Source organism: Schistocerca piceifrons, chromosome 2 (genome assembly GCF_021461385.2).
Source record: "Schistocerca piceifrons isolate TAMUIC-IGC-003096 chromosome 2, iqSchPice1.1, whole genome shotgun sequence".
In the NCBI taxonomy this organism is placed as follows: domain Eukaryota; kingdom Metazoa; phylum Arthropoda; class Insecta; order Orthoptera; family Acrididae; genus Schistocerca; species Schistocerca piceifrons.
In genome coordinates, this window is record NC_060139.1 from 889,902,992 (window position 1) to 890,047,170 (window position 144,179).

The following is a 144,179-nucleotide window of genomic DNA, read 5'->3' on the forward strand; positions in this document are numbered from 1 at the left end:
TTTTATATTTTCTCCTTTCATCAATTAAATTCAATATTTCTTCGGTTACCCAAGGGTTTCTACTAGCCCTCGTCTTTTTACCTATTTGATCCTCTGCTGCCTTCACTATTTCATCCCTCAAAGCTACCCATTCTTCTTCTACTGTATTTCTTTCCCCCATTCCTGTCAATTGTTCCCTTATGCTCTCCCTGAAACTCTGTACAATCTCTGGTTCTTTCAGTTTTTCCAGGTCCCATCTCGTTAAATTCCCACCTTTTTGCAGTTTCTTCAGTTTTAATCTACAGTTCAAAACCAATAGATTGTGGTCAGAGTCCACATCTGCCCCTGGAAATGTCTTACAATTTTAAACCTGGTTCCTAAATCTCTGTCTTACCATTATATTATCTATCTGATACCTTTTAGTATCTCCAGGGTTCTTCCATGTATATAGCCTTCTTTTATGATTCTTAACCCAAGTATTAGCTTTGATTAAGTTATGCTCTGCGCAAAATTCTACCAGGCGGCTTCCTCTTTCATTTCTTAGCCCCAGTCCATATTCACCTACTATGTTTCCTTCTCTCCCTTTTCCTACTGATGAATTCCAGTCACCCATGACTATTAAATTTTCGTCTCCCTTCACTACCTGAATAATTTCTATTATCTCATCATACATTTCATCAATTTCTTCATCATCTGCAGAGATAGTTGGCATATAAACTTGTACTACTGTAGTAGGTGTGGGCTTCGTATCTATCTTGGCCACAATAATGCGTTCACTATGCTGTTTGTAGTAGCTTACCCGTACACCTATTTTTTTTATTCATTATTAAACCTACTCCTGCATTACCCCTATTTGATTTTGTATTTATAACCCTGTACTCACCTGACCAGAAGTCCTGTTCCTCCTGCCACCGAACTTCACTAATTCCCACTATATCTAACTTTAACCTATCCATTTCCCTTTTTAAATTTTCTAACCTACCTGCCCGATTAAGGGATCTGACATTCCACGCTCCGATGCGTAGAACGCCAGAAATGATATTAATAATGATAATAATAATAATAATAATAATAATAATAATAATAATTATAACAGTAATAATATACAGCATAAGAATGTACTTCATTTTGCAAGTGAGCGGGAAGGCTTGAAGAAGTACGAATCAGTGCATTGTCCTCCCGTAATAATACCGGAAATCGACGGAAAACCTTTATCATGGTCTGTGGCTCAGGCAAACAGCTTTCACACAATACATTTTAGTGAACGAGAAACATATATTCTCGCATACCTAAAATACTCTTGTAGGGGCCAAATTCGTGTTATTCTATTCGTTTCGCTGAGTAAGTCCCGTAAGTGGGTATAAGTATAATGAACTGAATACGAGTTTCAGCTTAAAGTTGAAAAGTGTAGTTCGTCTTAACAGCTTTAAAATCCTGCGGAAGCGTATCCAAAATTTTCGTTATAGCTTTGAACGGCTGTAAAGAATTCTCTCACAACATAACCACAGCTTGTCTGTTTTGTGTTCATTGAAAGGATAATGTTCCTTTCAAACAAATTCATACCGTCCATCACAAACCTTATAAGTAGTAAGCACGAAGATTCGTAGCTGTATGAGCATAAAAGATATTAGCTTGGAGAAATCAGTTAATCTACTGTATAATGTCGCCGTATAGCTTAGCAATAGACGCAGCTGCCATAAAGAAGTTATGTACGAATATCCCAACGCGTCTCTGCCGTCTGTTGCCAAAGGTTGTCCCACAGCAAATTGCAACTACTGTAGTACAGCACAAACAATTTTTGGGAGGTCTCGTTGATTTTTCAGATCAAATAAACTATACACAGACAATTACAAAATAGCCGCTTTTGATCTCTACATCAATGAACATGGTAAATAATTAAATACCCTTAAGCAGCTTGTTCCTCTTCGGTTTTCTGGCAACTTTAAAAATCAAATGGCTCTGAGCACTATGGGACTTAACATCTATGGTCATCAGTCCCCTAGAACTTAGAATTACTTAAACCTAACTAACCTAAGGACATCACACAACACCCAGTCATCACGAGGCAGAGAAAATCCCTGACCCCGCCGGGAATGGAACCCGGGAACCCAGGCGCGGGAAGCGAGAATGTAAATACAAGCATGAAGCAAGATGCTACCTGAATATCTTGCATTTAAATCACATAACCATTACTGCAAGAGAATTGGAATCACACAGCATTTTAGAACAAAGTCGTAATAGCAGTACCGAACTATTCAAATCCATTTAACAATTAGCATCTTCAATTACGTTGTGCCTGGCGAGAAAGGTGACTATTATACGGCTCTTGTGTCGTAAGTCATAATTTATTATTATATTTCTTTGGCCATACCTTTGTTTGGTTCCATTCCATTTAAACATTAGCTATGTGAAATTTGGGATCAGTAGGATAAGGCGAAGCGGTCCCCTGGTACTCACAAAATCATGAAAGTCAGAAGAAAAAGAAACATCAAACTTCGCAAAATATCACTTTTACTTAGTAAATTAATTCGTTACCTGATGTAGAAGAGCCCCTGCAAGGCCCAATGGCACCGACCGATCGCCGTGTGATTCTCAGCTGTTAGGCGTCGCTGGATGCGGATATGAAGGGGCATTTGGTCAGCACACCGTTCTCCCGGTCGTTGTCAGTTTTCGTGACCGGAGCCGTTACTTCCAAATATATCCTCAACCTGCCTCACAGGGGCTGACACCCAAATCTCCAGACACTCAGATCGCTACCAAACGTTGTATGTCGATAGAGTATCAACCAAAACTCCCATTTAGTTCGTACTATGTACTATCGACAAGCAGAAAGGGCGTATACGTTAATTAAAAGTAACGTCTTAACCACCAGAGCACAGGAAAAGAGTGTCTATGAATGATTGGTATGTATGGCTTCCTTGGGTAAGTTGGAGAAACGTAAAGTTGTCGTGCCGATGGTCCTGTGTTTGACCCCCACTCCTAATGATTTCATTTAACTGTTTACTAGTGAAACTATTATACGGGAGAACATCTTCCTGACATGTAGGAAAAAGACTTTTCAGAGTTTGTAGGGATATTCTTTTGGAAGTCTGCTTTCGCTTCGTTAGTTGAAAGTAGCAAACCTATAGAATACATTTGTATAGAAAGGGGTGGTGCTCCGTCCTACATGTGCGACAGAAAAGACACCTATCGTAATGAAGCATCTAGTACATTTGTAATTTGACAGAATAAACATAAACAATGGTGTATTACTCCTGTTGCCGTCTCTATCGCGTTGCTAGAGTTTCCATGTTTGTCTTCAGTGTTGTGTGACTTGTTGTCAGAGTGACATCGCTGTTTGTCTCTCAGCGTCTCGTGTTTGTGATTCCATTTTGACGCGGCGTTGTCTTGCGCCGAGGTATCGTCCATGGCTCCCAGAAACATTCCACGCACAGGTACCGTCAGTTATAGTTTTGACAAGTCCACGCGTCATGTGCAACCGAGTTCGTTAGAAATTCATGACTGGATTGCAGATACGATCTAGGTCACTTCATAAAAGGTTTACACGTCTTACTTCTTTTCTGCATCGTACGTGTTTTATGTCAAGTTGATAGACCCGCTTCAGGTTGACGGGCAACAAGTCCCTCGCACTCATCGGGATGGCCCTGATAGCAGGGTTATTCCGGCTATTGCGGAGGTAGGATGTACGAATGTTAGGGTGTTACCTTCCGCCCGACGTTGATGACAGTTTCCTCAACTCCGTCCTACTTCCATTTGGGGATATACCGAATTTATGGCGGGAACGATGGTCCGCTCAACATCGTTTACAAGTTTGTAGTGGAGCCAATCCGTGGACATGGTGGACAAACGGAATGTTCCCTCTCGTTTGCAGGTGTGCGTAAACCAGGTATGTATAATTTACACCGAACAAGAGGATACCTGTTTTATACTCTACTGGCCATTAAAATTGCTACACCAAGAAGAAATGCAGATGATAAACTGGTATTCATTGGACAAATATATTATACTAGAACTGACATGTGATTACATTTCCACGCAGTTTGGGAGCATCGATCCTGAGAAATCAGTACCCAGCACAACCACCTCTGGCCGTAATAACGGCCTTGATACGCCTGGGCGTTGAGTCAAACAGAGCCTGGATGGCGTGTACAGGTACAGCTGCCCATGCAGCTTCAACACGATACCACAGTTCATCGAGAGTAGTGACTGGCGTATTGTGAGGAGCCAGTTGCTCGGCCACCATTAACCAGACGTTTTCAATTGGTGAGAGATCTGGAGAATGTGCTGGCCAGGGCAGCAGTCGAACACTTTCTGTATCCAGAAAGGCCCGTACAGGACCTGCAACATGCGGTCGTGCAATATCCTGCTGAAATGTAGGGTTTCGCACGGATCGAATGAGGGGTAGAGCCACGGGTCGTAACACTTCTGGAATGTATCATCCACTGTTCAAAGTGCTGTCAGTGTGAACAAGAGGTGACCGAGACGTGTAACCAACGGCACCCCCCTACCAACACTCCAATATGGCGATGACGAATACACACTTCCAATGTGCGTTCACCGCGATGTCGCCAAACATGGATGCGACCATCGTGATGCTGTAAACAGAACCTGGATTCATCCGAAAAAAATGACGTTTTGCCATTCGTCCACCCAGGTTCGTCGTTGAGTACACTATCGCAGGCGCTCCTGTCTGTGATGCAGCGTCAAGGGTAACCGCTGCCATGGTCTCCGAGCTGACAGTCCATGCTGCTGAAAAGGTCGTCGAACTGTTCGTGCTGATGGTTGTTGTCTTGCAAACCTCCCCATCTGTTGACTCAGGGATGGAGACGTGGCTGCACGATCCGTTACAGCCATGCGGATAAGATGCCTGTCATCTCGACTGCTAGTGATACGAGGCCGTTGGGATCCAGCACGGCGTTCCGTATTACCCTGAACCCACCGATTCCATATTCTGCTAACAGTCATTGGATCTCGACAAACACGAGCAGCAATGTCGCGATACGATAAACCGCAATCGCGATAGGCTACATTCCGACCATTATGAAAGTCGGAAACGTGATGGTACGCATTTCTTCTCCTTAGACGAGGCATCACAACAACGTTTCACCAGGCATCGCCGGCCAACTGCTGTTTGTGTATGAGAAATCGGCTGGAAACTTTCCTCATGTCTGCACGTTGTAGGTGTCCCCACCGGCGCCAACCTTGTGTGAATGCTCCGAAAAGCTAATCGTTTGCATATCACAGCATCTTGTTCCTGTCGGTTAAATTTCGCGTGCGTAGCACGTCATCTTCGTGGTGTAGCAGTTTTAATGGCCAGTAACGTGTGTCATGAAATACAAATTGCCCGCGTCGTGTCACGGGTTTAAAATCCAATTATGAACCACGTGAAGGCTATCTTTAGCGGAACTGGTTCCCCAAGTGATAGCCATTGAGCCTAACCACGTTTCTGTAGGGCAAGGCGTGACATTGCGTATTGGTCCTAGCGCGTTTCCGCCGTCAGCCTCGCGTCCGGACTTCGCCACTGTAGATTCCGCGATGCCGCCACCCTCACTTCGAAACAAGCGCAGACGGACGCAACATCGTGATGAGTCAGACTATTCCTGTTCGCTTCTCCGTTCTACTGAAAAGATTCCGGTGGAGGAGGCCTCTCCCGTCTCTGAGTTTAGACCGGATGAAAACATGTCGGGTGCTATTCAAGATTCGAAAGCGTCCAGGACTCCCTCCGACCTGACTCCCGAGACAGAGACCGCCTCTACGGATCCACGTGAGGATAGACCTGTTTCGGGGCTTCGTACTATAATTACGGACTTGGCAGACATCCCTTAGTCTGTAGCGTATTCCCGCTCTTCTTCTGCGACCGCGGAAGCGGAAAGCGTGCCACAAGACGCTGCTGGCAGAACCCCGATCGCCCCAAGTGTGCCAGCTTCACATGCGATGACAATAAAAGTCCTACCGTCAGTTTCCAATTCCGTCGATTCCCAGTAGCCGCAGCTGTACCTGATCCTTTATTTACACAGGAACCCCTTCCCCCCTCCCCCCCCCCCCCCCCATATGTGTCAGTCGCTTTCCTGCGCAGCCGCTACAAACAACGTTTTCAACCCGAGCGCGGGGCATCGCGAAACAAGAAGAAACAGAAAGAGGGTGGAACAGATTCATCCGTGGACTCTGCATTTTTTTTCGGTAATCTATAGATGCAGGCCTAGGCCTTTCTTACCTTGAATGTTAACAGAATTATTTCCGAGCTTAGACTTGCGGCATTGCGTCAATTTATTTATGATTCAGGTGCGAAGTGATATTGTTGCGAGAAGTGTTCTTTGAAAATGTTTCTATTCCCGGATTTTCTACTTTCTTTAATGTGGTTCCTGAAACATCTACTGGAACTGCGTTATTTTAAGGAGAGGTAATACCGTCGATTGATTTCGAAGTTCTTGATAACTGCCGAGGAATAGGCTGCACTTTTTGTGATACTTTGATTCGTCTTTATGCCCATTCAGGATCTGGTTGTTGCGCAGATAGTGGTTGTTTTTATAAAGATGATATAGTTTGTGGCACAACTTGACTAGACGAAGGGATCGGTTGGTAGGACATGTTCTGAGGCATCAAGGGATCACCAATTTAGTACTGGAGGGCAGCGTGGAGGGTAAAAATTGTAGAGGGAGACCAAGAGATGAATACACTGAACAGATTCAGATGGATGTAGGTTGCAGTAGGTACAGGGAGATGAAGAAGCTTGCACAGGATAGAGTGGCATGGAGAGCTGCATCAAACCAGTCTCAGGACTGAAGACCACAACAACAACAACAACAACAACAACAAAAACATAGTTTATTTGTTTCGTAAAACTTCGCAGAAAATTCTGTTATGTGGAGATTTTAATTGTGTTTTGCCTTCTGTGGATCAACTCCTAATTTTAATTTCAGTAATGAAGTAGACTATTAGGAACGTTCTTCAAAGATATGAGATGCGTGAGTCTGTCAGTATGCCAATCTCGTCTGGTACACGCATTTTACATCTACTTCCAAGCAGCCGACTCGATTGCTTTTATCTTTTTGACTATGTATGTGGACAGCTTATGGCTATAGTCGTGATAGCCACTTGTTTCACTGATCACTGTGGCGTAGCTGTAATGTTAATCATATGCAGCAACCAGTTAAACTGCATCGCCTCCCTTGGATGCTGAACGCATCCCTGTTAAAGGATCCTTCCCTCAAGAATATCGCTCGAGAGCTTTGGGTCCGTATCTTGCGTTCGCAGGACAGTTATCGATCTCTTACGGTCAGAGCATGCCACGCCATTACTCCAGAAAGCGTTAATGCGTTATGGTGCTGAGAGGACGAGGGATCTCCGTCGGACCCAGGAATTTTATTATTCCGTCTTGCGCCAACTTTATGACCGTGCCAGACAAGCTTCCTCACGTAATAAGGATGTCCGCCATGTTAAAGAGAAACTTCTTCAGTTAAAGAGGCAACAACTGAACCGACTCAGGGTGCGATTAAAATCCCGCTCCTTCTTACTAGATGAGCTGACCTCCTTATATCACCTTATCCGGTTGCGGACGCCTCTTAAACTAGCATGTATAACGTCCCTTACTCACACCGACGGTCACATACTGACATCCCAACGTGACATTTCCACAGCCAAAGATAATTAATTTTCCGACCATTAAGATGACCCTGATACTGATACGGTTGTCCCTGATGGGTTTACTCCTCGATTTTGTAGTTATTCCTGCATTAAATGATGGCTTTCGCAGTGGCTTTGCTTGCGATGATATATATCGCCTTATTGTTGATTCAACATCGCAAGAATCTCCGGGACTCGACGGTATTCATAAGGAATTTCAGTACATTCTTGGTCACTTATACGTGATACCATGACGTCATTGGTAAATGAGGTGATGCGGGAGGTTTGATTCCTGGCCTCCTTGAATCTTGGTAAAATGGTTCTAATTCGGAAAGCAACCGAACGTCCAGACACTGATAATTTCCGCCCGATCACACTACTTAATTTCGATTGAAAACTGTCGACCGGAATGTTAATAGGCGTTTGTAGATACTGCCCGAGGAAATTCTTGCTGTCCACCAAATCTGTAGTCACATGCCGCGACGTTGGCTTGGTGGCTGCAGCGACTTCTGTCTCTGGACCCTTGCTTTTCATTGATTTTAATAAGGAATTTACTTGGATCAGTCACAGTTTCTTGATACAGACGCTAAAGGCGACCGGTTTCAATAATACTGCGTGTCAGCTATTATCCAATCGTTTTACTGGTATTCACGCATCTGTCGTAGTGAATGGACAGCTTACTCCCCAGATCACCATCCGACGGTTCTTAACGCAGGGGAGCCCCCCTCCATGTCGTCTTTTGTTTCGTTCTCAGTACCTCAGCTTGGCCTTATTGCTGTTCAATTAAGTGGCTGGAACATATTAGGAGAGACATTCTCGGTACCAGCGTACGCGAATGATGATGTGATATTGATATGTCATGTCGATGATATATCCTTGCTCAAGAACACATTGAATTCCTTTTGTTATCTCTCGGGGGCCCGTATTAATGAACGGAAATGCACCCTATTACCATTGCAGGAATTTCAACACGTTGTCGTTCCATGGGCAACGGTTGTTGCTCGACACCAATCGTTGGGAATTACCGTGGACCGGTGTCCAATGAAAATGGCCGCGCTTAATTGGCGGGAGGTGAAGAATCAAAATCAGTGGTCTATTCGTGAACACGAAGGCCGTTCCCTTAGACTGCTTCACAAAGTGCGGATTTTATGTTCCCATATTTTCCGCAAAGTGCGATGATGGCGCCCAAATTGATGCAAATGTCGGGTCGTTTCCATTTGGAAAAGTCATATTTTTCGACTTTGGTATGAAGTGGTTGCAAGCCCCAAGGGTTGGGACCTCCCAATATCAAAGTGAAGGGTTCAATTCTGTTTATACGACGTACCGTTTTAATGTGTTCAAATGGTTCAAATGGCTCTGAGCACTATGCAACTTAACTTCTGAGGTCGTCAGTCGCCTAGAGCTTAGAACTAATTAAACCTAACTAACCTAAGGACATCACACACATCCATGCCCGAGGCAGGATTCGAACCTGCGGCCGTAGCGGTCGCTCGGTTCCAGACTGTAGCGCCTAGCACCGCACGGCCACTCCGGCCGGCTTATAATATGTACTCGAGCAACTTATTCTATTGAATCTCTCTTATTTATGTGTCTTCGACCGGCCCGTCTAAATCCTCCTGCCAAAGTTGGCCGGATCAACTCTAAATTTCGGCACGTACGTGAATTTTATATTATAATAAGTTGTATGGGAGCTGACATTTTAAAATGAAACACTTTATCGCCAGATCCTTGCTTCCTAGTTATGGAGTACTATCATCCCTCTCCCCAGTTGAAATGGCCGTGCCATTGGTATCCTGGAAAACATTAGGGTTTCACGTTAATCTTCCTAACATCCTGATGGAAATCGCCTCATTGTGGTGGGGGTCATTCAAAATATGATCCCGACCAACGAACTCCTACATTGCATTGATCTTAATCCGACTGTCATCAACCTGACACATTACCACATAGGTTGTCCGCCCCCGATAGCTGAGTGGCGCCGGCACGGTAGCTCAGCGCATGCGGTCAGAGGGTTTAGCTCCTCTCTGTAATAAAAAAAAAAAAAACTGAGTGAAAGGATCAACGATCAACATGAACGAGTGTTATCGAACGTCCGCCACAAACTAATTCAACGAAAAAAAAATATTGGTGAGCGAGATAGAATGTCAATCCTAAGAGACCGGGTTCGATTCCTGGCTTGGTCGGAGATTTTCTCCGCTTAGGGACTGGGTGTTGTGTTGTCCAAATCATGATCATTTCATTCCATAGTATGGCTTCTCGGACACTACGCCCACTGTACAGGGTGTCACAAAAAGATACTGCCAAACTTTCAGGAAACATTCCTCACACACAAAGAGAGAAAATAAGTTATGTGGACATGTGTCCGGAAACGCTTACTTTCCATGTTAGAGCTCATTTTATTACTTCTCTTCAAATCACATTAATCATGGAATGGAAACACACAGCAACAGAACGTACCAGCGTGACTTCAAACACTTTGTTACAGGAAATGTTCAAAATGTCTTCCGCTAGCGAGGATACATGCATCCACCCTCTGTCACATGGAATCCCTGATGCACTGATGCAGCCTTGGAGAATGGCGTATTGTGTCACAGCCGTCCAAAATACGAGCACGAAGAGTCTCTACATTTGGTACCGGCGTTGCGTAGACAAGAGCCTTCAAATGCCCCCATAAATGAAAGTCAAGAGGGTTGAGGTCAGGAGAGCGTGGAGGCCACGGAATTGGTCCGCCTCTACCAATCCATCGGTCACCGAATCTGTTGTTGAGAAGCGTACGAACACTTCGACTGAAATGTGCAGGAGCTCCATCGTGCATGAACCACATGTTGTGTCGTACTTGTAAAGGCACATATTTAACATTACCTTCCTTCAATTGGGCCAACTGGCGGTGAATCGAAGAAGTACAGTACATACTGACGAAACTAAAATGAGCTCTAACATGGAAATTAAGCATTTCCGGACACATGTCCACATAACATCTTTTCTTTATTTGTGTGAGAGGAATGTTTACTGAAAGTTTGGCCGCACCTTTTTGTAACACCCTGTATAGTCGGGTGCGAAAAAGATCCCGACCCCGACATATTTTTCGCCAATATCTGGTGAATGCTCATTGGAAGTAGCAGAGACTTTCACGTTATCGTGTTGTATTTGCTAATATGACGTACCTTCGCTTAACTCGTCAAGGAATTGGCTAGCTTTTTTCCCTCTGGAGTCTACTCTCATTGTGGTCTTCCTAGGGAAAAAATTTGTTTCCTTTTGAGTCTAGGAATTGTGGCATTTTTGTCTATCAAGTTTTCTTTTCAGAAAACAAATAAAAAAAGAGAAGAAATTTAAGAAAATTGAGAAAAATAAAATGAAATAAAGCGAAGTAAAGAAAACAGGCCCTAGCATCATGTCCAAGTGAGGGGCCACCACAGTGACAGGCGTGGTAGGGGGGGGGGGGGAGGCATCGTGGCCAAGCCTCGGGTTTCGATCCGTGCTCACTCGGCTCATCTGTCTCCATCCAGCCTGAAGCTGTTGTGTCCGTTCGTTCCTGTAAATAAAAAAAAATGTTGTTAGTGTTTGAGCATCGTACGTCGTACATGTATGAGGCGACGGTTCGAATCCCGCACAAACCTTAATTTTTGTAGTGCAAGTGAGAATTGTATGTTATTAAAAAAATTTGCACCTACACTATTTGTTCTTGCTACAATACCAACATCTCACCGCTAAGCAGGTGAACTGCCAAAGGGGACCTGCCTCTGTGTAGAAAGAAAAAAAAAATGTGGGTGAGGTGGAGAAGCGTCAAGATTCGTATCGAGGGTCCCGTGTTCGAGCTCAACTCATAACGATTTTCTTAACTGTTTACGAATGAAACTGTAACACGGGAGAACATTTTCTTGACATGTAAAAAGACTTTTCGGAGTTTGTAGAAATGTTCTTTTGGCAGTCTGTTTTCGCTTCGTTAGTTGAAAGCAGCAAACCTATAGAGTACATTTGTATAGATAGGTATGATGTTCTTCGGACAAGTGCTACAGAACAGACACCTATCGTGATGAAGTATCTAGTGCATTTGGAGTTTCACAGCATAAACATGAACAATGGTATAATAGAATCAAGAAACAATTACATCACACGTGCGGAAGTATTAATAGTAATAACAGTACTAGTAACAATAATTACCTGCAGATGGCAGAGCCGCTTACATTAGATGTGAGTTTTGTGGCTAGAGTCTCGTATTTTTGCACACACAGACAAGTGGGTGTGTAGTTGCTTTCTAGTCTGCCAGCTACAGGTACTGCTGTTGTGCGCCATGATTCCCTGGAACGTTTGTGACATTCTCGTCGAACTGTTTCACAGCGAATGTTGTGCACGTACAACAACGGAAATAACTAAACATAAGAGAAAGTGTGCAGAATTCCTACTGAAGATAATTAGTCAATGGAATGCGTCGAACATCAACATTAGATATCGACGAGCGCACACCAAGTGGAGCGGAATCGTTCGTTTGCGACCAAGTGAATCGAGTAGAGTTGATGTCTTCGATATCGTCGCCAGAAGGGCCTCCAAGCGATGGAAATTGTGAAACACCACAGAAGGAGAAAGCGGTAGTGTTTTACCCAAGAAACGAGAAAATCAAAACGCTCAAATGTTGGCTTAAGGTCAAAAAGGATCCTAAGCCAATCCAAACATTTGCACATCGCACGATGTCTGCAATGGGAAACAGATTTCACACTGGATGTCCTGCATGGTGTACGTTGTGTGAATGGAAACGACAGAAGGAAAGTGGAGAGCTAATTTCTGTGAAGGAGAAGTACAAGCATTTTTCGATGCATGTGATGGAAACCTTCAAACATGGCTTCAGGAATGTCGAAGCATTCACGATGAAGATATCAAATTATGGATGAAGGCAAAAGCCACGCAGTTAACTTTCCCAAGATTTGATGCCAATGACAGTTGGGTCTTGCGCAGGAAGCGTAAAAACGATATTGTAAGACGTAAAGTCAAATATTTTGTTACAGTGAAAATGTACCACAACAGAAACGACATCCAGAAAACGGTAGAGGACTGGCAACAAGGAACTCGTGCACTCATGACGATCTACATAGATGCAAACATCTACAACGCCGACGAAAGTGGATTCAACAAGGAGATATTTGTGGGTCGCATTCTTGCAAATAGAGGTTCTAAAGATATTGTAATGGTTGTACTGCCCGTTCACATGACAACCCATAAGTACATAGTTATTCCATTGCTTTCACAGACCAGCTCCACGGACTTGCCCGAAAGCTGTTTGTTGTCCTTCAAGAGCCTCGTTCTTTGAGAGCTCGTAGACGGCAGTCCATGTTCCAAGCACGAAATTTAATCGTCCACTCTCACTCCTCCGACAAAATAACCAAAGAACTATTGAGGACATTACTACAAAAAGCGGTAGTCAAATAAAACAGTGGACAGAAGCTTCTGTTAATAGTTGATTCTTACGCACCCCACAAAGACGCTAGTGTTCTTCGTGTCCTGCTCATACAAAATAACCCACCAGAAGACAAAATCACAATTTACATAATTCCAGCAAACACAACTACCGTTTGTCAATCCCTTTATCATTATTTTTTGGAATATACAAGCATATGATTCGTGAAATATCCGATGCGGCTCGAGACTCTTCGGAAGAGATTCGTTTGCAACAACGGAGTAATTTTATTAAGGGGAGGTTTACTATCTTTTGGTTCAATAAATCGATTTTTTTTTAAATTGCATTTTTGGATCCATAAAAGTGTTTAGAATCCACCCCTGAAACGGTTTATCCGAATTGTTGTTGTTGTGGTCTTCAGTCCTGAGACTGGTTTGATACAGCCCTCCATGCTACTCTATCCTGTGCAAGCTTCTTCATCTCCCAGTACCTACTGCAACCTACATCCTTTTGAATCTGCTTAGTGTATTCATCTCTTGGTCAACCTCTACGAATTTTACCTTCCACGCTGCCCTCCAATACTAAATTGGTGATCCCTTGATGCCTCAGAACATGTCCTACCAACCGATCTCTTCTTCTAGTCTAGTTGTGCCACAAACTTCTCTTCTCCCCAATCCTATTCAATACCTCCTCATTAGTTATGTGATCTACCCATCTAACCTTCAGAGTTCTTCTGTAGCACCACATTTCGAAAGCTTCTATTCTCTTCTTGTCCAAACTATTTATCGTCCATGTTTCACTTCCATACATGGCCACACTCCATACAAATACTTTCAGAAATGACTTCCTGACACTTAAATCTATATTCAATTTATCAGAATACGGAACGGAAATGTTTGTTATTCGCGGGTGAACAAAAACAAAAGAATGCACCTGCCTGAAATTGGCCTTTTTCACGCACCAGTTTTTTTCTTTCGGAGACCTAGTTATTGCACCGGTGCTTCGGGGGAAATACACAAAATTCAAATGAAAGTGTGAAAGCGTGTGTTTGGAAGTTAGCCCCCAAGAATTTGCATTCTGATGCGGAGACTGTGGAGATTGCGCCTTTCCTGTCAGTGAGCAGCTTCAACGAAGGGTATTCAGCAATTCTGAAGACCATGACAAAGATGAACGTCACCCTGGGACTCTATTCGACGCAGTTCGCCAAGCGTTCGGACGACCACCGGAATCAAGCGCCCGAAAGCCGCTTGTCACCGGCCATACGAGCGTCTCTGTAGCAGCGCAGGATGGCCCAGATCGAGCAGAACGCCCTCTACGAGGAAGAAGAACGGCTGGTTTATGGACCCGGAATAGCAGATTGAACGTAAGTTGCATAATATTGCATTTATATGTACTCAAAACTTCAAACGCGTTTTTCTCGTAATGACTTTTTTTTTATCGCACTGAACCGATTGGCATGATTATTTGTTTCCGACTAAGCTAACTAAATTGTCTATGAGTTGTACCGCTTATTCCTATCCATCTACTATAAATATTTTTACTTGGCCGACGAAGTCGAAAAATCGATGAAAAAACCCTATTTTCTTCAAATGGCTGCCATTTTGTTTCCTATGGTGCAAATAACTTAAGCGAGGTACAACTCCTAAAGAATCTTATATACCTCGCTAACGTCAACTCAATTTTGATATCAGACGAGCAGGTTGACCTGTGACATACCACGCATGGAGGTCTACATCGAAATTTTGTGTCGTCCGACTTCACTTGTCTTTGCTCTTCGACAATTCCGGTCGAAAAAATTCCTATTTGTAGAGGAAATATTAATAAACATTTTGACCAAATTTGATATTGATATCTATAATACTTCCCGAAAAAAATTTTCTCAATGATCGTGCTTTTTTTCGGGCCAAAGATAGCAAACCTCCTCTTAAGCTGCAGTCCTTCACATATAATCAGTTGCGTTCTCCGCGTTTCTATGATCCTCGCCGTCACGAGTGGATTGTAGCTAAACTCATTGATGAACCCAAACCCTAGGATACTTGGACAAAGTTGTGTTTCAGACACAAGCTTTCATTCTGCAATCTACAGGGTGGATGCGCAAATGTGGGATCCATGAAATGAGGTTGGTGTACGTAAGTAATTTGGTCCATACACTTCTTATACAACCATTATTGTGAAGCCTTTTCCCCTGAATAAATGACACTGCGTGTGTGGGAGGGGGAGTGGGGAAGGGGGGCGGGGGAGGGGTTCGTGCATGCATTCATTTTTGAACGTTATGTACTTACTATTAACCTAATTATTTTGTTCATTATTACTGCTATTAGTTTTATTATATTTTTTATTATTACTTCCACATGTGTGATGTAATTTTTTTATTTTTCTGTTCTCATTGTATATTCTGTGAAACTACAAATGTACTCTATAAATATACTGCTTTAAAGAAACAAAGCGAAACCAGACCAGACTGCCAAGAGGACATTGCTGTAAACTCCAAACGGCCCATTTAGATGTCATAAACATGTTGTCCTGTATAACATTTTCACCCATAATATACCAAAAAAAAAAAAAAAAAAAAAAAAAAAAAGAGTGAGAGAGAGATTGATATGTCCGTTTAACGCTCTACAACTCACGCACGGAGGCAATACGTATTAATAACTCAGATTTTTTGTGCTCTGGTAGTTCTGATGTTACTTTTAGTTAACGTTTACGCCCGTTCTGCAGGACGATAGCACATAGTACGAACTAAATCGGAGTTTTCGCTGATACTCCATCGAAATACAACGCTTGGTACAGATGTGAGTGTGTGACATCTGGAGGTTTGGGTGTGAGTGCAGCCCAGTTGCCAGCAGCACTCGGCCGATCAAGTGTTAGCCGAGCCCAACAGCGCTTAACTTCAGTGACCTGACGAGAACCTGTGTCACTACAGCGGCAAGGCAGTTGGCCTTACCTAATTTAGGTAGGTAGTTTATTTCAGTTTCCTTAACAGAATGACTTCTCTGATCGCAGTTCACATAAGTCAGGTAACGTCACACGTCAATGGCTGTAAGACCAGTACAGCGAGCCCCAGACCGGAACACGCCAGTAGTCCTAGTAGTGCTACACGCGTGACAGAATGCAGCAGTCGTAGCGAGTACAATTTCTTCATCTTCAGTTCGTTTACGGGAGACGTTCTGTTAACCCGCGTATTACCCTCTTGAAATAAGTGAATGCAAACTGCCATCTGTCATACAAACGTCTGTGACCTCGAATAACCGGTATAAGATTCCAGGTCGTAAGAGGTGACTGTATCGTAGAATTGTTATGACATTCTCTGATTTTTTGTTATATTTGACTCACAATAAAGGTACGTAGTAGCTTTATAGATAGTATTATTGAAGATGGTGCAGCAATATTTATAATTATTAAGTTGAAAGTAATAGAATTACTGGGCAATCATCTATTTGTGAACAATATCTTTTCTTTTACTAAGATACTTTTACGTTTCTTCGTTATTTTCCAGACATAAGGGCCGAAGTGCACTCTGCTTCTTGTTCTATTGCACCCAAATTACTCACAGCACGTTTTTTGTGTAATGAAAACAATCTGGGGAGCAAACTCTCGTAAGTGACTGATATGACTAGTCTTCATTAGTAAATTTTTCTCATTTTTATTCATTTTTATTCATTTTTTAGACACTAGCTGATTCGTCTGGACGGCTTATCCCTGCATTTCTACGCCCTGCTCATTGTGTTACCCGTTGTGCAGTGTCACCAGCTTTTGTGTTCACATAAAGCACCTAACGGCATGTGTCTATGGAATGTTCCATATACCCGCAGGAGGCTAACGAATCTTTTGTAAGCATCCAACAAACCGCTGAAATAAGATCTGCTTGTTACTTAAGTACTTATTACTATTACGTGTCGTTCCACACCATTATTTTGTAGCGGAAGTTTGGTTGAAACTCCGCTCTTTACATATGGAATCGGTTAACTCGCTGTGATAAACCGGGAAAATCCACATGAAACAACCCACTGACTAAATATTTGCTGAAAATTCCTGGCAGATTAAAACTGTGTGCCGGACCGAGACTCGAACCGGGACGAGATCGAGTCTCGGTCCGGCACACAGGTTTAATCTGCCAGGAAGTTTCATACCAGACCGCAGTCCGCTGCAGAGTGAAAATCTCATTCTAAATATTAGCTGTTATTGATACGGAAGAGGTCAATAATTGGCACCTCAAGCTGCGTGCTTAATATATATATATATATATATATATATATATATATATATATATATATATATATAATAAAAAATATTAAATTATATGGCGGTTCTAAATATCTTACGGTCTGTGGACAGTTTGTTTTAATTATTAGAACAAACACAGGACATTAATGGCTCAAGTTAAATGTTTGTTTTAAAATATTCGATTAAAACCCAGTATCAAACTTCTAACTGGCTTAGAAACAGGTTACGGACAATTTTCTGGATACGATACGATGAACACGGATGGATGCATACGAGGGAGACCTACTGCCGCGCGCCGTTGCCATGGAAACTGTGGCGAACTCTACCACATGTGGACTTAAGTGTCAGAGTGCAGTGCTGCCGTACGTGCTGAACTTCTACAGGTCTAAAACGAATGACGAAAGATTCACCATAGTGAGGTCGAAGTCCAAGTGGCTCAATCGGAGGACGAAATAAAATAGCCTCTTCCTTGATAAGCAGCAAAGCTGGGGCAGTCTCACATTTGAACATTGTTTGTGCTCGTGTCTCTCGAAACATATTTCTGCTTCATGAACTTTCAGTACGGTTCGGTAGTGACACCTAATAAACACAGACTTACGGAAGACCGGACAAGTTTTGTAGTAGACTTCAGGACTTCCTAGCAGCCGGAACTCCTCATGTTGATGTAAAAGTGATCCATAGACTAGCAGACGAAAGTGTTATAGTGCCCTTAATGATCTCGACTTGTAGCGTATATAGTAAGATCTCAAGTTGGCAATTGTTGCCGAAATTAATTAACTTCTGTCGTTCGTCACTGGATTTATAAAAAACTAAAAAAAATTTTCCGACAACTTCTTCATTTGATGAAACCATAAGAACAGGGTTGACTTAATAGCTGGTGTACATTTTCCTTCTGTTTCCGTTTGTTTTCTCCATGAGACTGTTTACGAATGAATCTGTTGTATATAAGGAAATCCCGAAGTCTGACAGTTGTAGCGACATGCAGCAATAATGGTATGAAGTCCACGTTGAAGTCAGAGACTGATGGTTGCGCCCCAGTGTTAGTAAATGTGACATACAACACATGAAAAGGTGCAAAATTTTGAATTACATCTTTGCGATGTACAACTGGAAGCAGAAACGTCGGTAAAATACCTGGGACTAACCATCGGCAATAATCTAATGTGGAACGCCAACACAAAACAAGTTGTACGAAAAGCAGATGTCACATTCATTGGAATGAAAATAAGAAAATGTGATCCACCCACGTTCATTAACAGGTTTTCCCCATCAAATTCGCGATGAAAGGAACCTATTGTAGCTCACCATACAATGAACCGCTGCTTTTGGACTATAGAAGGTGTGCGTTTTGTCTTGACTACCCTAAATAACATTTTCTCAAGAAGAAAAATAAAATGAAATTATCAAGCAAGTGTTGTTTAGCTGACAGAGTTATTTTAACCAGCATTATTACCTTTCTTGTAACTCTGTTCCTTATGAAGAAATGAACGGCAGTATGTCTTCTCCAAGTTGCATATTATATTTTTTTATTCGACAATCCACTTCCAATTTTTACTCGACAATCCACTTCCTTCCCTCAAGACTTTCCCAAACACGTACCACAGCGTACGATTCCTATAAATATGAGGTTATTAAAAACATAATACAAAACTAACTTTAGTTCTCCTGTATACTTGCTACACTTGACAGTCAAGAAACGGAAACACCAGCCATTCAGTCAACCGTGTTCTTATAGGTTCATCAAATGAAGCAGTGCTCGGAAAAAATTTCTTTAATTTGTTTTATAAATCCAGTCACGGACGAAAGCAGTTAATTAATTTCGGCCAACGATGGCCAGCTTCAGACCTCACTGATTCATGTCATTGGGTATTTAGATTGTGCAGTCATATCAATCACTCATAGAGGCTTTGTCACAAAATCAAAAATGAAAATTTTCCCATTAATTCAGGCTGGCTGGCACAGCAACGGTATACAGATCGTTTTGAAGAAAAATAGTCTTGGTTGCTAAAATAATTTGTTAATGACGCTTTTCGCCTTTTTAGGGAATCATCAGATTTTCTAGGGTGGTTCTAGTGCTCCCGCCGCTCTTGCCGTTATGTGTGCATCGATGGTGCACGCCCTGTTTAGCGCTGTCTCGACGTATGTTTATTTCACAGCATAGCGAAAAAAATCTGATTATTCCCTAAAATGGCGAAACGCATCGTTAAACAATAATTTTCGCAGCCAAGACTGTTTTCCTACGAAATAAAAAAAAAAGATTTAGTACCATGGACATCATTACGACCTACATGATGACACTTTAGAGTCACGAAGTATACTCACACTTATTTGTGTTTCTGTGACGAAGCTTGTGTGGCTGATTAGTGTGCCTGCACCACCTATGTGCCCAGTGTGACGGATTATGTGATATACATGATTTACTTAGGTCTGGAGGTTGATTGAAATTAATTACCCGATTAATACACATTTGTGGTGCGCGATGGGATGTATAATGAAATAAATATTTCTTGGATCACTGTGGAATCTTACTGCGGATATGCTGCAACTGGTCAACAATTTCTTTGGTGAGCATTTACTAGAGTCACAGGACACGATATGCTAGAAGAGATTCGTGTACGTCGTTCTGTTAATATAAAAAGGATATAAATATGTGATCAGTTCGTTAGTCACAGAAAAGTATAAGCTATGTCGTAACTTAAGATTTACAGTCCAAAAAAGACAAAACACCTCAATTAACTTTTTAAAATCTTTCAGTCGCGAATGATAACCGAATTTATTACTTTCGTAGCCGTCTCCAATCTAACACGACAATATTTATGTGTGAAAGCTGTAAAATTCCAATACTTGGTAGAAGACGCCATTCGAGACTACAGAGAGAAGAGCGACAGGATTAGCCGTAGGGAAACGTTCTTCAGCTATGGTAGGCGTACCCGCAGCAATCGAATAAATATGTCTCCAGTACATCATTCCGCATGTCTCCCTTCCTCTGTGTTGTTTTACTGCGCGCGTGCACGTTTGCGTAACTGGCTGTATGTGCGTGCGTGTGTGTGTGTGTGTGTGTGTGTGTGTGTGTGTGCGCGTATAAGGGGGGATGCGTGCGCGCGCTTTCGACGATGCTGCGATGCACCCCACGCTCTCGTCGTAAAGATAAGGCAGAGCTCTCTTCCACGCTTTATTGACACCGATACCTCACAGCAAGCCAGTATTCTAGATAGATTGACTGCCATACGCCATCCCTACCCCTACCTCGTCGCTACAATTCCACTTCCTCATCATATCCCTCGACGTCATAACGTCACCAGTTTGGCGATCGTGTCGCAATGTCCTCTCAAACACCGCAATTACAACGCTAACGTAAAATGCAAGCCGTGGTTTTCATATCGACCTCCTAATCTTGATGATGTCCTGTATGTTCTGTTTGAAAAGGCAGGCGCATTGTTTTATCTCGCATAGTTAAAAGCTCAGCAAGCGTGAATAGTTGTATAAACTCTCTCAGGCAGCAAAGACAGATTTTCAAGAGCTCTTTCGTTAATGCGTTGGTGTTCACTTGTCATTTTACTGGTTAAAATCGTCTTGAAAGAGCACTAGATGAGGCAGACATTTTTGTAACGTAAGCTGTAAAGCATACCATGTTGGAGGAACGTTATAGAAATAATTTGTAAAGAGTGCCGACGTGTTGTTTCCCCAGCACATACGACTACACTAACTGATCAAAAGCATCCGGACACCCCTATGTAATGAGAAATTGACCGCTGGATGTCACGGGCGGCAGGCTTACCAGTATAAAAGGAGTCGGGGAGACTCACACTGAAGAGCCAAAGAAAGTAGTACATCTGCACAGCATCATGTAGCGTCCCCGCGAGAACGCAGAAGTGCCGCAACACGACGTGGCATGGATTCGACTAATGTCTGAAGTAGTGCTGGACGGAACTGACACCATGAATCCTTTAGGGCTGTCCATAATCCGAAAGAGTGCGAGGACGTGGAGATCTTTTCTGGACATCACGCTGCAAGGCATCCCAGGTATCCTCAACAATGTTCACGTCTGGCGAGTTTGGTGGCCACTGTCCAGTTCCAACCATGGCCCACAGGTGCCGTGATCAGTCATCGTGATTCATAGTCTCACACACCTGACCAGTCGCAGTGCACTTGTTGACGTGTCAACAAAGCCTGGACAAAAGGCGCAGGGCATTATTGGTTAAACCCAGAAGAGTGTTTCTGTAGCCACTCTGTAATATTTCTGGACGTGTGATGCGTCGCATTTTCCTGCTGGAATTACCCAGGTCCGTCGGAATGCACAATGGACATGAATGGATGCAGTTGATCAGACAGGATGCTTACGTACCTGTCAATTTGTCAGAGTCGTAACCGGGCCTATCCGGAGTCTCATATTACTCCAACTGCACGCTTCCTACACCATTACAGAGATTCCACAGCTTGAACAATCCACTGCTGATACGCTGGGTCCATGGATTGATGAGGCTGTCTCCATAACCGTACACATCCATCCACTCTATACAATTTTAAACGAACCTCGTCTGACCAGGCAACATGTTTCCAGTCATGGACAGTCTAATGTCGGTGTTGACGGGCCCAAACGGGGCGTAAAGTTTTGTCTCGTGCAGTCATCAAGAATGCACGAGTGGGCCTTCGGCTCTGTAAACCCATATCGATTATGTTTCGTTGAATGGTTCGCACTTGATCGTGGTCCAGCATTGAAATCTACAGCAGTTTGCGGGAGGGTTGCACTACTGTCACGTTGAACGATTCTCTTCAGTCGTCGTCGGTCCCGTTCTTGCAGGATCCTTTTCCGGCCGCAGCGATGTCGGAGGTATGATGTTTTACCGGATTCCTAATACTCGCGGCACACTCGGGAAATGGTCGTACGAGAAAATCCCTCGGAGATGCTGTGCCCCACCACTCGAGTGCCGACTATAACACCACGTTCAAACTCACTTAAATCTTGATAACCTGCCATTTTAGCTGCAGTAACCTATCTAACCACTGCGCCAGAGACTTGTTGTCTTATACAGGCGTTTCCGACCGCAGCGCCGTATTCTGCCTGTTTACATATCTCTGTATTTGGATACGCGTGCCTATACCAGTTCCCTTGGCGCTTCAGAGTATGTTGTCAGTAGAGGAGCATTAACAGCAGAATAAGTTGGGGGCAGGAGACCTCAGTGGCTTCGACCGCGGACTAGTCTTTGGATGTAACCAGAGTAACCAATACGTCAGGGACATTTAAACTCTTCTACGGCTACCCATGTAGACAGTTGGTGATGTGCTTATGAAATGGAGACGCGAAAGAACATCCACAGATACACCAACACCAGACAGACCTTAAATATGTACGGACAGGGACCGTCGAGCATTGTGGAAAGTGCCTGTAAAAAATCGCGTGAACTCAGCGGAAAGAACCACTCATGAGTGGCAAAGTGCTACCATCAGTCCAGCTTGCACTATGATGCCTCATAAGGAGTTAAAAATAATAGAGTCAGTCGTCGAGCTGTTCCTCATAAGCCACATATTTCTGCAGTCAGTCGTAAGCGACGTTTGAGGTGACGTAAAGAATAACACTGCTGGACAGTGCATGACTAGTAACGAATGATTTGGAGTGATGAATCACGCTACACTCTGTGGCTAGCCGATGGAATGGTTTGGGTTTGGCTAATACCTGGGTAATGTTACCTGCCATCATGATTAAAGCCAACAGGTAAGAATAAGAGAGATATGATGATTTTACGATATGGTGATTTTACGATACGATGGTGTTTTTTTGTGGTTAGGGCGTGATCCTCCCTTTGCACATAAGAAGACGCCAAGTGCAGAACTGTTCACGGTCACCTCATTAAAAGTGTTCTTATTAGAATCCAAGCCGTCATAAAGGCGAAAGGTTGACACACCCCATATTAATGTCCACTGACAGGTGTTCGGATACTCTTGATCACAGAGTGTATTTCTCGCTACATGGCTTCAACAACGTCCTTCTATGGCAATACCTTTAAGATCACGAAATTCTATTACAAACAGATGCTTAAGACGAACAAGGCGCTATTCGTTGTTCACAGCCCTTGCAACATGTACTTTTTGTGTTGCGTTCATGAACTGCCATTGACCAACATTTATATGTTTAGTATGGATTTTACAACACACCCGGTTGTTATAAGTAAGTTTCCCTATTTAAAACGTTATTACGCGAGAACTAATTGCCGTAAGAGTACTAGATAACCCGGTTCGTTTCTGCGCGAGTTGCCATAGATTCTCATTTTAATCTTCTCAGGCAGCACATGGAGAGGCCGAGTCGGTACGACGAAGGAGCGTGGCCAGCCGCTACGGCGTTTTGAATCGTGTAACGCTGAGCCATTGCCCATGGTGGTTTGGTTTTCCTAGAGGCTGGAAGGACAAGTTCATTCGAGTCTGTTACAAGCTACACAGGCCGAATGAATTGGAATCGTCGAGTAGCTTCGGTGGGTTGCGTGCATCTTATCTGAACATGCCAGTGTACTAAAAACTATTTGGAATTGTTGTAGTTGTTTATCACGCAACTCGGTGTCGTGTCTTGATGCCTGACGGCAGTTAAGGAAGTGTGGCTACGTCCAACTAACCGACGTGAAGCATGGCTAAATACGTAGCTAGAAGTGCAACGAGTAGTGCGTAAGTCGGTGTCTGGCGTTCCAAGCCATGCCGTGATATTTCTTCCACTCTACCTTGTAGTTTGACGTTTAAAAGTGTGCCGAGATAATTCTTATCATTTTAACTTTAGGACATTATTTTAGAAGTCCTTTTGCGAATTGGTTAATCACATTTCAAGGGCCGTGACTGGCCAAGTAACTCACGGAGGCTGATTTCATTGAAATTATTGATCATCTGTTCTCTAGACAAGATTGTGTATGTCATGCCTCAGAATATTGTCCGCCGCTGATGTGTTTTGTGTTGCAGATAATTGCCAGTGGTCGACGCGAGCAAACTGGGAGCAGAGTACCACGGTGGCAGAGTGATATTTAAGACCCTGCTCCTCCCCCCCCCCCCCCCCCCCGCCCACTTTTACGTCCCGGGTTATGTTGTTACTGTCTTGTGACTCAATCCTTCCCGTGAAGAGTTATGGTGTCTGAAGTTCAATTGCAGTGCAGAAGTTGAGCACATTTCTATTTCATTTTCTGTCTCGTGGATCTCTTGTACTGATTAAAATCCTTTGGTGTGCTCGCGTCTATCACTTATTCACATGCAGTACTGAAGCGGCCTCATTTTAGGGGCTATTGTCATATGGTCGTGTTCTAGTAGTAATGATTTTAACAACATTGTTGATTAATCTACTGAGGTATGTAAACTTGAAAATTCGTCTGGTCAAATTAAAGCACCTCCTTACTCATGGATTTGAGTTTATTGTAATAAAGCTTTCAGGAATAGTGTTTTATTCAGGAAAGTTGGCTAGCCAAATCTTACAAGATCTGTAAGATGTGTCACTTAATGTATTCTTTATCTGATTGGAATTAATTAGAGTTCTGATAGGAATCGTGTGGATATTAGTTCCATCTAAGTAATGAAGTTTATCTAAGTTAGTTTAACTAGTTATATTCAATTTTTAAGTTTTTATGGGTCTTGTTAAAGAAATTTGTTCGTCATTTATCCGAGTGATCTGGCTTTATAAGGCAATCGCCTTTATTATTGTAGTTGTGATATGATAATACTCTGATTGAATAAAGTGGCAACTACAACGGATTAATATTGTGATTTCGGTGTGTCCTTATAACCCACACCTCACCAGACTTGGTAGCATTAATGTCCAGAGTATGGGGTGCACGATTTCCTTGCGTCACATCGTCACCGTCCAGTTCCAACCATGGGCACCAGGTGCAGTGATCACTCATCGTAATTCATAGTCTCGAATAACTGACCAGTCGCAGTGCACTTCTTGACGTGTCAACATGAACTTGGACAAAAGGAGCATGGCATTATTGGTGAAGCTCTATTATCAAAACAACAGTAATGCTGTAGCTGCACTTCGAGAATATCGCCGGCTGTAGAAATTACGGAAGAGTCCTCTTTCTTCACCTGTTCTGCGGAGAATGATGAAGAAGTTCGAATCAACTGGAGAAGTGGGCGTCGCTCCGGAAATAGGCCGACGACTGGTTGCACCAAAGTGGTCCCCTCCGCCACGCACCGTATGGTGGATTGCGGAGTATCTATGTAGATGCAGAAGTGGTCGATGAAATGGCTGTAGCTATGGCACACAACACTGCGCCCAATTCCCGATCGGCGGGCAGTGCGCGTGCTGTGTCACAACAGTTGAACATCCCGTGGCCCACTGTACGGAAGGTGCTTCGAACCATTCTCAAACGGTATCCGTACGAGATCCAAATCATACAGTAGCTTGTACCACAGGACGCATAACGACGTGTTGACTTCACTCTCCACTCTCTCTCAAGGATTGAAGTTGACGAGTATCTGCCCTGGGCAGACGGAGTTCATTTTTCTCTGACGGGCGAGGTGAACACACAGAACTTGCCAAGTGTGGGGGTCTTCACTGTGCGTGAAGTTCCTCAGTGTCATGAACATGTCAGCGTATGGTGTGGCTTCATGGCTACTTTCATCATTCGCCCATTCTTTTTTGAACAGGTTGGCGCTCAAGGACCAAAGATGTGAAGTGCGACTGGCGAACGTTGCTGCGATATGCTTCGCCAGTACGTCATACCCGATCTACAGGAGAGACACGCATTGAACTCAACAGTTTTCATAGAAGCTGGGACACCCCCCTCCCCGCACATCGCTCGTGAAGTTCACCCCACTCTCCGAAACACATTTGGAAAGTATCAAATTGTCAGCTGATCGTTTCCAAATGCTTGGCCGACACGATCACCTCATGTCATTCCCTGTGATTTCTGATTGTGGGGCTACCTGAAGGACGAAGTTTACCAGGTGAACTTCCACACATATGGTGATCTGAAGTGCAGCATATCAAGAGAGATAGCTAGCATAACTTTGGATATGCTTCGTACTTCTTTCTGCTGCGCAAGATGTAATCCTCTGCTTTCAGACTCTTCTGGACATTGATGGGCGCCATATTGGCCTCCTTTTGTAGCAGTAATGGTACCGGTACGTAAAGGTATTATGTGCCATAGCAACAGATTAAAAGTGTTTGAGCTGAATTGATTCTGCGTTATTTCTCTTCCCCATGCCATGGACATTAAGGCTACCAAGTTTGATAGTTTACTACCAAGTTTAGTTTCCGTTTTATAACGTGTTAAGTAGAGAAAGTTTAACTATAACCATCCGGTATATGCAGTTAGGTTTGGTTTCTTTTAGAGACAGAGAGAAGGGCGGGAAGCGGATTTAGAGAACAGTATTTGATACAACTTCGTCCATTATTTCTTCTTGTAGAAGAGAAGAAACTATCCAGTTGGTGTAAAATTGCAGACTAGTCTCGGGTCAGAATTTTGCATTTCAGGGTAATACACTATCGTATAGTTGCAAAGCCGAACGATTCCTCTTATAAAAAGAAATATTTTACGTTGTTCATATAATCATTACTGTTCACTTCTATTAAACTTTCTGTAGAGTATGTTTATATGTTTTCTATACAGCGATTTTGTTACGGATGGCAGTTATAACACCATTTCATATTTCTGTTTTGTGGCCTTCACAAGGAAGAAATTCCTGGTTATTTATCCTCCTTTCTAGCCAAACAGCTGTTCTACTTGGACATAGCTCAATTTGTATAACAATGTATTTAAAATTCTGCCACTGAATTATTACTTTTATATTTCCTTTTAAATTTCCATAACTATTTGTGCTAGTTAACTACGACCTGAAATCGGGTGGTCTACAACTTTGCGATGTATTTAATGTGCGCACTGGTATTCAGTATTGCTGTAAACGCGAATGAGTTGTGTTAGGATTACATTTGTATCAATAATTTTGCGACAGTCGTACGTTACGGCTAATCATAAATCGTATAATTTGGAAAGACCCAGATATCTTCATTTGTAAATAAGTAGAAGCCAAGACTTTTTTGAGGCACCCGAATAACATTGGCAAGGAGGTCTGATGAATGATGGTAGCGTAATTTTAATATCGATTGAAGGTCTTATTCTGTGCCACAAAATCATGAACCATGTATTTAGATACTCAGAAATGGGTTGAATAAAACGCAAGTTATATCAGCACGTTTAGTTACAAAATAAAGTAATAAAAAACAGGGGATTACACCAATAATATTATTTACCATAATAGTATACCCTATTTTGGAATGTATAACAGTAAGTCAATGTACAGGATGTAGAGAATGGGGACTATGAGCTATAAGTCAGAAGAATTCCGGTATTTTCCAGGAATTATTTCAAAAAACAATGCAATTACCAAATACGGACAGCTATATCGTGTGGTCAAATGTGAACTGTTCTCTTCAGATAACTAGCGTTTTTTAATTTCCGTTTCGTTTACATTGGTTGGAACTCCATCATACAGTCAATGGCCATAATGCTCCGGCCGTTTGCCTCGAACCTCGATACTTGTAAGGATGGGGAAACTGTTGATGTAGCGTGTAAAATGACATTAAATCGACTAAGAAATATGGAGGTTGCTGTCCTAACAGAATTAAAAAAAGTGCTTTTTTATCTTTGAATTGATTTATGTAATTTGTTGCCGCGCGGAGTTGCCGAATGGTCTGAGGTGAATGCATCGTCCTTAGCGTAAGTTAGTTTAAGTAGTGTGTAAGCCTATGGGCCGATGATCACAGCAGTTTTTGTCCCATAGTAACTCAACACAAATTTGCAAATTTCCAGTGTCATTTGTGACGTAAACACCAATCACGGATTGAGCATTACGCCTCCTGTTTCTACTCTCCGACTACTGCCTGCAGCATGTCCTTCCAGCCATGACTGCGATTAGATGGACCTTGATGATGCCGCTTCTTCTTTATTCAAGCAGCTACTCATCTGACCTCAAAAGGTGACGCTAACCATTTTTTGGTCAGTGATTCTATGAGAATGTCGCATGACACATTTCAGATTCTATCAACGAATACTTTACTCAGTTTTTTTATTATTATTGGAGAATGACATGTCCCATGACTGAAAACGCTGAAATACCGTGCCGATTACGATTCGGCTACGGAAGAAGTTGATGGCATTTGTAGCTGTCATAACATAACTAAATGAACATAAAGCGGAAATTATCACGAGAAAAGTTTCTGGCCTGCGTCTCGAAATCTTGCAGTTTGAATCATGGAAACCTACTTAACCGTGGAAAGCTGGACAGTTTTCAAGATAGTAGTAAAGACGGTGGTTCCAACAATCTGACGTTATGACTTCTGTTAGAACAAGAGACCGATTTAGTGATATTATTAGCTCCCCGCATTTTGAAAAAAAGCGGGCGTTATTGTAGTGAGACCGTGGTCCAAATCCCAGTTCGACCATCCAAATATACAGGGTGTCCCAGCTATCTTGTCCACCCAAAATATCTGTGGAACAATACCAGCTATTGGAAAACGACTTTCACCGGTATCAATGTAGGGCTGGGACCCATGAATGTACATATTTGGAAACATTCTAAAACGAAAGCATATGTGTTTTTCAACACAAACTTATTTTTTTTAAGTGGACCTCCTATATTTTTTCTTCAGCAATCCATAGCATGATACAGCACATACACAATGGCGTTGATTGCATCGCAATATTCCCATTACATCACAAGATATTGAGACGCGAAGTTGACGCTTGAAACACCCGACACGCGCTGCTAGCGCACGTCCTGAGGCTCAGGCGTGACCCCATGCTGCCCGTAATTGCGATGTGATTGACATGTGTAATCATACCTCCATACTTATCAAGAGGTCCGAAACGAATAATACGGTCTGCTGCCATCAACTCTCATAAGCACATAATGGTTTCCGTCTTGCACGTTTTACGTATCTACGTACACAATATGAACCAGTACCGATCGGTGTACACCCGTCAGGTTGTCTTATTTATCCTGCACACCCAAAATAAGGTTTATCTAATGCGTTCCATTGTGCCTGTCGCGCAGGGGCTGGCTCTACCTAGTCAAGTGTCCAACGTAGTTCCCACTACTGCCACAGTTACCACTTCGCCTTGTTTATGATTTGCGACCCATGCAAACTCCTGTACTCCACCACCCTCCGAGGCATCCCATTTGTTGTTGCTTGGGCGTGCAGTACACCGCTTGCCAGTGTAGTCGTGCATCAGAGTAATCTAGTGACGGCACGGAGGTAGTACACATTGTGAAGAAACGTTGTGTTGTGGAACTCATACTGTACAGTATAATGTACACACATGAAGACATGGTAGAAATGCTGCTGATCTATGGAGAATGTACGGTGACGGGAAATACTTTATGAGATTGCTTGTTTGTTGATAGTACTGTTAGCGAACATTATGATTATTAAGTTAATATGTCTGTTTTCTCCCTGCTCTACATACCTGTACTGTACCCTGTTGTAGGTGGACGAAATCCTGTTCAGGCAGAACGACTGTACAGAAGACGATTCCCTGACAAGCCATCGCCTTCGCGCCGGATGTTTGGTCGTCTCACATCTCGTCTACGTGAAACGGGAAGCTTAAATCCAAGACCTCGACATCGTCCTAGAACACGCACAGATGAACGTGCTGAAGTTACTGTGCTCGCTACCATTGCTGTGAATCCTCAAATCAGCACACGTGTCGAAATCAAGTGCACAGCGTATTCTTAAACGTCATCAATTTCATCCTTACCATGTTCATTTACACCAGGATCTTCATGGAAATGACTTCCGCAATAGGGTAACATTTTGTCGGTGGGCTCAGCAAAAACTTCTGACTAATCCAAATTTTTTTGCAGATGTTCTCTTTACCGACGAGGCATCATTCTCCAACAAAGGAATTGTCAATATGAGGAATTTGCATTATTGGTCCGCAGACAATACAAAATGGCTCCGTCAGGTAGAGCATCAACGTCCGTGGAAAGTTAATGTTTGGTGTGGGATTATTGGAGATACCATTATCGGACCTTTCTTTATAAATGGCATCCAAAATGGCAGACAAAACTCCAGATTTATACGACACAATCTTCCTGTTCTCTTGGACACCGTACCTCTCAACCGGAGAATGGTCATGTGGTATCAGCATGACGGATGCCCTGCGCATAATGCCTTACGAGCACGACGACTTCTGAACCGTAAGTTCCCTGGTAGGTGGATTGGACGAGGTGGCCCAGTTAGGTGGCCTGCCCGATCTCCGGACCTTACACCGCTGGATTATTTTCTTTGGGGAGCAGTGAAGGATGCTGTTTACCAACATGAACCAACAACACCAGAGGACATGAAGCAAAGCATTATTGATGCTTGTACAGCCATCAAAGAGGAAACAGTAGCACGAAGTAGGGCATTCTTCATCCGCAGAGTGACCCTATGTATGCAAGCCAATGGGCATCACTTTGAGCATGAGATGTGAACGTTATGTTTAGTATGTAGTGCTGTTATCACAGTGTAAGTTTCTACAAAGGGCCATTTTACCCAGTGATGTTAAGAAACATTTGTTTGCAACAATTTGTCATTTAACGCATTAGATAAACATAGCATTGATAATTATGTGATAATTAAACTAATTGGTTAAACATGTTTTCATTCATCTTCTATGTCCTACCTGCTCTTCCCAAATAAAAACATTTTTACCTAAACAACGGTAAAACTTTTAGTCCGCTTGCTCGTTTCACTAAAACCATCAACATGAATTTTACTATTACGAGTGAATGATTAACTGTAAGTTGCGCTAGATCTACAGTAAAGTAAAGTTTTAACGTTGAACGGCATTACCTTTTTAGTAAAGGATTAACGATAAGCGAAGTTAACTTTGTGACTAACGTTGCGGTACACAGATATGTTACAGAACCGCATCACCCTTAGCCTATGGGATAAATACCTGATGGAATGTACGACGTTAATGCAGGATGGCAGCAGACCGCATTATTCGTTTCGGAACTCTTGATAAATATGGAAGTGTGATTTCGCATGTCAATCACATCGCGATTACGGGCAGCATGGGGTTCACGCCTGAGCCTCAGGACGTGCGCTAGCAGCGCATGTCGGGTGTTTCAAGCGTCAACTTCGCGTCTTAATATCTTGGGATGTAATGGGAATATTGCGATGCAATCAACGCCATTGTGTATGTGCTTTGTCATGCTATGGATTGCTGAAGAAAAAATATAGGAGGTCCATTTAAAAAAAACATAAGTTTGTGTTAAAAAACACATACGCTTTCGTTTTAGAATGTTTCCAAATATGTACATTCATGGGCCCCAGCTCTACATTGATACCGGTGAAAGTCGTTTTCCAATAGCTGTTATTGTTCCAGAGATATTTTGGGTGGACAAGATAGCTGGGACACCCTGTAGATCTTTTACTGAATTTTCCTAAATCTTTTAGTGTTAATGCCGGGATCATTCCTTTGAGAAGGCACTCCCAATTTCTTTAAAAGCTAGCCTTCCTTCCTTCCTTTTTCATTCATCGCCTGAATCGGAAATCATGTTTTCAGATCGGCTATTTTTCCTGCTCCACTTAGAGTTCCTGAGATATTTGTGTGCAACATGTACGAGCGATCACTCCTGAAATTGAATGAATGTCTTAAGGAATGACATTAGTATTAAAGCTGAGACTCTATGACGTACCAAAGTTTCTAAGAAGACAAGAAATGGAAATTTTTCTGTGAAGAGCACCGTGTCAAACCTGAAGAGAACTGTGTTTAAAAGAAACTTTTCCAGAATTCATTTCTAAAATCGAGTGACTACATCCAAACTTACTAGACATTCGAAGTCAAGCTTTAAAACAATGCATTTTGTAAAACTGCCAGCGACTAGTACGCTAGGGATCTAAAAAGAAAACAATGAATTTTAAGTCGTAACTTCGAAGCAGCTAACATTATGAAACAAAATTTTCAGCCGAAACATGCAAACACAATAGTAGAGTAAGTGCTATAGATGCACCATACAAAAATTTTAACACAAGCCTTACGATAATGCTTGTAACATTTACAGAAACATGTATTTTCTCCTGCAGTTTCCATTCACTTCTCCTTTTCCCTAGCAGTTGTCCTATCTAGTACTGGGTCTGCTTTATCAGATTTAGCCAATGTTTTTCATTATGTAGTTTTGTGGCTGTATGACCTTCCGGGCGTCACAATCGTCAAGGTAACCTAAGGGAGGTAAGTCATGTGTGCCAGCTGTCTATAAATTGTGTAAACGTTGATACACGGGGTGAGTCACCTAACATTTCCGCTGGATATATTTCGTAGACCACATCCAATACTGACGAATCGCTTCCACAGACCGAACGTGAGGAGAGGGGCTAGTGTAATTGGTTAATACAAACCATACAAAAATGCACGGAAGTATGTTTTTTAACACAAACCTACGTTTTTTTAAATGGAACCCCGTTAATTTTGTTAGGACATCTGAACATATAAGCAAATACGTAATTAGTGCCGTTTGTTGCATTGTAAAATGTTAATTACATCCGGAGATATTGTAACCTAAAGTTGACGCTTGAGTACCACTCCTCCGCTGTTAGATCGTGTGTATCGGAGAGCACCGAATTACGTAGGGATCCAAAGGGAACGGTGATGGATCTTAGGTACAGAAGAGACTGGAACAGCACATTACGTCCACATGCTAACACCTTTTTATTGGTCTTTTTCACTGACGCACATGTACATTACCATGAGGGTTGAGGTACACGTACACACGTGGTTTCTGTTTTCAATTACGGAATGGAATAAAAGAGTGTGTCCCGACATGTCAGGCCAATAGACGTTCAATGTGGTGGCCATCATTTGCTGCACACAATTGCAATCTCTGGCGTAATGAATGTCGCACACGCCGCAGTACATTTGGTGTAATGTCTCCGCAGGCTGCCACAATACGTTGTTTCATATCCTCTGGGGTTGTAGGCACATCACGGTACACATTCTCCTTTAACGTACCCCACAGAAAAAAGTCCAGAGGTGTAAGATCAGGAGAACGGGCTGGCCAATTTATGCGTCCTCCACGTCCTATGAAACGCCCGTCGAACATCTTGTCTAGGGTCAGCCTAGTGTTAATTGCGGAATGTGCAGGTGCACCATCATGCTGGTACCACATACGTTGACGCTTTTCCAGTGGGACATTTTCGAGCAATGTTGGCAGATCATTCTGTAGAAACACGATGTATGTTGCAGCTGTTTGGGCCCCTGCAATGAAATGAGGACCAATGAGGTGGTCGCCAATGATTACACACCATACATTTACAGTCCACGGTCGCTGTCGCTCTACCTGTCTGAGCCAGCGAGGATTGTCCACGGACCAGTAATGTATGTTCTGTAGATTCACTGCCCCGTGGTTTGTGAAACCCGCTTCATCGGTAAACAGGTAGAACTACAACGCATTCTCTATTAATGCCCATTGACAGAATTGCACTCGATGATTTAAGTCATCCCATGTAATTGCTGATGTAGCGACACATGAAACGGGTGAAAGCGGTGACGATGCAGTATTCGCATGACACTACTTTGACTCAGTCCACCGGCTCTCGCAATGTCCCGCGTACTCATGTGTGGTTTCATGGAAACAGCAGCTAACACACCAACTGCACCCACTTCTCCTGTGACGGGCCTGTTACGGACCCGTTTGCGTGCTACGACTATGCCTGTTGCATACAGTGGGCGGTAGATGTTTTACAATGTGCGGCACGTTGGATGCTCTCTGTCCGGGTACCGTTCTGCATACACCCTGCAGGCTTCAGCTGCATTTCGTCGACACTCGCCATAGATGAGTATCATCTCCGCCTTTTCAGAGTTCGAATACACCATGGTCACAGTTCCTACAACACTACACGATCACAGACTTCTGGTAACACGGTGTACTACAGTTGGTCTGCGTGCAGAGACGAATGCAGAATAACAATAGCAGCAAGCGCTACATGCGGACACTGCGACAGCTAGACCAAACCACAACAGTGCACTGCAGCCACACTCGTAAACACGGTCGTCATCGTAAACATGTCCCTGCAGATGCTGCTCGCCGACCGTGGCCCGTGTTTGTTACAACACGCAACTGAACGTCGGAGGTTTCAAGCGTCAACTTTAGGTTACAATATCTCCGGATGTAATTAACATTTTACAATGCAACAAACGGCACTGATTACGTATTTGTTTATATGTTCAGATGTGCTAACAAAACTAACGGGATTCCATTTAAAAAAACATAGGTTTGTGTTAAAAAACATACTTCTGTGTATTTTTGTATGGTTTATATTAACCAATTACACTAGCCCCTCTCCTCACGTTCGGTCTGTGGAATCGGTTCATCAGTATTTGATGCGGTTTACGAAATATATCCAGCGGTAACGTTAGGTGACTCACCCTGTATATATTATTGTGTACTAACTGTTTGTACAATGCAGTCTCTGCGGCATAATTTGGTGACCTCCTCTGAATTCGTCTAAACATGAGTGGGAAACCATCTAACAACTATACACAGGCTTGCTGGTGTTCCAGCCCGCGAATATTCTATCGGGCTGGCACGCCTCCCCGTTCCACAAGACTATAAGCCGCGACAGCGCGGATGACCTTTGAGCCGGGTATGCGCAGTAGACAGGTGTGCAACTTGTGAGTCGATGGTCAGTCCGTGTTCCGTACTGTGTCAACTTCCGTCATGCTTGAGCGCTTTATCGCGTTTTACATGCGCGAAACTACGATTGATTCATTTCTGTCGTATTCGGTGTGTTCTTGAGTTTTCTCATAATTAATGGAACATACAAGGTGCCAAGTATTTCACAAATAGGCAATGGAACTTACTTTAGACAGCCCAGTCTGAGAGGTTGCCAAAGTGCACTACAGCCGCATTGGCGTGGGGAGATATTGGTGTACGAACTGTCAAATGAATTTTGTAGGAGGCCAGGCTGCCTCAGCGGGCAACTGCAAATGTGGAATTTCGGTCTTCAGGGAAAGAAAACATCGCGTGCCAAAACGAGTAACAGGAATAGACGAGATCGGTAAAGACGTTCTGAAATTGCTCAATGTTATGCGTGAAGCTACTGGTTCTGAAAGAAGTACAAGGTCAATCCAAAGAATACTGAACAACATCATAATTAAATGTATAAAATGTAATGACGGCTGGAAATTTATAATGGAGGGAAGTGATTTTGCTGCTTCTAGGATGACGTTTCAAAGAACAAGGTCGTGAGGGACTGCCACGTGGTCTGAGGCACCTTCTCACGGTCTCCGCGGCTCCTCCCGTCGAAGCTTCGAGTCCTCCTTCGGGCAAGGGGGTATGCGTTGTCCATAGCGTATGTTAGTTTAAGCTAGATTAAGTAGTGGGTAAGCTTAGAATCTCATGACCTCGACAGCTTGATCCCATAATATTTTACCACAAATTTTATTTACAAAGAACAATGCATTAAGTCAAAAGATCAACTGTTTATTACTAGGATGAGACTTGAGTGAATCCAAATCACACTAGACATTTTATTCGGCAAACAACAGTGGAACAAGACGGCTCCAAAGTTCCAGAGGGAAAAAGGGGCATCTTGTAATTAGTCACGCCTGTTCCGCTAATGCTGGATTTATGCCTCAAAGTAAACTTGTACTCCAATAAATAAAATAAAATAAAATAAACCAACTCTGGCTGTCATTCCGAAATGAATAGAGAAACATTTCCAGAATGGTTTTAGATTAATCTATTGCCTAATTTGCATCCAGGCTCTGTCATTGTTCTGCACAATGCAATGTTATCACTCAGTTATTCTACACAGGTTTCCCACTAGATACTCGAGAAAAATTGATATTCTTTTATGGCTGCGAAGTAATAATATACGACATATTGAAACACAAACAACATCAAAGTTTTAAAGCTTGTTACGATTTCAAAAGGCAGCGGTAAAAAAAAGTAAATACGAAACTCTTTCCATAGCTCTGCAGCATGGTCTCAAGGTAGAAAGAGTACCTCATTTTCATAGCCATTATAATCCAATAGAACTGGTGTGGGCTCATGTGAAGAGATATGTCGTAGATAAAAATACTACTGTTAAATTAGCTGACACTAAAAGACATCCATGAAACAAAGGACAAAATCGCCGTTGCTGATTGGGAAACTTCTCTACGTCACAGTGACAGAATGTAAGAAGATTACCGGAAGGAAACTATTTGAGACAAAATAATGGTTTCTTTAATTGTCAGTGTGACACCCACATCGAGCGACTCCAGTTTTGAAGGCAGTGTGAGTGAAACATATAAATAAAAAGGTATCTCAATGGAATATACATTTATTTTGTAACTTAATGGAACATTTGCTTTCTTGGCAAGTTGCCTGGGCACTAGAAAGTAGTTGAGAGCATAATCTGTTCTGTAACGGTAATTTTATTGTAATTATATGTCTACAATACAATACGGTTTATTGTTAAAATGTGTCAATTTCTAAGGGACCAAAATGGTAAAGTCATCGGTCCCTAGACTTACACGCTACTTAAGCTAACTTAAACTAAATTACACTAAAGATAGCACACACACCCATGTCCGATGGAGGACTCGAACCACCGGCGGGAGGTTCAAAAACGGCTCTGAGCACTATGGGACTTAACTTCTCAGGTCATCAGTCCCCTAGAACTTAGAACTACTTAAACCTAACTAACCTAAGGACATCATACACACCCGTGCCCGAGGCAGCATTCGAACCTGCTACCGTAGCGGTCGCGCGGTTCCAGACTGTGGCGCCTAGAACCGCTCGGCCAACCCATTTCACAAAGTATTCCTGACGTTACTTTTATGCTGACTGAATATTTCATTGATTGTTTGTACGTTTGTTGAAGGCAGTACGTAAAGAAAGCAATCGAAATATGCAACGCTTTTCATTACTAATCAATAAATGTAATCACTTTTGAGTTAGCCAGCCGTAGAGTTCACTTTGTTTTGATCTCTTATCTCTTTCGACCGAGAGTCATTTTACACTGGGTCTGTTGTGATCTGCAACACATGGAGACAGAATACATTACCGGTTAACAGTTATCCATTCTCCGGCATACGTCAAAGATCATGCGGTAACTCTTCCATAGATAAATTGTACTGCCTGATGTCACTTCAGTTTTATGACCCATTTCAGATGTAATAAGTGTAGATATCCGACTTTTACGAAAGAAGGCGAAAGACTCGTATAGGCAGTCATAAACACAGCGGCGTCGTAACTCTATTCTGAGAAATATTTTGTGCGTTTTCCCAAAGCATCTTTAACAAGTTTATTCGTTCGGTTCGCGGCGGCCCACCAGCCACAGCCAGTGAAGAAATGAAGGACAGAGTCACATAAATGTGCTTTACGAGCCGCCCGCTGTTAGGCGTTACCGCTCTGTGGAGCCGGTATTGAAATTCATGATGACACTGCTGCATGGGGAGACAGCCCTCATAAAACATAGGACTTCACTCCCAACCCACATAAAAGAGGCCCTAGTCTATACAAGTAGACACATTGCTGACCTGTCGGACAAAGTTCAGAAAACGAGAAATAATAAAGTTAATTGCTGTATTTCATGCTGAACTTCCAGTGAAATTTCATGTGCTCAGTATAATTTTGATTTGACTCGTAACGTAATGCCATACGAGATCACATGTGAATATAGATGAGTGCTAAGCTTTATATAAACATGATGAAACCTATGAGAACTGATAGTTTTTAAATCAATTCAAACCTTTAAATCTCGTCTGTTTGCTGTTGGTCATTTTACTAAGATTTGTTGGACCGTAACATGGAAATAACTATCCAGATACCTAAGAAAAGGTAGCAGGGAAAAAACACAGGTAGCGAGAGATTATCTACAACTTACACGCAGACCAAAATACAGTTACAGGAATCGAAGGACATGAAAGGGAAGCATGGTTTGAGAAAGGATTGAGACAAGATTGTACCATTTCCTCGATGTTAATTAATCTGTACAATGAGCAAGCAGTAAATTAAATCATGGAGACATTTTGGAAAAAGAAATATAGCTCAAAAAGAAGAAATAAATACCTTGGGGTTTGTAATTAGACAGAGACGGCAAATAACGTGGAAAAGCAATTTTACGGAATAGATGCTGTGTTGAAAGTAGTACAAGTACAACAGGGACAATGAAGTATGGTCGCATTAAATCTAGCAGTGCTGAGGAAATTAGATTTGAAAATAAGGTACTAAAAGTAGACGATGAGTTTTGATATCTTGACAGCAAAATAAATGACGATGGCCAAAGTAGGATAAAAAAAGTACAGACTGGCAATAGCACGAAACGCATTTCTGAGAAAGAGACATCTGTTAAACTCGAATGTAAATGTAACTGTTACGAAGTAGATTCTGAAGGTACTTATCTCTACGGAGCGCAGCTTTGTGCGGGAGTGCAACGTGAGCAATAAGCAGCTCTGAAAAGAAAAACATAGAAACTTTTGAAAAGAGGTACCACAGAAGAATTCTGAATAGATCAAACAACTAATGACGAGGTACTCATTCGTACTGGGGAAAAAAGAAATTTATGTCACAACCTGGCTAAAGGATGGGAATGAAATGACATCGTGAGACATCAACGAATTGTCGGTTTTGTGGTAGAGGGAATATTTCGAGGGGGGAGGATGAGGGGTGAGGGAGGGAGGACGTAAAATTGTGGAGGGAGACCTGGGGTTGAATTCATTAAGTAGATTTAAATAGATATAAGCCACTGTAGTTATTCGGGGATTGAGAGATTTGGACAGAACAGACTAGCATAAGAGTTGCATCAAACGTGTATTCGGATTGACGACCATAGCAACAAATTGATAACACAGTTTTATAAGACCTTTCTTACATTAAATTTACTATACTGCCACCATCTACGATGTCTATTTTATCTCTGAAGAACACTAAATATAAGTACAAAACACGCAAGATGCTCCGGCTTTCTTCTAAAGTGAAGTCTAATAAATGTAATCAAGTTGCACACATAAGATACACTCAAATGAACCTAAGAAACGTCGAGAGATGGCATCCGATGGAACTAACGCACTTGAAAGGACAAATTTCTATCCTTTTTTTGTTGAAGTATTTGTGTTAGTACGTACATTATCACAACTACATTACGATATCTTTAGTTGTTGTTGTTGTTATTGTTATTATGGTCTTCAGTCCAAAGACTGGTTTGATGCAGCTCTCCATGCTACTTTATCCTGGGCCAACCTCCTCATCTCCGAGTAACATCTGCAACCTACATCCTTCTGGATCTTCCTACAGTGTTCACCTCTTAGTCTCCATCTACGATATTTTTACCCCCCCACCCCACCGTCCAATACTGAACTGATGATCCCTTGATGTCTCTGAATGTGTCCAACCAGCCGATCCCTTCTTATAGTCAGGTTGTACCACAAATTTCTCTTCTCCCCAGTTTTATTCAGTTCCTCGTCACTAGTGACGTGATCTACCCATCTATATCTCCAGAAATCTTCAGTAACACCTCATTTCAAAAGTTTCTATTCTCTACTTGTCTAAACTTTTTATCGTTCATGTTTCACTTACATACGTGACTACACTCCATACAAATACTTTCAGAAAATGCTTCCTGGCTTTTAGATCTATACTCGATGTCAACAAATATCTCTTCTTCAGAAACGCTTTTCTTGTCACTCCAAGTATACATTTTATATCCCCCCTACTTCGACCATCATCAGTTATTTTTGCTGCCCAAATATCAAAATGCATTCTACTACTTTAAGTGTCTCATCCCCTAATCTAATTCCTCATCATCACCTGATTTAATTCGGCTATATTTCATTACCCTCGTTTTATTTTTGTTGATGTTCATCTGTTCATCTTATGTCTTCCTTTCAAGACACTGTCCATTCTGCTCAACTGCTCTTCCAAGTCCTTTGATGTCCGACAGAATTAGAATACCATCAGCCAACCTAAATGCTTTTATTTATTTTTCTTTTGTTTCTTTTAGTGGTTGCTCAATTTACTGATGAATAACATCGGGGTAGGCTGCAACCCTATCTCACTCTCTTCTCAGCTACTGCTTCTCTTTCATGCCTCTCGACTCATAACTGCCATCTGGTTTCCGTAAGGGCTGTAAATAGCCCTCCGCTCCCTGTGTTTTACCCTGCTACCTTATAATTTGAAAGACAGTACTCCAGCCAACAGTGTAAACAGCTTTCTCTAGGCCTACAAATGCTATATACGTAGGTTTGCCTTTCCTTAACCTATCTTCTACGAGAAGTCGTAGGGTCAGCATTGCCTCGCCTGTTCCTACCTTTCTCCGGAATCCAAACTGATCTTCAACGAGGTCGGCTTCTACCAGTTTTTCCTTTCTTCTGTGAAGGCTTCGTGTTGTTATTTGGCAGCCGTGACTTATTAAATTGATAGTTCGGTAATTTTCATAACTGTCAGCACCTACTTTCTTTGGAATTGAAATTATTATAGTCTTCTTGAGGATTGAGGGTATTTCGCTTGTCTCAGACATCTAGCTACCAGATGGCAGAGTTTTGTGATGGCTGCCTCTCGCAAGGGTGTCAGTCGTTCTGATGGAATGTTGTCTAATCCCGGTGCCTTGTTTCGACTTAATTCTATCAGTTCTTTGTCAAATTCTTTACGCAGTATTTGTCTACCACCTCATCTACATCTATGTCCCCTTTCGTTTCCATACTATCGCCCTCCAGTACATCTCCCTTGTATAGGCCCCCAGGCCCTCAATGTACTCCTCCCTCCTTCCTGCTTTCCTTTGATTACTTGGGTCTTCCATCTGAGCTCTTGATATTCATGCAAGTGGTTCTCTTCTCTCCAACGGTCTCAATAATTTTCCTGTAGGCAGCATCTATCTTACCCCTAGTGATATATGTTTGTACATACTTACATTTGTCCTCTAGCCATTCCTGATTAGCCACTTTACGTTTCCTGTCGATTTCAGTTTATCCAGGTACTATCTCAAATTTATACTTTTTTGGTGTTTCTTTAGTTTTAATCTACAGTTCATAATCAATAAATTGTGATCAGAGTCCACATCTGCCCCTGGAAATGCATTACAATTTGAAACCTGATTCCGAAATCTCTGTCTTACCATTAAATAACCAATCTGAAACCTTCGGATGTCTGCAGGACTCTTCTACATATACAAACTTCTTTCACGATTCTTAAACGAAGTGTTAGCTATAATTCAATTATTCTCTGCCCAAAATTCTGCGAGACGGCATCGTCTTTCAATCCTTTCCACCAGTCCATGTTCACCTATAACTTTATCTGTATGGGGCTACATTATCTGATTCGTAATGGTGGTAACAGTCTTAGAGTAAATAACTGAATAAACAGTGACGATATAATACGCAGCCGATTTTACCTTTTAAGTTGCGGGCTGTAAACAACCGACACGTTACATAACGAAACCAAATCAGAGATAGTATCTTTACATAGTCCAGCTATGTTTATTAATGTGAAATGGTTGAAATGGCTCTGAGCACTATGGGACTTAACATCTGTGGTCATCAGTCCCCTAGAACTTAGAACTACTTAAACCTAACTAACCTAAGAACATCACACACATCCAAGCCCGAGGCAGGATTAGAATATTAATGTGAAGATAGAAGTAAATAAGGCTTCTGCTGAACTTATGAAACAATGTTTGATGCTTTTTATAAAATCATCAGCTTCCGAATAAACGCAAGGTACTTACGAAACTTCAGTGATGATGCTATTAAAACGTTATTATTATTGTTATTTTTATGAATAATTTCGTTGTTGTATTAAGCTGTGGATGACAATAATGGGTGAACATGTAATACTCGAAAAAGGACCGTAGATTTCCTCCTAGAAACAAAGGCAAGTCAACACGCGTTGCCAAGATGAGGTCACAACGATATGATGGGTACTTCAGAAATATTAATAAAAAAAGTATACACGTCGTGAAACATGTTTGAAAATGTAAAATCGTCGATTTTAGTTAGCTAGATAACGCATCTTGAATAAATATAAATAATCACTTTGCTGTTACTATCGCTTCCTTGTGAACGTTTCTCGTACTTCAAACGGCGTGTCATTAGGCGACTAGTACAGGGTGTTGATAAATGAATATCGGGGTTTTAGCGCTTTATAACATTTATTATATTAAACCTAGAATTATAAATGATATGTCAAATGAAAGAGCACCATTTGTCACACGGCACACATGAAGTCTATAGCCAAGCGCTGGACAGGCCGCTAGGGGACCATTGACAGCGCTTGCTTTCCATGGCGGCTATGTTCACCCGACATCAAGCCATATGATGTTTCCCTTTGGGGCTTCATCAAGGATAGTGTCTACGTGTGTCCGCTACCAGCAGAACTCCCTGAATTAAGAAATCGGATTGAAGCAGCTGTTGCTACAATTACTGAAGACACACTTATCAACGTTTGGGAAGAACTCGGCTGTAGGCTTGATGTGTGCCGTGTGACAAATGGTGCTCACATTGAACATTTATAAGGTTCTTGGTAAAACTGTTTGAGTTGCTCTTTAATTTGACATATCATTTATAACTCTAATTTTAATGTAATAAATAGTATAACGCGTTAAAACCCAGATATTCATTTATAAACACCCTGTATTAAAGCCATTCGCTTCCGTGGCTGATGGCTCTCTATGGCACAGAGACAAGACGCTGTACGATGTAGATGTAGCTGCTTCGAAGTTCGAGAATGAGAAGAACTTTTATTACGGAGTTTGCATAGAAGTAGTGAGAAACGTTATGGCTTACGATCTGTGAAAACTAAACTTAACGTAAATATTCAGGGACAGGTAACAACAAACTTGCTTTCAGAACTTTTCCATTGATGGTATATTATGTGATTGATTCCCTAGGAAAGGGCCTACTTATAAAATAGATACTTGTTGACTATACTGACACGTTTCCTTTTCCTATATCAGTCTGTAAGATGCATAACGCTGTTTATGACATGCATGTACCACAACTCTCAGGGATACCTGCTCGTTGTTTACTATTGAACTGAATTCTACAAATACGATGCAACATTTCTATCATGACTTCCTGGATTAAAAAGAAGGCTTGGTGCTTCCGTTACTTTAGTTATGAAGTTGCTAAAAAGATTACAGCGTTTAAAAAGATCTCGAAAGCTAACGATTATTGCTGGACATATCGCTGGCAGCTTAATTTCGAACTTCTGAGCTCTAGAAGTCTGGAACTTCTGTGTGGCCCAAACAGTTTCGCTCTCCTAAAAATACGAGGCAGCGTTGACACTAATCAAAGCCACGAACTGTCTCTTTGAAACCAACATCAGATAACCATACACTATATTTCGAAATAAAAAATAAAAAAATAAGAGATTTGACGTTTCCTGCAGTATTCTCCAATATTTACATTTCGATGAAATATTCAGGACGGCTGTTGGGCGAAACGGAGTTTCCATTCCGCTTTCGGACACACTTTTTAATATGCACGATATTGATGTCAGGGGAGAGCAGGGTGACCTTTTTTTCCCTGCTTCTCGTTTCCGGGCACGCATTCCAGCTGTGATGAATGATTTGTTAGGAGGCGCTTTCGAGCTTGTTATTGGCTGCGGCGCTGAGTGACAAGCACACACTCCGCGAGAGCTCTCGGCCGGCAGGTCTCCACTCGACCAATGGCGGAATCGCGAGTGCCGCACAGCACTTGACAGGGACCTAGGTTGCCGCTGCACGCTACCGTGCTTTCCCCGTTAAAATGTTAATCTGCGGGTTTCACTTTTTTGCAATGAAACGATTCGGAGAGTTAAACATCTACTCAAAAAGTAACGAAAATATTTAAAATATGCCAAAATTAATAGACCTCAATTTCAGGTATTTCATATAGCGGTATTCTCTTAGGATCTCTGCCCAACATTTATTTGACGATTTGTATGACTTGTCGCCAGCACGAGTGACTGGCATTGTTAAAGGTTATAGAGGTCTTAAATTTTCAAACATACATGGTCATTCAACTGCCCCTACGTATCGGTTTTATGCAGCCCGTAAAGCCTGAAAGTACCACGTGCATGATTTTCATATTCTCTCGCTTGCTACATGCAAAAAAAATTAACAGAGCCATTTGTAGAAAATTCCACGCAGTTAAGTTTTGTACAGAAATGCGTTTTCCCTAGAGGATGTAGTTTCCGAATTATTCAGGAAAATCGTAGAACAGTGACCTTCAAACCTGGTTCTCTTGAATAATTCTAAAACCGTGCACTACCAGAGAAACGTATCCTAGAACAGAAGTTACCTACATTAGATTTCCTACAAAAATATCCTGTTCATTTTTCTGTAGGACTAATATTTTGCGCATAGTGGGCGACAGAATATGAAAATCTTTTTACAGACACTGCGGGTTGCATGAAACTCACAGGTAGGGTCAACTGAATCAACCTATAATATTATCAATGCGCACTTGAGTTTGGCATAAACATATTAAATAAAATGTATCATTATATCTTAAATTGCACTTGAATGTGGCATTTTCATACTAAATAAAAAACAGTCTTACAGTTACTGGATTCATTTATCAGTCAGAATCGCAGTTTATTGGTTTTGTTGATTGTTAGTTTTGGCTAGTTGTTAGCCATCTTCATATTACAGGACAAGAAAATAATTTGCTATGTGCAGTCACCAACTAATAGGACACATTGTCATAAATTTTTCGTAAGCCGCATAGCTCAAGCTTATTTTGCAGCTCGATGAAAGATTTACGTAAAATCACACAAAACGAAGAGATCGTCGCATCCACTGTGTATCAGATAATCTCCACATGTCCAGAGCGAGATCACAATTAACACTGAAAATGAATCACAGTGTCTTAAACTGCATTTCAGTGCAAGAATTGCAAATTATAGAATAGGATTAAGAATGTCATCCGCAAGAATGTAAAGAGATCTGTTCCAAATTGTTGTGAATATACACTCCTGGAAATTGAAATAAGAACACCGTGAATTCATTGTCCCAGGAAGCGGAAACTTTATTGACACATTCCTGGGGTCAGATACATCACATGATCACACTGACAGAACCACAGGCACATAGACACAGGCAACAGAGCATGCACAATGTCGGCACTAGTATAGTGTATATCCACCTTTCGCAGCAATGCAGGCTGCTATTCTCCCATGGAGACGATCGTAGAGATGCTGGATGTAGTCCTGTGGAACGGCTTGCCATGCCATTTCCACCTGGCGCCTCAGTTGGACCAGCGTTCGTGCTGGACGTGCAGACCGCGTGAGACGACGCTTCATCCAGTCCCAAACATGCTCAATGGGGGACAGATCCGGAGATATTGCTGGCCAGGGTAGTTGACTTACACCTTCTAGAGCACGTTGGCTGGCACGGGATACATGCGGACGTGCATTGTCCTGTTGGAACAGCAAGTTCCCTTGCCGGTCTAGGAATGGTAGAACGATGGGTTCGATGACGGTTTGGATGTACCGTGCACTATTCAGTGTCCCCTCGACGATCACCAGTGGTGTACGGCCAGTGTAGGAGATCGCTCCCCACACCATGATGCTGGGTGTTGGCCCTGTGTGCCTCGGTCGTATGCAGTCCTGATTGTGGCGCTCACCTGCACGGCGCCAAACACGCATACGACCATCATTGGCACCAAGGAAGAAACGACTCTCATCGCTGAAGACGACACGTCTCCATTCGTCCCTCCATTAACGCCTGTCGCGACACCATTGGAGGCGGGCTGCACGATGTTGGGGCGTGAGCGGAAGACGGCCTAACGGTGTGCGGGACCGTAGCCCAGCTTCATGGAGACGGTTGCGAATGGTCCTCGCCGATACCACAGGAGCAACAGTGTCCCTAATTCGCTGGGAAGTGGCGGTGCAGTCCCCTACGGACTGCGTAGGATCCTACGGTCTTGGCGTGCATCCGTGCGTCGCTGCGGTGCGGTCCCAGGTCGACGGGCACGTGCACCTTCCGCCGACCACTGGCGACAACATCGATGTACTGTGGAGACCTCACGCCCCACGTGTTGAGCAATTCGGCGGTATGTCCACCCGGCCTCCCGCACGCCCACTATACGCCCTCGCTCAAAGTCCGTCAACTGCACATACGGTTCACGTCCACGCTGTCGCGGCATGCTACCAGTGTTAAAGACTGCGATGGAGCTCCGTATGCCACGGAAAACTGGCTGACACTGACGGCGGCGGTGCACAAATGCTGCGCAGCTAGCGCCATTCGACGGCCAACACCGCGGTTCCTGGTGTGTCCGCTGTGCCGTGCGTGATATCATTGCTTGTACAGCCCTCTCGCAGTGTCCGGAGCAAATATGGTGGGTCTGACACACCGGTGTCAATGTGTTCTTTTTTCCATTTCCAGGAGTGTAGTTCTGTGGAGTCAGCGCGTACACAACTTTCCCACTAGAGCGCGTCCCACTAAGCACAACAGTGCAGGCGCAGCGCTCGTCCGTCTCCGCACTACGAGATGGCGCTGCCATAGAGACGGACCAAATGCTGCTTCCGCCGATCCACGTATTAATATGTAGCGTAGTCAATGAGATTGCTGCTAACATAGAAACTTTTCTCCTTGCGGATCACACTCGTGCAGTGAGATATGAACGCGCGAGGTATTATAACGAGTGTACAGACCTCTGATTAGCCAGTATGCATTTGTCTGCACCAGTCTGTACCAGTTTGCATTACTCTGTATCAGTCTGTACGAGTTCTACATTTGTCTGTACCAGTCTATATTCAAGTTTCAGTCTGCACCTAATAAGATTACCATATTCCTGTACATGGCCTGAAGATAAATGTATAGACACTTTTGTCAAGTATCAGAGATGTTTGTGAGAATAAGATTAACGTACCAATGCCAAAGGAACTTCAGATTGTCCATTGTAAATAGCATCCAGAACCAAGTTACGTAATTTTTATGCTCGTTATTATTTTAATAAATGTGTGTGAAAATTAATCAAGTTCTGTTTAAAGTTGGTCACCGTCAATCTGCTCCTCTAAGTGTGCAAGTGGCATTTCTATTGTCTGACCTAACGGCAGAAGATAAACACGGCACGATAAGACCACGAGACATATTGCTGACACTCGCCTACTTTGTTAGAGCGACAAGTCAAATAATCTGATGGTGTGAGTACTGAAGGTCTTACAGTATGCACACCACACAAATATTTATTTTAAGGAATAACATTTTCTTTGGAACACAGTTATTGAAATAAAATATACAGTAAAATTTACTCGGGATGATGGAAACAATATTTATTTTGTTTATGGATTCTTCTGTTACTTCTAGGTAGAATAATTTCATATGTAAGGTTGAATAACAAGTATACTGTTTTTGATATACTGTTTTTTGTTGATTCCTAATTAGTTTTCTGCATTTTGACCTGTCTCCAAGAAACAACTGTCTTGCGTCTGCAAGGGACACTAGTCTTCAGTAACCAAACACTATATGGAAAGATACAATATTTCTGCACAGAATTTTGTGGACCAAACTTCTTTTTTAACTTAGAAATTTCACATTACACAGTGGACAATATTAAGTGCGATAAATAATTAGACTGTACAGTATTACAAGTTACATGGTTATAATGATAAGATTGGGAAGTTTTGACATTGGTGAGAAACTGTCAAAATGAGCACTCTTCATTTATGTTGTGCACCAAAAACGTTTTTTAATATTGTAAATTACACATTGTGCAGTGGACAATATTAAACACAGTAATTAAAATACACAATATTACAGTGCTAGAGGTTATATGGTTATGAAGCCCTGGTTCTGAGGTCGTGACACTGGCTGTGGATTATCTAACTGAGTACTAGCCAGTTATGTTGTGCAACAATCCTGTGAATGTGGCAGCATGTATATCGAACAAACAGTTCGCACGGTTGCGGAGCTTTGTAGTGAGCATAGTCTGGAAGCGCGCCAGCGCTACGGTCGCATTTTCGAATCCTGCCTCGGGCATGGATGTGTGTGATGTCCTTACATTAGTTAGGTTTAAGTAGTTCTAACTTCTGCGGGACTGATAACCTCAGATGTTAAGTCCTATAGTGCTCAGAGCCATTTGAACCATTTTTTGTTCTCATGCATTCTTGACACAGCTGCTGTTATGGCACAGAACAGTAACGGTAGACAAACTGCCTATTGGCTTCTGTCTCGGGATCTTCGGCCGACGTTCATCTAATGATTTTTCTGACGTGTCGCCAGCACGAGTGGCTGGCACTGTCAAAGCTTCGCCCTCCATTGCCGGTGGTGAACTGGAGCCGAGCTCGCGGCCGCAGACTATATGTACCTGGCGCGCCAACGTCCGAGGGCTACTCCGCGGTCATTTCCGGTGCAGTTCTCCTCTTGCTACCTGCGACGGTCGTTCGCTGCAGTACGGGAAGCCAGGATACGTTTACCTTAAGGCTTTCCTCTTTCTTGTTGAAATTGTTCGCGTGTTTTTGTATTTCTACAGCTTCTCTAAACAAGCGCGTGTGATAGTGCTTCTTTACAGCCAGAACTTCCGTGTCGGCGAATTTTATTACATGGTCGGTCTCATTCAGTGCGTGCTCTGCCACGGCCGATTTCTCCACCTGCCCCAACCTGCAATGTCGCTTATGCTCTTTGATCCTGGTGTTAATTGATTGTCCAGTCATTCCGACATAAACTTTTCCCCATGTGCATGGTATACGGTATATTCCCGACATTGCAAGTGGGTCTCTTTTCTCCTTCGCCGATATAAGACACTCTTTGATCTTCCTTGTCGGTTTGAAATTCGTCTTTACGCCATGTTTGCGTAATATACGGCAGATTCTGTCCGTCACTCTGGGAATGTGTGGCAGAAAGGCCGTACCCGACATTTCTTTTTCTGGTTCCTTACTTTGCCGAGAGTTTGGCTCTGTTACATTAGAAGTTCTGGCTGTAGAGAAGCACTATCACACGCGCTTCTTTAAAGAAGCTGTAGAAATACAAAAACACGTGAACTGTTTCAACAAGAAAGAGGAAAGCCTTAAGGTAAACGGATCCTGGCTTCCCGTACTGCAGCGAACGACCGTCGCAGGTAGCAAGAGGAGAACCGCACCGGAAATGACCGCGGAGAAGCCTTCGGACGTTGGCGCGCCTGGTACATATAGTCTGTGGCCGCGAGCTCGCCTCCAGTTCACCACCGGCAATGGAGGGTGAAGCTTTGACAATGCCAGCCACTCGTGCTGGCGAAACGTCAGAAAAATCATTAGATGAACGTCGGCCGAAGAACCCGAGACAGAAGCCAATAGGCAGTTTGCCAACAAGTGGCCACGAAAACCTTAACAATTTTGTAGTAACGGTAGAATTAAGAAAATTTTATGAAAAGTCTTTCACATTACGACAGACGAACTCGTCATTCGGTAACAGATGTGGAAGCAGGAAGTAAGCCAGTAAATTGCAACTTCATCAGGTCTGCAACACATTATGATACTTTCTGCGAAGAGAGGAAAACATTCAGCAGAATGGAGACTTCGACGGGAAACCAGAGGAAGTGAGACGTGCATATTTGTTGACCTGTGAGACATGTTACAAGAAACTCTCTCTGTTTCACTAGAACACATAGCGAGGAACAGACACAGCAGTTAACAGCTTGTCAAGCGAATGTAGCAGAATAAGGAGGGTGCATGCGGTCGTTACAAACTGAGCCTTGTGTCATAGTCCTAAGCTAGCTTCTTTTATATATATACCCTATCTCTCCAGGTCTTGTCACAAGCTGATCATTGGGATAGATGAGATTCACAGTAATAGCACACGATTCCATGATTATGCTACTGCAGTACATGTGTGTCCTGGATGCTCTAGTACGGTCAATAGCTAGCAGAAAATTTACTCAAGACCATGGTCTTCACCTGTTGAAATTCATGCTGCTCTCCACCTACCATCTACTGATGGAAAACTTCCTTCCGACAGTGCTACCAGAAAGGAACAATAGCGGTGAAGCCAGCGACAGGGCCTCTTGGGGTCCATGTTCCTGTTAAACACTCAGATGCTTCCAGGCGTGGAAGCCTAATAGGGGCGGGTAGGAGATAGAGCACATGACTGCTGAAACCAGGCACGTCGTGGATGGGTCATCAAGGGTCATCACAGAATCTGGAAAGGGGCCGAGGACACTCCAGCAGTCAATTGAGAATCACGTCGTTGGGCAATGGCTGCATCTGCCAGGTGGAATCCCACTGTGGTGCCAGGGCCGCCGAATGATTTTCCTTGGCCTGCGGACGTTGAACTGACTCGACAGACGTCAGCTAGAATCCAACATGCAGCTGCATGAGCAACATCTACGCTCGTGCAGAAGGGCAACGACTTGCAAAGATAGTGAGTAAATGAGTGACCTCTAACAATGTTTTACTAGCGTCGAAGATGCTTCACAGGTTCCCAACAACTATTCTGACTATACACAGAGGTGTCTCCACTCGGTCCTCCGTACTAATAAGAATTTTATATTTAAATTGTGGGACACCAAATCATGTATGGTTTTGGACTTACCTCAAAAACATTATAAATAGTATTATGACATTAAAAATTATTTCTCTTTGTTCCTTTAAATTGTAGCGTTGCATTCTTGTGTGCCATCTGCCAGTCAACACTGACTAACTCTAGTCAGCACGGCCAAGCTCAAAGATAAATCTTCTGATGGTTTTTTTAATGGCGACAGCTATATATTGTACATATGCACATTTTCCTTAGTAAGCGTGGGATGATTTTTTAATGTTTTTTTGCTGTGTTTATGTTTTACGAGAGGAGGAGATTAGTGTTTAACTTTCCGTCGACAAGGGGGTTATTAGAGGCGGAACGCAAGCTCAGGTTAGGGAAACATGGAGCAGGAAGACGGCCGTGCTCTTTCGAAGGAACTATCCCACCATTTGCCTTGAAACGGAACTTCTTGTCCCGTTCTATATTTTTCTCAATAAATTGTGGGAATTATGGCGAGAGTGGTTTTATTCTGCAGAAGTAAGTCTGTGAGTAATAAGCAGAAGAGAATGGACCAGGCGGTGTTTATTTATTTATTGATTGATTTTTTATTTCGCGTGTGCCACGTTTCATTGTATCCTTTCCCTTACGTGACCTTATACTGTATGAATGAGATATTATGTGAAGTAGCAGAAAGCTTTGGTCAGAGGTTGTAGCATTGCATGAGTAGACTGGTTCTGTGGTAGGATAGTACCAACCCCTAAACGCGAACAAGTTTGGCAAAGATAGCGTGCAAGCCAGGTCAGAGAGGTCGCGAAGGAACGAATATTGGCTCTGTCAGGTTAACGAACCATCCCCTCGACCACGTTTTGAATGAACAACGGTTAGGTGAGGTGTTTGCAGGCCCTCTTGTTTCTGGGCAGCTCTCATTTTTGGTAACGTTAACAAAGGTATTAGAATGTCTCACATATGCTCGTTAATAAGATCTAGATGTTGAAATCAGGCGTGCTATTACAACTAAACCCCCATAAGGAAGTTTATTTTCATAATCTAGTCAAATGTCAGTGAGAACATTGCGTTTGTGCCTCGGTGAGGCCACGCACCATGGGTAAGTCAGGTCGCATATTGCTCTGTCTTTAACGGAAATTATCGAACAAATGCAAGGATGGCTGTCACAGTGTTTAGAGTAACATCGATTGTAAAACAGTTAAGATCCTTAGACGCCAAGAAGGCTTGTGGCCCATACGGTATCCCCGTAAGATCATATGTTGACTATGCTACAAATATAGCACCATTCTTTTCCATCATCTATCAGAGATCTTTGGAACAGCGGAAAGTTCCACGGAACTGGAAGAAGGCCCAGGTCTTCGCAATCTATAAAAAGGGTAGAAAATCAGATGCACATAATTACCGGCCTATTTCACTGACGTCGATTTGTTGTAGAATCATGGAACATATTTTGTGTTCATAAATAATGACCTTTCTAGACACTGAGAAGCTCATCTGCAGAAACCAGCACGGTTTTAGGAAACAGCGCTCTACATCTACATCTACATCTACATTGATACTCCGCAAGCCACCCAACGGTGTGTGGCGGAGGGCACTTTACGTGCCACTGTCATTACCTCCCTTTCCTGTTCCAGTCGCGTATGGTTCGCGGGAAGAACGACTATCTGAAAGCCTCCGTGCGCGCTCTAATCTCTCTAATTTTACATTCGTGATCTTCTCGGGAGGTATAAGTAGGGGGAAGCAATATATTCGATACCTCATCCAGAAACGCACCCTCTCGAAACCTGGCGAGCAAGCTACACCGCGATGCAGAGCGCCTCTCTTGCAGAGTCTGCCACTTGAGTTTATTAAACATCTCCGTAACGCTATCACGGTTACCAAATTAACCCTGTGACGAAACGCGCCGCTCTTCTTTGGATCTTCTCTATCTCCTCCGTCAGACCGATCTGGTACGGATCCCACACTGATGAGCAATACTCAAGTATAGGTCGAACGAGTGTTTTGTAAGCCACCTCCTTTGTTGATGGACTACATTTTCTAAGCACTCTCCCAATGAATCTCAACCTGGTACCCGCCTTACCAACAATTAATTTTATATGATCATTCCACTTCAAATCGTTCCGCAAGCATACTCCCAGATATTTTACAGAAGTAACTGCTACCAGTGTTTGTTCCGCTATCGTATAATCATACAATAAAGGATCCTTCTTTCTATGTATTCGCAATACATTACATTTGTCTATGTTAAGGGTCAGTTGCCACTCCCTGCACCAAGTGCCTATCCGCTGCAGATCTTCCTGCATTTCGCTCCAATTTTCTAATGCTGCAACTTCTCTGTATACTACAGCATCATCCGCGAAAAGCCGCATGGAACTTCCGACACTATCTACTAAGTCATTTATATATATTGTGAAAAGCAATGGTCCCATAACACTCCCCTGTGGCACGCCAGATGTTACTTTAACGTCTGTAGACGTCTCTCCATTGATAACAACATGCTGTGTTCTGTTTGCTAAAAACTCTTCAATCCAGCCACACAGCTGGTCTGATATTCCGTAGGCTCTTACTTTGTTTATCAGGCGACAGTGCGGAACTGTATCGAACGCCTTCCGGAAGTCAAGAAAAATAGCATCTACCTGGGAGCCTGTATCTAATATTTTCTGGGTCTCATGAACAAATAAGGCGAGTTGGGTCTCACACGATCGCTGTTTCCGGAATCCATGTTGATTCCTACATAGTAGATTCTGGGTTTCCAGAAATGACATGATACGCGAGCAAAAAACATGTTCTAAAATTCTACAAGAGATCGACGTAAGAGATATAGGTCTATAGTTTTGCGCATCTGCTCGACGACCCTTCTTGAAGACTGGGACTATCTGTGCTCTTTTCCAATCATTTGGAACCCTCCGTTCCTCTAGACACTTGCGGTACACGGCTGTTAGAAGGGGGGCAAGTTCTTTCGCGTACTCTGTGTCTCATGCGAGACACAGCCGGCACTCTTTGTTCATGATATACAACAGGCTCTGGATACCGGCTCCCAGGTTGATGCCATATTTCTCGACTTTCGAAAGGCGTTCGACTCAGTTCCGCACTGTCGTTTAGTCCAAAAATTGCGCGCTTACGGTCTATCGGATGACATATGCGGTTGGATAGAAAGTTTTCTAACAGACAGGGAGCAGTATGTCGTGCTGAACGGGGTGACTTCAGCAGAAACTAGCGTAACTCCAGGTGTGTCCCATGGCAGCGTAATAGTTCCACTGCTTTTTACGATTTACATAAACGATCTGGTTGATGGTATTTACAACGGCATTAGACTGTCTGCCGATGATGCTGTAGTCTACAGAAAAGTAGTATCACACGAAAGTTGTGAACAAATCAATGAGGATTTTCAGACAATAAATGCGTGGTGTAATAGCTGGCAGTTATCTCTCAATATTAGTAAGTGTAATCTACTGCGTATAACAAGGCGAAAATCCCCATTTATGTACGAGTACAAAATAAATGCCAGTCTTTGGAAGCGATAACATCCGTCAAGTGTCTAGGTGTGACTATTCGAAAATGGAATGATCAGATTATACAAGTAACATGTAAAGCGAACTCTAGATTGCGGTTTATTGGTAGAATCCTGAAGCACTGCAGTCCTTCATCAAAGGAAATAGCTTACAAGACGTTAGTTCGTCCAGTCTTGGTGTATTGTTCGTCCGTATGGGACCCTTACCAGTTGGGCGTAATTCAAGAGATTGAGAAACTCCAAAGGAGAGCGGTAAGATTGGTACATTTAGCCATCGCGGGAGCGCTACAAATCTCACAGAAAGTTTGAAGTGAGACACACTTGCAGATAGACGGCGCGCTAAACAGAAGGGGCTGCTCACTAAATTGCGAAATCCGATCTTCACTGAGGATGTAGAGCATATATTATTACCACCAACTTTCAAATAGCGCAATGATCACCATTCAAAGATAATGAAAATTAGAGCTCGTACTGAGGCGTCCAGACAGTCGTTTTTCCCCCGCGCGAACCGCGAGTTTAACAGAGGGGGGAGGGGGGGGGGATATGACTTGCAGGAGCTTGCAGGAGCTGTAAGACATGACAAATGATTGTAATCTTCGTACCAGGTCGAGTTATCACGTCACCCATACCACCACCAGTACAAAGGTTGCGTTGCATGTGGCGTCCCTGCCAGGATCTCGAGTCGCAAGTCCGTCTGACCAGTAATTAGGATGTACTAATTATAACAAAATTTTAATGTACTAATAATTACTTTTTTTCTTGTACAGCATAGTACAATTGTGCCTGTGTTGAATACAGCGTTGTCTTCATTTGTTTTGCATGCTGTTGTTTTGGGTGTGTTTCGTTCTATTATAAAATTGATGGTATTTTAGAACTTGAACTTCGGTAATTAGAATTTTTTTATTCGTGTTTTGGTGCTTGTACGCTTTGTATGCAGGGGACAGTGGTTATAGAGGTAGAAATAGGTAATGAGTCAGATTATTACCAGGGCGCGCGCTAAAAATATAGTGGAAATGAACGCCCTGAGTGTTGGAAACCATAGGTGGGAGAGCGCCGTGGCATTGCCGGATGCCGTAGATACCGAACGCGGGGCAGTGAACCTGCAAGGTCAGCTGACCACGGTTGGCGAACATACAGGTAGCCCCGGCGCGACCCTAACGGAATCTGAGGTAGAAAGCGTGGGGACGATCTCGGAAGCCACCAGTGTTAACGAGGGTGCGAGAAGCAAAGCTGCGGAAGAACCGCATCCAACAGGCTTGGCGAGCACGGGAGGTATAAGCACGGAGAACTTGGTTTTAGCAAGCATTCGTCTTTTCATGAAGCAACAGGCCGATCAGCAGAAAAAGGCAAATAATAACTTGACCTTACAGATTAATGAAGTATTAAGTGATAAATTGAACAATTCAGAGAAAGCATTAAGTGATAAATTGAAAGATTCGAAGAAAGCATTAAGTGATAAATTGAACGATTCAGAGAAAGCATTAAGTGATAAACGACTCAAATAAAGCATTAAGTGAAAACTCGAGCTTTTTGCGAGATGACCTGACACGGAAATTGGAGGAGATAAGAGGTGCAATGAGTACACGATTGGACGAACGAGAATGCAAACTAGGGCACCACGAGGAACGCCTAGAAGCGTTAGAAACCAGAATCGAAACAGCAGCTGCTGGAAACCAAGCACTAGCTGACTCCATGTTAAAGGAGATACAGTTAGTGAAAACCGAAGTCAGTGAGGCCACGGGCAGGCTTGAATATCGTGTGATAGAGTTATAGCGCTGCAGTCATGGACTGTGCGGCTGGTCCCGGCGGAGATTCGAGTCCTCCCTCGGGCACGGGTGTGTGTGTTTGTCCTTAGGATAATTTAGGTTATGTAGTGTGTAAGCTTAGGGACTGATGACCTTAGCGGTTAAGTCCCATAAGATTTCACACACATTTGAACGTTTTTTTTTATAGAGTTAGAAAACGAACTGTCCTCGCGAGAAATCGTCGATCATTCGGAGTCGCAAATGAAGGAAGTCCTAGAAGACGTCTGCGCGGAGCAGAGAGAAGCTGTTGCTCGTGTGAGCGAACAAGTGGCTGCTCCGGGTGCACAGATTACGGCGCAAGCAGACGAGGTTGAGAAAGCAATCAATCAGGTGGGTGCCCTAACGAATGCGATAGAAAAGATCACGCTAACGAATGCAGCAGACTCGGACAGAACAAAGACAGCCGCAATTGCGGAATCCGAAGAAGTTCATTCACTGCTGCAGTTTAAAAGTGTGCAAGCAGACATTAACAGACGCAATCAGGAACTGATAGCTGACTTTCATAACAAGCAGCGGGAAAACGAAAGTACAGAGCGCTGTGCCACTATTAGTAACACTGTTAGAGGAGCGAAAACACCAGCGGTAAGCGTAGGCGTGGAGAAGACGAGGAATACCGTGACTTCGCAGAGGGACTGAGTAATCTGAGAGGAAATTCGGGGTCACCTCTGCGGACGCCGAACAGCGGGACGAATTTCAATAGTGATGAGGAGGAAGGCTGGAGACACTTTGTCTTGTACAATCTTACTCTCTTTTCCCAGACCCAAATCACGACATAGCGCCCTCGACGTGGTTAAACCAAATGGAGCACTCGCTACCTCACTCATGGGGAGATGTGCTGAGAATAAAATTTGCGTGCAGTCACCTGAGAGGTGAAGCGGCTACCCGAATGCTAATAATGCTTCAGAACTGTCGAACATTTGAGGATTTTAAAATGGCTTTCCTCAACGAATTCTGGTCTCGGAGCATGCAAGAACGGGTAAAGTTAGGCATCCTGATGTGAGAAAACTATGCTGACGGTACATACAAGCACCCCGCGGAATATCATAAAGAACTCTGGAAAACTAATCAGTTTCTTGATGCACCGTATGATCCCAAGGAACTTAACAGAATTTTGTCTCACTAAGATCCCGAATAAATTGCACAAAGAAATTACAATTGCGCGAAGAGGCATGGATGATGTTAGTGATTTTCAGAACCTGAATTAAGCACTGAAAGAAAGGTAAATGAGCAGCAAATCGTAGTTAGGATCGAAGGCAATCATGGGGGGAATCACGGACAGAGGAGCAACAAGAGTTGGATGCCTCAGTTTGCTCGCAATAATAATCCTGATCGTGGTAATGACAGGCGTGGGCGTGGGCCTTCGAGCCCACGGTGCAAAGATAGAGGTTGAAGACGCTTTAGAGAAGATCCGCCCTGGCCTGATACTGGTAATGTGTTGCACACCACGGACGGGAGGTCAGTGGAGCCACACAATAATTTCCGATGCAAAAATATAAACGAAATTAGGGACGCGTGACTAGCAGTGACAGGAGCGAGCACCTCTGCGATACTGAATAATGAAACATACGATGTGAACGCAATGTGCTTAGAATACGAAGACGTCCGGTACGTGTTACTAGAGGAGGCAGCAGTAGTAAACTCAGTCAAATGCCCTACAGTCAGCAAAACTATTAATGAAATTAGGATTCCCTGTCTACTTGACTCAGGAAGCGAGGCATCGGTGATAAGGGAAGATTTGTTCGCACGGTGTAGCGTGAAGAGTCTGAGGCCGACGCTTTCCATGCAGAAAACAAGAGTGCGTGGTGCCGTAGGGAATAAGAGCGTAGAGGCGAAAGAGCAGGCGTACATCGATTTTACTTGTCAGTCGTGCGACCTTACGGCCGCGTTCCTGATAGTACCGTCACTAGCAGTTGTGGCATTGCTTGGTCTGGATTTTCTGAGACATTATAAGGCCGTTCTAGATTTTGATGGCATGTGCGTCCATTTGCGCGGTATAATAAGTGTTGATTTCGATGAGGGACGCGTAGAAGAAGGAGTGGGATGTGCGACCCTTGGTATACGCGTGATCGGCCAGGACGATGAAGCCGAAGTGTGCCTATGCAAGCTAGATGCAGAGGAAGGAGATCGAGGTAACGAGAAGACAGTAGAGGAGGTAACACGCGAGAAAACGCGGCATTTGGGATCGAAAGATATAAGGGAACCACTACGTGGGATTCTTGGAAAGTACCAAACACTTATTTCAGATTCGCCTGGGCCCACAGAAAATTTCAAAAAAGTAAGCGCAAAGTAGGAAACAACAACAAAGGAGACGTGTAAGACAATTAACCCTTGAAATAGGAGATAAAGTTCTCATTAAAACTCATAGATTGTCCAAAAGACACTACAACATTAGCAGCAAATTTTCCAATGTCTATTATGGACCCTTTCGGGTGAGGAGTGTCGCTCATTAGAACGCGACTGAAATAGAAACAGTCAGGTCTCGTACACCTAGAGGTTTGCATCACATATCTAATATCAAGAAATGGATCGAGTAAGATTAGGGGCAGAAGTGTCATCTCTTGTAAACAACTTAGCTTAGTATAAAAATACTACTCTAAAGTGTCGTATGACTAGGGCCCCCCGTGGAGTAGACCGTTCGCCGGGTGCAAGTCTTTCGATTTGACACCACTTCGGTGACTTGCGCTTCGATGGGAATAAAATGATAATGATTAGGACAACACACACCCAGTCCCTGAGCGGAGAAAATCTCCCACCTAGCCGGGAATCGAACCCGGGCCGTTAGGATTGACATTCTGTCGCACCGACCACTCAGCTACCGGGTGCAGACAATAGTACTCTACAACATCATGTGTAAACGATCTGGTACTCTTTACTGCCTTTTACTAGTACTCTGTTAGGTAGGAATAATTATAACGAGTGTCGTAGGAAGATATTCGTACCTTATGGTCGTGATTTGCTCTGGAGGAGCGATGATCACTTATAAGGAAAAGTCCACAACTCTTGGTCGTGCGGTAGCGTTCTCGCTTCCCGAGTCCGGGTTCCCGGGTTCGATTCCCGGCGGGGTCAGGGATTTTCTCTGCCTCGTGATGACTGGGTGTTGTGTGATGTCCTTAGGTTAGTTAGGTTTAAGTACTTCTAAGTTCTAGGGGACTGATGACCATAGCTGTTAAGTCCCATAGTGCTCAGAGCCATTTGAACCATTTTTTTTATAAGGAAAACAAGAAGAAATTACGCTAGGCAAGGTAAGCCTTTCGCAATGTATAATGATGGGGAAACGCGCCGTAGATGCTCGTATGTGCAGTAATGGTTCGCGCCAAAGTAGCGATGGGACCACTTGTCGGTATCACAAGGCACAAAATTTTGTGTGTTGTTGTATTTGTATTATAGTGGTGTGCAGAGACGCTGGGCTATGAAATGTTACTGACATAGGTAGTGATGACTTTGAGAGACCCCGAGGGAGAGCTGAACTCTATAAAGAGTGCATGACAAACCGTAGCGAGGAAAATCAGATGGAGGCAAGTTAAGGGACCTGGAGGTGAACCATCCAGAGGAATAAAGGCCGGACTAACTAAGGAGAAGCCCATGGAGGTAACAAAAGGGAGTACTGGTTGTAGTCACGTATGAAACGTATTTCACGAAAGATGATGCTTTTAGAATAAGAAGTAAATGTAAAGTGTGTCCTTAGTTTTAAACTAGTTGTATGTGATATGAGGTACCTATGCTTGATTTTTTGTTTACAGGGAATAAAAGGTACTAACGAGGATGAGATTCTGATGACGATCGATTGAGATGAATTGCGAGTAACAATAACTGGTGCAATGACTAAAGTGGAGGTATAATGTTTCTACGAGATTTTAAATGAGCAATTCCATAGTGGTTTCCTTAGAGAACTAAACTGGATAAACGAAGAGCAAAATGTCCGAATTGGGTAACTTATATGAGTTGTCTGAGAGGTAATAACTCCAGGTGTATCGTTCCAATGAACTCTGATTTGTATGTTATTCGAATGTACTGTGTAATGGTCTACTTAGCATTTGATGGTGTGTTATCCTGGTCATACCCTCATGGATGAGCAGATACGTCACCTGTTTTGACTGTTGTGTGTGGTAAAGGAACAGTAATAAAACATATTATCTGTTTCGGAGATGGATTAGAGGAAATGGGATAGTAGAGAGGGATGCATGAGACCATATTGTGATTTGGAAATATTTTGGATAATAATAAGTATGTAACTTAGACCCAGAGAATCTGAGATGTGAGCATGCAGAATCATAGGACATGTCAAATGCATACTTACCCTCACAACCCACGATGCCTGTCCTGATTTATTCCATAAATTGCTCCTTTATGGGCACTCGACCACCTTCTAAATAAGAAATAGGTTAGCTATTTCCAGAAGTGTCCAACTTTGTAAAGACTTCTAGTGACATAATTTCTTTATTTGTTATTCAGGGAGCAAAAGAGCTGTCTTGCTAGTTTATTTAATAACTGTAAAGTGCCCCACAGATGAGAATAGACATATTAGAGGCCTGTGTTTGTGAGCAAACGTGTAATACACAGGGATTTAGAATTGTTTTGTTTTTGCAATAGCTATTCGCCATTTATTGCAAAGCGCTGGCTAAATCCGCAAATAATTAAGTTTTGGTGTACAGTAGGTTAGGTGAAAAATTGTACTTGTTATAAGCAACAGAGAAACTGAGCACCAATAAAGCTTAAGGGAATGACAATTGTTCCATTTAAAAGTTGCAAGATGACGGCGAGGAAAATGGGCAGCATTTCGGCTCCGGGCAGCAAGGACACGGGACGGCATGTCTCTATCAAACAGCTGATTCCGTGGGCGCGAGCAGCAGGTCGGGATGTATTAATTGAGTCTGGTGCTACCATCCCCCCCTCCTCCAAGCGGCAGTGGCGGAGGATGAAAGGGCGACAGCAGCAGAGGCGGCACGCGTTGACACACGGCCCCAAGCCACGACACGCGGCTACCTGCGGAAGGTCATGGCGACTCAGAGCAACTAATCGCTTTCCACTACAAAGGAGCCCCTTGTTGTTAACGCTACGAGGCCATCTTGTCAGACGGAGATCGCATTGTCGCTCCACCGGGACACAGGAGGCAGCGACTTTCGCAGAGGCTATTAGTACTACTGAACCTGTTAGTTTGTGATGGTGCACACTGTTGCTTTTGTAAAAGTCAAGGAAAAAAGGACAAAGTACTAAGGACTGCTTGTCTCATTAGTAATCCTTGTTGGATGCATGAACACTGAGGACAGGGAGAATACGCTGTAGAACTTTCAATGCAAAGACAGAGGACGTCGAAATTAGAAAGAGGGGATAAATAAGCTGATACTGAATTGAGTAAATTGTTTATTTAGTCATGAGAAACTACACTTATGGTTTGGTGATCCATGACGGTGAGGTGTAGGCACAAACAGCAGTGTTAGGCCGAAACTATTAGAAACTATTCATCACAGAACTTAGGCCCATAAACTATGACAAATGCCTGTTAAAGAATTCAGAAGTAGACTGAGGACAGTAAAATAGGCCAAAAACTTAAGGAGACGTACGTGCAGTGCAGTTGTTCGACTTACTGTTTTATTTGGATCACTGGAATTGATGTACCGTTAGTCCAGTCCATTCCACTAGTCTAGTTGCTCTAGGGCTAATACAAAAGGGGGACTGGTTTCTGACAGTGTGTTGACTGCAAATGGACAACTAGTTTGCCGCCATAATTTTGTCTAAGATACAATGAATTTAAGGAGACAGCATGGTATGGAGTGTCGGCAGAGTGTAATAAGAGACCTCCAAGTTCCTTTGGAAGAAAGCCCTCCCCGACCATTACCCCAGATGCTGTGTGTGTGTGTGTGTGTGTGTGTGTGTGTGTGTGACTTCATAGTGCTGTGTGACTACCCAAATGTAGGGCATGCAAAACAATAACCGAACTAGCTTGAGAGCTGGTCCTCCGAGAATGTGCATGGTGATGTTCATCATGACATCCTCCTGCTATTATCCTGTGTTTAGTATATGACTTATTGTTATTATTGTTATTTGTTAAATATGTTGAGTAGTACATGAAATTTTTGTTTGTCTTAGGTCAGTCATTTGATTAGTGTTTCCTTTCTTTGATGAAACGTGCAACAGGACAGTACCTTGTTTACTGAATACCAATTTTGAGCAGAGAGGAAAGAGGGGATGTTTTACTTTAATATAAAGAGTTATATCTAACCTTAGAAGCGTGATCGAGGGTATGTTGCTTTCTGTCATTTATCAGCCTGAAAATGGGGCAGTGAAATGAACAAAAGTTTGCTGGCTCAAGGCAAAATGTTGTTTAATAAATCAATCAGGAAGTAGGTCAATGGTGCTTCTGTCATTCCTGTCTGACCAGAACGACATTTATGGATTGAGAAGGAGGCCATAAGCCTGAAAATAATAGGTATATCGTAGTCAAAGGTTATCTGATGATGTTTTAAGGGACTCTCATTCTATGAGTTAACTCGATAAGGATAGTTCATAACATTGCTTACGTGATGTACATAACTTGATTGCTAGTTGGTAAGGAACAAATTATATAAAATTAAATGAGTCAAAACACATAGTTGCATTTCGATGAATTTCGTGACCGGCTTACTGTGCTACTGTATAATTTTGTACTAGTTTAATTTGAGCTTTGGAGTTAGTAAAAGATTAATTATTGAGAGTCTCATTACGAGTAAAAGTGTTCACTAGGACCTGTTTCAAATATGTATTTTCTTTATCAGAGTTTCTGATTAGTAACTAGGAAATATTCATAACAGGAAATGTTTATGGCGCCATTGAAGGCCGGGTGTTTAGTAGTATTAATTACATTGGATGTTTACTCATTTTTCGATGTTTTGCACACTTGATGAATAGGTAATGGACATATCTGAAAATGTTTTGAAGCCATTGTAGGCTGAATGTTTTATATTACTGATTGCGTAGAATGCTTACTCCTTTTTCGATGATTTTCGTAGAACATACTGTGTTTTTATTGAGGTACACTAACAGTCACCCTTGTTTTCCGTATTTGATTCTTATGTCTAATTTAATTTAGTGTGTTTACATAATGAGTACCAAACTGTATTGGATATAAATGTGATCAATTGCTTAAGATGATTACATTTATAGAATTTTTGTAATGCTATGAATGCATCCGTACTATATAAATGAGATATTATGTGAAGTATCAGAAAGCTTTTAACAGAGGTCGTAGCATTGAATGAGTAGAGTGGTTCTGTGGTAGGATAGTACCAACCCCTCAACGCGAACAAGTTTGGCAAGTCAGGTCAGAGAGGTCGCGAAAGCACGAGTATTGGCTCCGTCAGGTTGGCGAATCATCCCCTCCACTACGTTTTGAACGAACGACGGTTAGGCATGGTGTTTGCAGGCCCTCCTGTTCATGGGTACCGACGCTGGACAGACGTGGAGACGCAGCTCTCGATTTCATCTTTACTTTGTAGATAACTACTTCATTAGAAAGCGAAGAAACAATTAGTAAAATGATATATTAGGAAAAAGAGTGACGTAGACGGGGAAGTATCACAGCCAACACAACAATTTTCATAATGACTAAAACGTTGGTTCAGTTTTACCATAAGGAGTGAAATAAAATCTCAAAAATGTTATCCAGTGCTTCCTGTTATTTGTAGGGAAACATCCTGTCCATTTCAAGTCTGGAAGATTATTCTGAATACAGTCGTAAACAATACGTTCTGAGGGAACACATCGACATATAAAATGAAGCAAAGATTAAATTTCTTTTTGTATTATGTTAGTATTACAACGAACATTTAAATCACTGTACCTTTCCTGACAAACATGATGCGATTTTAATGTTTGTAAGCCCGAAGGGGATTGGCTTTGTGTAATCAACTGAAATGTTTTCGACTCTGTAAAATACCGAAAAATCACATATACAGGCTTTCCACATGACTGTAACAATGTGGAGGTGAACCATCCAGAGGAATAAAGGCCGGACTAACTAAAGAGAAGCCCATGGAGCTAACAAAAGGGAGTACTGGTTGTAGTCACGTATGAAACGTATTTCACGAAAGATGATGCTTTTAGAATAAGAAGTAAATGTAAAGTGTGTCCTTAGTTTTAAACTAGTTGTATGTGATATGAGGTACCTAGGCTTGATTTTTTGTTTACAGGGAATAAAAGGTACTAATGAGGATGAGATTCTGATGACGATCGATTGAGATGAATTGCGAGTAACAATAACTGGTGCAATGACTAAAGTGGAGGTATAATGTTTCTACGAGATTTTAAATGAGCAATTCCATAGTGGTTTCCTTAGCGAACTAAAGTGGATAAACGAAGAGCAAAGTGTCCGAATTGGGTAACTTATAAGAGTTGTCTGAGAGGTAATAACTCCAGGTGTATCGTTCCAATGAACTCTGATTTGTATGTTATTCGCTTGTACTGTGTAATGGTCTACTTAGCATTTGATGGTGTGTTATCCTGGTCATACCCTCATGGATGAGCAGATACGTCACCTGTTTTGACTGTTGTGTGTGGTAAAGGAACAGTAATAAAACATATTATCTGTTTCGGAGATGGATTAGAGGAAATGGGATAGTAGAGAGGGATGCATAAGACCATATTGTGATTTGGAAATATTTTGGATAATAATAAGTATGTAACTTAGACCCAGAGAATCTGAGATGTGAGCATGCAGAATCATAGGACATGTCAAATGCATACTTACCCTCACAACCCACGATGCCTGTCCTGATTTACTCCATAAATTGCTCCTTTATGGGCACTCGACCACCTTCTAAATAAGAAATAGGTTAGCTATTTCCAGAAGTGTCCAACTTTGTAAAGACTTCTAGTGACATAATTTCATTATTTGTTATTCAGGGAGCAAAAGAGCTGTCTTGCTAGATTATTTAATAACCGTAAAGTGCCTCACAGATGAGAATAGACATATTAGAGGCCTGTGTTTGTGAGCAAACGTGTAATACACAGGGATTTAGAATTGTTTTGTTTTTGCAATAGCTATTCGCCATTTATTGTAAAGCGCTGGCTAAATCCGCAAATAATTAAGTTTTGGTGTACAGTAGGTTAGGTGAAAAATTGTACTTGTTATAAGCAACAGAGAAACTGAGCACCAATAAAGCTTAAGGGAATGACAATTGTTCCATTTAAAAGTTGCAAGATGACGGCGAGGAAAATGGGCAGCATTTCGGCTCCGGGCAGCAAGGACACGGGACGGAATGTCTCTATCAAACAGCTGATTCCGTGGGCGCGAGCGGCAGGCCAGGATGTATGAATTGAGTCTGGTGCTACCATCCCCCTCCTCCAAGCGGCAGTGGCGGAGGCTGAAAGGGCGACAGCAGCAGATGCGGCACGCGTTGACACACGGCCCCAAGCCACGACACGCGGCTACCTGCGGAAGGTCGTGGCGACTCAGAGCAACTAATCGCTTTCCACTACAAAGGAGCCCCTTGTTGTTAACGCTACGAGGCCATCTTGTCAGACGGAGATCGCATTGTCGCTCCACCGGGACACTGGAGGCAGCGACTTTCGCAGAGGCTATTAGTACTACTGAACCTGTTAGTTTGTGATGGTGCACACTGTTGCTTTTGTAAAAGTCAAGGAAAAAAGGACAAAGTACTAAGGACTGCTTGTCTCATTAGTAATCCTTGTTGGATGCATGAACACTGAGGACAGGGAGAATACGCTGTAGAACTTTCAATGCAAAGACAGAGGACGTCGAAATTAGAAAGAGGGGATAAATAAGCTGATACTGAATTGAGTAAATTGTTTATTTAGTCATGAGAAACTACACTTATGGTTTGGTGATCCATGACGGTGAGGTGTAGGCACAAACAGCAGTGTTAGGCCGAAACTATTAGAAACTATTCATCACAGAACTTAGGCCTGTAAACTATGAAAATGCCTGTTAAAGAATTCGGAAGTAGACTGAGGACAGTAAAATAGGCCAAAAACTTAAGGAGACGTACGTGCAGTGCAGTTGTTCGACTTACTGTTTTATTTGGATCACTGGAATTGATGTACCGTTAGTCCAGTCCATTCCACTAGTCTAGTTGCTCTAGGGCTAATCCAAATGGGGACTGGTTTCGGACAGTGTGTTGACTGCAAATGGACAACTAGTTTGCCGCCATAATTTTGTCTAAGATACAATGAATTTAAGGAGACAGCATGGTATGGAGTGTCGGCAGAGTGTAATAAGAGACCTCCAAGTTCCTTTGGAAGAAAGCCCTCCCCGACCATTACCCCAGATGCTGTGTGTGTGTGTGTGTGTGTGTGTGTGTGTGTGTGACTTCATAGTGCTGTGTGACTACCCAAATGTAGGGCATGCGAAACAATAACCGAACTAGCTTGAGAGCTGGTCCTCCGAGAATGTGCATGGTGATGTTCATCATGACATCCTCCTGCTATTATCCTGTGTTTAGTATATGACTTATTGTTATTATTGTTATTTGTTAAATATGTTGAGTAGTACATGAAATTTTTGTTTGTCTTAGGTCAGTCATTTGATTAGTGTTTCCTTTCTTTGATGAAACGTGCAACAGGACAGTACCTTGTTTACTGAATAACAATTTTGAGCAGAGAGGAAAGAGGGGATGTTTTACTTTAATATAAAGAGTTATATCTAACCTTAGAAGCGTGATCGAGGGTATGTTGCTTTCTGTCATTTATCAGCCTGAAAATGGGGCAGTGAAATGAACAAAAGTTTGCTGGCTCAAGGCAAAATGTTGTTTAATAAATCAATCAGGAAGTAGGTCAATGGTGCTTCTGTCATTCCTGTCTGACCAGAACGACATTTGTGGATTGAGAAGGAGGCCATAAGCCTGAAAATAATAGGTATATCGTAGTCAAAGGTTATCTGATGATGTTTTAAGGGACTCTCATTCTGTGAGTTAACTCGATAAGGATAGTTCATAACATTGCTTACGTGATGTACATAACTTGATTGCTAGTTGGTAAGGAACAAATTATATAAAATTAAATGAGTCGAAACACATAGTTGCATTTCGATGAATTTCGTGACCGGCTTACTGTGCTACTGTATAATTTTGTACTAGTTTAATTTGAGATTTGGAGTTAATAAAAGATTAATTATTGAGAGTCTCATTACGAGTAAAAGTGTCCACTAGGACCTGTTTCAAATATGTATTTTCTTTATCAGAGTTTCTGATTAGTGACTAGGAAATATTCATAACAGTAAATGTTTATGGCGCCATTGAAGGCCGGGTGTTTAGTAGTATTAATTACATTGGATGTTTACTCATTTTTCGATGTTTTGCACACTTGATGAATAGGTAATGGACATATCTGAAAATGTTTTGAAGCCATTGTAGGCTGAATGTTTTATATTACTGATTGCGTAGAATGCTTACTCCTTTTTCGATGATTTTCGTAGAACATACTGTGTTTTTATTGAGGTACACTAACAGTCACCCTTGTTTTCCGTATTTGATTCTTATGTCTAATTTAATTTAGTGTGTTTACATAATGAGTACCAAACTGTATTGGATATAAATGTGGTCAATTGCTTAAGATGATTACATTTATAGAATTTTTGTAATGCTATGAATGCATCCGTACTATATAAATGAGATATTATGTGAAGTATCAGAAAGCTTTTAACAGAGGTCGTAGCATTGAATGAGTAGAGTGGTTCTGTGGTAGGATAGTACCAACCCCTCAACGCGAACAAGTTTGGCAAGTCAGGTCAGAGAGGTCGCGAAAGCACGAGTATTGGCTCCGTCAGGTTGGCGAATCATCCCCTCCACTACGTTTTGAACGAACGACGGTTAGGCATGGTGTTTGCAGGCCCTCCTGTTCATGGGTAGCGACGCTGGACAGACGTGGAGACACAGCTCTCGATTTCATCTTTACTTTGTAGATAACTTCTTCATTAGAAAGCGAAGAAACAATTAGTAAAATGTTATATTAGGAAAAAGAGTGACGTAGACGGGGAAGTATCACAGCCAACACAACAATTTTCATAATGACTAAAGCGTTGGTTCAGTTTTACCATAAGGAGTGAAATAAAATCTTAAAAATGTTATCCAGTGCTTCCTGTTATTTGTAGGGAAACATCCTGTCCATTTCAAGTCTGGAAGATTATTCTGAATACAGTCGTAAACAATACGTTCTGAGGGAACACATCGACATATAAAATGAAACAAAGATTTAATTTCTTTTTGAATTGTGTTAGTATTACAACGAACATTTAAATCACTGTACCTTTCCTGACAAACATGATGCGATTTTAATGTTTGTAAGCCCGAAGGGGATTGGCTTTGTGTGATCAACTGAAATGTTTTCGACTCTGTAAAATACCGAAAAATCACATATACAGGCTTTCCACATGACTGTAACAATGTAGTGTCATATCAAGATCAGGGAGTTGGCCAGAAGCAATATCTAACCATGTTTCCTTCTACTTCTAGGACGAGTCAGCTGTTTAAGTGCCACTCCCGGTAGCCCTCCCAGGAACATGTAAGTTCACAAGACATGTGTCTATTTCCTAGATTGTAACCGAATCCTTACAGCATTGTGATGTTTGTTGACAAGTTGTCTTTCACATTATTTAATTTACATAAAATATATCCATTTTAGTAGTACACGAGTCCATACTACGTTATGTTAATTTATTGGTTTTATAAAGTGTTTAGACGAAATGTTTGGAACATTTATGTATTTGAATGGTTGGTAACGTTGTTTGTTGCTACCATTTGAATAATTGTGCTGCACGTCGCTGTTTTTTACTATATAGATACCACTAGATAGACTGGGCCGAAACGAGTAATGGTTTTACATATAAAGAAAAGTACAGCTAGTGTGGACATTTACTTCAAAACCATTACCATCGTTGCGGAATCATCACCAAGATGCTCCATATGCTGGACAAGAAATTGTTTCAACGTTTGTTCGACCTGCTCTCGCATCTGATATTGATTAGAAAATTATACTTTTTCCGAAAATGAACATCCTTTCAGCTGTGAAACAAAAAAAAAATTAAGTATCACTACATAATGAGTGTCTGGGTACTTTGTACGCGTTTTCTAAGACATGCAAGACGAAACATTTTTTATGGTTTACCTTAAGTGTTCACTTACTGAAGTCGGGTAATACGCTGAATCTACGGATGTGAATGTTCTACATTGTTTCTGAGAACGTACTGTTCTTTTATTTTATTGAGAATTTCTGATTTAATATGGTAAGATGTTCTACGATTCCCATTTTTAACCTAAAAAAGCCTTTTTTGACAGCCATAGTGAGTGTTCTTGGCAAATCTGTGATTGAAATAATTGGAAACGTAATTCTAAAATCGGTATGTCTTTTGAATAGCGTTTTTACTACGCTAATGTACATTTCAAAGTCATAGTTTCATCAAAAGTGCTGAATCTGGCTTGTGAAGATGTTAACACATCAAAAACATATTTAAGACTTCACAACGAAGTAACTTTTTTTTTGTTTTGAAATTTGCGGTAAGGTCTTATGGGACCAAACTGCTGAGGTCATCGGTCCCTAAGCTTACTCACTACTTAATCTAACTTAAACTAACTTACGCTAGGGACAACACACACACACCCACGCCCGAGGGAGGACTCGGACCTCCGACGGGGGGGAGCCGCGTGGACCGTGACAATGCGCCCCTGACCGCTCGGCTACCCCACGCGTCACGAATTAACTCCCACATATAGTTTATACATATATTTAACGATTGTGGTGAGTTAGTCACTATATAAATGTATGTTTGGCCAGAATGTGGGTTTGCATATCAGCATTCAAAAGCTCTAGACTTCCCCTGGGACAGGGGTCACAAATTCTCGCAGTTACGCTCTGAATGATCTGCCCGTATAATGAAAAACCGTCGACACACGGGACGAGTTTAATAGCGATGAAGTGCCGCTCTACGAGTTTTGTTACATTTTCTGCTGTTTCACGCTGAGGAAACATTTCGTAATGCCAAACATAAAATAAGGTCTTCGATGTTTCAGCGACGTTTCACCTGAAGTAGAACCAATCAGAAGCAAAAGCGCTCTCTACGTCACAAGCAGAAAGCCTGAGGTCCACAGTAAGCAGGACGCCATATTCTACTTGTTTTGTTCAGTAGAAGCACATATTCTGGTGTTTTGTTATACCTTATATCCCATTGAAATATGATGTTTCTAAACACCAGCGCATTGAATGTCTCGAAAACGAATCGTTATCGGTACGATTTGTTGTAATAAAACTATTGGAAATGTCATATCGGAGGTTAAATAATTTTCGTGTTTACTTAATATCAAGTTATAACTAGGGGGTGAAGGCAACGGTACATTAAATATTCATAACAAACCTGTCGTTATTGTTAGTATTTGTTATAATTAAATGTAAATTAATAACATACCGGCGAATGAACCCTATATAACAATGTCAGATAAAATCCAAAGTCTCTTATAACGAAGCTGAAGCCTAGCAGTCCGCCACCGACAATGCTACGGAGCGGTCGCGCGCCAGAGCTCCGCTAGCGAGGCATATGTCGCGTGTTGTGTTTACTCCGGCCGCTGCTAAGTGTCGCCTCCCTTATAGATCAACACAGAAAATCAGAACGAAAATATGTTTCACAACGGGTCGAACTTCGCCGGTCTCAAGGCGCTTGACATCGAACTGTTTCTTCAGGACGACGGTAAAAAATCGCCACAATATTTAATAGGAATCCACCTGGCCATAGTTAGTAGTACCGTGTACATCAAGATGATTAACGAAGCAGTGGGCGACAGAGTGTTAAAGGAGGCCAAACCTTTCTACCACTCCAGCGGCAATCTAGGGCCCCTTACAGTCGAGCCGGCCGTGGTGGTCTAGCGGTTCTAGGCGCTCAGTCCGGCACCACGCGACTGCTACGGTCGCAGGTTCGAATCCTGCCTCGGGCATAGATGTGTGTGATGTCCTTAGGTTAGTTAGGTTTAAGTAGTTCTAAGTTCTAGGGGACTGATGACCACAGATGTTAAGTCCCATAGTGCTCAGAGCCATTTGAACCAACCTTACCGTCGACCACGCTGGTCTGAACGTACGTACGATACGGATATGCGAACTGCCATTCGAACTACCCGTGGATTCTGTCACTGGGGTGGCAATATCTGAGTCCTTTCTGGCTCCAAGAGTGGTCGGCAGCAGTCCACGTTCTTCACAACGATGTGGACCCTCTACTTTCCGGACGCTATTATCACTCCATTGTGGGAGGCGACTTCAATTGCGCCATCCACCTGAAAGACCAGATACCTAGTTATTCACCATGGCTGATGCTGCCTATCTTGTTCAAAGACATTTGGGAGAAGATCCTTGGCGACGGTCCTGGTTATAGCAATTATACAATACTTTATGCGTGCAGACTCGACCAGTTTTATGACACTATTCACCTTGGAAACGAAGACTCTCCAATAGAAAAAGGTCCCTTGCCTTTATAGACCATTGCGCCATCATCTGCACGCTCACTCTACCACCTCAGTCGGTGTGGTACAACAAAGGGCTCTGGCAGCTTAACACTTCCCTACCTGGAGACCAACTGTGCTGACAACATACTGCGACTATGTGGGCATTCTGTGAAAAGCACCTGCCACGCTATGCATCCACATTGCTCTGGTGGCTCAAGTGTGGGAAACCTGCAATCACAAACGTCTTTATGCAACGTGGCATGGAAGCAGCATCATCGCATTGGGAAACTACCGTCATTCACTACACTGCCAGTTTTGAGGCAGATGCATTCCCCAGTCATATGATATCCATGCAGTGTACTAAACCCCATCTCCTCACTCTCCTAAGTGATAAATTGTATGGCGTCTTAGTGTGTTCAAAATGGTTCAAATGGCTCTGAGCACTATGGGACTCAACTGCTGAGGTCATTAGTCCCTTAGAACTTAGAACTAATTAAACCTAACTAACCTAAGGACATCACAAACATCCATGCTCGAGGCAGGATTCGAATCTGCGACCGTAGCGGTCTTGCGGTTCCAGGCTGCAGCGCCTTTAACCGCACGGCCACTTCCGCCGGCTTAGTGTGTTCATGATGACAGGGCTTTTTATATGAGGAATAGTCCATAGTTCATGCTGCATCTGACCATCGTCGTCGATGTCGACTCTTCATCTCCGATCTCATCACCTCCCATGGTACTTGCCAGACAACTCAGGCGGTGCTGGTGTCTGACTTCGCCGACCACATTTATGACGACGATACGTTGGCGACGCCAATTCCTGACGACCTCTAGGCCGTCCTGAATGGATCCTCACCACTTCAGAATCGACACCAATTGTCTTTGATCACTGCAAGCAAGATGTTGGATTTGATCGACAAAGGGGCAAAGCACAAGTCGCCAGGACCAGATGGTCTTCAGGTGGAGTTCGACTGGTGTGCACTATCTTAATGCTCACTCACTGGATGAAGACGCTTCAGCACTTCTTTCCCCCATCTTTCTCGATGCCTCGCGAATATGTCAGAAGTGGTCTTTCAGCAGTGCTTAGCCCATTGGAAGGCAGAAATATCTCTGCTTACATCAGTGAATGAGGATTATAAAATTTATGTGCGCCTCTTAGGACGCGCGAAACAAGGTCTTACCTACAGTCTTTTCACCAGAACAGACTGCATTTAATTTTGAGGCTACCCATCAAACGGCTTTAAGGGAATGACGTGACTTCATCGCAATAACCATGGTCAGTCTGCTTCATGCGACTCTGGTCCCTGTTAATATTACAGCTGATTTAGATGGCGTTTGACAACAATTCCTCCTCAGGGTCGTGATGCATATGGGATAACTCCCACTCTTTGCAGATGCAATTCACCAGTCATTGCTTTCCACTGTCTCCATAGTAGAGGTTAATGGGAGACATGTTGGACTGATTCCTATGTGCCACTCCGTGCATCAAGGATGTTCCATGTCCACATTACCAACCTCTTAATGTGCAGTCAGACATATCACTGAAGGGCCTATGTAGGTGATCTACTTCTCACCTGCTCGTCATCACAACTCAGTAATCCCATCCACTGGATCGAGCAGTATGGAAACATTTCGTGTAGCACACTTACCGCCCGTAATTCGATGGTAGTGTACATTGGTCATGGACTCGAGGTTATGGTGCTGGATCCACTCCCTGTTAGTACCACCCTTCATTACTTTGGGGTTAAATTTATAGGCTCCACACATCAAACTACGGCACTGGCTTACTGTTGGCTTTTACAGTCCAGTGGCACCATGTTAGCATGACGCATCCACCATAGCTTGAACCAACTACAACATGTGCCCAATGTCAACATGTATGTGGTCACTAAACTTGTACATGTTGAAGCAAACCTTCCCATGCTGTTACCACTTGGTCGCCAGTTTCAATTGGCCTTCAGATACTTCATGTCAGCAGTGGTCCTTTTCAAGATCCGCTATAAAACTCTAACACCACTTCCTCTGAAAGGAGGGCTCAGACTCGTAAACGTGCGAGCATAAGTCGCCACTTTCTTTGTGCAAACTATGCTGTGGCACTGGCAGGGATCTCCCCATCTTTAACATGCAGTCTCTTGGGTATCCGCTGTCTAGCTCCTCTCCAACCACAAATCAGCATAGAACATAAATCCCCGTCATTATACTACTTATTTTTTCGAATCTCTGCCAGTCACCTTCCACCTCCATGCAAACGACTTTTATCCTTTGTTTACATCATTCACCCGTCACAACACCGTGGAAGTATAGCACTCAAATGTTGACTGGCAGAACCTTTGGGGATGTGTTCATGCATCATTATAATTAGTAAACGTGTCTGCACTCTCGCACGTAGCTGTCAGTAATAAATACCCAGCCAATCGTTGACTTTGTCATATAGGATGGCTAGATCGCAGCTTTGCTCTGACAGTCAACTTTACAACATTGATGAGCATCTGATATGGGAGGTTAGGCTTCTCAACCAGTGCATCATATGTTTTTACCTTCCTGCCTCGCCAACGACAGTTACCCCGCAGTTCCTGCTGTTGCTCCAGACTTCACACTATCAGAACACAACGCCCTCATCTGGTTTCAAGGACAGCCATTAGAATACCTCCTTCACATTGGAACACAAACGGCCTGGACTTCAGGACTAGGGTTGTGATCGGGCACTGTATGCTCACCTGCTCACCCCATTACCAGCGAAATTTAACAGGATATATCCACAGCGCCTTTCTTGGCCGACCTGCAGGTGAGGTGTGCGCCACCTCTCCATTTCCAGAAGCATCTGTGATCACCTTCCACAGTAATCTGCACCAACTCATACTGTCCAACAAACAGATATAATACGATAGCAAAAATAATAATACCCTTGTCTTACTGTTATTGAGACCTCCTGCCCCTCATTTCTATCGCCCCTCCAACAGTTGCCCATTTCAGTTCACCTTCTCCCCCCCCCCCCCCCCCCCCACCATCTAGTTTCCTTACATCACGGGAAGGTTTAGGCGTAGTTAGGATGGCAATACCTGAAGAGGGATTACTTTATTTTTGTTCAGTAAGGTCATAACTGGCAGTGCCATATAGGGTTAGCTATGCCCTTTTGTTTTCTTTTAGTAGGTACCCTAAAGGCGTCGATCCAAAAAAAAGTATGGTGTAGTGGCGTCATATTACGGTGCAGAGATTAGGTCGGTAAAGGCTTCAAATCTTGGTGTATTTGTTTTTTTATTCTTCACCTTCATGTTTTCAAAGAGTTTATTCGAATTTCTTACGAAATTATTAAAAGTAATTTCTAGAATACTTAACTTTATGTAAATGTCTCTGTCAGGAGTGTGGTGAACTTTTATAAGCTGTTTTCCTCCCTTACACAGGCATCTATCTTTGCCGTCCGGGGTGGTCGGGCGGTTCTAGGCGCCACAGTCGCGAACCGCGCGACCGCTACGCATGGATGTGTGTGATGTGCTTAGGTTAGTTAGATTTAAGTAGTTCTAGGGGACTGATGACCTCAGAAGTTAAGTCCCATAGTGCTCAGAGCCATTTTAACCATTTGAACATCTATCTTTCTCCTATTACATGTTCACGGATATTGAAACAGACAGGACAACACGACTAGCATATGTAAAAGGGAGGAAATGTGCTAATACAGAAATTTTATGTGTGTCCATTTTTGTGAACAAATTGTATTGTTTGCGAGCCAAATAAAGCTGACAACTCCGCTGGAGAGTGCTGAGAGTACAAAGTCACATTGACTAGCTCGTCCTGTGTGTCCACGGCGTGTGGTCTCATGACGATGGACATCCCATCTGTGTACACGTCACAGTCAGCTACGTTGTCCCATATGCCGACGGCTTAACGAGCGGCGTCCTGTCTCGCAAGACAATGTAGATGTAGACCGAACCCGCACAGTGGATTGAAATTGTTGTTATTACACTTTGGCCACTGTGAGAGTGGCTTTTGTACGGTTCCTTCACGCTTGTTTAGGCAAAAACCATTGGCAGAGGAGATGAGGCAGCTAACGTTGACATGGACGCATCACGAAACACAGCACCGTTGGCATACGGGACAATCCAGTTAATTTAATATTAGCCTCTCAGCGCTGTCCAGCGGCACTTGTCAGCTTTATTTGGCTCCAAAACAATAGTGTTTGTTCACGAAAATGGACAGATATAAAATTCCTACATTGGCTGTATTAAAACACACATTTCCTCTTTGGTCCACATGCTAGTTACGTTGTTTTGTGTGTGGTATACAGCACATAAATAAAACTTCAGTACTCGTGAAACTGTAATAAGACGGTAAAAGGAATATAAATGTCCAGTTGGTAAGGATATCAGCTTATAAAACTTCACCAAATCGTACAAACCCACCCCTGACCGAAAATGTATTTACATAATGTCAAGTATTACAGTAATAATTGGTATTATTTTCGCATCAAAATTCCATAGCCTTTTACATAATGTGACAGTGAGAAAAGAAAGAGATCTAGGAGGACGCAACCCTTTTGCTGATCTAGCCTCTTTCATAGTGAGGTGATTCCACCCACTACGCCCAGGCCATAACTGCGTTTCGAGCGAATTTGTATTTTGTGTTACAGTCTTCTATAGGATTCAGTTGCCGAAATGTTACTAACGTACATTTAACTGAAACAGATCCTAACAAGAACGACAACTCGCGAATCATCAATGTTTCGTTGCCTTAAAACGGCTTACTCTCAGAACATGAAACTTGTAAGGCAATAGTAGCTAAATATGAAAGTTATATGGCCACCAGTATGACGTTTCCTTTATTTTATTACAATAAATCGTACCAATAACGATTCATTTTCGAGGTATTCAAAATGCTGATACTTAGAAATAGTACCTGGGCTGTAGGGCATAACATAAAATCCGTTGAATATGGGCTTCTACTCCATTGCTGGCCTTAAGTTTTCTGGTTGTGACTTTGGGAGCGTTCTTGATTCTTATTGGTTCAACCTTACGTGGCACATCGCCAAAATATCGCAGAACTTATTTTATGCTTCACATGACGACATGGCTTCTCAACGTGAAACAGCAGGAAGTGACGTCACAACGCTCGTAGAGCGTCACGTCAACGTCAGCTAACTCGTCCTGTATGCCGACGGCTAAACACTAGACTGTCTCCAATATAGATCTCAGAAAATATGATATACAAATACTTAAAATACTACAACAAGCAGAGGAAAGTTATCACAGTTCACCGACAGACGGGGCCTACGACATCCCTGCATTGCACTAACTGACAAATTGTCGACAGGAAAGGCATTCACTCAAACAAGCGAAATAAAATAATTTTGACAAATAATGAAACACGTTAACAAAACACCGCGAACCCTCTACGATGGGGTAAACGCTGGGAAAGAAAGAATGAATACCACACATAAGATTAATACTAAATTTTCGCGCAATTGGTCTAATTCTAGATCCTTTTTACTTGCTCTGTGTATGACGATGATCAAACAATTAATTCTATCGAAAGAATGTCGGGGAAGTGAGAAAAGTAATCAACTGCTTTTGAGATCTTGTTGCAGCGGCTGTGACTACGGCCCTCAGAGAGGTCTACTGCTAGAGCTGGGATTGAAGAGGAGCCTCCCTGATCAATGGCTAAAGTTGTCGACACGCCGGACAAGGCATTTTACGTTGACGTGCACACAGACGGAGTCTCCCAAACCTCGAGACTCATCGCCATCAGTGCATACCAAGATGTGGTTAAAGTAATTTTGCGCTGTCAGTGCTCTTCTGCGGCAGTTTTCGGCTTTATTTGGCTCACAATCAATACAGTCTGTTCACGAAAATGGACACGCATGTAATTTCTACGTCATCTCTATTAAAACGCACATTTCCTTTCCTGACCCTATGATAGTCATGTTGTTCTGTCTGTGGTATACATAAATATAAGCTTCAATATCCGTGAACATGTAATGAAACAAAAATGAAAGACGCAAGCTCAGTAAGGACATCAGCTTATAAAAGTTCATCAATTTTTAACAAACTCACTCCTGACTGATAACGCAGTTACATTTACATAACATCAAATATCAAAGAAATGATTAATTTCACAGGAAACTCCCACAACCTTTTAGAAAACCTGAAGGTGGAAGAAAAAGGTTGGATACAGCATCACAAAGACCTTCTTCTGATCCACATGGATTGTAGCACCCCAGTCAACTACGATACACTGAGACTTGGGGTCTATTGATCTTGCACGTTATGTTAGAATCTGCTAGAGGCTTTAGTCACTGAAAGATAATTGACAATTGTAAGAAATCCTAACAAGGACCACACGCCATCATAGATCTTCAATTGGTCGTTGCCTTAAAAAGATTTATTCTAGTAAAACGCACGATATACCGCGAAAATAACTAAAGATGAAAATTCTTTAACCACTAATATGACGTTTCCCGTCATTTTATTGCAAGAAAACAACTCGTTCTCGAGGCATTCGATGTGCTGTTGCTTAGAAGCAGCATTTTTTCCTAAGGTATAACATATAACATAAACAGTACCGAATATGGGCTTCTACTGAACATGATAAATGAAGTACGACATTTTTCTTTCTGACGTAGAGAGTTTTCTTGCTTTATGTTGATTCTACTATACTTGGCACGTTGTCGAAATATCGCAGAAATTTTTTGTTTCACGTGACAAAACGGAAACTAGCAGGAAGTGACGTCGCAAAATTAGTGGAGCACCACGTCGAAGCTAACTCGTTCCGTGTGTCTCGTGTGCCGACGGTAAAGTGATCCCTCTCTCTATACTTCTGGGCTGTGTAGTGAGGACAGAGCGCTGGCGTGATCTACGTCGGTCGCTTTCAGTCAGGGCTAATAAAGCGGGTATTACACGACGATCCGCTGCGATCGGTACCGGTCTAGCGCGACAGCCATCTAGCGGTAGAATGGGTGAAACCACGAAAATTAGCAGACACATTAACCGCGCGCCAGAATAGAGAGCAGCTCTAAACTGCCGTCAATCCGCGCATGTGCAGTAGAAAAAAAAAAAAAAATGTTCAAATGTGTGTGAAATATTATGGGACTTAACTCCTAAGGTCATCAGTCGCTAAGCTCAGACACTACTTAACCTAAATTATCCTAAGGACAAACACACGCACCCATGCACGAGGGAGGACTCGAACCTCCGCCGGGACCTAGTGGTGTACATGTTCCGCTTTTAACCCGCCCATGCTTGCCTGGTGGCCAGGCGGGCAGGCCGCCGCACGTTGTCAACAGAACGGGCAGGCTGCTTCACTCCCAGCCAAGCCAAGCAGAACCCAACCCGGGCAGGCTGCGGGAAACTTGCTTGCCTGTCCATATTACTACTGAGCTGCGCTACGCAGCCATTTAGTCTGCGCGCATCATTGTCGTATTATGAACGTTAATCAAAAATTTTTATTTTACCTGAGCACCAAAAGACAAACCCCAACATTATATATACATACATATATATATATATATATATATATATATATATATATATATTAATTTCAGGTAAAAAAATATTGGGTTTTATTTGTATATTCTTCCTTTACGCCTATATTTCGTGCTTCTTATCTATATAAATAAAAATTAGTTGCCAAATGTGTGGATAAGCGTAAAACTCGAGAACGGCTGGACCAATTCGGCTAATTTTTTTTTTACTGTGTTCGTAATTCTCAGGACAAGGTTTTTATGAAATAAAATTTTTCGAAAATCGACCGAAAAATTGGAAAATTTGACAAAAACTGAAAGTGCGTTTTCATTGTGTCCGTGTGTTTTTATTGCATACAATCTTGATGAAATTTTGCACACTATACCTTGAAACCAAGAGGAAGGTCACAGTCTACATAAAATTTCGTATGATGCATGGCAGAGGTTCCTTTACATAACTGAATCCGACAAATTGTTCGTATTTATTCCGATCTTGATGAAATTTGGCACACTTGATATTCAAAGCAGGATGAAGGGCGCTGTCTGCTTAAAATTCTGAATGGTGCATGGCGGAGGGTACTTTACTTACACACTTCTACACCAACCAACAATTTTATTCCGATCTTGAAGAAATTTTGCACACTTGACCATCAAGAGGAACATCACTGTCTACATAATATTTCGGACAGTACATTGAATAGAGTACCTTGCAGAAGATTTTGACATCGTTTGTGGGTTACCATGAAAGTTCACTATGTACGCATGTTTCCATGGAGAAGGTTTTTGAATATTTACATGTGCATGTATATGTATATATATATGTATATGTATGCGTATATATATATATATATATATATATATATATATATATATGTGTGTGTGTGTGTGTGTGTATACATGTATATGTATGTGTATATATGTATATGTATATATGTGTGTATATATTTATATATATGTGTTATATATGTACATGTGTGTATATGTATACGTATGTATATGTATATATGTGTATGTATATGTATGTGTATATGTATATATATGTATGTGTGTATGTATATATATGTATGTGTATATGTATATATATATATATATATATATATATATATATATATATATATATACATACACACATATATATACATACACATTTCTTTTAAACGAAATGCCTATGATCTTTTTGAAATTTGAGAGCTGTCTGACACATTCACAGTCATCGTGTTTGACAATTCGCGCACAGCAAATGTCGTTTAACAGTTGCAAACCATTTTTGGTTGATTGAACATGTTATATTGGCTGCAAAAAAAACCTTGATGTTAACGAAATGAATTTTCAGATTCAAAATATGACACCTGGCGAATTGCTGACGTACAAGTCGGTTTATTCCGTTACTAACCAAGATGATGTAGTCAACTATCCTACCGAATTTTTAAATTCGCTGGATTTCCCCTGATTACCGCCTCCCAATCTGTAATTGAGTCGGATCGGCAATCATTATGTTGCGAAAGTTAAACCAGCCACGTCTTTGTAATGGCACCCGCCTTGCGGGGAAGAAATTAAAGATCAACGTAATCGAAGCCACAATTTTAAAAGGAAAGTACAAAGGTGAAGACAGTTTGATTCCAGAATCACTAAGATTCCGACCGACATGCCATTCGACTTTAAACGGTTACTATTTCCAGTGCAGCTTACATTTGCCATGTCGATAGATAAATCGCAAGGGCAGTTGTCATATGTTTGTGGCATCAATCTTGAAAATCATGTTTTTCACATGGCCATTTGTATGTCGCATATTCCCCTGTCGGGACACCTTCAACTTCATTTGTTTACGCACCAGAATACAAAACTATCAATGCTGCGTAACAAAAAGTATTACAATAAATACTACCTAGTAATAAACTTTGACACTGATTCACTGATCACCACAAAAGTTGACAGATATATATGAGTTTTCATAGACAGGTGAAGAGGAGATGAACTGAGGTGGCGGAATCCAACAGAGAGAGGACGAGGAGAAGGATAGAGGGTGGGGGGAGATGGGCCAAGGGATGGGTTCAAATATGGTTCAAATGGCCCTGAGCAATATGGGACTTAATTTCTGAGGTCATCAGTCCCCTAGAACTTAGAACTACTTAAACCTAACTAACCTAAGGACATCACACACATCCATGCCCGAGGCAGGATTCGAACCTGCAACCGTAGCGGTCGCGCGGTTCCAGACTGTAGCGCCTAGAACTGCTTGGCCACTCTGGCCGGCCAAGGGATTGGGGGGGGGGGGGGGGAGGTGATCAGAGAGATAGTGAGAGAGGACTAAGTGGATAGAGAGAAAATAGGGGAGGGAAGATGGACTACGAGAGTATGGAATAAATAAATGCCCAGGCAACACAATGCAGTCTGTGCTGCACTTTTCAACACCCAAACGGATTGATATTTGTACTAAAGAAGTGAACCCCCACCCCCAAAAAAGAAGATTGGTCACCTCCCCAGAAGAATGAATTATCTACGCCCCTATTAACCACTGTACTGCAATGAGAACCAAATTAAGATTTTGGAAGTCTAGATTCTTTAACTTTAGTATGTTTCAGCCAAGTATGACACCAATTATATAAATATTTAACTACATTTCCAGGATGTATTTTGCTGGTTCTGTGAATTCATTCGAAGTTGGCAAAATCATTCTAAATTGCCAAAATGCATTTTAACAAAATCGAAGGACTTGTTTCGTATCCAGTTCGTCTAAAAACTATAGTACTGGGAATACAATGGCGACCCTGAGCCATTTTTCGCGGCGCCTACGTTTGCGTCATGAGAGTCCACACTTGTACTCTAGGTCTGCGTCATGAGGGACCATATTTCGGGCCATCATGATGCAGACTAAGACGACGAGTGTTTACTTGCATGAGGCAAACCTAAACGACGACTGTAGACCCTCATAACACAGACCTAAACGACGAGTCTGAATCCTCATGACGCAGATGTAGACGCTGTAGAGAGTGGCTCAGAGTTTCCATTATATTCCTACTACAATACATTCATGGAAAAAGACGCTCTTCATTTTAGGAGCATTTGTAGTGTCTAGGTCTTCAGCATCTTGACTCTGCATGTGGGATTCCCCTTAATATAGAAATATAAGAATAAAATTACATTTTGCAATGTGTGTGGAACTCAACAAAATAAATTGCAATTTAAACTAATAATGTGCATTGCATTAATCCACAATTGAATATTTTATTTTGCAGAACACTTTTCAACATAAAATATTTACAAATTTTCCTTCAGTTCCCCTGAAAGTATTATTTAGGCCAAACCAGATACTCCTAAAAATATGTGGCTACTTTTGCAAACACAAGTAACTGAAAATGGTTTACAAACAATAATAAACGTCACTTGGGAGGATTGAAATCTAAAAGTTTAGTTTAAAATAAAAATGAACTGGATGCATTACAAAATTTCTATCTCAGAAATTGACGCCCAGAAAGCACAAGTAAGAAATCTGCACTCTTAATTAGTAAATTTGCGCTCAAAGTCATAGTTTCCTGTTTAATGTTTTACTGTATTCTTAATGTGTCTGCTGATTAGTGTTTGAATTAAGTCTGTCTGCAATAAGACGTGATCGTTTTTCGCTAATTAGGTTTCCAGCGCAACTAAAAATTCTCTCACTAGAGGCACTAGTGGCTGGTATATTTAATATTTTTCTTGCCACACACGCAAGTCAAGGAAGTCGTTGGGAGTTATTTTTCCACCACTGTAGAATATCTCCCTCGTTCACAGTGTTCTTGCAAGTATCTGCTGACTTTATCAGGTAGGAGAGGAGGCTCTTCTGCCCAGTCCTCAAATTTCGCCATTTTGTACGGCCCTGGATTTGTTTCTTGGGTGCTGTGATTGGGCACTTGTACTGAAACTGTACAGGTTCCAATTAATATTTGCAGAATAATGTGAAGATCGTACTACACATAGTTGAAATTATAATAGTTTCTTCGTGCTCGTATTGTGGACGGCTGTGGTACAATACGCCATTCTCCAGGGCTGCATCAGCGCATCAGGGATTCCATGCGACGGAGGGTGGATGCATGTATCCTCGCTAACGGAGAACATTTTGAACATTTCCTGTAACAAAGTGTTTGAAGTCACGCTGGTACGTTCTGTTGCTGTGTGTTTCCATTCCATGATTAATGTGATTTGAAGAGAAGTAATACAATGAGCTCTGGTACATGGAAAGTAAGCGTTTCCGGACACATGTCCACATAACATCTTTTCTTTATTTGTGTGTGAGGAATGTTTCCTGAAAGTTTGGCCGTACCTTGTTGTAACATCCTGTATAAATATTCCAACCTTGTAAAAATAATACAAGTGCACCTTTAAGTATTGGCCCTTTAAAGTGTTGCAAATTGCAGTGCATATATCCACAACGACTTTCGAAATGGCGGGCGCCGATCGGTTCTAGGCGCTTCAGTCCGGAACCGCGGAACCGCACTGCTGCTATGGTCGCAGGTTCGAATCCTGCCTCGGGCATAGATGTGTGTGATGTCCTTATGTTAGTTAGGTTTAAGCAGTTCTAGGCCTAGGGGACTGATGACTTCAGATGTTAAGTCCCATAGTTCTTACAGCCATTTGAACCATTTGAAATGGCGGGCTGTGCTATTCTGTGGCTAAAAGCGAGACTCTTAAAAGATTCCCCAGTAGCCAGGAAACGTAATGTTACAACCAGCCTGCTATATAGCAGAGCATTCACCAGCGTTTTGTTCGTGATTTAGGCAGGTATGATCACATAACGTATAAACACATGACTTAATCCTTACTTTAGAGAATGTGACACAGCCTCCCTCATGACAGTGTCCCACTTGCTAATTCCATCTTCTATCACAGATAGCAGCCTCTCGAAACAGGCCATGTCCATCTAAGCTTCGAAATTCATGCTGATCTTCGAGCCTCAATTCTTTCATAAGCAGTGGACACATTCCCCACCGTTTGTCCCTTTTTTTCAGCCAGGATCGAACTCAAGCACGTCTGGCTTATAGTTTTCGTCGTCGTTCTGCCCTAATCCGAACATTTACTGTCACTGCCAGGGCAATAGCTGCAAACACAAGTGATCCTCCATGTGCAAAGGGATGTATGAATACATGTACCTGTGTAACCAAGTGTCATGATATAAAACTAAGTGTTGAGCCTGTAATTCAGAACATTAGAAACCTACATAAGAGAATAACAGTTACTTAATACATACTGAAAAAAAAGCAATTTCTTATGAAATAGGAACCTTGAGTCACATAAATAATGCGAACAGACGACGTACCAATATGTCACAAGGTCCCCCTTGTGTTTCCTGTTATAGAACGAACAACTTTACAAGAGATTCGACAGTTCTGTTTGCGTTTCGTTGCGTGAACCAGCTTGTAGTTACAGATATGAGCGCTTGGGGCGCTGATGGATAGGTCTACTGTTTATGCGCGTCGTGTTATACGGGCTTAACATACACTGGTCATGCAACGAGCTTGTGACGTCACATTAGTGGTCCTGGAGCCCACGAGAAATACTGGCCTCGCTATGAACTTGTGACATCACACCAGTAGGACTGTCACCACACTTCACGAACGCTCGCCTCCATGTGGGGTCCACAGGTGATTGATATCTAATCGAAAATGTTCTCACTAAAGCTCTTAACTTTTTTGTGTGCTGTCGAGAGCACAGACAAGAATTATTAAATTACTAATAGTTACTCTCTCCCAGCCAGAGATGGCTGCTGACACTATTTAGTAAGTCGTGCAGTGTCACGTGCTGTGACGTAGGCACTGCAGCCTGTCTTTCTGGTGGTCCTCGCTTTCGGTAAGGTCGCGTGTGAAAGTGAAGGCCATGTGCTAGCTGCAGTGGCAGCGGATTGAAGAGTACGTGGCCACTAGCAGAGCCCGACGTCAAGTTTCTTGCGAGTGAACAGCTCTTCGGACTCCAAATCTCGGTAAAACCATTTACGATGGTTTCGCTTTCACTATGATGAGGCTAAAGTGTGTGTTGGAGCAACGTTTGGACGGAGTTGTTCGCAGATTTTTGGTTTTTTCATTATCTTCAGCTTCTTAGCTCCGGTTCTGACCCACCTTCCTTGTTGATTCTTATGGTAGTAGGTTGCGACCTAGAATAGAATATTGTGTTCTTTAGGGTGCTGATCATTGCATTTCTGTCTAGTATAGGCTGATCGAGTGTCTGGTCGCCCTGTCCTGATTGTCAGGAATATAGCGTTACGATGTTTATTTGATTCGTTATGTATGTTGATACTGAATATTAGTGTAATATGTAAGCTAGTGCATAGTCTTATGGGTACGTATAACTTGTGTCAAAGCATTTAGAGCGCAGCTGGCGCCACGTGTTATTTCAATACATATTTTATTCTTTTTTTTTCCTTTTTTAATCCAGCGGACTGTTTAACTATAATTTCGGAGTACTCACAATGAAGAGCAAAATCTTCAATTTCATTCACAGTAATCTGCACGAAATTGACTATGTTTCGTTGGTGTTGAACGCTTAGGAGTTTAGAATAATTCTAAGACGGAAACCAATATTCATAGAAGAGGTCCCTGATTCGTTACTCTGTTTTGCTGAGTCGGCATGGGAGAGTGTATAGACACAGAAAATTCGAGGTTTTGATACACGAATAGTGCTTGTTTCCCTCTTTCCTCAAACGATAATACATCTTACTTCAAAAAAATCTCAGTATAAGCGTCCCCCATACTTCCATGTCGAAACTGACAATTCCATGATGCTTCAGGATATTTATTATCTATGGATTCCATCTTTTAATCACATCGTGCCGTAAATTTCTTTTTTCCCCAATTCATTAGTTATTCTACCTATCACCAAATCCTTAGCAGTCTCCTGCAGCACCACATTTCAAAAGTCTCTGTTTCTCTTCTTCTCTGAACTGCTTATCGTCCACGTTTCACTTCCATATAAGGCTGCACTCCATACAAATAGCTTCAGTAAAGTAGTCCTAGCCCTTTATCTGATAACAGACGTTAACGAGTACCTGTTTCTCAGAAATAGTTTTATTGTTTTGCCATTCTCCATTTTATATCCTCTTTACTTCGACTACCATCAGTTATTTTCCGGTCAAACTAACAAAACTTGTCTGCTACTTTTTACTAATTTCCTCAGTAGCACATGGTTTATTCCGACTACATCCCATTACCCTTGTTTTACTTCGCGTGATATTCATTTTATAATCTCGTATCAAGACACTATCCGTTCAACTGCTCTTCGAAGACTTTCCTCATCTCTGGCAGAATCAAAATGTATTTGGCAAACCTCAAGCTTTTATTTCTTTTCTTGAACTTCGCTTACTTTCTCAAATTCCTTCTTCATTTCCTTGAATGTAGACAGTAATGAAATTTAGTATCGGAGAGATATTTGCTAAACCTTTTGGATGAATGTGGAATTATAGCACACTACATTTACGAATTTTTAAGAAACATAGTTCCCCCCGTATGAAAAAAGTGATCTAAAACAGTAAAAGACCTTTTTTTGTCAGACTGGTTGTTTTCTGTGATAAAACATCTCGAGAGGAGCTAAGGCATTGCGGTCATTGCTGACAAATATTTTGTATTTTATTAATACTCCTGTGGTTCTCCAGTTTCTTCGTTTTCTATTTCGCTCCATTTGCCCTGTACTAACCGTTCTATCCTGTTGAAGTACCATAGCTCCAGCTTAATTTCCTTCATAATAAGAGGATCTATTGCTTTAAACACGCATAAAAAATGTTTTGCATCACCCCAGTCCTCAGAACTCCTGATGATAGACGTTGGCTGTGGGTATTGTATCACAGACACAGTCTCTTTGTTCAGAGGTGTGACTAAACCCGACCAAAGATGTAAAAAAATCATGCATGAACAGCGCCTATTAGACGGAGGGGTCTGACAGTCGATCAGTTCCAGCCGTTCCACTTGGAAGGAGGTACATGGCTCGTGTTGTCTGTAGTTGAACCATGCCTAGACGGGCAATACCGCGGTTCGATCGCGTCCGAATTGCTACATTTTGTCAGGAAGGTCTCTCAACAAAGGAAGTGTCCAGGCGTCTCGAAGTGAACCAAAGCGTTGTTGTTCAGACATGTTACAGAGAGACAGGAACTGTCGATGACATGCCTCACTCAGGCCACCCTAGGGCTACTACTGCAGTGGATGACCGCTACCTACGGACTGCGGCTCGGAAGAACTCTGACGGCAACGCCACCATGTTGAATAATGCTTTTCGTGCAGCCACAGGACGTCGTGTTACGACTCAACAGTGCACAATAGGCTGGATAAATGCGCAACTTCACACCCGACATCTGGTGAGGTTCATCTTTGCAACCACGACACCATGCAGAGCGGTACAGATGGGCCCAACAACATGCCAAATTGACCGCTCAGTACTGGCATCACATTCTCTTCACCGAAGAGTGTCTTACATGCCTTCTACTAGACAATCGTCGGAGACGTGTTTAAAGACAACCCGATCAAGCTGAACGCCTTAGACACACTGTCCAGCGAGTGGAGCAAGGTGGACGTTCCCCGCTGTTTTGGGGTGACATTGGCATAATGTGGAGCCGACGTACGCCGCTGGTGGTCATGGAAGGCGCCGTAACGGCTGTACGATACGTGAATGCCATCCTCAGACCGATAGTGCAACCATATCGGCAGCATATTGGCGAGGCATTCGTTTTCATGGACGACAATTCGCGCCCCCACCGTGCACATCTTGAGAATGACGACCTTCAGGATAACGACATCGCTCCACTAGAGAGGCCATCATGTTCTCCATAAATGAACCCTATCTAACATGCCTGGGATAGATTGGAAAGGGCTGTTTATGGACGACGTGACCCACCGACCACTCTGAGATATCTACGCCGAATCGCCGTTGAGGAGTGGGACAATCTGGACCAGCAGTGCCTTAATGAACTTGTGGATAGTATGCCACGACGAATACAGGCTTGCAGCAGTGCAAGAGGACGAGCTACTGGGTATTAGAGGTACGGGTGTGTACAGCAGTCTGGACCACCACCTCCGGAGGTCCCGCTCTATGGTGGTACAACATGTAATGTGTGGTTTTCATGAGAAATAAAAGGGGCGGAAATGATGTTTATGTTGATCTCTGTTCCAATTTTCTGTACAGATTCCGGAACTCTCGGAACGGAGGTGATGCAAAACTTTTTTTGATGTGTGTAGTTAATGATAATTGACCATAATGCAAGAAAATATAACGAAGTCACGGCAGTGAAGAATGGATAATAACCCTTATCTTACAGCAGTCTATATTCCAGTAACTTTATTTACCGACTTCCCGCTGGATTTAATATTGTATTACTTAAATAGGGACGTTCCTTTGTCTAGTAACTGAAATTTTGTCTGGTGCAAGTCTCTGAAAATAAAAAATACGTAAACTTAAAAAATACGTAATAGGTGTCATGCAGCTATTGTTAGCAATGCATTACACCTCAACTGTTGAAACAAAATTTAGAAGCGTATATATGTGGTAATTACAGTGTAATATAGACCCAGCCACGTAACAAGGCGGTTTTCGTGCAATATAGTAGTAGACTCATTAACAAATGCCACCATGCTTCCTTTTCTGCCCAGACACTCTGAGTTAATATGTAATGAGTACATCACACCACAATTGCGCCGAAAATGGTAATAGCATACAGCCCAACAAATTTTGTGTGTTTCCGTTTCTACTTAGAAATAAGAAATAGTGTTAACTTGATTTTAATACAGTGTCGGTGTTTGTATTCTGACGTATTGTACGGATGGGTCTCATGGATGCAGTAATTGACTGCGACGGAGAGGAGAACTGCATTATATAGTGGACAGGAAAAGCATTCTGCCGTCCTTTGGTGTGCTAAGGGTACGCAAAGACCAGGAAAACTCCCCCCCACTGCCCCCTTCCCCCCCCCCCCCCCCCCCGCCTGTGGCACAGCCCTTGCACTGCCCAACGCTGGTGACGTAGGACGGGCCTGCAGGTGACAGGGCAGCGGTCCCGTTTTCCAAGAACGGACTCCCAAACAGCCCTTACGGGAAGGCATCATTCGGCTCAAAGGCAGAATTTACTGAAATCCCGCCTTCTCACTGCTCGTGTGTAGATCACTGAAATGCAGCAGCGTGGAATCACCATCCACCGGCAAGTGTCTATCACATAACAGCAAATACCATGGACTATAAAGGGATGCTTCCGCGAAGTAGGGAAACTAGCTACGATTCACTCTTCCATGAAACATTCGAAATGAGTATAATAATAGTTAATGAAAAGTTTGGTGCATGACACAACTCTTTATCCCCCAGCCAAGCTAATGCTAGGTAAGCCTGTAATCAAGCTGACAAATAGAGAAGCGGCGATATTACGCAATTCACGTATAATAGATTTAGAAACCAAATTAATCGTATCCTTAACGAGAAGCAGGGGATAAGAAACATCGAGGAAGGGACAACACGACCGTACTGCAAAGTATCTAACAACTGAAGTGGACCTGGTCCTCGACCGCAATCCTCTACAATCAGACATCGTCGAAAAAAAATTTCAGTGTTTTACCTTTCGTATGGCGACCCATACAAAGTGGAAAAGATTCTAAGTGACCATACATATATAGTTCTTGACCTTGACACTGGCACTGAGAATGTAAAACAAAATATGCGGAATATAAAATTGTTTATTAGCTAAGTCATTAACATCGTTTTCGTAAAAAATTATTATTTCTAACCGAAATTAAAGACCCACTGACTTTACGAATAGCTGCTTTGTGAATTATGGGACTGTGCTTTTTTGTGGTGAATGTAATTCGCAACGAACTGTCCAGATAGTTGTAGTTCCGTTATGGAAGCCTAGACGAAGGAAAGTCTCTCTGTCAATGATGAGCTGCCGAAGTAGTTAGGAGCGACATTTGATTAAGTAGGGTAAGAGGGAGCTTTAAGTAACTTCGCGTGTCCCGACGAGCGTTGGGTTATAAGTGAGATCCGTTCCGCTTGTGGCAGTATTCGCCTTTCATGTTGCTTATGTGCGCGGCCGAACATAAGGGACTCACTAATCCGCCTCTCCCCAGATATTTTCGGACGACAGGTCGGGTCAGGGATCTATCTGTGGCACTGAAGTATGAAGTACTCTGGCCAAATGAGCTAGCGTTTTAAGTTGACCTGTTAGAGCGACACGCAGTGAAAAACACACACACACACACACACACACACACACACACACACACACACACACACACACCAGCGCTGCGATACTCGATGTGCCAATAACTTAGAAAGGATTAATCCTTCATAGCATGACACCAGCTACACATATGCAAAGATAGAAGGAAAAAGGCACACAAATGAAAAACACTCAATGGCAGCAAGTGAATAAAGGATAGCGAATAGTTAAAGGCAAACAGGGCAGAATTTAGATGTAATTAAAGATCACTAGGTAATAGGAGAAAGTATATCAACGATAAGATTCGCTGATGACACTGCTATCCTCAGTTACAATGAAAAAGGATTATTGGACCTGTGGAATGGAATGAGTAATGGGCACATAATATGGACTGAGAATGAATCGAAGATAGACGAAAGTAATGAGAAGTAAGAGAAATGGGAACAACAAGGACAGTAACATCAACTTTGGTAATGACGAAGTAGATGACGCTAAGGACCTTTGCTACCTAGGCAATAAATTGTTTCATGACGGACGTAGGAAGAAGGCAAGCAGACTATTACTGGCAAAAAGAGCGGTCCTAGCCAAGAGAAGTTTCCTAAACAGGCGTTAATTTGAGGAAGAAACTTCTTAGAATGTACGTTTGGAGCACAGAATTGGGTGGTAGTGAAACATGCACTCTGGGAAAACCGGAACAGAAGAAAATGTAAGCATCTGGGACGCAGTGCTAGAGAATATTGCTAAAAATTACGTCGACTGATAAGGTCAGGAATGAAAAGATTCTCCGCAGATTTGGCGAGGAAAGGAATGCATAGAAAGCACTGACAAGGAGGAGGAACAGGATGACAGGATATGTGTAACGACGTCAGGGAACAACTTCCACGGTACTAGAGGGTGCTGTAGAGGTAAAAACTGTAGAGGAAGTCTGGTACTGGAGTACATTCAGCCAATAATTGAGAATGTAGACTGCAAGTGCGACTCTGAGATGTAAAGGTTGGCAATGGAGAGGAAGTCGTGGGATTGCTGCATCAAATCAGTTAGAAAACCGATGACTAAAACAAAAGTTATACAGTCATGCCAGATAGACTTCGGGGAAGGCAAGCAGGTAACAGCAGTTAGTCTACATTAAAGAAATTTTTACAAGAAGAACCACGACTAGATTACCAAGTGGATTGTGCTGATATTTTTTCTTCCATCTCAATCAGCGATTCTCGTTAATTCCAGAAAGAATAATTTATGGAGGGAAAAATGCACTTTTATATGTTGTTGTGGTCTTCAGTCCTGAGACTGGTTAGACGCAGCTGCCATTCTACTCTATCCTTTGCAAGCTTCTTCATCTCCCAGTACCTACTGCAGCCTACATCCTTCTGAATCCGTTTAGTGTATTTATTTCTTGGTCTCCCTCTACGATTTTTACCCTCCAGGCTGCCCTCCACTACTAAATTGGTGATCCCTTGATGCCTAAGAACTTGTCCTACCAACCGATCCCTTCTTCTAGTCAAGTTGTGCCAAAAACTCCTCTTCTCCCCAATTCTATTCAATACCTCCTCATTAGGTATGTGATCTACCCATCTAATGTTCAGCATTCTTCTGTAGCACCACATTTCCAAAGCTTCTATTCTCTTCTTCTCCAAATTATTTATCGTCCATGTTTCACTTCGATACATGGCTACACTCCATACAAATATTTTCAGAAACTACTTCCTGACATTTAGATCTATACTCGATGTTAACTAATTTTTCTTCTTCAGAAACGCTTTCCTTGCCATTGCCAGTCTACATTTTATATCCTCTCTACTTCGACCATCATCAGTTATTTTGCTCCCCAAATAATAAAACTCCTTTACTACTTTAAGTGTCTCATTTCCTAATCTAATTCCCTCAGCATCCCCTGGCTTAATTCGACTACATTCCATTATCCTCGTTTTGCTTTTGTTGATGTTCATCTTATACCTTTCTTTCAAGACACTGTCCATTCCGTTCAACTGCTCTTCCAAGACCTTTGCTGTTTCTGACAGAATTACAATGTCATCGGCGAACCTCAAAGTTTTTATTTCTTCTCCACGGATTTTAATACCTACTCAGAAATTTTCTTTTGTTTCCTTTACTGCTTGCTCAATATACAGATTGAATAGCATCGGGGAGAGGCTACAACCCTGTCTGACTCCCTTCCCAAACACTACTTCCCTTTCGTGCCCCTCGACTGTTATAACTACCATCTGCTTTCTGTACAAATTGTAAATAGTCTTTCGCTCCCTGTATTTTACCCCTGCCACCTTCAGAATTTGAAAGATATTATTCCAATCGACATTGTCAAATGCTTTCTCTAAGTCTACAAATGCTAGAACCGTAGATTTGCCTTTCCTTAATCTTTCTTCTAAGGTAAGTCGTAGGGTCAGTATTGCGTCACGTGTTCCAACATTTATACGGAATCAAAACTGATCTTCCCCAAGGTCGCCTTTTACCAGTTTTTCCATTCGTTTGTAAAGAATTCGCGTGAGTATTTTGCAGCTGTGACTTATTAAACTGATAGTTCGGTAATTTTCACATCTGTCAACACCTGGTTTCTTTGGGATTGGAATTATTATATTCTTCTTGAAGTCTGAGGGAATTTCGCCTGTGTCATACATCTTGCTCACCAGATGGTAGAGTTTTGTCAGGACTGGCTCTGCCAAGGCTGTCAGTAGTTCTAAAGGAATGTTGTCTACTCCGGGGGGCCTTGTTTCGACTCAGGTCTTTCAGTGCTCTGTCAAACTCTTCACGTAGTATCGTATCTCCCATTTCATCTTCATCTACATCCTCTTCCACTTCCATAATATTGTCCTCAAGTACATCGGCCTTGTTTAGACCCTCTATATACTCCTTCCACCTATCTGCTTAGAACTGGGTTTCCATCTGAGCTCTTGATATTCATACAAGTCGTTCTCTTTTCTCCAAAGGTCTCTTTAATTTTCCCATATTCAGTATCTATCTTACCCCCAGTGAGACAAGCCTCTACATCCCTACATTTGTCCTCTAGCCATCCCTGCTTAGCCATTTTGCGCTTCCTGTCGAACTCATTTTTGAGACGTTTGTATTCCTTTTTGCCAACTTCATTTACAGTATTTTTATATTTTCTCCTTTCATCAGTTAAATTCAATATTTCTTCTGTTACCCAAGGTTTTCTATTAGCCCTGTTCTTGTTACCTACTTGATCCTCTGCTGCCTACAATATTTCATTCCTCAAAGCTACGCATTCTTCTTCTACTGTATTTCTTTCCCCCATTCCTGTCAATTGTTCCCTTATACTCTCCCTGAAACTCTGTACAACCTCTGGTTTAGTTTCTTTCTCCAGGTCCCATCTCCTTAAATTCCCACCTTTTTGCAGTTTCTTCAGTTTTAATCTACATTTCATAACCAACAGATTGTGGTCAGAGTCCACATCTGCACCTGGAAATGCCTTACAATTTAAAACCTGGTTCCTAAATCTCTGTCTTACCATTATATAATCTATCTGAAGCCTTCTAGTAACTCCAGGGTTCTTCCACGTATACAACCTTCTTTCATGATTTTTGAACCAAGTGTTAGCTATGATTAAATTATGCTCTGGTCAAAACTACCAGGCGGCTTCCTCTTTCATTCTTATCCCCAATCCATATTCACCTACTACGTTTCCTTCTCTCCCTTTTCCTATTGTCGAATTCCAGTCACCTATGACTATTAAATTTTCGTCTTCCTTCAATATCTGAATAATTTCTTTTATCTCATCATACATTTCATCAATTTCTTCGTCATCTGCAGAGCTAGTTGGCATATAAACTTGTACTACTGTAGTAGGTGTTGGCTTCGTGTCTATCTTGGCCACAATAATGCGTTCACAGTGAGCCACCCATTACCATGATCAAAAGTATCATTAATGTCAATATTAAAGCTAAGCCTACAACCACAGAAAACACAAGGTCCGTCGACAAGTGCAGTAGCAGCAACACTCTTAACTGGTATGCGGTTCTTCTTGTCTCCAGATGTTGTGGCGAACTCGATGTTCTCGATGGTTTTATAAACTGTCTGTTTAGAACAAGGGTACATCACGAACCGGGGGGCTCAAGGATGCAACAGCTTTGTTCTATTAATAGACTTATCGCTTGACCTTGCTGACCTCCCGCAGCAGCGTCTGGCTTACGCAATCGTGGCGGCGCGCCAGCGGACGCGCACATCTAGAACACCAAGTCCAAGCTGCTGCATATACTATATAAGCGAGCGAGAGCCGCGCAGAGGCTCATTCGCGCTGCTGCTGCTGCACAGGCAACTGAATTGAACGCCGACACGGTGCCGTACAGGAGAATTCGTCGCCGTTCTAAACAGGCAGTTTATAAAACCATCGAGAACATCGAGTTCGCCACAACAGCCGGAGACAAGAAGAATAGGATACCAGTTAAGAGTGTTGTTGCTACTGCACTTGTCGACGGACCTTGTGTTTTCTGTGGTTGTAGACTTAATTTTAGTATTGACATTAATGATACTTTTGCTCATGGTAATGGTTGGCTCACTGCAGCCATTGCACGTGGAGGTACGGGAGTTCCTAACGTATCAGGACTTGAAAGTTTCGTTGATAGAGACATTATCGCCTATCGTACCTACCATATGGCAGAACTTGCAAATAAAGACTTTGGTAAATCAGCTTATATGTCGCCTTCTGCATTGTCTTTGTATACTCGTAATAAGAGAAAAATATCTGTAAATGAGTCTGTATTCATTTGGGTTAAAGGTAAAGGAGTATGTGAATATTCAAAGTTTGTTGCTGACTGTACTTTCTATTTTCATAAACAAATTCATCTTTATTCAAACTGATCTGTAGCGTCAGCCATTAACCGGGTAAGGGTACATCACGAACCGGGGGCTCAACGATGCAACAGCTTTGTTCTATTAATAGACTTATCGCTTGACCTGTTTGTAGTAGCTTACTCTCACTCCTTTTATTTTACTCGTTATTAAATCTACTCCTGCATTACCTCTATTTGATTCTGTATTTATAACCCTGTATTCACCTGACCAAAAGTCTTGTTCCTCCTGCCACCGAACTTCACTAATTCCCACTATATCTAACTTTAACCTATCCATTTCCCTTTTTAAATTTTCTAACCTACCTCCCCGATTAAGGGATCTGACATTCCGCGCCCTGATCCGCAGAATGCCAGTTTTCTTCCTCCTGATAATGACGTCCTCCTGAATAGTCCCCGCCCGGAGATCCGAATGGGGGACTATTTTACCTCCGGAATATTTTACCCAAGAGGACGCCATCATCATTTAATCACACAGTATAGCTGCATGTCCTCGGGAAAAATTACGGCTGTAGTTTCCCCTTGCATTCAGCCGTCACTTTTATATATAGGAGCGTATTGTCTAATAGCTTACACCAAAATTGTGGGGGTCCAGGAGTTCATGCTCAAAAAATAATTGTAAAGAAAAACCAGTGTTTGATTCGTAGAGAATGATATGGTGTACATAAGCATAAGTATTACATGTTGAGAGGAGGATTGGCTGTGTCTATTGTTTTAGTTATTATTATCATGTAAGTGACGTTCAGACGTTGGACGGTGCCACTTAAGAAAGGGGAGAGAGAGACACACAGATTTAAATAGGTACAGTTTCTTTCGATGCTTATTTTGCATATTGCACGTTAAGGCGTATGAAATTCAAACCTTGAGCGTGGGAGAGGTCTGGTCGCAACAGCTAAATTGTGGCCAACATATCGAGACTGCGCTAATGGTCAAATTGAGCTGTATAGAGTCAAATAGTTGCCTACTACGAAATTGTTCGGACTGACAACAGCTGGGTGTTGATCGGATGACTGGCAATGTCCCAAGGAATGAATAATCCGTGCACTGGAACACAAGGGATTGTTGCAGCAAACACGACCTCTGACGCAGCTCTTGTGGAACACGGCAGTAGGCAGCCGGCTACCTTAGCCACTGACTGCCACCATTCACAAAATGGTGTGTCTTACGGTTACATATTATTAATATGTACACTCAATTCTTAGCTATGGCATTTTTTAGGTAGATAACAAATGGACAAAATATGAATACAAATTTCAAAGCCCAGAAAAGGGCCATAAGAATTATAACCAAAAATACAAGCCGAGCTCTTTGTAAATATCTGTTCAAAAGACTGGGGATTTTAACTGCTCCATGTGAATACATTTACCAGTCAGTTATACACATCAGAAATAACATCGGTAATTGCTGCACAAACAGGTCTGTCCACGACCATGCAACGAGTGACATACTCAACTTACATATTCCAAGAAAAAATAAACATAAAACTCAAAACAGCATTTTCTACCAAGAAATAAAACTCTACAATAAAATACCAAAAGAGATTAAAGAAACTGAAAAATACACTTATTTAAAAAGGCAGCTAGAAAGTATCTGTTATCCAATACATTTTATACATTGAAGGATTACTTAGGTAAATGAGAGTAGGGGTTTGATGAAAAATGTTGCACAAATAAATAATAATAATAATAATGTTACGAAATTTCCAAAATTCCACATAACACCATCACTTTATGTTTTATCCTTCTTTTTTACTTTCTAGAAATACTTAAGCCCAAGCTATGCATAGCACAATACTAACAATTCTTACTCTTTTGGAAATCAACATCTCAATCATTATGGAGTGATGCTGATTCAACTTTTGAGGATAGCATATGGGAAGTTGCGGTACAAAAAATTGCCCAGAGATTGTAAGGTGTCAGGCAAATCCAACACCTTCCATGAAAACCCTGACATGATAAGCAAATCCGGCAGTATGTCACATAGCTCCGAATAAATCATGACATTAAATTAACCAAAGTAATACGATCAACGAGTCAGCAAATGGAATACCACAGACTAACACAAGAACGCCTAAATGCATGTCATACCTTCCCACCGTGAAACAGACGCAGTTCCGAGGGGAGAAACGAGAACAGAAGCTGAGAGCAGAACCGTGTTAAGCTAGAAGGCGCTACGATAAGGGACGGACACCCACGTCGCCTGCCAACCACCAGGACCACCCCCAGCCCATATTAAAAGATAGAGCCCTCCAGAAGAACAGTATAGATCCTACGATTACACTAAAAGGGCCACACGAGCTGCAAGCTTTAGCGTGAGACTTTTTCGCGTCTCTGTTACGTTCCAAACGTTAAAAACATTGCCCCACCACGAAAAGTATAACGTTTCTCATTGGATAGACAGAGTTTTTGTAGGCGGAGCTTAAGGTTAACATTGAGACCCTGACTGGTCAGATGAAAACATAGCCAGATAGTTTTTTTTAAACCAACTTCGGTAAATTGTTGTAATGAGAAGTTAGGGGGAGTTGCTTCCGAGACGGCGAGGTGCATGGAGCTGTGCCGCCCGGTGCCCCCTGACGAACACCGACAAGGTAATGAACGCACGCGATGACGCATTTTTGAGTGCATAATGCTTCACTCAGAACTGAAGAAGTCTCATCTGTTACATCCCCTTTTTACATAATAATAGTGCCGATCGTCAATTGAAGCTCATGGTATTCACATTTGCTACGTAAGTTAAAATCTGAAACGCGATGATTTTTCTGTTATACACTCCTGGAAATTGAAATAAGAACACCGTGAATTCATTGTCCCAGGAAGGGGAAACTTTATTGACACATTCCTGGGGTCAGATACATCACATGATCACACTGACAGAACCACAGGCACATAGACACAGGCAACAGAGCATGCACAATGTCGGCACTAGTACAGTGTATATCCACCTTTCGCAGCAATGCAGGCTGCTATTCTCCCATGGAGACGATCGTAGAGATGCTGGATGTAGTCCTGTGGAACGGCTTGCCATGCCATTTCCACCTGGCGCCTCAGTTGGACCAGCGTTCGTGCTGGACGTGCAGACCGCGTGAGACGACGCTTCATCCAGTCCCAAACATGCTCAATGGGGGACAGATCCGGAGATCTTGCTGGCCAGGGTAGTTGACTTACACCTTCTAGAGCACGTTGGGTGGCACGGAATACATGCGGACGTTCATTGTCCTGTTGGAACAGCAAGTTCCCTTGCCGGTCTAGGAATGGTAGAACGATGGGTTCGATGACGATTTGGATGTACCGTGCACTATTCAGTGTCCCCTCGACGATCACCAGTGGTGTACGGCCAGTGTAGGAGATCGCTCCCCACACCATGATGCTGGGTGTTGGCCCTGTGTGCCTCGGTCGTATGCAGTCCTGATTGTGGCGCTCACCTGCACGGCGCCAAACACGCATACGACCATCATTGGCACCAAGGCAGAAGCGACTCTCATCACTGAAGACGACACGTCTCCATTCGTCCCTCCATTCACGCCTGTCGCGACACCACTGGAGGCGGGCTGCACGATTTTGGGGCGTGAGCTGAATACGGCCTAACGGTGTGCGGGACCGTAGCCCAGCTTCATGGAGACGGTTGCGAATGGTCCTCGCCGATACCCCAGGAGCAACAGTGTCCCTAATTTGCTGGGAAGTGGCGGTGCGGTCCCCTACGGCACTGCGTAGGATCCTACGGTCTTGGCGTGCATCCGTGCGTCGCTGCGGTCCGGTCCCAGGTCGACGGGCACGTGCACCTTCCGCCGACCACTGACGACAACATCGATGTACTGTGGAGACCTCACGCCCCACGTGTTGAGCAATTCGGCGGTACGTCCACCCAGCCTCCCGCATGCCCACTATACGCCCTCGCTCAAAGTCCGTCAACTGCACATACGGTTCACGTCCACGCTGTCGTGGCATGCTACCAGTGTTAAAGACTGCGATGAGCTCCGTATGCCACGGCAAACTGGCTGACACTGACGGCGGCGGTGCACAAATGCTGCGCAGCTAGCGCCATTCGACGGCCAACACCGCGGTTCCTGGTGTGTCCGCTGTGCCGTGCGTGTTGTGATCATTGCTTGTACAGCCCTCTCGCAGTGTCCGGAGCAAGTATGGTGGGTCTGACACACCGGTGTCAATGTGTTCTTTTTTCCATTTCCAGTAGTGTATAATTATTGAGAACCCACATCAGCCACTGTAATTTACGCCAAGTTAGATAACTAATTAAAGATAATTGAGGGTCAGTGTAGACCATTTTGATAGTTTTCTCTTTTGTGAAACTTAATTTAAACCTAAATTATAGATGTGATATGGCATAGTTCGATCCATTGAAGAGCTTGGAAACCCAGTCTGGGAATATTCGTTCACATTTTTGTTGAACGCGGTTGGTTTTTCTCATCCTGTATAAAAATATTTCCTTTTATCAATAGTGCAATTTATAAACAGTGTTTTGTGAGTAGAATAAAATTTCCAATGATAAACTTAACTGCTTTATCGACGTTATTTTACCAGCTAGCTAAAAATAGGAAAGCCTTGAACCCATTCCACTAAATTTAGTTAGTATTAAGATTCTTTTACAGGGAGTGCAGTGGAGCTGACGCTGAAATCATTAAGTATTTGGTTATATCATCGCTAGTCTCACTGAATTCTTGTGAACTCTACATGTCATGTGTGGTCTGGCGTCTCCTTACCAGCAACAGGTCCCAGGTTCAAACTAGTCAATTCCCTAAAAAACACGCTCAGAGCGTTGTAGCGCGAAAGTGGTAGGGAGACACGACTTAGAACAAACAGACGCCACACAGAATGTTAGAGAATGGCGACCCTGCCAAGATGGTAAAATACCATGATTGAAGGTCGACCACATGCCTAACTAGGTCAGAAAAATATCTTGTTGAAAAATTTTTGGAACAAAATATTTTCTTTCTATAGTTATAGATAGTCGAAAACAGTAGCTCTGGCGATAGATAGTAAGAAAGTATTCAATAGAACGTGAGACATTATAGCAGAGACAATAGCACAATTAAGTTATGAAATTTAATATTGTTAGAACTAAGTTTTCTCTCCAATGCAAGCGAACAGGTGGCGGATACATCGTTGACAAGTTGGTTCTGAGCCAACAAGTAAGTGAATGGATTGTCAAGTCCTGCGTGGAAAATGTTTATGAAACGCGTGAGATCGTATGAGCGCATGTTGACGCGAAGTAGGGCGCGTGAATTGCTTTTAAAACAGAAAATAAGGGATTCGGAAAGATTAGCAATGGCAGATCGAGACCTTGACCGAATTGAGGTAGAGGCCCAGCATGAAGATGGACAGAGAATAGAGGACAGTACAACAGACGATGCAGTATCGCGGACCGAACGAGGTGGCGCAGTGGTTAGACACTGGACTCGCATTCGGGAGGACGACGGTTCAATCCCGCGTCCGGCCATCCTGATTTAGGTTTTCCTTGATTTCCCTAAATCACTCCAGGCAAATGCCGGGATGGTTCCTTTCAAAGGGCACGGCCGACTTCCTTCCCCGTCCTTCCCTAATCCGATGAGACCGATGACCTCGCTGTTTGGTCTCCTTCCCAAAAACCAACCAACCAACCAGCAGTATCGCGAGAAATAGGAGAGATAACGCACTATAACGAGGATAGTGTACGCCAAGGCACAGAAAACCTAGGTCAGCATACGACGTCTTGAATACGTAGAACCCATAGTACAAGTAATCAGAGCTCCCTCACCACAGAGCACAAGCAATGCGAGCAGAAACGTGTCACCGCACAGTTCAATGCAATCGGTTGCGAACCAACACTTGGGCGAAAACACAAAGCGTAGGACGTCGGAAGAAAACGCAATAGGACCCACCAATGTGGCAGAATTATTACAACAAATTACGGAAACCATGACAAGACAAAATAAAGTAATAGTGAACCAAATTCAAATTCCCAATGCAGAAACCACGAGACAAATGCGTGGGATTAAAGAACAAAACAAGAAAAATTCAGTTACACCTAGGTCATATTGAAGACGAGGCAAAAGAATCTCGAGAAATGATAGGAAACTTAGTAACAGGTCACAATCAATTGAGAACAGACATTGACAAGGTACAAGCGGACGTACAAACATTGCGTAATGACACTCAGAGCGAGATCAAAACATTACGTAACAACACCCAGGGAGAGGTCAAGGAACTAGAGAAACAGATAAACGTAATTACTAGACAAGCAGCAGGTGCAGCGCGTGAAATTGTTGAAAACAGTGTGTTACGCAAACGTATCACAAAAGCAGCGCTGAAAAGGTATGATAACCGCATAGTCAAAACAGAAGCGCAAACGAAGCAACAATTTCAGAAATTGCGAACAGAGTTGTTGCAAACTATTGAAGAGCGTAGTGAACAGGATCGAACAAGCAGTGGGTCTGCAACCACATCCGTATCTGTAACAGCACCGGAAAAGCAAGCCATTAACGAAGATATTACGCATTTGCGATTCCAATCACAGGCGGAAAGCAACATACGTGAAATCAGACAGCCTGCAAAGCAACAAACACGTTTCGAAATTCTTGATGAACAAACGGCATCACAAACACATGCGGAACCACAAATGTATGTTTCAAGACAGTTTGGATCGTGCAATGAAGCAGCAAGATTAGCCAGACAAGATACCGAACCAATACGTGACAATGGAAAGCCAGGTCGCGAAGAGTGCAGTGCAATGCATTCAGCTACACGTTCACAACTGATGGAAGAAAATTATTGCGTACCACTCCAACGATACTACGCAAGGGTAGGCGAAAGTTTCAGTGGGCAATATCCAATGGATCTACCACAACCGGAAAGAACGACGGGAGAAATGATCAGAAACAAAAGTGGCGAAGAATCGGGAATTTCATATGGAACTATGACGAAGTACGACAACGATCATTTCCTCACAGCCAGAAAATTTCAACACTTTCGAGAAGGAAACTCATTACATCCACGAACTTTTATTGATCAATTCCGAGTAGGATTACCAGAACACTGGACGCTAGCACACAAATTAGACTTTATATGTGCACACATGTCAGGAACAGTCGCAGAAACCATGCAGAATGTTGCAGCGACATGCCGATTGTACGAAGATTTCAGAGAGAAGTTTCTCTCACGATATTGGTCCAGCGAAGCTCAGAACAGAGTGAAGTACGAATTATTACAGAAACCATATTTTGAAAATTTAGGAGAGAAGAGTCCCGTGAAATTTTTCGAATTAATGGCAAAGAAAAATCAATGCTTATATGTACCATACAGTGACGGAGAGTTGATTAAATTATGCGCGATGATGTTACCATTGAAATACCAGCGATGATTAGTAGGTCACGGAGGCAATGACGTCGAAGCATTTAAAGGTATTGTAAGGGAACTGGAGTTCATATTTTCGGAAGATGACGCAAGAAAAAGACGAAGCGCACGTGAAAACGAAAGCAAAAAGCAGTGGAATCCACAAGACACAGTACGAAGAAACAATAATTCAATAATTACGAACCATGTGATAACTTCGCACCAAGAAACGACAATAGATTTCAACAAAGAACCGGTTATGGATTTAGAAGAGAATATGGCAATAACTATAATTCACCCAAGAACGGCAACAACTATTACAGATGGAATAACGACAGCCGGAACGGGTACTGGAGAACCAATAGACCGACAAATTATCAACAAAGAAACCAATATCGACAAGCGGAGCAAGAAAAGAGAATATAGATAGAAGAGGTGGAGGTAAGGCCACCAAACCCCGAAAAACGTTCGAATTGACAGCTAAGCGCCCATGTCAAAGGGAATGATGCACCGACCCAGGACAATTGCAGCACCTTGAACAGAGAAGTAAATACCTGATCACAAGAAGAGAAGAAGGAAGAAACAAATCCGCAGGGACCAGATGAAAACGAAGATAGGAAAATAGCAATATCGTGTAGGGACGAAATTAATTGGGAGAATACTGACGAGGAAGCCTGAATTACCAGAGGCATGCACGACGAATATAGGAGGATAGGACGAAGTAATGAGTATTGCAGAGCTATTCGAGATGGAAACCAGGGAAAGCGAATTCAATGAGGATAATGCGCAGTCGACAGAAGTTGAAAATAAGTTACTAGTGGGCACACAACCCAACGCATATAATGAAGGAAGTTATGAAGCGATAATTAGAGCATTTAGATGCGATTATGTGAAAGTAGCGACGAAGAAGGAGAAGATAGACGAGGATGAGGAAAAAGTAGAGGATGTTGAAGAAAGCGTAAATGAAGGAAGAAATAGAGAAGAGGAAATAAAAGAGAGAGAAGTAGCAGTCGAAGCTTATCCTACAGAAATTTCGAATTCACAAGGGAAACTCCTGAAAAGACTCATCTATGATCCAGTGGAGGATTCGTTGATGCAAGAAAAAGAAGAACAGAACCAACCCTTTCAAATTCAACCAATTTTGAAGGCCATGGAAAAGCATATCCCATTCAATATTGTAACTGATAGCGGAAGTGATCTGACCGCGATCTCAGAAAAATTATTCATGCAGTGTAATGCCAATGAGGAATTGCCAGTTCTGAAAACACGTAAGATTAAAGTAAGAGGCCCTATTAGAAACAATGCTGCGGAAGTTACGAGACAAATAAGGTTAACTCTTTCGTGTCAAGGTCAAAAGATCGAAGCGAACTTCGTGATTATACCTAAACTAACTGTAGATTTGATTATAGGTGCAGATTTTTTAAATGAGAGACGAGCGATAATAGACATGGGGAAAGGTAGCGTAACATTCGCGAATGTCACACTTCTGTTTGAGCAAAAGCTAAAATTATAAGAAATACCAGTTATTAACAAACAATTAAGAATGACGCGAGGTAAAGAGGATGAAGAATTAGAATGGTATGCACAAAAGGGGGAATCGCCTCAACTCATGTTAGAAGTCCATAAAGAAATCGACGAAAAACTGCATGAAGTTCAAGGTACTTCGGAACACAGTAAAAGAGAATTAGAGAGTATTTTACGAGATAAAGCAGAGGTATTTTTACCTAAGACTGGCAGTATTAAACGCATTCAGTACAAGTTTGAAGTAAAACAGCACAAACCATTTAGAGTACCACCCTATACAATCCCATTAAGCTACAGGAATAGAGTATTCCTGGAGATATCTAAAATGTTAGATGATGATATTATTGAACCAGCTACCTCCACATATAACAGCCCGCTCCATAGTGTACAAAAACGAGATGGGAGCATCAGGTTCGTGCTTGATTCCACACAGATCCACACAATCATAATCACTGAGACAGATCACCCAGAAAAATTAGAGGAATTGATACAAAACTTCCACGTTGCTAAGATATTTTCATCAATTGATTTACGGAGTAGTTTCTGGAAAATAGAATTGGCCCCAGAAAGTAGAAAATTTACAGCATTTATCGTATTCGGTAGATGTTACCAGTTTAAACGATTGCCATTTGGTTTAAACATATCATCAGCAGCGTTTATTAGGGGATTTAATATTATACTCAGTCCTGAAATTTTACAAAAAATTACTTGTTATGTTGATGATGTGATTCTAGCAAAAACCTTCTTGGGAACATCACAACGACACATTAAATCAGTTTTTACAGATGATGAAAGAGCATGGGGTCACAGTAAATATAACAAAATCCAAATTTGGAAGGCGAGAGATCAGATTTCAAGACACATAATTTCAGAGAAAAGGGCAATGCCCAACCCAGAAAAACTAATGGCAATCAAAGAATTCTGTACTCCATATAATAAGAAAACTCTCAGAGGATTTCTAGGTCTCACCAGATTCTATGAAAAATTTATTTGGATCGACTCTCTCGCAACACCATGCCTATGTGCATTGACTGGAAAAACACACCATGGGTATGGGATCAACAAGCCAAAGAAGAATTTTTAAAAGTGAAAAATGCACTAACAACAGCACCAATTTTAGCACATCCTGATCCAACACAAAATTTTTGTATGGCCACTGATAGCACGAAAACAGGTTTAGGAGTTGTTTTATTCCAAGAATATGAACAGGCAGGGCTATGATGATATAGAACAATTGCATTTGCCAGAAAGTATTTGTAAAAACACACCAACTCTCCAGCAAACAGAAACACAAAATACAGAAGTTTTACGCTGCATACAAAGGACCTGTCATAACTACCCGAATTGCTCATGATAATGCTGTGGAACTAATGAACCCAAAAACAGGCAAAACCTTAGGACTTCACCATGTGAGCCAAATCAAAAAGTTTGAAGATTAATTTTATTACTGGTAAATAATTAGCACAATATTTCAAGTTCATGTTGCAGATAAGATCGTCAGGAGAAAGAAGAATGAAGAGAGAGGAAGGTGGAAAAAAGAAAGTAGTTTCAATAAAAACAAAAACAAATATAACACCAATAGTAGCATAGATTAAGGTGAATGGATAAAACGTAGATAGTCTAACAGTATGAAATACGAAATTGCTATACACCATGACACTACACAAAAATAAGAAACGAATTTGAGGATTCTTGTAGAAGTTAAGACTCAAAATATCTTAGAATTGTAACATGGAAAGGGTGTCGAAATCTGTAAATATTTTTAAAAAGGCATAAAACAATGTAGGTACTAGAAATATGTTAGATGAATATAAGTAAAACTTTTTGTAAGAACCATTGTAAAAATTACAGCAAGGACCAGATGCAACGACCCACAAGTTGCAACGTGAGAAGTATCAAGAAAGAAATGGACGTAATTAGCAAGATATGATTCCTACAAGGTAGAAGCGTCGAGAGAAGGGAAAGGACAGCGACCGGTTCAGGGACAGACAAGCAAACACCGGACTTTCACCGCTCGTAGCCCCGGGACGCCCCCACTCAGCAGAGCGAGCAAAAAACAGCCCGATGAGAAACTGTTTGGGCAAGCCACAACTGGCAAAAACAAAAAAATTTGTAAAAGTCACACTACTGCTATTAAACAGCACGCTGATGCACAAAACTTAAGAAAACTTCCACAAAGTAAAAATGACACGCCCAAACAATTTATCAAACTGTTACTAAGAGGAGAACTTCAAAGTGAGTAGTTATCAATAAATATTTCCATATCCTGCCCAGAGAATAACCAAGAATCAAGTAAGAAGCAGAGAAAAAGCAGGAAGAACAGAAGTTGAAGATTCGCAATATTGAGACCAAGAAAGAAGATGGGTGAAGAATAGACGACATACCTTCCAAAATCCCTATCCTATTGTAAACTAGTTGTCTGCGAAGTATTACAACGAAAAACGACCGCTTTCAGCAACACATAACGATGACTTTCACGTATACAAAGCCATAAACCACGAGATTCTGCACTCACAGCTCCATTCCATTATGGGACCTCCACAACAGCAACACACACTTGCAAAACCAACAAGGAATGACGAACGAAGCTGTACATCAAATACTTGCCCACATCCATCTCGCTCAAGTCTATCACCTTCATGCAAAAACATTCGCCAACCTCATGCTTCAACATTCATAGGATTGTGTGAATGTGTGAAATCAAATTATGTGATGTAGGAATTGTGCAAAAGAAACGTGTGAAAAACTAAATAAGTTAAGCACAACACACAGCTAATAAACTACAAAATATCAGTCATTGAAAATGGACGTAAGTAAAAAACTAAACTATCGATAAAAATAAGTCATTTGTTATGAAATGGACAGTATATAAAAAACAAAAGTAAGGCATAATAAACACTAAAACTATATGCCACTTATTTTCTCCTCATAAAAATAAAAGAATAACTATATTTTACTTATTTTCTCCTTATAAAAACAAAGAATAAAAAATTATCTTGTTGGATGTTTTCCCATTTTTTTAATATTTGTACCATTAACTTATAATATCTCAATGCTTGTGTATATATATTTCTTTGTCAAAGCAATTCTTGGAAATAATTCTTATTTGTTAGTGTAACAATGTTGAAATGAGTGTCTGGAAACCAAAACATTTTACTTGTACATGTTATTTAGAAAATGTATTAGGAATAGATTTTACTTAATTACTACATCTGCAAAAAAAAGGAAAAGAAACAATATTTCTAAGAAAATCGATGTGAAAGACTCCTCGCTTTCGATAACAAACTTCTTAAAAAACTAACTTCGCACTTAAATAAATAAAGAAAATAATTAAAAAATAATTATTATATTAGCATAAAAATATTCTTCTCTTGTCAATATAAACATACTTTTGAGGAAAAAGTGGAAGAATATAGAAATATAAATTAGTAATACAAACTAGCATAGAACCAGGATAACGTGGCTGAACAGCAGGCAACAAAATTGAGATAAAGGAATAATTTTTGACTGACTTAGACAACGATTCAATCATTGCCTAACTTCAGTACAAATATTAAGTTCGAAGGGTGGTAATATGTAAGGTGTCAGGCAAATCCAACACCTTCCATGAAAACCCTGACATGATAAGGAAATCCGGCAGTATGTCACATAGCTCTGAATAAATCCTGTCATTAAATTAACCAAATTAATAGGATCAACGAGTCAGCAAATGGAATACCACAGACTAACACAAGAATGCCTGAATGCATGTCATACCTTCCCACTGTGGAACAGACGCAGTTCCGAGGGAAGAAACGAGAACAGAAGCTGAGAGCAGAACCGTGTTAAGCTAGAAGGCGCTACGATAAGGGACGGACACCCACGTCGCCAGCCAACCACCAGGACCACCCTCCAGCCCATGTTAAAAGATAGAGCCCTCAGAAGAACAGTATAGATCCTACGATTACACTAAAAGGGCCACATCAGCTGCAAGCTTTAGCGTGAGACTTTTTCGTGTCTCTGTTACGTTTCAAACGTTGAAAACAATGCCCCACCACGAAAAGTATAACATTTCTCATTGGATGGACAGAATTTTTGTAGGCGGAGCTTAAGGTTAACATTGAGACCCTGATTGGTCAGATGAAAACACAGCCAGATAGTTTTTTTAAACCAACTTCGGTAAATTGTAGTAATGAGAAGTTAGGAGAGAGTTGCTTCCGACATGGCGAGGTGCGTGGAGCTGTGCCGCCCGGTGCCCCCTGACGAACACCGACAAGGTAATGAACGCACGCGATGACGCATTTTTAAGTGCATAAGGCTTCACTCAGAACTGAAGAAAGCAAAAGCAAAACGAGGATAATGGAATGTAGTCGAATTAAGTCGGGTGATGCTGAGGGAATTAGATTAGGAAATGAGACAGTTAAAGTGGTAAAGGAGTTTTGCTATTTGGGGAGCAAAATAACAGATGATGGTCGAAGTAGAGAGGATATAAAATGTAGACTGGCAATGGCAAGGAAATCGTTTCTGAAGAAGAAAAATTTGTTAACATCGAGTATAGATTTAAATGTCAGGAAGTCGTTTCTGAAAGTATTTGTATGGAGTGTAGCCATGTATGGAAGTGAAACGTGGACAATATATAGTTTAGACAAGAAGAGAATAGAAGCTTTCGAAATGTGGTGCTACAGAAGAATGCTGAAGATTAGATGGGTAGAGCACATAACTAATGAGGAGGTATTGAATAGAATTGGGGAGAAGAGGAGCTTGTGGCATAACTTAACTAGAAGAAGGTATCGGTTGGTAGGACATGTTCTGAGGCATCAAGGGATCACCAATTTAGTATTGGAGGGCAGCGTGGAGGGTAAAAATCGTAGAGGGAGACCAAGAGATGAATACACTAAGCAGATTCAGAAGGATGTAGGCTGCAGTAGGTACTGGGAGATGAAGAAGGTTGCACAGGATAGAGTAGCATGGAGAGCTGCATCAAACCAGTCTCAGGACTGAAGACCACAACAACAACAACAACAATTTCAAAACAGGTATTTCATACCAGGAGTAGATGTAATGATTATATGTAACTAGAAGTGTGTAAATGTATGTGTATACGAATTAGCATATTTTAAATTGGTCTAAACTTGTAAATACTTTGAAATATCCTATATCCTTCGAAAAAGAGATCTAAGGATGAACAAAGGTACTACTACTACTTCTAACAGCCCTACCACATCAATGGTCAGCATTTAATAACGATTGTGGTGTTGCTCACGCTGCTAAATACTGCATTTTCGGGTCACAACAGTCATATTACGTGGCAGGTGTCATTAGAGCACAGTTAATAAAGTCATTTCATGTAATAATAAAAAAAAAACTAGGCACTCATCTTTTTGTATTTCCCACGCTGGTCTCGTCGTAAAACCATGGGTCAATTGTTGAAAATCTAGGTGGTTATGATTCCAAGCTCGGATGCAAAGAGTGCTAGGTTTTACTCTGCTATATTCAAACGTTTTGTAGATGCGCTTCACAAACCATTCTTGGAGATTAAACCTTTCAAAGTTAGCACAATAGTGATGTAAAAAAAAATAATGAGCACTCCGAAATTAAGTTACACTTCCTTTTCATTGCTTTTATTGCAGTATCACGTGACACACAAACATCACTTCACAATACAAAACATACTCGAAAACATCTTCATCACAGTCACGTTTAATGTTCACATTTTATAAGCTGACTACGTTAAGCGTCTTTCCAACATGACGTCCAACAATTGACTTTTTCCAGGTCCGACTCTCTAACAAGTTAACAACCAACTAACAACCGCTTACGTGCCCAAAAATCTGAGTTACAAGTACGTCAAAGATCATAGTGACAAAAGAAAGAATAATATCATTGCAATATAAACATATCGATCTATCACAAATGAAATCAAATCTGAATGTTGTCTCACAAATACGTTAACTACTTTACAGAAACACAGTAGAATATTACTGGTATCGAGAGGTTCAGGTGAGGTGCCGTAATGGTTGCGTAATTCAAGTACTATTATATACTGCTGCCATTGTCTGCCTGCCAGATGAGAGCAGCTTCCAACAGCGATGCCCCTCTTACCTGAGTCGCTCTCCCCGCCCAAACGCGCGCTCCATCTTCCCTCACAGCTTAACCGTTCCACCACCAATGTTTGTATTTTAAGTGTCAATGTTTAGCCCATGAAGGGAATGTGGTTTTAAATACCCACCAGTTTACCCATGTGCCATTAGTATCGCTAACTTTGGCTGTGTATACACATTTTCCCTGATATAGGGAAATTTAGTTACCTTTCCTTAACTTTCATTTGTAAGTATTGTAATGTGGACGTTCTTTCAGCTGAAGAATGCACTTAGTATGCTTACGGAAAAGCTATCTCCCGAAATGAATTGTCAAATCTGTCTCATATTGTTAAGTAGATTACAATTAACTTTTATTAAAATAATTACAAAACTTAAAGAAACTGTCCTGTGAAATTCTGTATCATGCAGAGATGTGAACAGTGCTACACTATGTGAAGTCACAGTGCGTGTCTTCCAATTCAAACACGGCAAACTAACAGAGTGAAACTCCTGTGTAAAATTATAAACCCAATTTTGAAAGGAAAAATGTCCAAAGTGCTTCTGTTAATATGCCCTGCGAGTTTACATATCAAAACTAAGTGGAATTCCGAACATTAAATGAGACACATGTGAACACGTAACACTGCATCATAAGAGATAGACTTTCTGACAAGAGAAATGAGATCTAAACTAAACTTTAACAGAAATGACCCTGACGATAATTTTGACGTGGAATGCGTGACTGCAAATAATCCTACTTTTTTTTAACAATGATGTTAAAGTGGCCCTAACAAACTTTCGTAATTTGCATTGTGGCAACGGAAAATCGGTAGTGCTCAATAGTAATGGATGTCAAAAATGCAGCACAGCAGCAAACCCAGGAAAAGAAAACCTTGTTCAGGTGAAATGTAGGGAGAAGTAGCTAGGCTAGAACACACCATACTTTAAGTTTGAGCTGCTCTGTATCACTAAGTGCGATGCAGTCAGAAACAATTGCAAATATAAAACTTTAGTAAGGGGACAGTGAAAGAAACTGAATTAAATGAGTGACGTAGAAGAGACTAGCATTTATAAACTGTGTCAAACTTACTTTTACCTATTACAACAATCTTTACAAAATTGACTTCTTATATAAAAAAATATCTCTTCCATACAATTCGTTAATGAAATGCTAAAGGAATGGTGAATCTATAGCTCCATGCCATCTGGGCAGAAAAATTTTGTATAATCCCATCTCGACAGGCAAACGAACTGACCCAAATGAACAATGAAAAATCATACTGACAATTTGCCTTTCAGAAATTCATCATAAATTATGTGCGAGTAAGCAATGCAGCGACAATATTACCTACGTATCTTCACACTTATAGAAATCGATCTTTGCAAAACCGTAGTTCCACAAATCAACATCGTCTTCGTTTGGATCTCTGTGTCCTGCCAGATATTCCCAGACCGCTCAGCCACGTGAGCAAAACCATATTCTCTTACTTAATAATCTCGAATGCTACACGGATAACGACAGTGCTACTGACAACGAAAGAGCACATTGTTTGTACTCACTATTGGAACCTCTGTAGCGTAACATATCGACTATTAAAGACTTCTGTCTGAGAAAGTATCCATTGTACAAATATGACGAATAATTCATCGAACAAAAAGGGAACTCATATCACTCTCATCGAATACCAAAAGTAAGCTAGAAAGTCTCCATAGTGATTTAAATTTAGTTTACTTACTTTCCATTGTGTTCAGTTTGTTGTTTATTGAGGAGGATCCGTTGTGGATAGACACATCTTGCTGACTAAGATGAACTGAGTGAACAGTACGATATTTAGGTACATTAAATTAATTAACTGCCCATAGAGCAGCAGACTGTACATAAATTAACTTACTTTGGTTTAATCCACAAAATGGGTCATAGTTCTGAATCTGTAAATAGGATTGGCTTCTGAGAAAGTGTATTGAGGTAGTCTTGCAGGAAACAACATTTTCTTTAATTATAGTAAATATGTTTTGGAACTTGGTTTTTCTTTTCTCCGTGTACTCTGTATGTATGTATTTCGATTTTTATTGTTGAGATGTGTCTGACGTTTAGGAGGGAATTCTGTTTCCTAGAAGGACAACTATCTATCCAATCGGGATACTTATACGGAGCAGTTGTAGCCCTGAGACTTTTCTGAGACTAACCCACATGCAGAGGTCTTAGGAGCTGCTCACTTCAGTGCCAAACAAGGAAAGGGTTTTAAATTAAATAACAACCATCCTTCCAGTAAAAAATTCATACTGTATAGGAAATGACAACGATAGTTGCCATAACCATATTGCTTAATTAGATAAAAAACCTGTAAAATTAATTAGTCAGTTTATGCATTAAATTCCGTTGTCTCTCAGCTTCATTTTGGAAATAGAGAAAGCCTGAATCAGGATGGTTGTTCACGGATTTGAACTTCATCCTTCAGAATTTGAGTCCAGAGCACTAACTGCTCTACCACCTACTTCGATAGCAGCATAGTATACTGGGGATGGTTTAAATTTCATGCTCCTGATCAATTAGTTTATAAAAACCGAAGGATTGTGAAAATAGGTAGATGTTCAGGACCATTAAGTTCAAATTTTGGGATGCAAACACTCTGTTGCGTAAAAGCATTAATTTCATTCCTGTGTGTTGATTGTTGCGTAGAAGCATTGATTTCTTTCCTGCATGTTGATCAGTGTCATGGCAGGATAACCTGTTTAAATGCTGGGAGGGTTAATTCTCCGTACTCTGGAAGCAGCTGGAGCAGCTTTCACCACCAAACTGCTTTCACTTCCACCCACAGTACAGTTGGCCATAGAAACCTTTTTCACCCAGAGGAGACATGTTACGGTGCCGCAACTTATTTTACTACACCATGGAGAGACACTCTCCGTGTCCCGCTCTGTTGTGTAGCAGAGTAGTTCCACCATTGACGGCCGGGGTGGCAGAGCGGTTCTAGACGCTACAGTCTGGAACCACGCGACCGCTACGGCCGCAGGTTCGAATCCTGCCTTGGGCATGGATGTGTGTGATGTCCTTAGGTTAGTTAGATTTAAGTAGTTTTAAGTTCTAGGGGACTGATGACCTCAGAAGTTAAGTCACATAGTGCTCAGACCCATTTTTTAGTTACGCCGTTACGTTGCAGTTCTTAGTATCACGTTGTTACCAGCAGTAATGTGGAAGTTATCGCCATTTCATTATACATGTGTTGGCTGCCATCACTTGGGAAGCAGCCTTGTGTGGAGTCAGTATATTTTAATTAGTATGCTTCAAGACAGAGTACTTGTGACTACTTCGAATGTTTTTATTACTTGATTGTGCCACTGGTACACGTATAGATGGCATCGTTATTTCATCAAATCTGACGTGGAAAACTAAATCGTGCTGCTGCTGCCTTTGTGTTAATATCCCTAACTCCTCATGCTAACGAGTTTCTTTCCTGATACTCATTTCCAGAACTGTGAGTTGATTTCATCCCAATTGTGTAACAAGTTCAGCTGCTCTCTACCAAAGCTGTGGTTCGATGATTTTGGTACACATCGTAAACGACATAGTCAGTGGTATGACTACGGGTACTACTGGTAGCATTGCCAGCAAAAGAGAGAAACTGGGAGCTTCTCTGTTTTTCGTTTGTTTTGTACATAATCAGATACATACATTGTGTGTTAATCCGTTGTGTATTTTATATCCATACAAAATATAAATTGCATTTTGTAAGTAATATAAATTATCCGATCCCATAACTTCTGCCCTTTTATGTAACCAAAGCATTTACTTTTGATGCAAGTACAGTTTACATGCGAAAACATAACCCTGCAGATGGGCTCTAGCCCACGGCTTCCAGTTTTCAGCGGCGAAGTCATGCACTTCTGTCGGCGTCGTACCGTTCATGCGGAACCTGCACTTTATTTTAATGATGATCCACTCACGGTAGTGGAGACGTATCGATCCATAGGACTGGTTTTCGACGCCCGATCGACTTGGCTACCTCATCTTCGTCAGCTTAAGCGGGAGTGCTGGCACCACATGAATGTCCTCCCTGCCTGAGCAACACCAACTGTGGTGCAGATCGCTCTACACTGCTGCAGCTCTAAAAAGCCCTTGTTCAATCCCACCTTGACTATGGGGTCTGGTTTACAGTTCGGCGGCGCCCTCAGCATTGCGTTTACTGTACCCAGTGGACCACTGTGGAGTTCGACTAGCGACGGGAGCTTTTAGAACGAGTCCGGCCAGCAGTGTCCTGGTGGAGGCCGGAGTCCCTCCATTGCAGATCCGACATGCACAGCTGGTCGCCAGTTACGTTGCACACATTCGTAGTTCTCCTGAGCTCCCGAATTACCGTCTCCTTTTCCACCCGCTGCAGTTCATCTCCCGCATCGGCGGCGCAGATCAGGGCTCACGATTGCGGTTCGCGTGTGATCACTTCTCTCCGGAGTCCTCCCCTTTACCACCTCTATTTGAGGTCCATTCACGAACACGTCCATGGTGTACACCTCGGCCGAAGCTTCGTCTGAACCTTCTGCATGGCCCTAAGGACTCCATTTACCCCACCGCTCTCTGCTGTCAATTCCTCTAGATTCTTGACGTGTTGCGGGGCTCTGAAGTTGTTTACACGGACGGCTCGATGGTTGATGGTAATGTTGGCTTCGCCTATGTCCACAGAGGCCATATTGAACAGCATTTATTGCCCGTTGGCGGCAGCGTATTCACGGCAGAGTTTGTGGCTATGTCTCGAGTACTTCAGTGCATCCGCTCCTGATCTGGTGAGTCGTTTCTTCTTTGTTCTGACTCCCTGAGCAGCTTGCAAGCTATCGACCAGTGCTACCCTCGCTATCCTTTGGTAGCGAACATCCAGGAGCCCATCTCTGCCCTGGAACGGTCCAGTCGTTCAGTAGTGTTTGTGTGAACCCCAGGACACGTCGGAACCCCAGACAATGAACTTGTTCACAGGCTGGCCAAACAGGCTACGCGGAAACCGCTCCTGGAGATGGGCATCTCTGAAACTGATCCGCGTTCTGTCTTACGCCGCAAGGTTTTTCGGCTTTGGGAGACAGAGTGGCATAACAGTATGCACAGCAAACTGCGTGTCATTAAGGAGACTGGAAGTCTTCCCTGCGGGCTTCTCGCAGGGAATCAGTTGTCATTTGTCGACTCTCCATTGGCCATACGTGGCTCACACATTGCTACCTCCTCCGTCGCGAGGATTCACCTCTTTGTCGCTGTGGCTCCCAAATGACATTCGTCCACCTCTTACCGGACTGCCCACTTTTAGCCGCTCTGTGGCGGACTTTTAACTTTCCGAGCACTGTACCTTCAGTTTTGGTCGACAGTGTCTCAACGGCAGCTTTAGTTTTACGTTTTATTCGTGGGGGTTGGTTTTATAATTTGATCTGAGTTTTAGCGCCTGTCCTCTGTCCCTCTGTACCCTCCACCCTAGGGACTTCAGGCTGGATGTGTTGCACAGTGGCCGCCTTCTCCTTTTTTATTCTCATGGTCAGAAAACCATGGTAATCTGCTTTCTTGTTTTTAATCTCTTCTCCCTGTTTCTTGCATGTCTCTGTGGTTTTTTTGTCCTGTTTTGTTCATTGCAGTGTTTGTTGTCCTTCTGTCGTTCTTCTGGTACTACCAGTCCCCAGTTATTGTACAGTACATCGTCTATGTTTTCTTCTTCGCCTTGGGTAATTGTTCTACTGGGAACAAGGGACCGATGACCTCGCAGTTTAGTCCCTTCCCCCCCCCCCCCCAATAGTAAACCAACCAACCAACACACATTTTTCCACGATTTTGATGCTTTGATTTTATCTTCACGGCGATATCGCCCTTCCTTATGCACGTAACTGGCAGCATTTCAGCACCGTAACTAAGTCTAGTCTCAAAAGTGCTATCGAATATCCTTTTTTATCTGTGGACTAATACCATTGTTCCAGATCTTTTTATGTGGGGACTTTGTTGCTGTTTTAGCCATCGCTAGTTTGGGATCAGTATCTTTGTTGCAGGTACCGTAACGTGATACATCCTAAAAATTTAAAATTTGCATAATTTTAAAATTTTTTATCTGTTTTAGCCATCGCTAGATGCCCCCACTATCTTCGTTGCAGGTACCGTAACAGAACGTAGTAGACCCTAAAAATTAAAAATTTTCGCAATTTTTCGAAATTTTTTTCATCTTAGAGAACTAAATCCATTTCTTGTTAACCAATAAACATGTGCTTAGTCTTTTCGAAATTAATTTTTATTTTCTATATTACGTGTTCCTTCCACGTTTTATCCATGTTGTGTTCTACATCCTGTCTGAAATTTGCGAAAATTATTTGGTCACCCGCTAAAAGGACTGAATGCATTCACTCCTGTCCAGATAACTTACACACCTTTTTTGTATCATGTGTGCAGCGCTCGGTACATGTTAAAAAAGAAATGAGGGTAGTCTGCAATGTTCCTTAACGCTTTTCATGCTTTTAAAACTTCTGTTATTCTGTTTCCCATCTTTACTTTTGCTTCTGTCCCTTCGTAAATTCTCATAACTACATTCATCCATTTATCACATACTTTCATTGTCTTCATCGCAGGAGGAATCTCAAATCTTGGGATGCTGTCGTTTCGTTTTGCCAAATCCCCAGAATTCACTCACATTTCCCTGTTATTAGCTCTGTTCTATCCTGCTGCTAAATCAGACAGTGGTTGTTATACAGACATTATCTACCAGTCCAAAAGCCACTTCCTTCCTCTGAGAAATCTTTCATGTTCCGTTTAATCTTTCCCTTAAGTACAACAGGGAAGATGTTGCTACTGGTGATAATATAAATGCCCTTATAATTTGAACAAGACTTCCACATTTTATAGATGTTTCTAATAAAAGGTACGTTCCATTCTTTAAGTGCATATTTTCCATGCTCTATTCGTTAACAACTGCACAAATATTGTGCTATCTTTTCACCTCCATATTTAAAGAGTTCTAACATTACCTGGGCCAGGAGCTTTGTTATGTTTTGTCCTCATTGGAGCATTTTTCGCATCTTCCCCTATTATTTCGTCCTCTGTCGTGTCGTGTTCTAAAACCCCCTCATTTGTCATATACTGCTGTCTGTCGTCTTCTGAAAATTCAACTTATCACACTGACGCATTGTGTCATTCTTCTCTAACAACCAGACCTTAATCATGTCACGGAAAAAGCCCCCTATAACACTAACTTGCTGTGAAATAAGCTAATGTTATCTTTTGGGAGGATTTTGATGATTGGCCGCGCGTGTGTCTAATGGACTAAGGTATCGGACTATAATTTTGAATTTGGTGAAATTAACAGAAGAAAACCAAACAGTCTTTAACCTTCGGAGTTAATGGAAATGTTAAAGTCATATCTGAATGAAAAAAAAAACGAACGGTCGAGAGCCCATTTAGGCACATTAATTTGAAAATATATACTTAAGAAAACTGCATATTGGTTATTGAAGTTACTTTCGTTGAGATTTCCCTTTGAGTAGCACACAGGATACAAACTGACACAGTGCATTCTGAACTGTGTGTAGCAGCAGTTACCAATAACGCACACATCAGTAAATTATAAGAAGCAATTTCGGACCAAGCTCATATCAATGACAGCTACACTCAAGAGCAAAACTTAATCAAATGATGAAATGATACTGCATGAAGTGCAGAACTAAATTTGGACATGAGAGGCTTTTATTGTAACCGACATAAAAAATGAATAAAGATGAAATATCTCATAAATACACTGTTTAAGCCCCTCTACATTCATCAGTTTTCCTTAGTAATAGTAATAGTTCAATTGTTTCCTAATAAGTTGAGAATATGATGGGGCCCTATAAACTTCTATAGTTTCGTTAGTCGGCTCTCCCTGATCATTGCAATAAAAAAAGACTAATTCAGAAAGATAATCATTCACTTCACTTGGAGTAATTCATAATTTACTTTGTAAGACAATAAAACACAACAATGGGCCTAATTAACTTCAAAAAAGGAACCCTTCATGATACACTCCTGGAAATGGAAAAAAGAACACATTGACACCGGTGTGTCAGACCCACCATACTTGCTCCGGACACTGCGAGAGGGCTGTACAAGCAATGATCACACGCACGGCACAGCGGACACACCAGGAACCGCGGTGTTGGCCGTCGAATGGCGCTAGCTGCGCAGCATTTGTGCACCGCCGCCGTCAGTGTCAGCCAGTTTGCCGTGGCATACGGAGCTCCATCGCAGTCTTTAACACTGGTAGCATGCCGCGACAGCGTGGACGTGAACCGTATGTGCAGTTGACAGACTTTGAGCGAGGGCGTATAGTGGGCATGCGGGAGGCCGGGTGGACGTACCGCCGAATTGCTCAACACGTGGGGCGTGAGGTCTCCACAGTACATCGATGTTGTCGCCAGTGGTCGGCGGAAGGTGCACGTGCCCGTCGACCTGAGACCGGACCGCAGCGACGCACGGATGCACGCCAAGACCGTAGGATCCTACGCAGTGCCGTAGGGGACCGCACCGCCACTTTCCAGCAAATTAGCGACACTGTTGCTCCTGGGGTATCGGCGAGGACCATTCGCAACCGTCTCCATGAAGCTGGGCTACGGTCCCGCACACCGTTAGGCCGTCTTCTGCTCACGCCCCAACATCGTGCAGCCCGCCTCCAGTGGTGTCGCGACAGGCGTGAATTGAGGGACGAATGGAGACGTGTCGTCTTCAGCGATGAGAGTCGCTTCTGCCTTGGTGCCAATGATGGTCGTATGCATGTCTGGCGCCGTGCAGGTGAGCGCCACAATCAGGACTGCATACGACCGAGGCACACAGGGCCAACACCCGGCATCATGGTGTGGGGAGCGATCTCCTACACTGGCCGTACACCACTGGTGATCGTCGAGGGGACACTGAATAGTGCACGGTACATCCAAACCGTCATCGAACCCATCGTTCTACCATTCCTAGACCGGCAAGGGAACTTGCTGTTCCAACAGGACAATGCACGTCCGCATGTATCCCGTGCCACCCAACGTGCTCTAGAAGGTGTAAGTCAACTACCCTGGCCAGCAAGATCTCCGGATCTGTCCCCCATTGAGCATGTTTGGGACTGGATGAAGCGTCGTCTCACGCGGTCTGCACGTCCAGCACGAACGCTGGTCCAACTGAGGCGCCAGGTGGAAATGGCATGGCAAGCCGTTCCACAGGACTACATCCAGCATCTCTACGATCATCTCCATGGGAGAATAGCAGCCTGCATTGCTGCGAAAGGTGGATATACACTGTACTAGTGCCGACATTGTGCATGCTCTGTTGCCTGTGTCTATGTGCCTGTGGTTCTGTCAGTGTGATCATGTGATGTATCTGACCCCAGGAATGTGTCAATAAAGTTTCCCCTTCCTGGGACAATGAATTCACGGTGTTCTTATTTCAATTTCCAGGAGTGTAGAAATAAAAACAACACTAGTTTTGAAAATGAGCATAACTTATTTGCCTTTTTATCACCTGCAAAGGAGGTATTTTACATAATAATATTTACACAATCTTGCACTGTATTCCTACAAAATTATACTTTGTAATAAACTTAGGATACTTCAGCAAAATCCTATCTAACTTCACTTTTGTGGTTTTAACTTTAACTTTTACTATTCCTTTTACACTAACAAAAGAAAAAAACACTCTAAAACACTCGAGTGCAAGAATTATCCATTTACATCAGGATACTTAGTAGCACTTAAGGAAGGCCCTGCATAGATTCGTGGTCAGGATAGACAATATGGTTCTGGACACCAATTTCTCTTTGTGATTATTATTCAAACCACACACAAATTAACTGGTCCATGCCCATATGCATTAGTGAATAAATGAAGTTAGTGAAGCAGTGACGAAGATTGGTGGCAAGCGACATGGCGGCTAACTGTACTCACGGCTCTTGATGTTTGAATGCTCTATAAACTCTCTTCTTGACGTCGGATTTTCACCACATTACAGCCATTCCTCTTTGCCGAGAATACCAAATAATAGCCATACCCACATCCGAGGTAAATCAATTGTAAAGCAGCTTCCAATTGCCTCTCTTAGCACCGTCGATGAGTACTGTGCTATGGCTAGCCACATACTGCGTACCGTTCACACAAAGGAGCCGTTCAGTTCGACCGCGAAAACCACCTTTTACATCGCACAATGAAACTTCTGTTGGGGACGGACTTCCCTACATCTCTTATACACTCCTGGAAATGGAAAAAAGAACACATTGACACCGGTGTGTCAGACCCACCATACTTGCTCCGGACACTGCGAGAGGGCTGTACAAGCAATGATCACACGCACGGCACAGCGGACACACCAGGAACCGCGGTGTTGGCCGTCGAATGGCGCTAGCTGCGCAGCATTTGTGCACCGCCGCCGTCAGTGTCAGACAGTTTGCCGTGGCATACGGAGCTCCATCGCAGTCTTTAACACTGGTAGCATGCCGCGACAGCGTGGACGTGAACCGTATGTGCAGTTGACGGACTTTGAGCGAGGGCGTATAGTGGGCATGCGGGAGGCCGGGTGGACGTACCGCCGAATTGCTCAACACGTGGGGCGTGAGGTCTCCACAGTACATCGATGTTGTCGCCAGTGGTCGGCGGAAGGTGCACGTGCCCGTCGACCTGGGACCGGACCGCAGCGACGCACGGATGCACGCCAAGACCGTAGGATCCTACGCAGTGCCGTAGGGGACCGCACCGCCACTTCCCAGAAAATTAGGGACACTGTTGCTCCTGGGGTGTCGGCGAGGACCATTCGCAACCGTCTCCATGAAGCTGGGCTACGGTCCCGCACACCGTTAGGCCGTCTTCCGCTCACGCCCCAACATCGTGCAGCCCGCCTCCAGTGGTGTCGCGACAGGCGTGAATTGAGGGACGAATGGAGACGTGTCGTCTTCAGCGATGAGAGTCGCTTCTGCCTTGGTGCCAATGATGGTCGTATGCGTGTTTGGCGCCGTGCAGGTGAGCGCCACAATCAGGACTGCATACGACCGAGGCACACAGGGCCAACACCCGGCATCATGGTGTGGGGAGCGATCTCCTACACTGGCCGTACACCACTGGTGATCGTCGAGGGGACACTGAATAGCCCACGGTACATCCAAACCGTCATCGAACCCATCGTTCTACCATTCCTAGACCGGCAAGGGAACTTGCTGTTCCAACAGGACAATGCACGCCCGCATGTATCCCGTGCCACCCAACGTGCTCTAGAAGGTGTAAGTCAACTACCCTGGCCAGCAAGATCTCCGGATCTGTCCCCCATTGAGCATGTTTGGGACTGGATGAAGCGTCGTCTCACGCGGTCTGCACGTCCAGCACGAACGCTGGTCCAACTGAGGCGCCAGGTGAAAATGGCATGGCAAGCCGTTCCACAGGACTACATCCAGCACCTCTACGATCGTCTCCATGGGAGAACAGCAGCCTGCATTGCTGCGAAAGGTGGATATACACTGTACTAGTGCCGACATTGTGCATGCTCTGTTGCCTGTGTCTATGTGCCTGTGGTTCTGTCAGTGTGATCATGTGATGTATCTGACCCCAGGAATGTGTCAATAAAGTTTCCCCTTCCTGGGACAATGAATTCACGGTGTTCTTATTTCAATTTCCAGGAGTGTATATTGCAAATACAAGTGCCCTAAGCATGAACCAGCTTTCAATAAACATTTTCTTTTTATGAACATACACATATTATAATAATTTATCATTTTAACAAATCATTTTGCTTTTTTCATATGTTCATTACAAAACTCTAATTTTCTTGTCACAAATCAAGGACTTTAAATAACAAAGAATACACACTCCATAATTGCACATACACAGTTAAATAATATAAACCTACTTCTAATCGATATAAGTGTTACAAAGTGACCTGGTAATGTCATCTGTGTCGTGCCACTGTCTCTTGTACTGCTTTTCAGATCCTTTACGCCCTTTCGTGTCTGGTGGTCGTTGTAACTTTTCGTAACACCAATATCGATTGCAAGAAGGTTTATACTATGTAAATGTGTACTATGATTATGAAGTGTTTTATCTTTGTTAGTTAAGGTTATTCAATTGTGTCAAAAAATTTAAAGTTTGTGTTGTATGTATGAAAAATGGAGGTGATATTTAAAATATTGAAATTTTATAAAATATGTATATTCATAAAGAAAAATTTGTATATTGGAAGCTTGTGCGTACTCTGGTAACTTGTACTGTGAAATACAAAAGTTGTAGGGAAGCCCCTCCTCAATGGAAGTGGCTGGCGCGAGGTAAAAGGTGATTCTGGCGGTCGATCTGGGCGGCTCCTTGGTGGGAATCGCAGTCAGTGGCTAGCCGTTGTACGGTATACATCGAGGGTGCTAAGGGAGGCACTTGGAAGCAGTTTTGAATGGAATTTTGCCTCCAATGTGGGTTTGGCTATTGAATCATGCTCTTGGCAATAAGGAATGGCTCTAATACGATAAAAATCCATCGCCAAGAAGAAATCGTAAAGAGCATTGAACATCAAGAGCCACAAGTACAGTTAGCCACCACGTCGCTTGCCACCACTATTTCGCCACTGCTCCACCAACTTCATGCAGACAGATGTGTATTTTTGCATGGACCAGTTAATATGTGTAAATGTTTTCAATAATAATAAATTCTATAAACTGATGTTTAGAACCCCAACTTTATCCTTATCATGAACCGATGCAGGATCCCCTTCTAAGTGTGAAGAAAACCGAGTATCCTGTTTCTAACAAACTAGTGATTTGTTTCTGTGTATCAAATGTGCAAACATTCAGTATCAGAGTGTGTAAATGTTAGTGTCTAAAATAACTGCTTCACAGGTAACGAAAAAGGCACATAAATTAAACTTATGTGAAACGTAACTTAACCTTGATTCCTATCAGGAATGAATTTTTTGAGGTTAATCGAGCTCAATGTTGAGTAATTTGCTTTCTTCTTGTTCTTTCGTTTCACCCCCTTTGGGATACGCTGGATCAATCATTTCTTTATGCGTTGCTCTTTTCTTGGGGCCCAATATTTCTTCATTTTTCTGACCATCTTTTCCTCTCTTCTTCCGAGATGAAGGGTTTGGACTTTTGCGTAGATTTGTCTTGGAACCTTATTTTTCATCTTTAATAATTAATTTAGCTGTTCGATCGATAAATGAACTTTCTGAAATTTTTAATTCTACTAGGTCCTTCTCAATTTCTTTAAACCAGTTGGGTTTCGTTTTGCGGTTACGAAAAAAGTCAAAGATTTGTTTTGTTAATATGTTGGAATTCGTTCTGAGAAGATGACCATAAAAATTTATCCTCCTTTTTCGCATAGTATTCGAAAGTTTTTCAATTTACTTGTAGAGAGTTTCGTTATTAACGTATATAATCTTATTGCCTTGAAATTTCGGTCCTATGATTTTTCTTAAAATTTTTCTTACCTTTAGTTCAAGTTTGGCTTTTGAAATTCATGTTTAATGTTTATGCCACATACAGTGCTTCTGGCTTAATTACTGTCTTGTGATGTGTAATTTTGGACCGCCATGAAAGGGATTTTTTGTTGTATGGTTTTTTTTTTTTTTTTTTTTTTTTTTTTTGGCTGGGAGGCCAGTTGGAGCTTATTTTCTCTGGATTCCATGGCTTTGCTTTCCCCAGCATTCTAAGTAATCCATTCTCCGAATTATTTGAATACTTTTACTATTTCAGTCTTTCGTGCTTGAACTTACTTTACGTGAGTGCTTGATGTTTGTCAGTATCTTAGTTTTTTTAAAGGAGATGTGAAGACCTATTTTAGCTGCTTGTTTCTTTAGTTCAGGGATATGCTCCGGTGCTTCTTCCATTGTTTCAGCAAACAGGGCCATATCATCCGCAAAAGCAATGCCATTGACTTTAAAGTTCTTTTTGCAACCCAGTCTTATACCACTCTCAATATTTGTGTTCCATGCTCTGACTACTTTCTCAAGCGTACAAATGAACAGCAACGGTGAGAGCCCATCCCCCCGTCACACTCCCGTTTTTATTTCAAAGGGTTCTGATAGTTTGCCCACAAATTTAACTTTCGAAAATGTATGTGTAAAGGTCGCTTTTATAATATTCGTTGTTTTCTTATCCAAACCCATTTCTTCCAGGACTGATAATAGAGATTCTCTGTCAATCGAATCATATGCTTTTTTTGAAATCAATGGAGGAGATTACGTGTGTCTTTGCCCTTGATTTTTGGTATGCTATGATGTTTTTGAGGTTTAGTATTTGTTCCGAACATGATCTACCCTTTCTAAGACCTCCCTGGTATTCCCCGATTTGCGGGTCCAATTGCGGCTCTGCCCTGTTCAAAAGGACTTCAGAAAGAATCTTGTGTGTTATATCCAGGATTGACATTCCTCTGTAATTGTTGGGGGTCTGTCTTCAAATCTTTCTTGTGGATATGGTGGATGAGTGCTGTTCTCCATTATGTGGGGATCTCTTGATCTTTCCAGATTGTATCGAAAACACACTGAAGGGATGTAATAGCAATTTTGTCAGCTTTTTTTCCGTAGTTCGGCCACTATTTGGTTTTCTCCGAACGCTTTGTTGTTTTTAAGTTCTGAAATGACCTTCTGCAGTTCTTCAGTCGTCGGTGGTTCTGCATCCGGCTTTTCACGGGTATTTGGGATGGATTCAAATTTTTCAAGGATGGGCTCACAATTCAAGAGTTTCTCAAAGTAGCCTGCTAGTATTTTGCAATTTTCCGCGTTATTGTGAGCGATGGTCCCATTTACATCTCTAAATTATAGGGTGGGTTCTTTGTATCTTGATAACCTTTCTTTGAAAGCTCTGTAAAAGCTTCTTGTGTTGTTTTTAGTAAATTCTTCATCAATTTGGAGGAGAGTTTTGTTTTCATATGTCTTCTTAACCCTTTTTATATTTTTATCTACCAGTTTTCTAACTCTAATCTTCCAGTTTTGCCATGCCTATTTTCTTCTTTCAATGAAGGAATCACATTCCAGCGATCACCAGGCACGTTTTATTTCTTTTTATATTAGGTGCTATCCGTTCGGCTGTGGTAATGAGGTTTTCCTTGATATCGTCCCAGCTTTGTGTCTGAATGGTTTCTATTGCTTTTGTGAATTCATGTGATTTTAATATCTTTTCCGTGCTGTACTTCCAACATTTAATTTGTTTCATGTTGCGTTTCCTGTTTGGGATGACTCTGAACTCAATTTTAGAAAGGTAGTGGTCCGGATCCCAGTTTGTACCCCTGAGTACCTTAACGTTCATAATTTCTTTGGGAGAATTCTTCTTGACGGCCAAATGATCAAGTTAAATTCCCAAAGACTAGGATTTGGGGATATCCATGTCTTTTGTCTTCATGGTAGTTCTTGAAAGCTGTGGATTTAAGAATTAAATTGTGCTTGGCAAAGTTCTATTAGCCTCACACCATTTCTGTTTCTTCTCTTGTGTGCAAGATAGTCCCCAACTATTTTCTTATATCTTTTTTCTTTACCAGTCTGTGAAATAAAGTCTCCAAGTAAAATAATAATGTTTTTAGCTGGAATTTGTCATCTGGATGATTCCAAAATGCGTCCTCTTTTTCTTTGTTTTTCCTGTTATCCTCGTTTATAGGGGCATGTGTATTGATAATTGTGTAGATTTTGTTTGTGCTTGTGAATGTAAGACTTGAGAGTCTTTCTGATTGGGAATCAAGATTTGTTTGTTGATTATAGAGGCTGTTCCAAGATGTGGCACATTTTTCATTACTCTCGATCCCACTTTCCCTTTGTATGTCCTAAAACCTTCGGAATCGAAGGTATCTGTATCGATGTATCATGTTTCTTGAATAGCTGTTATGAGTATGTTGTTGTTCTTTAGCATATCTGTTAGATGTTTCAGTTTTCCGGTTTTCAACAATGAGTTTGCATTGAAAGTTGCTAGGTACGTTGATTGCCTATGTTTAAATTTGTATGAGATTCCAAGACACTCCGACTTTGTGCAATGTTGGAGACTCCCCAGAATCCGAATGTCTACTGGCGTACGGTGGATTGTCTATCTGGGGTAAAACAGTTTACATCACACACTTCCATGATTGATGAAAGTTATTTTGGGTGTGGCCCAAAGGCCACAAAAAACACAACCAATATTGTGAGTCCTGGAGGTAGTTCTTCCACGCTCTCCGCCGTTGGGAATCTGAACTTCGTCTTCCGCATTTGAGACCGTTAACCAGGTTTCACCTAGTAACCCTAGGCAGGCTCCCTTACAGGATGCTACCACCCAGAGCCAGATGGACCGAGGGTTTTTAACGAGGTGTTACTCCTCCCCGTCCTGCTTCTCATCACTTGCGAAATGAGGCCCCGGATTTGGGACCAGCAATAGTAATTTGCTTTAAAGGATGAGAGCTCAAATTATTCCAAGTGGGGATAAGAATTAATTTTAGTTGAATTGAACTTTGCTTCTGAAATAATCACAGAGTTTCCTATTGAGACAGTGTAAGTTTATGGTCCCCACTATATTCTTCTCTTATTAGATAGATAAATGGAATGTTGTCGCTACGAAAGAAATCTGATGTATTTCCATAAATGAGAATATAAGCAGTGTAATTGAATTATTATTTAACTTTATCTGTGATTTTTGTATGTCAGGTAAGAAAGAAATCATTTCATGCCCACCTTTAGTTCAGGGTTTCTTGTAGTAACATCTCAGTACTGAATCAAGTGATGGTAGTAATTGTAACTGTTATTATTATGAGTGGGGTACAATCTTGCTTTCTATGTTTACTGGTTTGTGCATTAATAGTAATTGCTGCTACCCACAATTTAGATCGCCCTGAATTCATGTGGATCCAGTGTGCTATTCAAAGGGAGCCTTAATGAAAGTCAATACACCAGCTAATATTCAAATTAATATGCCTAATTAGGCTGGCGATCGTTTATTGTTTCGTTTGTATGAACTTTTCTACTTTCATTGTCCCCCAAAGTAAAGCCTGTTTAGTTTTCTATTAATTGCAATATATACCAAATTAATGTCCGATACCCATTATCCATTAGACAAACACACGGTCAAAACATAAAAATCCTGCCAGTGGGTAACATTAGTTTATGATAGTGTTATAAGTGGCGCTATCACTTCCTGTATATCCTCTGAATTCTTTTCTAGATTGAACAGTCTTGAAACTTCCTGGCAGATTAAAACTGTGTGCCCGACCGAGACTCGGACTCGGGATCTTTGCCTTTCGCGAGCAAATGCTCTACCATCTGAGCTACCGAAGCACGACTCAGGCGCGGTCCTCACAGCTTCCAAAAGTTTGGAAAGTAGGAGACGAGATACTGGCAGAAGTAAAGCTGTGAGGACCGGGCGTGAGTCGTGCTTCGGTAGCTCAGATGGTAGAGCACTTTCCCGCGAAAGGCAAAGGTCCAGAGTTCGAGTCTCGGTCGGGCACACAGTTTTAATCTGCCAGGAAGTTTCATATCAGCGCACACTCCGCTGCAGAGTGAAAATCTGATTCTGAACAGTCTTATCTGATAACCATTTGGGTCAGGTTCCTTTGTTCTGGGTAATCCAATGCTTCAATTCTTCCCTGAGATTGTCCATGTATTTGTTCTTTCTTGTCTCAATCCCTTAAACTTCTGTGGCTCCTTGGGAAATATCTCTGTTCAAGAGTTCTTATAATTTGTCTAGTTTACCTATCCTTTTGAGAAATAGCTCACATTCCAGACTATTTTGGTAGGTCTCAAAACTGTATTGTCTCAGCCAATCTGTTTTAAATGTGAGTTCCTGAAGTATTGTCTCATTTATGTGTTTTATTTTGTTAGATCTTATTAATATGAACAGATAAATGGGCTTCACTATTATCATGTGGTCGCTATTTACACCTTCAGGTTCTACAAACTCTTACACATCTCACCTTTACTTTTCTGTTTTTGCAGCCTGTCATGAAGCCAATGATAGGTATAAAATCTGGCGCTGGATCTTGCTAAGTATACATGTGAATTTTCTTGTGCTGAAACTAGGTATTTGCAACTAAAAATTCACATTCGCCACATATTTCAGCCAGTCTGTGACCACTGTTATTTGCTACTTCCTCTCCACCGTATACTACCTAATCTATGTCCTTGCAGCAAATGCTACTGTTAAAATGCTCAAGTAATATTATCTTGCTGTAGCTGGGTTTTTTCCAAGATTTCAACAAGTTTGTTGAAAAGAAAATTATCTATCTCGTTGCACCGTTCTCTGTCATTTACTGTGAATTTGCCTATTATTTTAGTATCTTGTCCTTAGTTCATGGGGTCCAAGTTTAAAAATCAATCACTTGTGTGCTCTACCCCTATCACTGGCTTGGTCCATTTCGATTTAATTATTACCGGGACCCAACTTTTTGCAGTAAGATTTTCAGGTACAACATTCCAAGAATGGGTAATTAATACAGTATTACTTTCCGTGTTCCTTGTTCTTCGATTCGCTGAGTGTAAAAATATTCAGAAACATCGTTTAAGTATCATCTAGTACTTTCCTTTGCTTTGTTCGTAAACGTTGGATATTCCATGTCCCTGTAGGAACATCAGCTTTCCGTAGTCGTTGTCGTATACCTTTAGATCCGTCATAAATCCAAGGGTTATACAGATCGGTTTTTTCAACGTGGAAGTTTTTCCATGAATGGTGGAGGCAACACATCGTAACAGTCCCAAACCTGGAGGGCCAGGAAATTTGATATCGAGGTTTTCTAACAGGGAGGGTTGATGCTTCGGCTATTAAAGCCACTGTAGGGAGCACATGGTCCAACATCGCGTCGTCGGTCATTGCTGTATTCACATGCTAAATTACTGGGCCAGGTGAAACATGGATTTTTACAGAGGTGTTACTCCTCCCTCACCTCCCTTCTCATCCAGGCTTGCAACCAACTATCGCAGACATAGATGTGACAAAATTTAGGACTGCCTGTCCCACGCTATATGTTTGATGCAGCAACATGCGGCGTTCTGTGTCGCCCCTAGAGTTAAGTTATTCGCTGTCTGAGGCAGGTAATACCGTCGCGTACTGGTCTTTGCACGATTTGAATGAAACACAGTGGAGTGAGTATCTACGTAGACCAGCAGGGTGAACCTGTGCTGTAATTTATTTACAAGAAGTAATTTAATGTTCTTCAACTGTTACTGGTGGGGTACTGAAGAGACTCCTCCCAATTCTTCCTTTTCGAAAGTAACTGCAGGTTGTAAATTTCATCAGGTACACAGCGAGTTCAGAAACCGATTTCCTGTTGGCTGCGAGGAACGGGAAAAAGGCAGAGTTCGCGTAAGGTGGAGCATGCCTAAGTGTCTTTCTAACTTGTGATACAAGTTGCGCGCTACTGGCTTCGTTTAAAACTTGGGGCCCTCGAGGAGGACGGAATCTGAACGTGAGAAGGAGAAGGCCGGCTGCTGCAGCAGGGCCGAGGAGGGAGGCCTGCATTGTTCCGAAAGAATGTAACAGGAGCACCAACTTCCTTCATTAAACTAAGAGTGCGCCAAGCAACGGAAATGTTCGGCAATCACTCCGAAGAATTCACGTTTTTGCCGACAGTGACCACCCAAGAGGTCAAGAGACCACAGCCCACTAAAAGGTTTTGTTGCTTTTTAAAAGCAGAAAGAGAAGAACATCTCACAGAATACATTTAGTGACAGCCTGAGCGGTGTGTTTGCACTGAAAAACAATCCATATCTTCTAGTACGACAACGTTTTGTTTGACACGATAATAACCGTATCCTTAAATACTACAAAAATAGATGTACCTGAATGTGTGTGTATTTTTCACATCTCCTCCTAAACCAAACTCGGTGTCCGGGAAGAATCGCTGTTGAAGGTAAGAACCACCTACCTATCAAAATGGTGGGAATGGAGGTGAAAAGGCAGCCTACCCCACGACGAGCAAATACCCTAACTTTAGTGATCGAGTATTTGAGAAAGCGAGTACTTAGCGACTTTAAACGAAGTTCACGCCTAATTTTAAACCTGTACGAAACTTTTTCTCGCTGACACCTCCGAAAGAATCATCAAAGGGAAAACGCTTGTCGCTTACTACCTTTCTGTTGCTCATGGAGTAAAATTGCCGTATGAAGCAAGACGTTTTAATTTATTTCTTTACGATTAGTACTAAGTATATTCGGATATATTTCACAGAACCTGAACTTATCAGGAAAACATCATTGTTCGACACATATTTCAGGAGTTATGACATCATAAACGCTTAAATGCGTGAAAAACTGCCGCGTCATATACATGACGTTAAAATTTGTTACCTCTTTGCTACCAAATCTGTTCGCAAGACATTTGCTCTTTTTAACATTTGCACTAACCTAAAAACACACACACACTCACTCACGCACACGAAAATATCATCAAATCCAACGTATATAAAAAGTGTGACCCGAAAAAATGCACAAACTCTAGAGGAGTTAGTGTAGCAAATTCAGTCTATAGATTATATTGCTAAATTAGAAAATCACGAATTGAATAACAGATCGTGGACGAAGAACAGAATGGGTTCAGTGCCCGACGATAGGGTACAAGCAGTTTGTGGGCCCAAAAGAGCACGTCGAAGAAAGACTGGCCAACAATTAAGTGCTACATTTGGTTTTCATTGATCTTAGGAAATACTATGATAACATTCCCCTCCGTAAATTGTTAAGTGCAGTGCGAGAAAATGGAGTCGTTTATCTGTGAACCTGTTAGGGCTACACATAGAGCCACGACTTGTAGAATTGAAGGAGGTACGTAAATATCTCGGGCGATTTGAGTGACCGAAGGGTTACGACAAAGATGCGCGATAGCGTCCGCATTACATAAAATATACTTGAATTATGTGTTCATGTGCCAACATTGTTTCAAAATCTTCTGTTTTCATCTGAGACGCGGACTTCTTTCTGCAGGAAAATGAGAACACTACACGGATTCCATTAAAATGACTATATACTTTAACATCATGAATATCAAGTGGTGAGACCAAGTTAGAAACGAGGAGGTGGTTCGAAAAGTTATAGTAACCGACATTGAAGCGTACATAATGTGCCGACGACCTCGCTGATGCGGCCACGTCTCCTGCATATCTGAAGAGCGAATTACGATGTGCAACTTCTGTTCTGAACTGCTGGATGGCATGCAAAGCAAGGTGGACAATTCATCCATTACAATTATATTCCGTAGAGACATATAAACCTTTGCAATAGGTTTCCCAAGTGGGAAACATGAGCTAAAAATCCCTCAGATTGGAAAGGTGTGGTTAAATAGACTGGATTAATACAAGGAACAAAAGGAACTGAGGTTCGTATCAAATGAGACAATTTGAATACTAGACAACACAGCAGTCTCATACACGTACAGCGTTGTTAACGAAAGCCTGACGTACTCTACATGCACTCCTGCAATCAAAAAGAGTCAGTGAAGTCCTCTCAGCCATTGTTTGGACAAAGTTAATTTAGGATTGACCCTTAGGCGCGGAGCAGTGTTACCACGTCCGGCACAGAACACATGCTTAATTTTACGTTTCACTGAACTCTACAAAACTTACAAAATATTCAACGTAGAAAGATGGACCCGGAATCAAGCGTTCTGGAAGATCTGCACTCTGTTTCTAATTTAATTCCTTTCGAAGCAGCTAATTGTGAAAGTCTGTCAGGTGACAGGGGATGAAAGTTGACTTTGTAAAGCCCGGTCAAAGGAAAATCCCATGATGACAGTGGATGTGACAGGCACCAGCACAGGCACGGGCCGGCCTCATTTGAACTCTTCTGTTAGGGAATTACGCTGAAGCGCCGAAGAAACTGGTGTTGTTGTTGTTGTTGTGGTCTTCAGTCCTGAGACTGGTTTGATGCAGCTCTCCATGCTATTCTATCCTGTGCAAACTTTTTCATCTCCCAGTACCTACTGCAACCTACATGCTTCTGAATCTGCTTAGTGTATTCATCTCTTGGTCTCCCTCTACGATTTTTACCCTCCACGCTGCCCTCCAATACTAAATTGGTGATCCCTTGATGCCTCAGAACATATCCTACCAACCGATCCCTTCTTCTGGTCAAGTTGTGCCACGAACTTCTCTCCTCCTCTTCTCCCCAATTCTATTCAATACTTCCTCATTAGTTATCTGATCTACCCATCTAATCTTCAGCATTCTTCTGTAGCACCACATTTCGAAAGCTTCTATTCTCTTCTTGTCCAAACTATTTATCGTCCATGTTTCACTTCCATACATGGCTACACTCCATACAAGTACTTTCAGAAATGACTTCCTGACACTTAAATCTATAATCGATGTTAACAAATTTCTCTTCTTCAGAAACGCTTTCCTTGCCATTGCCAGTCTACATTTTATATCCTCTCTACTTCGACCATCATCAGTTATTTTGCTCCCCAAATAGCAAAACTCCCTTACTACTTTAAGTGTCTCATTTCCTAATCTAATTCCCTCACCATCACCCGACTTAATTCGACTACATTCCATTATCCTTGTTTTGCTTTTGTTGATGTTCGTCTTATATCCTCCTCTCAAGACACTGTCCATTCCATTCAACTGCTCTTCCAAGTCCTTTGCTGTTTCTGACAGAATTACAATGTCATCGGCGAACCTCAAAGTTTTTATTTCTACTCCATGAATTTTAATACCTACTCCGAGTATTTCTTTTGTTTCCTTTACTGCTTGCTCAATATTCAGATTGAACAACATCGGGGAGAGGCTACAACCCTGTCTTACTCCCTTCCCAACCACTGATTCCCTTTCATGTCCCTCGACTCTTATCACTGCCATCTGGTTTCTGTACAAATTGCAAATAGCCTTTCGCTCCTGTATTTTACCCCTGCCACCTTTAGAATTTGAAAGAGAGAATTCCAGTCAACATTGTCAAAAGCTTTCTCTAAGTCTACAAATGCTAGAAACGTAGGTTTGCCTTTCCTTAATCTTTCTTCTAAGATAAGTCGTAAGGTCAGTATTGCCTCATGTGTTCCAGTGTTTCTACGGAATCCAAACTGATCTTCCCCGAGGTTGGCTTCTACTAGTTTTTCCATTCGTCTGTAAAGAATTCGTGTTAGTATTTTGCAGCTGTGACTTATAAAACTGATAGTTCGGTAATTTTCACATCTGTCAGCACCTTCTTTCTTTGGGATTGGAATTATTATATTCATCTTGAAGTCTGAGGGTATTTCGCCTATCTCATACATCTTGCTCAACAGATGGTAGAGTTTTGTCAGGACTGGCTCTCCCAAGGCCGTCAGTAGTTCCAATGGAATGTTGTCTACTCCGGGGGCCTTGTTTCGACTCAGGTCTTTCAATGCTCTGTCAAACTCTTCACGCAGTATCATATCTCCCATTTCATCTTCATCTACATCCTCTTCCACTTCCATAATATTGTCCTCAAGTACATCGCCCTTGCATAGACCCTCTATATACTCCTTCCACCTTTCTGCTTTCCCTTCTTTGCTTAGAACTGGGTTTCCATCTGAGCTCTTGATATTCATACAAGTCGTTCTCTTATCTCCAAAGGTCTCTTTAATTTTCCTGTAGGCAGTATCTATCTTAGCCCTAGTGAGATAGGCCTCTACATCCTTACATTTGTCCTCTAGCCATCCCTGCTTAGCCATTTTGCACTTCCTGTCGATCTCATTTTTGAGACGTTTGTATTCCTTTTTGCCTGCTTCATTTACTGCATTTTTATATTTTCTCCTTTCATCAATTAAATTCAATATTTGTTCTGTTACCCAAGGATTTCTACTAGCCCTCGTCTTTTTACCTACTAGATCCTCTGCTGCCTTCGCTACTTCATCCCTCAAAGCTACCCATTCTTCTTCTACTGTATTTCTTTCCCCCATTCCTGTCAATTGTTCCCTTATGCTCTCCCTGAAACTCTGTACAACCTCTGGTTCTTTCAGTTTATTCAGGTCCCATCTCCTAACTTCCCACCTTTTTGCGGTTTCTTCAGTTTTAGTCTACAGGTCATAACCAATAGATTGTGGTCAGAGTCCACATCTGCCCCTGGAAATGTTTTACAATTTAAAACCTGGTCCCTAAATCTCTCTCTTACCATTATATAAAATATCTGATACCTTTTAGAATCTCCAGGGTTCTTCCATGTATACAGCCTTCTTTCATGATTCTTAAACCAAGTGTTAGCTATGATTATGTTGTGCTCTGTGCAAAATTCTACCAGGCGGCTTCCTCTTTCATTTCTTAGCCCCAATCCATATTCACCTACTATGTTTCCTTCTCTCCCTTTTCCTACACTCGAATTCCAGTCACCCATCACTATTAAATTTTCGTCTCCCTTTACAATCTGAATAATTTCTTTTATTTCATCATACATTTCTTCAATTTCTTCGTCATCTGCAGAGCTAGTTGGCATATAAACTTGTACTACTGTGGTAGGTGTGGGCTTCGTATCTATCTTGGCCACAATAATGCGTTCACTATGCTGTTTGTAGTAGCATACCCGCATTCCTATTTTCCTATTCATTATTAAACCTACTCCCGCATTACCCCTATTTGATTTTGTGTTTATAACCCTGTAGTCACCTGACCAGAAGTCTGGTTCCTCCTGCCACCGAACTTCACTAATTCCCACTATATCTAACTTCAACCTATCCATTTCCCTTTTTGAATTTTCTAACCTACCTGCCCGATTAAGGGATCTGACATTCCACGCTCCGATCCGTAGAACGCCAGTTTTCTTTCTCCTGATAACGACGTCCTCTTGAGTAGTCCCCGCTCGGAGTTCCGAATGGGGGACTATTTTACCTCCGGAATATTTTACCCAAGAGGACGCCATCATCATTTAATCATACAGTAAAGCTGCATGCCCTCGGGAAAAATTACGGCTGTAGTTTCCCCTTGCTTTCAGCCGTTCGCAGTACCAGCACAGCAAGGCCGTTTTGGTTATTGTTACAAGGCCAGATCAGTCAATCATCCAGCCTGTTGCCCTTGTAACTACTGAAAAGGCTGCTGCCCCTCTTCAGGAACCACACGTTTGTCTGGCCTCTCAACAGATACCCCTCCGTTGTGGTTGCATCTACGGTACAGCTATCTGTATCGCTGAGGCACGCAAGCCTCCCCACCAACGGCAAGGTCCATGGTTCGTGGGGGGAAGAAACTGGTACAGATAAAAATACAGAGATGTGTAAACAGGCAGAATATAGTGCTATGGTCGGTAACGTCTACATAAGACGCAGTTGGTAGTTAGCAGTTACTGCTGCTACAACGGCAGGTTATCAAGAATTCCTGGAAGTGAGTTTGAACGTGGTGTTACAGTCGGCGCACGAGCGATGGGACATAGAATCTCCGAGGTAGCGATGAAGGTGGGGGGGGGGGGGGGGATTTTCCCGTACGACCATTTCACGACTGTACCGTGAATATCTCAGTTGCTATCGATACTATTTCCTTGAATTTAAATCACATCTGAGAGCTGTGGCGCTCAATGCAAGGGGACGCTTTTGTTCGGCAAGAAGGTCTTTCCGATACTTTCAAGAGGTCGAGGACAGAAGTGAAACGTGAAGACGGTGGACACGAGAGGAAGTTGAGAGTGTGGTGACCTGCCCGTAATCAGTCGCCTGCTACTGCCTTGGTCATCTATGACTGTTATGGTGGAGAAGGTCTGTGGAACTGTGAAATGTTGGCCAAGAAGGGGCTAGTTCTGGCGATTGAAGATGGTGGGCCTTTCTGCGCATCAGACAAATCTGAGTGGAACGAGTGTAGGTAAAGTAGCGAGTAGGATCACAAGCTGACTGTGAATGTTTCTCACGAATGGAGCTTAATGCCTGGAACAGTGTACAGTGGTTAAAGGTGTCACATTTGTTACATTCATTGAATTCAGCACACTGGTCTAATTCTGAATTATTTGAAGAGAGAGTTTTCGTTTACGTTTCGGTCGTCAGCGACAATTTAAGTTGTTTCAGTGCTTGTCGGTAACGCGGGTTAATGCGGTCATGAGCCGAGAATCTAAATTTCAGGTGGACCATCTTGTGGGTGCTCAGGTTCAGGCCTTGTGCAAGATGCTACTCCAGGCGGGTGTAAAATGAATGAGCGCAACGGAAGATAATAAACGCTAAAATGAAGGTTTGGCCCTGTCTGACTACCCCCTGGAGCAGATCTTAGGATCTCTTAGTTCTATAAATTACAATCTAAACATAAACCAATGATGAAGGCAACTAATCCTACTAAATGATAAACGTTGCTCCTGCTTATACATTTATTGTAGATAAAAACCCTTATATTACAAAGTTTACATTTCCTAAGTAAAATTACTGATCAATTGCCCAACAATCTCCCTTATTATGACTGCGCGGTCTACTATCAACAACGCGAAAAGACTGACATCATCTAAGTACCAAACACTAGAAGACATTACTTTCAAAGATGATCTACGGTGCCGTGGAACCTCAGAGGAAATAAACTAACGTGATCACAGCTGTTTTCCTTGTATAGCCCTAATGAGCAGAAGCAGTTTGCGATATCACCGCATGTACTGCGTCCGGTGAGTCGAAGGGATAGTTCTCTTACACGTCTGCGACGATGGAAGAACTACAGCCACAAATAAGCTCTTTCAAACACTCGGACGGCAGAAGGCGGTCCTCTGACTAACATATTCTAATACTGTCTTCTGCTCTCTGAGTTCTACAGACGAGAAACTAGAACTCCCAACCACAAGGACGGAATTCAGCTAACGTCTCAACGAAGTATAAGCAGAGGAAGTGCTCCAAATTACTGAACGGTGAGTACTCAACGACGGCTTCAAACCCGGAGGTGAAGTCCAGGATCGTATAGGTTCGCAACAGTACAGTGCCTAACTGTTCTAACTATAAACTCTCATGAGATCAAAGACAGCAAGTCCGTCTGTACCAACAAAGCTGATATTGAGGCGCTCACAACACAAGACCACGTCTCTCCATCGCTGGCCTCCCAGCAAGGCTCGGCTCCCCACCCTCGTAATTCCGAAAACATATTCCCGAAACCACGGAATATTCTCCCTCTCTACAGATTCTACCGAACGCCGACCAACCATATCTTAGTCTTTTTGTCGTCCAGAGCGGAAAGTTTGCGAGGAAATACCTATACTCATACAATGGTACGCTTCTGAGTAAAAATCCTCCGAAATAACTCAGCTTGCGTGATTTCCAAGGTGACGCTTCCTCGTTCCTCTCAGCTATGTCGCGGATTTTCGTAGTTTCCGAAGTATAATCCTTCCCATCTGGCCACAAAACCGGCCGGTCGCGACTCTACTGTGCCCCAGCACTCAGGTGTCCCAACGTCCGTCTTGCTACTTCCTGTGTTTACGCAGGACCAACACACCTGTGTGGGCCTTCCACCCAGGGATTGAGTTCCACCAGCCGTTTCATTTCCACTGTCCTTCCAACCTCTAGTAGTATGATAATAAAGACACTCCATCACCTTTCATGCAATAAATGTTAGCAATTATTTACAAGGTGTACGTGACAATGGCAGTCTCGTTTAAATATTCATATAGACGATGTACTACATATCAAATAATACCTAATGTGGCTGTAGATCACGTCAAAGTATGTGGATGAGTGCTTGTAACGTGCGCAATTGTAGCCGCCTTACACTTGTTACGGGTTCTTGACAAATTTCCTGATGAATTAATCGATAAACTATGCGTTACTAATAGCATTAAATGTAGGATTCGTCTTACCGATGATATTCCGGTGTGGTCAGTCTCCTTATCGACTGTTGCCCACTAAAATGAAGATCTTGCGGCGTACTGGGTCATCCGCTTCTGCCTTGGTCAGCTGCGATCGTCTTTCACTGAAGTGATTTACGCATGGAGGTAAGAATAAGGGGAGGTGGCGCTACGTATCCCAGCCGTACTACGTTTTGAAGCCATGGGGGCGTGGCTTGCTGCCATGACACTCTGACCAAAACATTGCCAGTGTGCTATAGCGCTGCGAGTATTACAGTCGCTAATTGCACCATTTACGCATGTAACGTCATCAGATTGGTTGTTTCAAAGTTTTTGTTTAAAATAAAATCTCGTAAAGGCGAAATTCCGCGTCTCTTCTGATTAAAAATAGTTTTTAATGTAATATTACGAATAGCTAGTCTTCAAAGTAAACGATACAATTTTGTTAATTCAGTAATAAACGTGTATCACAAACTAAATAATAGAAACTGAAAACTAAGTTAGCTATACCCTCCCTCCAAAGCCCCATAAATACATCTTGTTTGTAATACGTACTGGGACATTTCAGTTACGTTACACTAATGGGAAACACTGTTCATTACCACCAATATTTACTGAAATACGGTACATAGAATGGCAAATCTACACAGTGTCCTGTTTAGGCCTGTACTTTACGCCAGTTAATGTAGTGTTAGCTTTTAATTTGGTACATGATGAAGACAAAGTGAGTTACTCAACACTTCGATTATCGACGATACGTACGTATTATACTGAAACGTGAACTTGAAAACTAAGAATTTAATTCTTTGAATTAACATACCTTTTGCAAATGTTTTGGGTGTGTAGGGAAAACGGATGGTACAGCATTTTCTCGGAGCCTTACTGTTGAAAGGGAAGTTCGGTCTATGTCCTCTTCTCGGAAATGCTGAGAACATATAGTGCTCCATTTAGACGCACGACAATTCTTCCTCCTCACGGCATTCTCCCACAGAGCTTTCCGACTTTCATTTTTAGGAAATTAAAATCATACAGGAGAAAAACACGCTATAGTACAAGTACCGATGTAGCACACGCTCATTCACAATTAAGTTGTAAAATCACACTTAACGATACAGCTTACACATGAAATGTTATTCCCTTCGATTTCGCATCACTATCAGAACGATTCGTACATCCGAACACCACACAAGTCACCATAACAGCGCAAAATCCTTCCAAAAGCGAGCGACAAGCCTATGCACACAAGCTTACAGCAGCAATGTTTTGGTCTGACTGAGATGGCTACCCTCGGCTTCACATAGCTTCACAGCTGTGACGTCACGGCGTCTCCCTCTATTCTTACCTCCATGGATTTACGTATGTGTGCAGTGGTGGCCTTGTGTCTATTGATATTTCTGAGCACGCTGCCCGATGAGACCACTTCAGGTGACTGAAAACGGTGCGCCTTGCTGAGCTCCAAACAAATGTGAGGGTAGCCAACTTTTGCAATGTAGCGAATTGTATCACAAGCTGGTTGTGAATGTTTCTCAAGAATCGCGCTTTAGTGCTTGTAGCGGTGCACGCTAGTTAAAGAAGTCACAAGTGAAGTAGGCTCAAGCATACATTTGCATGTGACTTTGTGGTATAGCTTGGCCAGCTGAATTACGTAAGTTAGTCTGCTAGTATTCACAACTGTAAGCGCTCGCTTGAGGTGTTGTGTTCCTGAAATTACATTCATTCGACCTTATTAGTAGAGACTGGCAGTAACTTGGTACAAACAGGTTTCATTATTGTCATTTAACGGATTTTAACCTTGTACCAATGCTAATACGCCAAGCGTTCCTTTAAGCAATAGAAGCTTTCGGTGTGACCAGCTATTGCTCCTTAGTAATGTTACAAACTTAGTCTGGTTTGGTCCACTATTTCTCGGACTCTGTAATTGGTCGCCTTTCCTTCCATGTTGTTGGACAACCAGTTCAAGATGCTTATGGCAGGCCAAATGGTCTGGGCGAGTCTGTTGATGGAGGAAGGAAACTGCCCAATGCAGTAACCGTATTTGTAATATTGCTGTGACAAACCAGAACAGGTCAGCGCCTTGACCCTTGAATATTATGGACTAAGTTGTGTACGTAACAGTCGTGTCAAAGCTACTATGTTTAAAGGCCTGATAAAGTGCCTCCCTGAATTTGCTTACCACTTGGCAAGTGAACTGTGTTTAAGTATGTGCTCAGCCGTATTTTCTTACATTCTGTGCGAGTGCACGAAATTCATTTCAACACGTTTTAATCTATGTAAATTGCTACTAGGCAGTTATAGAATGTTGGTTTTACGATTTTAGCCAGTTGTGTGTCTTGAGAAATGGTTGTTTCTGAAATGAAGTGACTAATAGTCTTACTTGTGTTGGAATTCTTGATGTTATAAACTTAATCAATCATTTTCGTAACCCCAATATTTGTTTGCATTAAGTTTTGGCATGAAATCAGGGAGATCCTAGTACTTAAAGATGCTGAGTGTCTTAATAATTGCTAGATATGTAAAGCAAACATTTCACTTAAAATACCTTTATTCTGAATATTTTCTTGGGGTTTGTGAAAGCTATTTATGGTACAAAGTGTTTAAGAAAGTTTTTGCCTTCTTTAAGGAGATCATCATTTTTAACATTTTTTAAGAGGCTGTTATTTTAAATATATCTGAGATTGTTCCAGGTCAGTGACATATGAAGAAAAAAGAGTTCATTATTATAATTAAACGGAATTAGTTAAGGTTGCTATATCAAATTAAGCTCGCCAATTGTTAAGTAAATTTTCTGTTACAATTTTTTAACTGTAAATGGTGTTGCTTGTGTTATTCTTGGGGTTCTCCTGCAACACCACAGCCCTTGTGTTGGCCCTTGCCCTCCCTTTGGTAGAAACCCTTACAATCTCGTCTATACCTGTCAGATTGGAAGGAGTGAGGTGTGTCTCTTAGGAAGACGTCAATCGAATTTTTATCTGCTTGATTCTTTCCCTGCTCATCTGGAGCGTTCATTCGGAAAAGACAGCTACACATTTTCTTGTTTCCGGTCTACATAGTAATCGACTCTATTAAAATCGCTTCAGGCATCGATGAGATGAGATGAAGTTTTGTAAAATCATAGCAAGTACTCTTCCGGGCCTTGAGAGTCATGATATGCTCCGATATGACTTGCAAGTGGAGTGGTTTCCTTTGTTGAGTACGATGCACATACTTGTATACGAGAAACTTCGAATTCTGATGGTAATTTCTCATTCCATATTTGTACAAGAAACTTCGAAACAACGGTATACAAACCATCGCCAGTAAAGTTGCCGACGCTAACATATTTCTTGTTCTGCTGTTCATAATGCATTTAGTCGCTTGACATAGATCAGTCACAGTCGGTTGCTTCATGGAGATAAGAGTCTGCTGTATGATCGACGTTGAGCAAGTTTAGAAGTGTTCAGCCCATCGATCCAATCTTCGATTTTCAGAACAGTGTGCCATCAAACGTTGTTCCAATCTTAGGATACCGGTAGCATTTTCAATATTGCTTGAAGTGAATTTTTTCCAGTTATCCGTAATATCACCTTCAGTGATGTCAGTTTTAATTAGAATGCCGTTTAAAACTTCTACCTGCTGTTCTCACACTTAATGATTACTTAGTTTTGTAAGTTCAAGGCAATTGCTCTGTCATCCCTACACAGCAAATAGCAGTCATCGAATTCAGTAGAATAATATGAAACGTCCCCTTTGAACAATTATACATGACTGTGCTTAAACTGACATACAATATTTTTAGCGCAACGCAATCTGACTTTCAAAAATCCCTACAAAAGAATGGCCCTGACTAACATTAACCTATACGTTTCACAAATCACTTACCTCACAAAAATCTTGGTTACTCGAACCACTGCAATACAGCGAGCACCACTACTGCCAGCTAAATAAAAGATTCAAACTACGGAAGGCAGTTACTACTGATAGGGATAGTTAGCAAATGAAAGATATTAATAGAGAACAAACAATGTATTTACCTTAATATCATCAAAAGTCATAATATATGTAGGAGTTCATAACATCCATTCTTACAAATATCAAAACTCCGCCATTTCTCTCTCCACATCCACCACTGCTGGTGGTGCTCGCTGTATTGCAGTAGTTTGAGTAACCAAGATTTTTGTGAGATAAGTGATTTGTGAAACGTATAGGTTAACGTTAGTCAAGGCCATTCTTTTGTAGGGATTTTTGAAAGTCAGATTGCGTTGCGCTAAAAATATTGTGTGTCAGTAAAAGCACAGTTGTGTATAAATTGTTCAAAGACCTTTGATGACTCACCAATACCATTATTTCTACAAGGACTACAGTGGGTCTGCACCTCTCGTGGCCCACCAATACCGTAATCTCTACAAGGACTACAGTGTGTCTACTCTGTGATGACCTACCTACCAATAGTCTTCAAAACTTCGAATGACTCTGCTGTGGGTTTGCTCTGTTGTGGCCCATTACCTGTCTGCATGTCAAGAGTCAGCACTGTCTTTTCGTTGGAAGGACAACGCTACTTCTTCAAGACTACATTGAAATCCACTACTTCCGTGTGCATTTTCTTTTACAGCTCAGACTTTGAGAAAAACACTGCTATTTTACTGTGATGAACGATGAGGACTGTCTTTATGGACTGTGAGAAATTTTTAGCTTTTGACCAACAATGTATCAATAAGTGTGTGCATTTGATATCTTTGTTATTGTAATTATGAAAAATTTTATCAAATCATTATTGGGCACTGCCCAAAACAATTTGTAAAATTTTTTGTGGGGAGCATGGGGGCTATGTAAGTAGGCTGTTTAGGTTTTTTTATTGGTAACGCCACCTCTGTATGAAAATCACTGGCTGTGCTGTGTGCAGTCTGTGGCTGCTTTGCATTGTTGTAATACTCGCCATTGTAGTGTTAGGCAGCTGGCTGTGAACAGCGCGTAGCGTTGCGCAGTTGGAGGTGAGCCGCCAGCATTGGTGGATGTGGAGAGAGAAATGGCGGAGTTTTGATATTTGTAAGAATGGATGTTATGAACTCCTATATATATTATGACTTTTGATGATATTAAGGTAAATACATTGTTTGTTCTCTATTAATATCTTTCATTTGCTAACCATCCCTATCAGTAGTAAGTGCCTTCCGTAGTCTGAATCCTTTATTTAGCTGGCAGTAGTGGTGCTCGCTGTATTGCAGTAGTTCGAGTAACCAAGATTTTTGTGAGGTAAGTGATTTGTGAAATGTATAGGTTAATGTTAGTCAGGGCCATTCTTTTGTAGGGATTTTTGAAAGTCAGATTGCGTTGCGCTAAAAATATTGTATGTCAGTTTAAGCACAGTCATGTATAATTGTTCAAAGGGGACGTTTCAAATACAACAATCCTTAGAGTTTGAAAACTACTTTGTGACGCACAACAAAACTCAATATGGGACAGGCATAATGATGATACTGGCTTTAGGTCGAAAAAAGGGATCACGCTAGTGAAGAAAGTGAAACTACGTAAAATAAACGACTAGACATGTGGCTTTGATGTAGGGACGGAAAAATGGTCGAATTACTGTCTACGGAAACTCGCATTAACGACTGCTATAAAGGAAGAAGGAAATTCCAGTAATATTTTATTTTAAACTGCGTAAAAGAGGGACTTACAAAAATGAATAAAAATGGCTATTTCAGAGTTTGGAGTTATTTCATCGGAAGTGTTGGCAGTATGCCAAACTAGACAGTCACAGCAGAGAGCTGTAACGGGATGACGTAAAGTTAAACGCTCAGCTGGTTTTACTGCTTGAGCCATGTCTTTCCGACGCAATTAATCTTACGGAAAAGCACATTTATAACAACGTGCAGATTTCTGTAAGATATCGATAAACTACTTAATGACTTTAACAGTTCGGTGAACAGTAGGTATTATATCTTAAAGACGAGAGGGATGATTTCCACAGCTTTCAGACCTCATTTCAAAAACCGAGGTGACTGCCAACTGTAGTGAATAGCTGATACAGATTACCGAAAACAAGTTAGTCATAATAGAATACTACAATTCCTTATTGACTGTGAAGTTAATGCATTCATACGATGAGCATTTTTCGGAGAACATTTGGTCACCTTCCATTAACTACTCATTTATCAACACTTCTGATTACAATCAGATGTGTGTGCCAGTAAAAGGATGAGCATTTTCGTATTTTGATAGGTGCACATACAGTAGTCCTTAGAATGTAAGAATGATGCTGTTGACACTGTTCTCAGCTTTGTATCCAAAATTTCTTTAAAAAAAACGGCTTATTGTAAGCAATAAGACGGAACCACTCAAAACACATACTAGTAGAGACATAGATAAAAAAATTTCTTACGTTATTTGGAGATACTTTGTTTGGTTAAAAATGAACTTATTTTTTACATAGATTCGGTTGAAGCCAGATCACGTCGTGCAACATCATTCCACTGAACACAATACACACATAAAACGCGTGTTTCATTGTCTAGAAAATACTCGTCTACTGTTGATATGTCTCTGGTTATAATCTGAACATTTTCTGGCCGACGATTTCTTTATAGATATGTAGAAAAATGTGGGCCCATGAGCAAATTTCACTGGAAATCACTACTTCCTCAGTGACATTGGGCTTGTGCATCGCTCTGTGGAAAGTTTGCTAATTTGACGTAAGATCTGTATAATATCTGGTGTTATTGTTTTACTCTGTGCAAGCTAATAATTAAGATAACATGTTTTCGCACTGACGATAACTGTGCCAGTAGCTGAAGCTGGTGTCGTCTTCATTGTTACCAAAATAGCGCAAATATTTTCATTAAGTTTCTTCTAAGATTGGGAGCGTCAGAAAATAAAATTTATGATATTGACGCTGTTATAGACATTCACAACGTGACTAGTCTTTATCTAAGTTATTGTACAGCATAAGTAACTTCTAATTATTGTCAGTATAATCA